Source organism: Lycium barbarum, chromosome 1 (assembly GCF_019175385.1).
Source record: "Lycium barbarum isolate Lr01 chromosome 1, ASM1917538v2, whole genome shotgun sequence".
NCBI classification, from domain to species: Eukaryota; Viridiplantae; Streptophyta; class Magnoliopsida; order Solanales; family Solanaceae; genus Lycium; species Lycium barbarum.
This window is the reverse complement of record NC_083337.1, coordinates 155,150,131-155,294,309: the sequence shown is the minus strand read 5'-3', so window position 1 is coordinate 155,294,309 and position 144,179 is coordinate 155,150,131. Positions and strand designations below refer to the sequence as shown.

Sequence of the window (144,179 nt, the reverse complement as noted above, 5' to 3'; positions counted from 1 at the left end):
ATGATCTCCGCAAATGCCATACCTGTTGATCTCCTCTATTGTATTATGCTATGTCTTGAAGCTGGTTTACCTTATGTTTATGTGTCCTTATATTTTTCCATGTACACTTGATTTAATACTGTAAGGAATTGTGCTATTTCCAGCAGTCTTCATTTAGTTTTGAGCTGGAAACTGTTCTGAGTTTGTTTAGACTGAATGATAAGTCTTGATCCCTCAACAAACATTCCTTATTTGTTTTCTTATGCTAATTTGAAGATATATATGGAAGAAAGCTTAATCTTAAATGATCCTAATTTGCCAAGGATGTACTAGTGAACTTGTTTGAAATATGTGCTGGCCTGTAATATATTGGTATTGGCCGTAGCTGCTTAGTTTATATAGGTGTTTGTTTGAGCAGACCATATTGTTTGTTTGTTGTTGCTGTTGTGTTTTGGGTTTGTTCATTTTATTTTCCAACTGATCCAGCCTACCTAAATGTAAAGTATGGATCCTCATGTTTTAACTTTGTGTGAGAAAAGTTGGTGCTATACACTGCTGTTAATCATTTTTTTTTATGATTTGATCATGTTTTATGTGTTGTCTATGGTCTGATCTTCCCCAGTTGAATATAATTGTGTTGTCTAGTATGTGGGATCAAGCATACTCACTCAGGCTTATGTTTCAGATTTAATTCATCAATGTTTTAATATGTGCTGTGTGTGCATTACAATGTGTAATATGTGCTATGTGTGCTCACTCAGGTTGCATCTTTGAAACTAAAATGGCATGCTTAATAAGATGTAAAGCTATCTATGCCGTGAGGCTTAATTCATTTGGTTCATTGATTGGTTCCACAATAAGGATGCCAAAATGTGTTTAAGTATTGGGGTCTGTGCCAATATCATGCCCCGAACTATTATTAGGACTTTGTGTTATGGTTATGTCATCCTTATCTGTTATCCTATCTACTGAGTTCCTCATTAAGCTATGTTAGTCTTTTACATTGGCTATGCATCCTTCGCCCAGATGGTTTCATGTCACCTGTTTGTTATTTGCATGTTTGATTTCTCTATGCTACGTAGCTTAACGCCTTTGGCCATTGCATCATGACTGCCTCTTGTATGGGATCTTGTTTCAACAGCATAACATAACACTAGTGGCCGCTGGCTGTTTTTCTTCAGTTATTACCAATTCATGTCTTGTGGGAAGTCTACATCAGGTGCTTGTTTAAATCATATATATGTGCCTGAGCTGCAATTGCTTCTCCACAAATTACAATGTCTTGCCTGTAAGGATGTGTACACAAAGGGGCTTTGGTTCTGTATATGTAATAATTGATTTGCATTTGACATGGATACCCTATCTTGCATGCCCCATTTTGACTAGCCTGTTACTGTTTCTTTAGAATTTGCCATTTCATGACTTGTTCTGTTGCTGGGAAATCCTTGTTGGCATCACTTTGAATTCATAAGATTATCCCGGTGGTCTAACTGGCACCTGCAGTCATGTAAAAGTGTTAGGATCTGGGTATTAACGTTAATATATGGCTATATACCTTTATTTGGCTGGGTACCTTTTTTTATTATCCGAGCATGGTCCCTATAGAAATTTAGGAATAATTATAGTATAAAGGGAAAGGGCTTGACCAATCAGATTAAAAAAATAAGCCCTGGGACCTACCTAAAAGTTGAAACACATATAGGATGCATGTTAGGCTATCAAAAAAGGGAAGGTATACCTGAGATATACTTAAAATATACATAGAATATACACAATCTTACCAATTTGTTTTTGATTTTATATTCTACATGTTTAACTTTATCCATTGATTAGATACTAATCCTTTCCTTTTCATTTTATGCATGACCACCGTATACGAGTCCGAGAGACTCGTCCTCCTCCGCATTTGGTGTTGGGCCAAAAGCCCAACGTAATCTCTCTCCCGTGTCAATCCATCCACAGCAAAATAAAAAGGAATTTCTGGGCTAAGCCCAGTAGCGACAGCAGCAAACAGACCGTAGCAGAACAAAATGGGCTGAGCCCATTTAAATTATCTACTCCTCTATTCATTTTCTGTGCATTTAATTGTATTATGCAACTAACTCTTAGTTTGTTTTGTTTTCTCAGCTTAGATAAATCCTAATAAATTAGCACGTTTAGTTTTAGTAACGGGTAGCTAGTTAATGAGGACTAACAATCAATCCCATAATTTTTATTCCCAATCTTCTTTTCATGATAAGACTATTTATGATGCCTAATATTTATTTATTTGGAATAATTGATTTGCAAGATGTCATGACTATATATTTTAAGTAAAAAGAATCATATTTTATTTCCGTTATCTTAATTCCAAATAATACGATTTATTCAAAGTACAAAATTGCCAAATCTCTTATCAACAGCTATTATTTATGGGAATATTATCATATTTATAAATCTTATATTAAACAACATTTTATTTTAAAGTTTAGTCACATTTATAAATCTTCTTTAAAATGGCATTTTTTTATCTTAACAATGCTTATAAGTTTATTTCATGCAAAATTATTACATTTTCTATAAACCTTATTAAATATTATCTTTTATTTAAGGCTTCATCGATATTTTCAATTCATCGATATTTTCAAGTCACATTTAAACTTTTAGAATCTTCTCTTATATAAGTTATTATGTTTTTTTACGAATATTATTTTTTAACAGCACGATTATACTTTCGCCTAAAATCTTAACAACATTCATAAATCGTATTAAAAAATGGCCTTTAAAGTTCTCCTTTTATACAAATCAGTACATCTTTTTTTGTAAATCTTATTTTAACATTATTTTCCTTCAAAACTTTAGCCATATTAAACCATTTTTATAAAATTTAAGCACTGTATTAAATTTAATTAATTAACTTAAGTTTGGTCGGATAACCGTAAGTTAACGGATTCTAAAGGATGCCTAACCCCTTTCCTTTAGGATAATATAGAGCCCTTACCTAGAATCACACTGGTTAAGTAGACTATTAATTGAGGTTTAGTTTAACTTTCCTTTAGTTAATATTTAGGTGTCCTAATTCACCATTAAATTAATTAGGTGGCGACTCCTTAAATAAAATAAAACAGGAATCACCAATACGTCATACTCCCTAAAATCAACCCGGTTAAAATGGGGTGTGACAAGACTAATGGTTGAATTGTCTCTGCAAATTTGCGTAATTGAAGTTACAGTTTTGTAACTTAGGCTACAGTTATTGGAATTTCCTTTCCACGTATTATCATGATTGCACTTCAATTCAAATACATAGGGTACATATTTTGATATTTAATTATATGAATACCTTCAGATTCATGGTATTTGAATTGTGGAAAGTTAGATTTTTGTCCGAAGTTAAGATATTAGAGTAACTAAAGGCTTCGAGTCCTAGTCCTAAGAAAGGAGAATTAACGATTTGAGAGTCCATTTATGAATGAAATTGACCAATTTTAAAAATATATGATCCTTAGATAATGGGTGAAATTATTTTTCAATAAAATTCCAATCTTGCCCTTGTGGGCCCAAGGCCACTTTTTGGGGTGCGTTTTTGGGTTTCGAATATAAATTTAGCAATATGGGTGTCCTTAGATTCATATTCTAACGTAGATTGCATATTTTATAGATTTTAATCGTTCAGAGGCTCTACGCAAAGGGAAGGCATTAGTTTGATTGTTCGTGGCACCCGCTCGGCATTGAGGTAGGTTACGGTCTACTTTAGTTAGAATCTGATTAGAGAATCGTATGTAGTTGTAGAAAGTGACGGGGATAGCATGATAGGCCTCCGGGCATGAAGTGGAGGTGAATTCCAATTAGGTGGGTTTTGTCAGCTGTTATGTGGGTTGTCGCCAAATGTGTTATTTCTGTGATTATCACTTGTTTGTATCTCCGTCATATACTAGTTCACTCATCACATGAAAAGGAATGGTAATATTGATAATTGAACAATGGATAGTAATATGACTTGTACTTGTTGATTTATATTGTGATATTGTTGAGACTGATATCATGCACGGCATGCTTTCCATATTATTGTTGTGATGATTCGTGAGGTGAGCGATTGAGAGACTCCGAGGTCTTTGCCGGAGATGGAGAGTGACAGAGAGATTCTGAGGTCCTTGCCGGAGATTGAGAGTGATTAATAGCCTCTGAAGTTTCTGCCGGAGGGCACGAGTGGTACATGGACTTCGCGGGTCCCCCATCGGTCATGGCTTTCAGGCACTTCCCTTAGCATGTGTGTACGAGAGTAGAGTGAAAGAGGTGACTATTGCATTGCATTGCATTCATCCACTTATATATTTGACTGATTATTTGGTGAATTATATCTGTTTTGGTCGATTTCATGATTCCTTTACACTTTACTTGTCTATGATACGTGACCATACCTGTTTGCTCTATGTGCTACTTGTTGGTTTCAATTTCTTCATGCGTTATCTAATCATTGTCGGCCTATGATGCTTACCGGTACAAGTGTTGTACTGATACTACTCTTGCTGCACTTTTGTTGAGTGCAGAGTACGATCCAGGTTCCAGTTCTACACCCCGTGGCTGATACGTGAGGGTGACATATTTCAGTCATTCATGGTGAGCTACTTGGTCATCCGTGGCCCTTGAAGGATCTCCTCTATTTATTTCTGTTTTTGTATTCGACAGACAATATGTAGCCTTCGGGTATTTTCAGACTTATATTCCGTACTATGTTAGCGCTCTTGTACCTTTTGACCAGATTTTGGGGTTGTCGTGACATTTCTAGTTATGATAAGTATTTAAGACTTGATAACTTATTCTTATTTAATTTTCCGCTTATTTAACTTGTTATTAGTAGTGTGGTTCGCTTACTCGGAGGGATAGTGTAGGTGCCACCACGACTCGCGAATTGGGTCGTGACAGAGAGAGAGAGAGCGAGGGAGTAGAGACCATACCTAGCAGCTGCCAGACGTCCAACAAACAACATTAGCAGAAATGAAGCTCGTCAGTCAATGAGCGTGTAGGAAATTAGGAACTACGGTTAAAATATTGGGTGAGAGTGAATTAAAAATTAGAATGGGCCGTCTTTTTACCAGTATCTTTTTTTATTACTCGCCCCAACCCAATCCAAAAGCCAAATTCGATGGATAATAATTTTTATTTTTAGTCGGATAAATACAAATCTCATTTAAAAGAACCTATCCAAAACTCATACGCAGAAATTAAAATACTAAAAGCATGACTTAATTGAAAATAATTTCGATGCAAGTAATAGTAATTCTTAGTCCATAAAGTTGCCTCTCTTACTTTTGCCACATTCTATGAACCTCTTTTTGTCTTTTTCAGCATGAACAACTGTCATACTTGAGAACGCTAACTTTTGTGGGTGTTCCATCATAGAACACATGTGTGTCAAAAACATTTTACATTATATTGGTCCAATTACATAACGAATGTCAACTCTATGTTCCTCCACCATTGAACTGCAAGAAAAAGAAATATCACATCTTATAAATTAAAGAGAAAATGACTTTGAGTTCCATTTTTCTTTATTTATTCATATTGTTGTATTTAGGTGATTTTCAAATGATTTTCAAATTTTCTGTTGCATGGACATACCCTCATCTTCTATGACAGTCTGAAACAGCAAGTGAAGAGATAAAGATGACGTGGTGTAAAATAATGGATTAATTTCAGCATTTCATACAGGATCAGAAGAAAATTCAAAGGAAACTTGAAGAATTGATATAACAGAGAGAAGTATTGACACTGCAAGAAAATGAGAACTTCAAACAGATAAAGAAATTGAGCAAAACTTGAGTATCTGGAAGAAGAACTAAGAAAATGTGAAACATTTAATTAAAATGAGCAAACAAAGCTTGAGTGCGAGAAAAAAAGAAATGAACGAAAGAGAAATATTGGAGCAGAGGAAGGAAAATGAGATAATGGTGAAAGTGATTGAAGCGTAGAGGAAGGATGAGGAGAAGGTGCTAAGATTGATTGAAGATTAGGAGAGAGAAATTACAACTTTATAATAACAAATGTGTTGATCATAACCGATCACTTAAGTTGCAGATAAAGGTGCTAAGATTTAAGAGAATGAGTGCACTTTATTACCGTTTGATTTGATTCCATTAAATTTTGTGATAAATAAACAATAATCAATACTAATATTAAAAGTATCATTCAATTTATAACTGTTCTTAATGATTTCTCATATTTTAAAAGAGATCGATAATAATTATTATTATCTGAAGAAAATTCACTTCACAAAATTAAAGGAAAAAATAAAAAAGATACTACGAAAAGTGTTAGTTTATACTAAACAATGGCAACATAAGACAATAGAGACAAGGTCTACTTTTTAACGGAAAAGGAAGCAGGACAACATGAAGAAGTATAAAAACTACAGAATGATTGAGAGAAAAATTATGCAGAGAGTTCTAATAACTATGTAGAGAACATATGCATAAACACTATGGAAAAAACTGAAACAGATCATGGTCCTATTTTTAAGTCATTGGTGCTAACCATGGTAACTACCTCTCAAAATAACTGAAAAAAGAAACTACATGAAAGCAGAAAATTGATTGCAGTACAAGCCTCAAATGGAGTTTTATTCTGCAACGCTTTAGTGGGAAGCCGATTTTAAAGAAATACTGATGTATTAGCTGGCTCAGCCCAAAAAACTTTTCAGCAACTCTGTCAAACTAATTTTTGACAAATCCTTAGTATTTTCTAAGGTCGTAATTGTTGCTTCATACTTTTCAGGAACTGTTATAAGAATCTTGTCAACAATTATTGAGTCTACGAGTGTAGAACTGAGTAGCCTCACTTTATTTGCATTATTTAAAAGTCTATCTGAATACTCCTTCACTATTTCAGAATCCTTCATTTTTTGCTATTTCAAACTCCCTAATTCAGTTTAAAACTTGCATACCTTTTATTCTCTCATCTCCAGCATAGCCTTCCTTGAGATAATACAAACTTCTTTAGCAATTTTCAGAGACATTATCCACATGAAAACTGTTGGCAATACAGCAGCAAATAAACATGCTTTGGACTTCGATTTCTTTGTCTTCTTTTCCTTATGTGGTTTAATCTGAGCCATAATGGGATTATTCGTAGGGATGGAATATCGTAATCCTCTTCCACATCTTTCCAGAGATACAAAGCATCCAAGTTCGTCTTGTACTCCATTCGTACGGCCCAAATCTGGTAGTTATCTCCATCAAACACCGGCGAAGCGATTGGTGAGAAACTCGCTTCAACGTCCATGACTGCTCCAACTTGATCACAAATCCCTTAAGATGAAAGCTCTTGATACCAATTGTTGGTTTTTAATGAACAATGGCAGCATAACACAATAAAGACAAGGTCTACTATGCAACAGAAAAGGAAAGCAGGAGAATATGAAGAAGTAAAAATTGAAGAAGATGACTAAGAGAAAAATTACTAAAATAAATCATGGTCCTATTTTTAAGTCATAGTGTTATCCATGGTAACTAGCCCGGATAGATCGGTGGGAGTTCCCTTTTTGTCACGTCCCAAACAGACATGAGTGGCACCCACACTAGTCCTATAGTGAGCGAATCAATCCCTTAACCTATTATCAAGCCAATTTCAATTGCTTAAATCAATTATAAAACATTACTCATGAGTAAATGATAAAAATCTAACAATAATATAAATAAATAACAAGTGTGAAAATTTAGATATTACATCCCCAAAATCTGAAAGTCATCGTACAAGGACTCTAACCAACAATTTCTAAAGAGAAGAGATATCTGTCAAAAATAAACATAATGTCTGGTATGAGAATAGACAACTGAAAGAAAGAAAGATCTTCAGGCGGCATGGCACGTATAGAAGCTCACCCTCTGATCTTGGTAACGAATAACCTCAACTAGATGCGAGGTCTGAAAGACGTCTCTGGCTCAAAATCTGCACTAAAAAAAAGTGCAGTAAGTGTAGGTCAGTACAAACAATACATAGTGGTAGGTATAATAGGCCGACTTAGATTAATATCATGCATACATACATAAAATAAATGGAATAGGCAAACGGGCACAACAAACATGAAACCACAACAAGTATCCTCGAACAGTCCTTACTCAGACATCAGTCACCAATCATCAACAAATAACACTACTAGACAGGCCAAATGTAATGCAATAAACGATAAAGTCTCCACCTTTGTACACACATGCTAAATGGTAATGTTTTCCCCAATTAGCCATGACCTGCAGGGGACCCATGGTGTCCATGTACCACTCGTTCCAGAACGAACCTCGGACCACGAGCTCATAGGCCACATCGTCACCCCCTGTCAAATGTTCCTTAAGAGATGTATATGTCCCATCCCAATCATCATCAATAAATGCCTCATAATTACATCACACGAATAGCTCAAGAATAAATATCAAGTCAACACCAATGAAGCATAATCAAATAACACAAGTCACAATAAGACTCATAAATAATCTGCTCAATGATAATATAATATGTAGCTATCTCAATTCGTCTCTGAAGGTTATATATGAACACCTCCCTTTCAACGGTCTCAAGAATACAATTCAAGTTTATCAACCTCAACAATGGAGAATCACTTCACACAATTTAATCATATAACTAACGATCACCCAAACTCCATGTCCGAAGACCTAGACATGTTTTCTCCCATAAATTCTACTACATATATAATCAACTAATCAAAGCCTAACTCAAGTAAACCGTAACCTACCTCAAAGCAGATTTGAGTAATGGAATCACTTCGCAACAACCTTTCCCTTTTGCAATGCCTCAAAACTTTCAAAGTCTAGAATTTACAAAGCTAAGTAAGTAATGGAGTATTAACTCAATAATAACAATTTGGGGAAGACAACCCCTCCACTTCTACCCTTAATCAATGGTTCACTTTCCTTAGGAACATATTCATCCTAATTCTAGTCTCAATAATCATATTAACTCCATTTATTGGGTTCTATAATCAATTCAACCCTACAAATCTGATTTTAGCCAAAGTTCTCATTTTTATTGGAACCGTAGGTCTCAACAAGCAATTTCCATCATTGAATATTCGGTTCTCATCCTAGGAAGTAATAATCTCTACTCTTAGTTGATTAAACAACATTAAAGAACAAAAAACAATAACCCATTAGTATTCTAGGGTTTTCTTGGTGTTTGGGTTCTACCCTTCAATTCTCATTAAGGGTCTTTTGATTGAAACAGGAATCTAATATGAACATTAAGCGAAGGAATAGTGATTAAGGCTTAACTTTCATGGAGAATAGTGCCCTAGCCTTAGAAATTCGCCTGTACACTCTTGGGAACTGTATTGGGGATTATGAGAAGTGTAGGCACGAAATAACTACTTAAACTCGTCGTTAGACTTAAGTGGGCTTCGTTGCAGCGACCAAAGTCTCACTGCAACGGACTCGTTGCAGCGAACGGGACCTTCGCTGCAGCGAACCCAGACTTCGCTACAACGATTTCGCTGCAACGAAGAATCATCATTGCAACGAGGCGTTGTGAACCAGTAAGCATGGAAATTCCAACATTTTTATACTTAGTCTCTCAAAATCATTCTAAGGCCCTATGAACACAAGCCAACAAAAAACCAAGTTAAAAACAAATCACAGAGTCATTACAAGTCACAAAACACAACATACAACACAACCAAATTATTTAGGTCCGCTCATTTCTAGCCTCAGGAGAGTACTAGCAAGGATAGGATGGTTAAAGCAAGCATAATGACCAAGCGGGTCGTTACAAAAATCTTTTGGTTGGTTTAGCAAAGGACTATTATACATCTATAATTGTATTGACATTTAAATAATATTTCGCTGCTATAGGTAGAAAAGATGCATAAATCTAATTTTTCATTTTTATCATTATCAAAACATAAGCTTAATCACACTTTGCATAACGATGGAAAACCTTTTAATGATAGAAATATATATTCATATAATATTTTTTTGTCAAAATATCTACACCTATTATTGGTAATCTTAGAGATTCTATTTCAATAAAGATGATTAATCATTATATTACCAAAAAAAAAAAAATATTAGATATATGAATAATTTTACAAGAAGAGTATTGTTATAAAGATGATTGTTGGCTGTTACAGAGGAGCTAAGCTCCAAAGCCTGAAAATATGCAATGCCACATTGTAGAATCAATACAAAGTTAAGGCCAATAATTAACATATGTTGGTGCAATTTCAAATTATGTACTACTTCTTTTATGTCCCATAAATCTGGCTTAGTGATGTAGTAAAATCTAACGTATGTTGCAAAGTGGTATCACGAGATACAAATTCTAATTTTATTATATTTTATTTTTGAATCATTCTAGTGTAAATTCAATTATCCGCCGATTCTTATATGGAATGGAAGTTATGCATAATCTGCATACGCACCTTAAACCAAAATAAAATGAAAACCCTTTAATTTAATACTTTTATACATTAGCAATATAAGAATTTCATGCTACTTATATATTCTGCACAATTATTACGCTGACAATGCAACAATTAATGAGAATTTTGAAGATTCGGTAGAGGCAGACAGGATTAGTAACATAGCAAACAGCCAAAATCAAAACAAACAAAGCGACCAACATCACAGCTGAGGACCACGGTTTCCTTGGCTAAACGCAAGGACATCAAATCTTTTTATTTTATATTATTTGATTATGGATATCATAAGATTCATAACTAAGACAATGATTTCTAACTTATTCAATTCATGCTTTTGTTTCTAACACATAGAATATTTGATTGTTTATGTAATCACTCAATTATTGAAAATGATGTAATAATGTTAATTACATTTTTTTTAATTTTAAAATAGAAAGATTGTGTAGCCATTATAGATGGTTTGGTGAAATCACTTGCACCCCCAACTTTGCTTTAAAAATCAAACTACCCCTCAACTTTGAATAATAAACATATTCTCCACCATCAATAGTAGCCCACTCCTATCCCAACCCCCACCCCGATCCTCCTGTCCCACCCCACCCGACCCTACTACCCCCCCACCCCACCCCACATCCACACTCAAAGTGTTTGCTTAATTTATATATAAATGTTCTTGAATAATACTTTTTTGCTTACTTACCAAAGATTAAAAAAAAATAAGTAAGAAAATAACTTATTTTGATTTTGAGGAAAATGTTTTTCCTAAATTCTAAACACACCCTAAATAACTAAGACCAAATTCTTTATAAAAAGGGGTTCAGCTTCATGGAAGCATAACAAACAATAACACTTCAGAGCTCTCTTTAAAAGAAAAATAAAGGAAATATGGGTTCTGATATCAAGCTTCCAAATATAGACTTTTCTCATCAAGACCTAAAGCCAGGCACACTTGTATGGAACCAAGTGAAAAGCCAAGTCCACCGAGCACTAGTAGAATATGGTTGTTTTGAAGCATCGTTTGATAAAATTCCTATACACCTTCGAAAATCCATTTTTGAATCCTTACAAGAGCTTTTTGATCTGCCTTTACAAACAAAAATAAGAAACATTTCAACAAAACCCTACCATGGCTACGTTGGACAGTATCCTCAAGTTCCACTCTATGAAAGTATGGGCATTGATGATGCTAATATCCCAGATAAAGCTGAAAAACTCACTCAAATTCTCTGGCCCCAAGGAAATCATACTTTTTGGTAAAACATTCTTCTCAATTATTATTGTTATTATTATATTATTTTTTAATTCCAGTATTCAATATCAACTAGTCCGATTAATCTAAATTCGCATCGAATAGTCCAATAGGGAATTAAAGTTTCACTAGCTACCCAGAGGTTCTCCATTTTCAGAGCTCGAATTTGGTATATACCGTATGTGTAATATTTCACTATCGGGGGTTCTGAGGAATCCCTTTCCACCCCTCTAGCTTCGCCCTGAGTAGAGGGATACCCAATCATCCCGTCACACTGTGGTAAATCTAGTGCTGAACCCAGTATTTCTATACACTGAGATAAGATATATACATGTGAAAAATCACAAAATTCATTATAACAAATATTATTAAATTTCAAACTCATAGTTCTGGATCTGTCTCTAGCCACCTTCACAACCCTTCGTGGTGTATAGATGCTATTAGTATTATTTTGGAAAAATTACATCTCAATACCTTTGAATGATCTAGTTTACAGAATAGCCAACAAATGTATAGTTTTTGTATATTATACATAAAATATACATATAATATATGTATAATATACATATACTATACATATAATATCCATATCAATGTATAAATTTTGTATTTGTAAACTACTGTCGATAATTAAGTGTGGTCGATGGTACATTTACGTAAGTTCCCCTTAATTTTTTATGTGTTTTGGCAGTAAAACTATTCAGTCATACTCAGAGCAACTATCAGAGTTGGACCAGACAATAAGGAGGATGATTCTGGAGAGCTTAGGCGTTGCGAACTACATGGATGAGCATATGAATTCGACCAACTACCTTCTTCGAGTTATGAAGTATAAAGGACCTCAAAGCAGTGAAACAAAATTAGGACTAAATGCTCACACGGACAAGAACATTGTTACCATACTATACCAAAATCAAGTAAATGGTCTTGAAGTTTTGACCAAAGATGGGCAGTGGATCAATGTTGACCCTACACCAGACACTTTCACTGTCATGATTGGAGATTCTCTTAACGTAAGCTCTTCCAACATTAACGTGCTCTTTTGGCTATATATTCTTATTTTTAATTTTACTTAGAAGGTCCATTGATTAGTGCTAGTGGCGGACACAGAAATTTTAAGCCATCAGTTCTCAACTACTTTTAATCCAGTTTCTTGATCAGTGCACCTATTTTCTTATTCTTAAATTAGGTGGCAAGTGTCTCTATTTCCTTATCTTTACTAAGATTACAATATAAATAGATATGTTTGGGCCAACAACAACCTCTGTTTGAGCATCCAGTAGCGTCAATGCAGGTCCGCAGGCTCTGTACGTTGTAATACGATAGCAAAATTAGAAATTTCACTATATTTAAGATGTAATATATATTTATAAAAAGTAATTTCTAACCTATATACTCAATATTATTTTCTACATAATATGTATGATTATATAAGGAGTATAATTTTTCATATACACCATATGATTTTATAGTTTAATTTTCCTATATTCACCGTATAATTTCCGATAAAGGGTTCTCAACTGACTACCCTTCAATTTTTGTGGCTCCGTTATTGAATATAAGAGAATTTATAATATCTACTTGTTATAACTAAGTTGTGTGGCAGGTAACATGTCTGATTTTTAGGTTACTAATCTCATTTTTATGGACGATTATCTATAGCTATCTTTTAGAGATGACTTGATATGAGTGAAAATTCTTTTATATTGTCACGAAGTTGAACCGCTCGAACGTATTCTTTTATGTCCTTTATTTTTTGGGTTGCTTGATAGTTTGAGTGATTCTTTTGTATGTAGGCATGGGCAAATGGCCGGCTGCATTCACCATATCATAGAGTGATGATGACAGGAAATGAAGCAAGATACTCAGTTGGTTTGTTTTCAATACCTAAAGCTGGATACATGATAAAAGCACCAGAAGAACTGGTGGATGAAGAGCATCCTTTACTCTTTAAGCCATTTGATCATGTTGAATTCCTAGCTTTCTACTACACTGAAGAAGGCCAAAGATGTAAATCTGCTCTAAAGACCTATTGTGGTGTCTGAATTCAATTTACTTGATTATGTTGTGAGGAGAATAAATTTAATTATATATGCTCCTTAAGTACTTGCTTGTGTTTTTATTTACTGGTCTGAGTAATAATATTGTTGTTAGACCGACTCGGATAACCAGATTAATAAAAGTTTTGTCGCTTTTATAACTCTGCAGACGGTATATTCTCCTTCTCCTATATAAGAAGTCACGGAGTGGCAGCTGAAGCAGGCTGCACTCCGTTGACATGCCTGCTTGATCACAAGGGCATTTCTGGTATTTTATTGATTTTTGCGCTTTAAATTGATTGTACTTCCTGCTGTGTTGAGTGTATCTCTAACAGATGTAGTGTTTGTGAAACTGGGACCCATTCTTGCACTTGTTAATAGGGAGTTCTGTGGATAATGCTAATAACAAAGTGGGCCTCATTCAACATTTTACACACGTCATTCTCATATGGTAGCTACACAGCTTCTGCACGTACAGTACTCTTGAAATGACCCACTACAAATTGCATAAATTTCATATTCTTTTTTTATATATATATATACTAGTTATGTGAGGCCCGGGCTTACCAAACTCAAGATATAAAAGTAGATATTTTAACTAAAGAAATATAATTTATGTTAGTACAAGTGTACAACAACAACAACCATATACCCATTGTAGTCCCACAAGTGGGTAGTTATATGAAAGCAAAATTTTCATTCCAGTCCTTTAATATTTTAACTTCCATTTTGATGAAATTATTTAATTCAAATCAAATTTGAAGCCAGAATTTGGCATTATAACTTATGTATCCTAATTTTTTAAAGTTATTTAGTTCTAAATAAATAATCTATACATAGTTAATGAACTTTTAAGACAAATACATAATTTAACTTGTGTAGCGGATGGAGCTGCTCCTCTCTTAATTAGGGATTAGGGGTTCGACATGGATATGCAAAAAAAATCTTTGGAGGAAGCGCTCCCCCCGAATAGGCGCGATACAGTGCGAATTATCTGAATTAATTGGGCTCAAATGCGGATATCGAGCACCAATCAGAAAATCAAAGAATGTGAAAAATGAGGTAGGAGGTTCGATAGCTTTTGAAAAGTAGACTTTAAAAACAAAAAACAAAAAAATTGACTTAAATAAATAAGATTAGGACCTAAAAGTAATTAATTAAAAAGTTTTAAAAAAAATTGAAAATTATTGTACGGACTACAAAAGTCCCCAGGTTCGATAGCTTTTGAAAAGTAGACTTTAAAAACAAAAAACAAAAAAATTGACTTAAATAAATAAGATTAGGACATAAAAGTAATAAATTAAAAAGTTTTTAAAAAATTAGAAAATTTGTGAGGACTACAAAAGTCCTCACATTTGCTCTTATATAATATAGTAATATATAAGAAAGCTTCAACTAACTTTAAGATTTTCCAATTTGAAGCCATGTGTATACTTTTTTCTTTATAAAAATAAGATTTAGATACGTAGGCAGTAAATATTTTGCAAAATTTCCTTCAGGACCTGAAAGAATGATAAAAATAATTTGACCATATCAAGCATAATCTTATGATTCAAATGTTATTCAGAAGCAGCTAATAGACTTGTATATATGCACTGTGCACATAATCAATTTTGCATTGATTATATTTTTGTTGTTCTTAATAAGTAATAATTAGTATTAGTTTTCATTTTATCCCTAATGGGATGATTTACTACAGCATAAATATATAACTTATGTTAAATCACAAGTTTAATATTAAATCAACACTGCTTAAAAGATAAATTTTGAATACATATCTCACTAGCAAGTGAAAGGGGGCATGCGAAAATGCAAAGGAAATTAGACAAAATTTAAAAAGTTATCGCCGTTGCCGGGGATCGAACCCGGGTCACCCGCGTGACAGGCGGGAATACTTACCACTATACTACAACGACTTGTTGATGTCTCAGTTGACTATATTATTGATATTGTATTGTTTATCGCAACTTCGAATATGGAATTCAAAGGGATCTAATAGTAAAGGATACTCTAAATCATAAAATTATAATGAAATATACGATCAACCAATATTTATCTATTTGAAAAAATCACAAAGATGGACGTATTATATAGAATATAATTTGATTTGTGACTACTCTCTCCTCATTACGGAAGAAACTCGCATGTACTGATTTAAGGAGAGACGAAGAAATTAACTTCATTCATTTTGGTGTAATATAGTTTTTGTAACTGAAATTTTATCGAGTATAACTGATTTGTGAAAAGTAAAAATGACATTTACTATATTGTATTTTCCAATCTATTTCGAGATGTTGAAACAATTGAAATGAAGCAATTCTTTACTAAGTTCTGTGAACTTTCTAACTAAATAAGGGATCAGCTTTCACTAATATTCCGTTATTTCATCTATTACCGTATTCTCTCTGATTTCACCTCCATCAAAAATGTGCATGTAAAACATGTCTCGACAATAAACTCTGCACTCTTAAAGCTCAACCTGGGAGTACAACCAAATACAATAGGAGGCAGAATTAGCCCAGAAAAATATAGGGAATTTTACATAAATGACTATACTTTGGGGGTTTAAAATTTGTCATAGCTACAGTTTCAATATTTACATTGTGTAGCTACAGTTTCTCCGCTGTATTAAAAAAATGGCTCGCTGTATTCATAAAACGGCATAGCTGTATTCATGAATACAACGAATAAAAAAAATTCAAAAATTCTTTTCACTGTATTCAAGTCATATGTATTCAACTCAGCTGTATTCATGTTAAATGTATTCATCTATAGCTACTTTTACATTGTATTCACTTTATTGTATTTAAAAATCAGTGATATTCAAATAACATAAATACAAAAAATATTGTATTCAACTTGTTGCATACAATTTTTTTTTAGTGAAGGCAGCGAGTAATACACTAAAAATTGAATGCATAAAAACATAGATACACTAAAAATTAACAAAAACACTAAAAAAAAAAAACTGAATACAAAACAATAAAATGAATACAATCTAAAAAATTAACCAAAAAACTCAAAAATAATGAATACAAATGCTCCGATGATCTCGGCAGATCTGAGAAAAAGGGAGAGAGAGAGAGAGATCTGGACGGAGATACACTCAACAGAACAGGCAGAGAGACGAGCTGGTTTAGCCGGAGCTAGGTTTCATCGGAGTTGGTTTGGACGGAGATGGCAATGGAGGGTAGGATCAGAGAAGGGGTGGTGATTTGAGAAGCAGTGGAGGGATGGTCGGGTTGGTGGTTTCGTGGTGGCTGGAGATGGAGGGCGTGGTGGCAGATCTGGTGGGTGTTATCGGAGTTCTGCCGGGGGTGGTGGTTGTCGGTGTAGAAGAAGACGGCTTAGAGAGAGAGGTGATGGAGGAGAGAGAAAATGAAGGAAAATGGGAGGAGATTGTGAGAGAATAGAGAGAAAATCGTTTTTAATTCTAAATATAATATAATTTTACTATACTAGTTACCTTGTGTAATTGACATACAAGATTTAGCTATGAGATGTAGTTTGGACAAAGTATAGCTATTAAATGTAAATAAGGCCTAATGTTCTCTACACTATGTAGATTTCCCAAAAATATAATCCTCCCAAGCGGCCCAACTAGCATAGCTTTGCAATAACATGTCAATTTTTACTCAATCCATTTTAACCTGCTCAATTCACCCTATTTGAGAATTGAGTAGATATATAGCCCAAGTCGATTTATAGGAAAATTTGTCAAAATGTTTTTTAAGGACTTTTTTTTGTTTGATATTTTACATAGAGCAACGATAAAGATTAAAGAGAAAAAACTTTATTAGGTACTTAAACAAGTTATCAAAAACAACGAAAGAAATTAAACCTTAGTAAGAATTGAGAGGGTTGGACTATGATCCGTTTCTTAGCCAATTTCAGTCCAACCCATTAATTTTCAGCCCAAGTAATTTTGATCCGCTCATTTATTAACTAACTCATTTAAATCTGCTTAACTTCAACCCAATCCCCCCATTCTACTCGCCCTCTCTCTCAAACTTTTCATACATATCTTTTATGGCTTCCCCAGCTTATTCTCACCATTTCCTTTCCCTTATACTTTACTCTTCCTCAACATAGGCCTACAAGTCAGTGTTTTCTTCTTTTTTTCATTTCTTTGATTGAATTTCCAACGTCAATATCCTATGATTTTGCAGAGCCTAACTTCAAACTTTAATGCCAGAAGTTCAAGCTTTGGCTAGCCAAACTTCTACGTCGACATTTAAAACTTTAGACCCAATATTTTCAATTTTGGTCATGCAGGTCTACAGTGATTCTGAGGAGACTCAATAGTGAATCTTTATAATTTTTTATTATGTCTTAATAATGGCTATCCGCCAAAAAATGCTCTTCTAAAAGTCCAAATGGATTTTATTTTGTGTAACGGAAAAGGGCCAAATATATCCCTGTACTATTGAAAAAGGGCTAAATATACTCTTCGTTATACTTTGGGTTCAAATATACCCTTTCCATTATACTTTGAATTCAAATATACCCTTACTCCGTTAAAATTGTTCAAGGTGAACATCAAATATGACATGACGCTGACAACTCAGTGAGGTGGACACCACGAGGCATGTCACCTCACCACTCAACCTATTTACCCCTTTCTTCTCCTTCTTCACCCACTATTAACATCTCCTCTTCCTTCACAACCACTGCCATCATTAGCAGTTTAGCACCACCATCTCCACCTTCACTCACTCTAAGAAAAAAAAGGCGCATTAGTAAATGTACTAACATAAAATTTAATCCTAATTAATTAAATATTAGTACTTAGATAGATTGAACATTGAACCTTGCTAGTGTATTGGTAAGCCTGCTGTTATTGGATTCTCTCGTTAAATTTACTGCTAATGTAATGCAGGTAAAGAAGCTTCATCTAGAGAAAAAACTGAACCTTATGGTGGACAAGGATTTAAGGAACAACTTCGACCGAATTGAACTGGAGAGATGGTTCAAGTTGCTCTTCTTCTTGAGTCTTGAGAGATGGTTCAAGTTGCTCTTCTCTGGATCCAATTTAATCCAACTTATCGCCCAAAGATGTCCGAAGTATTAAGGATGTTGGAGGGAGATAGATTAGCTGAAAAATGGGAGGCTTCACAACAATGAAAAAAGAAAGAATCTATCTAAGTACCAATATTTAATCAATTAGGATTAAGTTTTATGTTAGTACATTTACTAATGCCCCTTTTTCTCAGAGGGAGTGAAGGCGGAGATGGTGGTGCTAACGGTGGCCGTGGTTGTAAAGGCAAAGGAGATATTAGTGGTGGGTGAAGAAGGGGTAGAAAGGGGTAAACGGATTGGGTGGTGAGGTGGCATGTCACGTGGTGTCCACCTTACTGAGTTGACAGCGTCATGTCATATTTAATGTTCATGTTGGACAATTTTAACAAAGTAAAGATATATTTGGACCAAAAGTATAACAGGAGGGGTATATTTGCACCCAAAATATAATAAAAGGTATATTTGATCCTTTTAAAATAGTACAGGAGTATATGTGACCCTTTTCCGTTGGCGTAATAGACTTCTCCACGAAATCCTCCATGAGTTGTTTCCCTTTTAGCCAAATAAGAAGAGACAAAACAAAAAAGCAGAAATTAAAGGTCAACTAGTGCACCGCTTAAAGAACAAGAAGAGCCAAACACACAAAGGAGAAAAAATCTGTGATATCACTTTATTGCTTGTAATGGTTAATAAATTTGCCAGCACTTCAAAATTAGATAACCTGCTAATTAGATAACCTTCTAAAAGTTCATCATGAAGTCGTAGACTCTATATGCTACAAATATACAAAAAGAAAACAGCACTAAAAGTCTAAAAGTGAAGTAATGGAAATAACTAATTAAACTAAAAGCTTAGGAACCTAATTCCGACATGTGATCAATCCAACCAAAAAGGAGTTCCCTCAATTTAAATGAGCGGGAAAGCTAGTAAAGGTGGATTGCCATTTCAAGCAATTACTTCAACTTTAGTCAAGTAATAGAAGATGGAAGGAGTTGAAAAGTAGAAGTGATTGGACATGCATGTTCTTGTTCTTTTATAATCTTTTTAAATATCAAACCGAGCTACTCCTTTTCTTTTATTTATCATGGTTATATTTGACAAATCAAACCCAAGGAAACTTTTTTTTTTCTATGGCTAGATAGGTTTTTTTGGGTAAATTTGGGAACATGATAAGCGGCTCAAATTGACCCATTTCATCAAAATATAAACGAATTACATTTTCATGGCTAAGATCTCTTGTATAGACTCTAAAACAGGCAAGACTTGGGACATTCTAGGACCTTAGTCTCACAAACATGAGAATTGAGGATCATCCGAAGTTATTATTATTACCACTCATCATTATTTGAGTGATAAAGAAATGAAACTTGAGGCTAAATTAATTTCAAAAAGCACAATTAAGATGGGCCTCAATATCGAGTAAATAACTAATTAGGATGAGTTTAGACCTAATACCATGATAAAAAAATAGATTTTAATCTAATTCAAACCCTAAAAACTAGTCCATGATAACATGAGATACCCAAAACTATATAAGGAGACCAAGAAATCCACACCCGACCAATGTGGGATTCAACATGGATATAGAGCATGTCGACCTAGAACATGCTCAGATTCTGGTCCCTGCTTGTTAAAGTTGAGTAACAATGATTAAAGAAGTGATTTGAATTAATCACACCTATATACCTGGGCAGACCATATCATGGACTTGTCACAGAGTGTTAAGATTATGGGATACTTGAAATGTTAAGAATTACTTAGTCAACTACTGCACGTAAATATTCTCAAATCTCATGAGATGAAAGAAGTAGCAACGGTTTGATTTTACTGAGATTTGTTTAGGTCCTTGAGATAGATGCGTCTATGTCTTGAATTTATCATCTTTTAAAAATCTGATAAATTCAAAGTCTGAAATTTCTGAATTGTTCCTTAGGTGACATGACTAAAAAGTAAGGAAAGTGTAACGCTGATATTGATAAATATATAAGCAATGGTGCACAACATAACTAAGAGTGTGTTTCTAAGCAATTTGAAAAAGATTCTCGGTAACATCCGTATGAAAAGACAGAAGCTGACAATTTGTAAAGTCAAGATCAACGGTAACATCCACCGTTAGCAAAAAAACAAATCTCAATTTTTTCCTTTACGCCTAATGAAGATCCAACTTGAGTCTAATTTTAAATCATATTCAAAAGTTAAGTAGTAAATTTAAGCATATGGAATTCGCTCATTTTAAATCATTTTATAAGGAGTTCCGCTAATGATAAGGGTAATAAGATGACTTGTTAAGGCCAAGATATGTATGGGTCAAAAGCCTAATGGATGACAAAATTAAGTAATTCCTAACAGTACATGGTCAAATTTGAATTTTTTTCCCCTAAAAATTTTTGCATCCCTCTTTGATTTACTTCTCAGTACTCCAGAATCACCTTACTGTTTTCTTTACACCTTAGATTCATTTCGTATATCAATCAGTTATTGGTGCCACATGTATCAGACTAGTTGAAACCCCACAATTGTTCCGAGGACACTCTTGTTAAAATATTCTATGGCAGAACTCATTTTTCTTTAAGAAAAAATGATTGAAGTTTTCAGATGCAAGGACATGGGGGCTTTTCTAAGTTACCATTGTCGGGAAAGGCACATGCTTTCTAGCTCACATTGCAGTTGAAGAGACTGCCACTGCCATTATATATTGCATCACCTCCTTGTAATCTGTCTTTACAATAATTTCCAAGAACAGTGGGGAGTCAATAATTCTGATAAAGGGGTTTAAAAAACATCCAAATATACCACACTTGGTATTTGAAATTTCTTAATATATACTATACAATTATTTTTATTCTATTTACATAGTTTAACATTCCGAGGAAGGGGATCGCCACCGGCCCACTATCCAAGAATCACACATAACCCCACTAGCATATATTTTTGTAAGTAGAAGCGAATTCAGAATTTAAACACTATAAGTTCTTAATTTTAAGTCAATAACATCAAATGTTAGTAATTGAGTTCTGAATTTAATTTATACATTTTAATTAAATTTCTTCATACATATATAGAGGCTTGAGACAAAGTTATTGAATTCTACTGAATGATATTTTATCCAGCCTCTGCCCCGATGTAAGGTGTATGGATTTTATTTATGAATAGGGAAAGACATAGAAATGAATTTTATTGAGATAGAACCTGACAAACATGGCCTCAATAATATTCTTCATCTTGTGCACTTGGCTAGCTTTTCTTTTTCTTCTCTTATCTTTTTTTGTTTTCTTCTTTAATTTCACATAGTGGGCTTTGTAATATTTTATTACTTGTCAATTTGTCATCATTTTACAATAGAATTGCTACTTATTCAGGTCAGTGATGGTTTGATTTCTCTTTTGTCATATACTTGATCCCAATATCTAACACTGATTTAACCCTTAATTTAAGTTTCATCCAGCATTGTCCTGTTCCTCGGAGATTTTGGGTACTTTGTATATCCAAGATGGGGCTAAAACACGTCGCTTGTTCTGTCCTCTTCCTAAATGTTCAAAATATATTATCTTCCCCTCAATCACTGCTCATTGCGACAAAAATGCCAGAAGATCAATATTGTTTCTTTGTTTGTTCATTTGTAATAATGAATACAATTTTAATGTGCGAGTGTGTATGTTTTTACGTCTCTCTCATAGCTATGCGTATCGTCAGAAAGGAGTTCAATTGAATCGCTTTTAAGAAAATTAAATTCCCTCCGTCTCAAATTATTTGTCGTGGTAAGGGTGGCAAGTGGGTGGGTCGAGTCAGATATGGGTCGATCGAAAATGGGTTAAACCAAAATAGATCAATTATCCGACCCGCCCATATTTTACACAAATAAAAAAGGGGTTAACCCACGGATAATATGGATACATATTATCCATGATTTTAAGAAGAGTTAAATGAGAAGATAAGCTAAAAACCAAAATAAGCTTAGATTCAAAGACAAAATTAATAAGAAAATAAAAGGTCAAATATTTAAAAAATTAAAATTAAAATAAACAAAATTCGAAAATAAAAAAATAAACTAAAAAAATTTTTTAAAAAAAATCTTGAGTCTCAGAACTTTCTATGATGTACTAAGTACTACTTATATATAATTAGCTTGAGGGTAGTGCAGTTGGTGAATAACCCATGGGTTTACCCATATTTTAAGTGGATAATATGGGTTGACTCATATTGGACTCATTCTAAATGAGTTGGGCATCCAAGATGGAACTGAAAATCATAATTTTACGCATTTTGCCATCCCTATGTCGTGGTTACTAAAAATAGTTGTCTCAAATTATTTATCGTTTTACAATTTCCAGTTACAATTAATTATATTTTTCCCATTTTACCATTAGTAGAATTTTATCATTAATGGAGATGACACATAAAAAAAGTAAACATTTAATAGAGAGATAATATAATAGACATAAATAAGGGTAGAGTAGTCAAATACCGTTCCTAATTAATATTTTAGGAGCGTGTAAAACAAAAAAAACGACAAATAATTGGAGATGAATGGATTACTGTACAAATATGGCACAAATAATTGTTTTAGGTACACAAGTTCTAATTGCAAGAGTGACATTTTGGTGATTTTGCTTTATCAGAGTAGGGCTTCTATCATGTCTAAAAGATATAAACATTGGCGAGGCGGGTCAGTAAAACGAGTTATAATGGGTACTGGAGTTTTTTAAAACGATTTAGCTAATACTGTCATATTAGCTAAGTTGTTGAAAATAATACTTGAGTGTTGTGAGTGAATTTATGTGTGAATGGCAAAAAATATGGTGACGACTTTTATGTTATAAAGTAAAGAAAAAAGATTCTTTTGAATGTGTGACAGTCTGAAAAATCAACTTTATATTTTCTACTAGTACATTTCGGATACAATATAGAATTTATACTCTTCTCTCCCAAAAATATTAACAGCATTCCTCCAGAGGAGTAAAAAGGAACAACAGAGAGAAAAAGGAAAAATACTAGTATATCTTCTTAGAAAACAAAAGGAAAAATACTAGAATATTTTCTTAGAAAACAAAAACAATTAAATGAAAGTGTCTCCAGCGAAATAGCCAACTTGCACGCCATTATGATCTTTGGCATCGGCAAATCCTTTTAGAGGGGTACAAAGCCGTACAGATGAAAGCGCCTTATCAAAATGTTTGGCCTTAGTGCCCAAATACTCACTCCATGTCACCTCCCTATATAAGGGCGGGTTCTTTTGGTCCACCAATTTTGTCAGGGGTGATACTTTTACCCCTGACGGTGGACCATATAAATAGGCTACAGAAAGCCTATGTCGGGTCCGGTTCACAACCGCCCGGTGTAAAACACTCGGGTACGACCCGTTTGATAATATGTGTAAAAGGTCACCTACGTTAACTACTAATGCACCAGGCATTGGAGGGACAGTGACCCAACCATTCCCTTCCTGAAAAACTTGTAAACCACTTGTGTTGTTTTGGTGAAGAATTGTTAATATGGTTGAATCTGTATGGGCTGCAAGACCCATGGCCCGATCCGGATCTGGACATGCCGGGTAAGAATTTAGTTGTAAGGCAGCACAGCCTCCTTTTGGGCCAACCGCCCATTTAACATCATCTTTTGTTATCCCTAATGACCCAAGCATAAGCCACATTAGTCTTCCTGCTAGCTTTTCCATTTCCTTTTCGTATTCTTCTATTATCTCACTGGAAAAAACAAAGATCGCAAGGAAATTAAAAGAGGGAACCAAATAGGAAAAAAGAAAAACAGAGGAAGTAGTACTTTTTAATGAGAAAGAAAATAACTGTTTTAAGTAATGATACTACTCTTATTTATTGGATATGATACCTCAATTTTAGTGAAAATAGATGATTTTACTGATGTGAAAACAAGATACTCCTTCTGGTTCAAAATAAGTGTTCGCTTAGCGTTTTTCATACTCTTTAGGAAAACACGAACTCTAAAAAAATTTAGATATTTTGACTAAATTACTTTAATTAATAAGACTCTTGAGTTTTTATTGCCTTGAGTAAATAAAGGCAAATATGAAAAAATATTAATTTTTTCTTGATTTTGTAAGTGAACACTTATTTTGAATTAAAAATAAAAAGGTTAACTGGCCACTTGTTTTAAATAGAAGGAAGTGCGTTATTTTGCTACTCCCTCCATCCCATATTACTTGATTACTTTTCCTTTTGCACATCCCTTAAGAAATCATAAATATAAAATATCTTTATCTTTCTCTAATAAATATATTTTAATCAATATTGATTGTTTTTAAGTACATTTAATACTAAAAGTAAGATGGAAAAGATTTAATTAATTTTATCTTGATTTTATAAATGAACAAATAATTTGAAACATATATTTTTAGTAATGTAATCAAATAATATGGGAGAAAGGGAGTAGTTAATTTCACTCCATTTGAGATATTTACTATATTTACTACAAATGGATAAAAAAGCAAAGTACAAAAGCAATAATTAGATTCGATATTGTGATTGGCAGATCTATGAAGTCTTCCCTTATCTTGTCCGTGGGACCTTTTCTGTCTTTATCGTTAAACTTTGCTTCTTCCATTAATAAAATATAAAACATCAGTAGGTTTTACCTACGGTTTCCCCACAGTGTGCGCAAAAAGGAAAGAAGAAAAAAAAAGCTATTTGTACTTGTGAAAACGAAAGCTGAGTTTTTTTACTCTTTACATATACGTGCATGAGAAATGGGAGGGATAATAAGTAAGCGCTTGGACATGAGGTTTAAAATTATGAGATGAAATTAGTATTTGGATATGTATTTCTTCTCATGGTTTTAAATAATAGAAATTAGCATTTGAATATACATTTCATCTCATGGTTTTAAATAATAAAAATTAGCATTTGGATATGCATTTCATCTCATGGTTTCAAATCATAGAAATTAGCATTGCATTTCATCTCATGGTTTCAAATCATGGTTTGAAACTCCAAATTATCCAAAAAGTCACAATTTGAGGTTTTAAACCATGGTTTTAAAAAATTTAAATATAATATTTGATTCATAAGTTTATGTTTCGTAAAAAAGATTCATAAGTTAGTAAATATTTTTAACAATTACTCCCACCAACCATTTACCAACCTCATTAACTTTCACCAACTTTTATTTATGTCTACCAAACTCATTACTATTCATGTTAAATTTTCGTTTTTATTGAACTAAAGTTTGATCAATTAATGTTGTATTTTTTAGAAAGACCTTCAAATAGCGTATTAATTTTGTTATGAACTATGACTTGCTCATTTGATAAGATTGCATAAGAATTGGGAATGTTTAGATAGTTTTCACAACTTGTGGGGTTTTTATGTCTATAAGAGAAAATACAACTTAAGATATCCAAATTGCATGTCCAAACATAATTTCAAACCATGATTTGAAACCATAGTTTCAAACCATGTCCAAACGACTCCTTAACAGTGGCAGATCCAAACAGGAATACGCTCGTATGAAAAAACAGAGTTGTACTTTTAAAACAAACTCTGTAGACTGTATAATATGTGTGAAAAGTGAGTATAAATCAACTTGAATATACATTTTAGAATTTACACTACAAAAGAGTCAGAATTAGCAGTGGATAACTTCCATATATCGGTAAACATGGAAAAATCACTGCTAATCCTGTTTAACAATAGATTATCAAAAACAGAAGAACTGATGTTAGTTAGTACGAGATATATAGCGACAAATTAGTGATTTTTCATAGGTTCTTTCTTTTTTTCTTATGTCACTCATTCAATCCACAATACACAACTTCTGAATTGTGGATTTGGCACTAATTAATGATAATATTACTCCCTCCATCCCAAGTTATGTTAAAATGTTTGATTGGACACAGAGTTTAAAAAAAGAATATAAATTTTTAAAATTTGTGCTTTAAAACAAGTTATAGATATTTGTGTTTAAAGCAAAATGTTATTACTCCCTCCGTTCACTTTTATCTGTCGACTATACTAAAAATAAGTTTTCACTTTTACTTATCCACTTTAACATATCAAGGAAAGACAAACTTTTTTCTTGTTTGGGAAAGACAAACTTTTTTTCTTATTTTGCCCTTAACATTAATTATTCATTTTCAAATCATTCTCCATGTCGAATGAGACTATACACCAATTAATATGAGTATTATAGTAAAATACATACTTCGTTTATCAATTCTTAAGGGGCGTGCAAAATTAAAAGTGGACAAATAAAAGTGAACGAAGGAAGTAAATAGGAATGTATCATTCTTTTTGAGATTGACTAAAAGAAAGAGTGTCACATAAATTGGAACAGAGAAAGTACTATATACTTACCAGAATTTGCTGTAATCTTTAGGCCAAAGTTGGCGTGCGTGTTCAATCGGGGAGCCAACAATGGTGAACCCTTCAGACCACATGAGCTTTGAGAAGAAAGACGATATGCGAGCCACGCCATAACCGGTGACACCTTCAGGAGAACGAGAGGCCTTTAGCTTTTGCTGCATAGGAAGTGAAAAAAGGCTCTTTCCGGCCACTTCAATATCTTGGAGTAGCCTCTCTGATATATTATGGTTAATAATTTGGAATGCACCCCATTTCTTGCATGCATGACCTATATTTTCAAGTACATTAATATTGTCGTTGTGGAGGTCGATCACCGGAATAGACTCGAAGTTACATGAAACATTAGACGGATAATGATCATTTGAGGATGTCCATGCATGGGACTCTGGCAATTCTTTTATTGAGTTCAAGTCCAAGTGTTTTTGAGAGTGAGCTCCAATAGGATCCGAGATTCTTGAAGGCATAGTGTAGCACGTAATGCAAAAAATGAAGTTGAAAGTAATAGGAAATATGGATCACTTTATATGCTATAGTAGAGAGAAGAACAGATGGGAAAATGGAATGTTTTGCAAGAGATGATGTGAGGGAGGTATATATAGAGGTGATTGATTAGAATGAAAGAAAATATTAATAGTGTAATTTTGAGTGGTATTTGAAAACTATTGGTGTTGATATATCGAGGGGGACAAGAAATTAAAGGTTAGATGGTTATTGGACAATAGAAACAACAAAAATTGAAAGGACAATCTTGTCCTCTAGGAAAATAATGTATGATCTTGGATCAAGTTAATGAAGGGTTATAGATATTATATGGCATTTTCCAATTCTCAAATTTCATGTACATATATTATCTTCAAATAATCAAGGAACCATGGAAGGTTTCCATATTGGTGAGGGTCTATCAGTATATCCAATTCATGTGCGTTTGTCTTGTCCTCAAGTAGAAAAACAACATCATCACGTCTTTACTTGCTCGTAATCTCTATTTGCTACCAGACACTATACTTCTCTCTCCACCACCTTTGCTCTATATATACATCCGAAAATCCCAAGACAAATCCTATTTGCTAGCTGAGATGTCTACAATACCCTCTGGATCGAGTTGCTCTTTTTGGGTATCCGCAAAAACATTTCTCTAGAATCTCCAATATGAGTTTATGACCAAAGCCAAAGCTTAGGGGCCTAAGGGCTTAATCCGAAGCATTTTGTCAAAAAATTATATAATATAATTATATATACAAAGTTAAAATTATTTTTTATGTATATTATTTAAGTATTCTATTTTCTTTTTTTGGTCTATCCCAAAATAGTGTCTCATTCTATATTTAGTAAGTTGGCAAATCAAACATCCTACGTTACAAGTTTAAAATCACATGACACATCCTTAATTTAAGCCCACCAAATGCAAAAATCTCTTTTTATTCCTTAAACTTCGCGATCAGTCAAACTAAGACGCTTAAATTGAGACGGAAGAAGTACTATAGCTCACAATAATTCACAACTTAAAATATTTAAAAGCTATATAAGAAAAATTCGGTCAAACAAAATCTTGATTGACTCTTGAAATTTCAACTTTGCCACGTGAATTGAGATGGGGAGAGTATATGATAAATGTTGAATCCCTTAACTTCTTTGTGTGCTTACTTCTTTATATTTTGAAATTTCTTAGTGAAAAATCTTGTCTCTATCATTGTTGCGATGATTATGAGAGTTTATGAACTATTAGCATACAATTAACAAAGATAGCTCAACTGAATCCTCTTTAATTACTAAAAATTATATTGTAAAATATAATCAAATTTTTATACGGAATATTTTTTTTGACTCTATGTATTAGTTTTATTTTAATCCCCTTGACATATACAAGCTAGAGTTAACATATATAAGCTAGAGCTATTAACGTTGTAACACATGTTACTTGGTTCAAAAAATTAATGTTTTAGATGGAACTTTTGTGTCGGAAAAAATAATTCAATATTTTAAATCAAATCTAGATAATATTTATAGTCAAATTTATAGGGGAATAAGTTTTTCCGTTTATAGTCAAATTAGGTTTCATACTATTATGAATAGAAGTGTTGCTAGCTATTTTCAAAACAAGAAATATTGTGGACAATTGTAGAGAGCATCTAAATATTTATGAGTTTATGAATAAAATATTTTCCTTCCATTTGAATTCAATACCCGATTTTCTTGCATATTTTAAAATTTTTTCTTATTGTAGAATTTTTGACTTTGTGACTTATTAGAACCTGCGGTTGTGCCATGATTGGAGCAAAAATAATAAGCCTAGAAGATGACAACTCTGTTGCGAGCACCAGGAAGGGTATTTTTGTCCTCATGAAAATGAATATTGGGGTTTCCCATTTTATGCTTTATGTGTCTTTGCATATATTTGGTCATTTTCTGAGTTAAGCAGTGTAAAGTCACTTTTCGTATTTTGCGATTAGATTTTGCGTCTTTTGTCTCGTCTACCCAGGTGGAGCTAATATCCATTATATACACATCGTATTTTATCACATATTGATTGTATTTAAGCAATCAACTAATTTGTCGTCTTTGTTAATTTTTTGGTGTGATTAATGACTTTGGTACTTTTACGTGTACAACTTTAGCCAAATGTCCTTTAAGAATGATTAGAGATTTGACGTGTACAGTAGTGTAAGGATTAATTATATTCTGTATTGATGATTTACGAAGATAATACCGATTAGTTTGTGACTAAATATAGCTAATTGTCAAATTAATTAATTAATTAATTTATTTATATATATTATCTTCTGCTTTTTGTTTGTTGCACTTAAATTATGTGGTCACACAGAAGAAAGAGAACAAAGGCTCAATCAAGAGTGTCAACGTATTGCCCGTAATTATTTTTATCGAGACAATCATGTATATATATGAGGCATGTGCTATACATACAGGCATAAAAAAAATGACCATATTAGCATGTGCATTTCACGTGCAAGGTTCGGGATTTTTTTCTTTTGTATTTTTGTTATCCAACTACATTAGGCTTTCTTTGGCTCTAGCTTAGTAATTAATTTGTTCCAAGAGACTAGTGGTCCAATGAGAACTTTCTATTTAATTAAAAAAGACCAGATAATGAAACAAAATAAACAGGACAAGAGCTTCACAAAAAAGCAGTCAAGTATTATGAATACGCTATAATTAATGGATAAGGAAACTGCTGAAAAGAAATTTTCCAAGGAAAGTGTGCCTTCTTTAAGAAATAAATCAACTTTAAACACACAAAAACATTAATTATTATTATTATTATTATTATTATTATTATAAGAACAACAATAAATAAAGAGAGAGCTCGAACATTGCATGTAGGAATCGTTCCAAGAACTTTTTGACGTTTTTAGGTTGCCGGCAGGAACAACTTTTTGAGTTGCTTCTATTTTACGATGATTTTATTTGAATATTCCGTAAATATGTTATTGTCAAGCAGATGAGAGTACAGATATTAACTTTAACTTTAAGATGAGATCATTACATAACTAGAAGAGATTTTGTGTGTGATGTCAGGTAACTACCCCATAATATTGATGTCGGTAATCCCTGGATTGGGTGGCCGTCAAGATTACATTAGCAAATTGCAATTATCTCTTTGTTTCCTTTTTTGTTTCCTTTTTTGTTTCCTTTTAGATGCTTCCGAGGACTGCCCGACTATTCGGCATTTTTATCTTTTCTGCCGTCGGAAGTTACTGAGTAATATTCTGGCATCTGATTTTTACCAATAAGGGTTGGCAGTGGAGTGGTAAGTACTCATTCATTCATAACCAGAAGTCTTGAATTCGACCCCTTTGGGAATGGAGTCGATTTTATGAGAGAGCACTTTACCTTAGTGTGGGACTTTCCGACGCGACTCCAATTTTAGTACCCTAATGCGGTTACCAGCTGGCTGGGAAATCAAAAATAAAAATAAAGTAGTATTCATTTCCATTTTCATTTATATATTTGACATAATATTTTCGATACGATTTTTTTAAAAAAAATAAATTATCTTACATATGTAATATTATTTATGTAATCATAAATTTATTTTATTATTAAAGATATAATCGGAAGTCTATAATTAAATTTATATGCGGTCTAATAAGGAATAATGGGATTGGATGGAGTGCTATATCATATTATTCAGAAAATCCAGTATCCTTCAAGAGTACCGCGGATGCTGATGAGAGTAATGCGGATGCTGCTGCAATTTTTTGAGTGTCTAATAAAAAAAACTCGATTAATGAATGGACTTGAATTTTCAAAACCTCTGTCAGAACAATTGGATGAAAGGTGTTTCTTTAACAGTATAAATAAAAACTAAAGAGAAATTTTGGACCATTGAAATGGAAATAGACATTTCCCCTTTCCCATCTTTCTAGCTAATCGACAACGAACGCATAAGCAATTGGTGGGCTGGTGGCATATTTGTCTGGATGGTTTGTTCTCATATGCAATTATGATTGCAGAATTGCCCTTCTTTTGGGGTGGTCTTTAAATCCCTCATATTTAAAATCTTTAAATTTTGTCCTTCGGTTAAACCCCATGGGTTTCAGGTTCGAACCCCCACATAGTCAAAAAATTTTAAAAAATCGCAAGGCAGAGTTTAAATTTCGCTATGCCCCCATCGGCATATACTTGTGAAGGAATTTCCAAAGTTATGTCGGACCCAGCATACTTATGCCGTATGGGCAGACTTGGCATAAGTATGCCGGGTCCGACATAACTTTGGTAATTCCTTCACAAGTTTATGCCGGGTCCGGCATAAAAGTTTGCCCATTAAAAGTATGCCCCCCACCGGCATAAACTTGTTAAGGAATTACTAAACTTATGCCGGACCCGACATACTTATGCCTTATGGGCAGACTTGGCACAAGTATGCCGGGTTTCGGCATAACTTTGATAATTCCTTCGTAAGTTTATGCCGGTGGGGGCATACTTTTAATGGGCAAACTTTTATAGCATGCCACATAAGGCGGAATTTTTCCTTAAGGCATAACTAAAAGTTTGCCTTATAAGGCAAAGTCTATACCTTAAAAAAAGTTATGCCTTATGGGGCATACTTTTGGTTATGCCTTATGGGGCATACTTTTGGTTATGCCTTAATTAAAAATCTGCCTCATAAGGCATAATTCCTTAAGAAAAAGTTTTGCCCCATAAGGCATAACTAAACTATGCCTTGAGGAAAAGTTATGCCCCCTCCGGCATAACTTTAGTTTTTCCTTAAGGACTTTATGTCGGATCCGGCATACACTCCCCCAGCCCTGTCTTGCGAAATTATTTTTTTATTTTATGCCTGAGCGGGAATTCGAACCCAGAACCTCAGGTATCCAAGCGAAGGGCAAAATTTAAAGACCATAAATATGAGGGGCAAAATTAAAGACCACCCAAAAGAAGCGCAATGCGTGCAAAAAAATGATTATGATTTTGTAACATATCAAAATGGCCCAAGGCTGAAATTAAATTTAATCCACAAACCAGATTCAAGAAAGATCCACGGGCATCCAGTTAAACTTTTTCTATTTAAAAAAAAGCTCCTGGATTAGAGTGAAAGAAAGAACAAAATTAACATTTTCTTTTTCTTGTATGATATTATATTATACTATACTATAACTATATATAATAGGGAATAATAAAGTTTTGTAGTCCTCACATACTCTTTGATCTAATGAGATTGTGATATGTGGCTATGGCTTTTTCCCTACATTTTTGACCTTATTAATTTTCTGATAACTATTTCCACTTAGCCTTTGTTATTTGACTATATTGACACTATATATAGTTTTTTTTTTTTTTTTTTGTGGATTTCTTCTTATCCCTTACTCCCTCCGGATAAAAAAAAATAGTTCACTTATCTATTTGCACACCCCTTAAGAAACTATTCACTCTAAGAAAAAAATGTGTAAATTGACTAAACTACCTCTAATTAAATAGACATTGAGATTTGATCACATAACAGTTAATAGGGGAAAATCTGAAAAGAAAATATTAATTGTTTCTTGATTTAATAAGTGGACACTTTTTTTTTACCCAAGAAAAAAAGGTTAAGTGGACTTTTCCGTTTCTTTTACTTATTACTTATACTAAAAATGAATTTTTCTTTTTTACTTATTTATTTTAGTAAATCACCAAAGATCTATTAATTTCTTTCTATAGTACTTTTATCATTAAGTAACTACACACAAAGTATTAGTCGTCATGGGCCTTTATTATTTGACTATATTTGCACTATATATAGTAATTTTTTGTGGATTTTCTTGTCCCTTGTTAGATTACTCTTTCCGTTTCTTTTTATATTTTTCTTATACTAAAAATGAATTTTTCTTTACTTATTTATTTTAGTAAATCACGAAAGATTTATTAATTTCTTCCTATATTACTCTTATCATTAAGTAACTACATAAAGTATTAGTAGTCAAACTTAAATTTTCAAAGCATAATAAATAACGATAATTTAGTATATTTTACTCCTAATAAATAATTTGTTAAGGGAAATGCAAAGTCAACAAGAGACAAGTAAAAAAGGAATCGAGAGTGTACCTTTTACTCCATCCGTTTCATTTTACTTGGCTCTTATATAAAAAGTAGATTTTCCTTTTTACTTGTCCATTTTAGCAAATCAAGACAAATTCATTGTTTGCTTTGAATATTACCCTTATCATAAGTAACTATATAGAGTAATAGTAATTGAACTTCTATTTTCAAAGCATAATTAATAAGGATAATTTAATAAAATAAACCCCTAATAAATAGCTTCTTAAGGGAAGTGTCCTGTCAATAAGGGCGAAGGAAGTACATTATTTGTTATCATATATTTTGATAAAATTATGCAACTTTGGAGTCAAAGTTTCATTCATAATCATATGTTATTAGGTCTTACTAATTAGTATGTCATATTCCTCTCTTTGGCGTGTTCGGTATGAAGAAAAATATTGTTCATGAAAAATTATTATTTTAAAAATATTTTTCAGGAAAATAAGTGTGCTTTTAGCTATTTTCTTTTATTTGATACATAAGCAAAAAATATTATCCTAAAATCATTTATATATAATTTAGACAAGTACTATGGAAGGTGGGTGTAAGGGTGGTGGGGGTGGTGAGTGGTGGGGATGGGAGCTATGGGTGGGGATGAAGATGAGGTGTATTGGAGGGCTAGAAGGACACATGAATGTGGAATGCCATTTGTGGAACTTGAATTTCTCACTTCCACTAGAGAATTATTTTTCTTATTTTAAGGAATTTATTTTTTCTAAAGAAAATGTTTAACTTGACCAACCAAACACAAGAAAATTGAAAATATTTTTCAAAAGATGGTTTCCTCCATATCGAACACACCCTTTATCGTTTTAAACCTCCAAAGTTTTGCTTCTTATGAATATTGAATCTTGTGTTTCTTTGTATTTTCTAATTCTCCTTCCAAAACTTTCTTCCTCGATCATAAATGATTTGTTCTTTAAAATTTATTCAATTATACGACTGAGAAACTTTAATAATTATGAAGGCTTACCAACAAAACATGATTAACACTTCACTAGATTAACTTAATTATGCAATAAAAAAATGTGACATAAGTCATATTTTCTAAATTAAATTTTACTATTTTTATATCATGAGTTTGAGCCCAGGCTTAGCACTGGCCTCATGCAACTAGTGTGTGTATATATATATATATATATATATTGGGGATCATAAAGAAAAGGAAAAAGGGTTAAATTTGACCTTTGCTATAAGACGGGATCAATAACCTTTGTTATACTTATTATTGAATTGCATCAATAAATATACCCTCTTCTGTTAGTATTTCAATCTTACCTGATATTAACATTTTGATGAGGTGGACATTACACCGTCCTGCCCCTTGCCTCCACCCCTTCTTCGACTCTAGCTAGTACCTCCTCCCCCATTATTAAATCCTACAAGTAGTAACACAGTAAAGGTGAAAGGCAAATAGTGAAGATGAGTTGAGTGATTGATGATCCCAATTTCCATAATTGGAGAAGCCTAGCCAGAGGATAGTGATTTCTCCAATATGTAGTAACTGCCTACCTGAAATATATGACCCCCACTCCCCTTCCCCCAACCCCTAGCTAAGAAGACATAATTTTGTAGCTTGTTGAACTTATCATATGAGCGGTCAATTTTTGGTTTCCTTTTTAGAAATCAATTTTTTTTATATAGATAAAAAATGGCAATTCGAGGCCTTGTCCATGCTTATAGAGTTATAGTTGAATCTACCATGTGTACTAGTAGCTGTTTTGATTGATATGTGGTGCTTGTGTCCTTACAAACGTGATATTTTTCTCTCTTTATCAAAGTTCAGGGCTTATTAAGACTACGCAAAAACACAATTTGAAGTCATTCACACGCTAAAAAATGAATTAGACACACACATATTGCCACGTCAGAGTTAATCCCGAAAAAAGAAGAAGATGGTTTTGCTAGTAAAGGGGATTAATCTTCTAGTTGTCACCTCTGTCTTTGATTTTTGGCTATGTTATTAGTAACTTTTTGGCTGCAGAAATTAATTTCTTCTTGTTCTTTCTGGACGAAATAATGTGCTTTGTATAATACTCCTACTCTGTAACTGAGATTTGGACAGTGATAATACTTGCGCATTTCCTATGCAAAAGTTTATATCTATGAAATTTATTCTTCAATATGTAAACGCACTTTATTTTATTTTCTTTTCTCTACCAGGAATTCAGAATTTACTTGTTTGAACTGAAAATATTTGTATCTCGTTATTTTTTACTTCCATATTCACAAGGAAAGTTTCATATATAATGAGGCCAAAAAACAAGTAATTGTGGTTTATCCTTCAAATGGCTGGTATTTAATTTTTGTCCTTCAAAATCAAACTCATGTCTATGGGGCATAAGTTCTTTAAGAGCACTAGCATAACTTGTGGATATTATGATGTGGGCATAGGTTTGATTTTGAAGGGTCAAAAATTAAAGACCAGCCCATTTGCAGAGTTTGACTGCAAGGTAGAGTGCATTAAGACAATTTTTATTTATTTATTTATTTGTTCAGTTGAAATTTTGCAAAACTTTGCTTTAAGGTTTAACTTTTGCCCGAATAGGCCTAATTTTGCTATGAAACTCTGCCTTGCGAATTTTTTCTTTTTTTTACTGAGCGGTTCAACCCCCAAACCTCCTGATATTAGGCAAAAGACAAAAATTAAAGACCAGCAATTTGAGGGACCAAAATTAAAGACAAGTGCCTTTGAAGGACAATCCGCACAAAAAAAAAAAAAAAAAAAAGTTCTCTATAGAGGCCTTCTTACAAGACTTCTCGAATAACTGAACCTTTTATTTGTTTTTTGAAACATACCCCAAATTCTAGGTCCAATAAAGGGCCCAATTTGGTCCAAGCCTGTCAAAAATGGATTCATTCCTTTGTTTTAGAAATCTGGATTACCAATAAGTAGGCGTTTGGCCATGAAAATTAAATAGTTTTCACTATATTTGGAATTTTGGAGTTGAAGTTGAAGATAGAATTGTGCTTGATTATAGTTTTTGCAAAGAATATTTGGTTGTTTGAATGTATTGAAAGTGAAAAAAGGTGAAAATAATGTTTTAGTTGTTTTTCAAATTCCAAATACAACTTCAACTTGTATTTGGTATTTTCATGACCAAATGCTGATTTCTAAATAAAGTAAAATAATTTTTCGAAAAAAAAGTGAAAAATTTTCATGGCCAAATTTTCAGTATTTCTCCACCTTGAGGCTTGAACTTATGAACTACCTAATCCCGAGGCAACGGTGAGCCTTTCATTGCACAAATGAATAATGTAAAAAAAGAACTATTCAAAAATCACTATTTTTCACTGAAAAATGTTCAATGTAAAAATCAGTGAGAAAAGAAAAATAATAGTGTTTTTTCACACGAAAAAATTTGAAAGTTTCTCAGCGTTTCAATGAGAATCTGTTTCCCACCATATGTTTTCTCAATGAGCTGGTTCGGTAGAAATGAGATGGAAAAATCATGTTTTATAACACAAAATTTTCATTGGATGTCAGTTGGAAAAAACGTTTGTTCTGATAATGTAGAGAGAACGAAACAGAAAACAAACACAAAAAAGAATAGCGATCTAACCAATATTTTCCCTTTTTTAGATTAAAGGAACTTTAGACAAATTCACTAGCATAATAAATCAAGTGCGTTTTAGGGTGTGTTAGGTATGGAGGAAAATGTTTTCCGAGAAAATAAGTAAATCATGTTCGTTTGGATAGTGGAAAATAAGTGAATTTCTTACTTATTTTCTCATGTTCCTTTAGTTGATAGAAAACGTTTTCCGGAAAATACTCATTCAAGCCTCACCAACTCCAATGCAACCCCATACCCCACCCTAACCCACACCCCACTCCCACCCACCCACCTACGCCCCCCCACGCCCCTCCAAAAAAAAAATTTCTTTTGATTTTTTTTGTTTTTTGCACCCACACCCCACTCCCACCCACCCTCTCCATTTTTTTTTGTTGATTTTTCCACCCCCACCCCAACCACTCCCATAACCCATACACCACCCCTCCCTCCGCACCCTACCCCCCACCCCCACCCCTCACACAACATTTTTTTTGAAGTTTTTAATTTTTTTCTGAATTTTCTACACCACATCCTCCATCACCCCTCCCCCCTTGCGTGGTAACCCATACCACACCAACACCCCCTCCCCCCTAACCCCAACATTTTTTTTTGAAGTTTTTAATTGTCTTTTGCGAGTTTCTATACGTCCAGGCACCCCCTACCCCCAAAAAATTTCACCCCCTCCAAAAGTTTTAATTTTTAATCACGCAAACATTTAATTTTTATAATTGTCAACCTTTTTTCAATTTTTTTTGGAGGGGGGGAGGGGTTGGGCTGCAAAAACCCAAAACAAATGTCAAAACTTTTTTTCCAAAATTTTTTTTTGGGGGGGGGGGGGTAGGCTGCGGGGTGGGGCGGGGGTTGAGGGGTGCAAAAAACCAAAAAAAAGGTCAAAACTTTTTTTTCAAAATTATTAATTTTTTTTTGCGGGGGGTGGGGGTGGGGGTGGGGGTGCAAAAAAAAAAGACAAAGCTTTTTTTTTCAAAAAAATACTTTTTTGAGGTGGGGAGAGGGTGTTGGGTATGCGTGGGGGTGGGGTGTTGCAAAAAAACCAAAAATAATGTCAAAACTTTTTTTCCAAAAAAAAATTATTTTTGGGCGGGGAGGGGGGAGGGATGGGCTGGTGGGGTGGGGTTGGGGTTGGGTTGGGTGGTGGTAGGTGGAATGAACTTGTGAACTTGTTTTTCCTACTTTTATTAAGGAAGTCATTTTCCCAATTTTGAGGAAAATATTTTTCAAAATTTTTGACCAAACGATCATGAGAAATTGGAAGTACCGAACACACCCTTAGTGCTTTTAGTTCAATCTTCATGACGCATGTTCTAAGAGCAGAGAAAATGCTTAAATTTGCTTTCAAATTACTGATGAAAGAAAAGCATACGTGTGTTACAAAGTACGTATTGACTTCGTTTTCCAGCATCACCTTTCGTTGTCATTATAACGTAAAAATCGCAGCGATATATAACCAAATTAAAAGTTCTCTTATTATTGGTTTAGAATTTATATTCTTTTGTCTGCCTAATGTTTTATTCAGTATATTAACCACTGAACTATAAACTTCAAAAACATGGTATACACTTAACTTGCTAATTCAAATCATTATCTATATGCATATTATCTTTGTAAGTGATAATTTCAGTGTGATGTTAGTCATTTCTTTTTGTTGATTTTGATAAAACCTACATTTGAGTAGAGCTACGTCATGACAATATATCAGATGAAGTTCTTTTCAATAGACAACGATTCAACAAACCAGAGTACCTATTAGGCTAAAGATTAATCTAGAACTAAAAGTGCTTTAGTAAATAGGAAAGAAATTGATTTAGGATCCACCTAAAATTTCTTTTATGGCTTCAAACTTACTAAAGAATGTAAATTTGAGAATACATTTAAAATTTTAAGAGTGTTAGGTGTGTAAAGTAGTTACACTTTAAAGAGTTCCTTTGTGAAATTCAGCGGGTTGGGAGGCAATGAAGCCCAAAATTCAAATAGAGAAGGAGGTATTTCCGTTCTCTTTTGTGGGTTCCGCATCCACAACCGAAAAAGACCACTCCATCAAAAGGAACCCCTTAAAAGTTAAAAAAGATGAAGGCCAATTTAGTAATTTGCCAGATAGACCGTTAAAACGTCGCCGTATGTTGGTAGAACCAACTTCAACTTCCAGTCTTGTGCCCAGATATATATAAATATATATATATATATATTGAGAGAGAGAGAGAGAGATATTTGCTTACTTATTATTCAAATTTGTTCTTCATTTACCAAATTTGGAAACCCTAACATTTTGAGATTTGGTTAAAGTATCAACAGATTTGGTGATTGAGGGAATAATGGTGGGTGCATCACTGGCAGGATTACAAGATCATTTAAAATTGGCTAGAGAATATGCAGTTGAAGGCCTTTATGACACTTCCGTTATCTTCTTTGATGGCGCTATTGCTCAGATCAATAAGTATTCTCTCTCACTCTCTTCCTATCAGATCCCTTTTCTACGTATGTTCTATGTATTTAGGAGCTACTTATGTAGTTAGTTCATAAATGCGTGTCAAATTGTGAAATGTCTGTTCCATTTTAGGCTCTGTTTGCCTATCTCAATTTGTTTGTCTGGCTTTGACTTATCACGGAGTTTATTAAAGTAACACACTTTTGAATTTACGTAGAATGTACCACAATGCCCCTTCAATCTTGTCGTTTTAAACATGTCATACGGAAAGTTAGAATATAAAAGTTGCTAAAAAGGGAAAAAGACATTCTTTTTTGAACGGACTAAAAAGGAAAGTAAGAAAAACAAATTGAAAATGAGGGAGTATGTATTTAGGAGCTACTTATGGAGTTAGTTCAAAATGGGTGCCGCATTGCGAAATGTCTGTTTGATTTTATGCTGTGTTTGCTTGTCTGGTATGACTGTTAAGTGTTTGTCTTCATGAAATCATTTCCCATCTTTGGTTACCTTAGGGTTTTGAGAAAGTATAACTGTAGAAGATGTTTACCAGCAAAAAGGGAGAATAACTTATGTCACTTTTTAGCAGAAAGATTTTCTTCGATGAGTAAAAAAAAGAAAATTTTATTTGTGTAACTGAGAGTTTTGCCTAGTCATGAATGCAACTTAGGTACCTGATCTGATACTAGAGTATGGAGAAACCATTGGTTTTGATTATTTACTTCATAATATTGCTTCATCATTTTGTTTTGGGATTTTGAAGTTAGATGGACTACCCATAATGAAATGGAGGCTTTAATATGTTCTTGGTCATTCCTGCTAAACTTAGTACTCCGTCCGTCCCAATGTAAGTGTCTTAGTTTGATTAGGCACGGAGTTTCAGAAAAAAATAGACTTTTGAATTTTGTGGTCCTAAATTAAAGATGTGCATAATGTACTAAATGTCTTGTGAATCTTGTGGCTATAAACTTGGGATGTTTGAATTGTCAGTATACTAAATTATAGAAAGAGGCACTCTTTTTGGGATAGATCAAAAAGGAAAGGAAGACACTTAAATTGGGACGGAGGAAGTAATAACATTGTCTATACCGTCTCTTATTAGTCAATCCAAGCTACTTTTGAGCCTTTTGATTGAGTTTGTCCCTTCTTTTTGTCTATGCATAGGCACTTAAACACACTTGATGACCCTATGCTTCGTTCAAAATGGATGAATGTAAAGAAAGCAATTTCCGAAGAAACTGAGGTAGTGAAACAATTGGATGCCGAGAAACGGGCTTTCAAGGAGGTTCCTATGGGTAGACGTCCTAATTCACCTCCCATTTCAACCAAGTCATCTTCTTTTGTCTTTCAACCGCTTGATGAGTACCCCACATCATCCGGTGCTCCGATGGATGACCCTGATGTTTGGAGACCACCAAGTCGAGACACATCAAGAAGACCTGCAAGAGCCGGTCAGGGGGGTATGAGAAAGTCCCCACAAGATGGAGCCTGGGCTCGTGGATCTACTACAAGGACTGGAACCACAGGCCGTGGGGGAAGGACCAGTGGCTCTACCAAGGCTAATACTGGGGTTCGATCTTCAACTACTGGGAAGAAAGGACCTGGAAAATCTACAAAAGCCGACTCAACATCTACGGTAAGTTTTAGTGGACAATCTTATGTTTTGATTTTTGTTACTCTGTAATTGCCCTCTGTGTCAAATTATTCATTGGTAATTCACATGTCTTTTGGTTGTGTAGAAGCTTGTGGTTAGTCATTACCTAACTGTTTATGTTGTATGTGGCAAGCTCCAAAGGTCGTTTTTATTATATATGTAGTTTGTTCTAGCCGTGGTGTATGTGCCAAGCTCCAAGTATTATCCCAATATGTGGCTTGTGCCTTGTAGTGGTTTCCTTATATATAACTGTTCATGTTGAATATGACAGTTGGTGTCATAATGCTTTCTCTTTCCTTAATTCTCTTAAATGTGGTGTCCTTGTTAGCCCATCTATTTTGGGATGAATCTGAATGTATTTTTTAAGAACTTCTATTCCAATTGCTAGGATGGTGAACCTGAAGAGGGGAAGAGTAAAAAAGGTCAGTACGAGGGGCCTGATGCAGACCTGGCTGCTATGCTTGAGAGGGATGTCTTGGATAACAGCCCTGGTGTGAGATGGGACGATGTTGCTGGGTTGAGTGAAGCCAAAAGACTTTTGGAGGAAGCAGTTGTTCTCCCATTATGGATGCCAGAATATTTCCAGGTAACATAGTTGGATTGGAGAGGAACATTTTGTGGTGTTTCTTTATTTGTCTTTAATCATCAATGGAGCATATGTACAAGTGAAGATTCAAATACGCATGAGTTGACGGGACTTTCTTATGATAAGAATATGAAAACCTTTTATGATTTTAGGCAACAATACCTTGTGGCTACTTTTGCAATACTTTCTGCTAAATGTGCTAGGAGCTTTTCTGTAAATATTATGTTCACAGAGCTATCAAAAAGGAAATAATTTAATCTTCCATGCATATGCATCACGACACACTTTTTTCTGATCAGACATCATGTATCCTTGCAGGGAATCAGGAGACCATGGAAGGGGGTTCTTATGTTTGGGCCTCCTGGAACGGGGAAGACACTTTTGGCCAAGGCTGTTGCTACCGAGTGTGGGACGACATTTTTCAATGTTTCTTCTGCCACCTTGGCTTCAAAATGGCGTGGGGAAAGTGAACGCATGGTGCGGTGCTTGTTTGATCTTGCTCGCTCTTATGCTCCCAGTACAATTTTCATTGATGAGATTGATTCTCTTTGTAATGCCCGAGGGTGAGGACTTTGTCTATAGTTTAAGATGCTACCTAAATCTTTTCGGCTGATCTCTGGTTGGTTAAATGTTTCTTTCGAAGAATATGTATGATGGTGGTTTATACCAGTGTTGGATATAAAAAGCCTTTACTTTTATCTTTTCAAATGGAGTACAAGAAAAATTAACTTTTTGAAATGAGTAATGTTGCCTCAAAATTCTTGGTTCGCTGTGCCTTATGTCTGAACTAATTATGGTATGTTAAACAGTTTCTTACTCTTTTTTGAGGTTGAAGCTGAGATAATGGTTGTGATCGCTTTTCAGGGGTTCAGGAGAGCATGAATCATCCCGAAGGGTGAAGTCTGAACTTCTTGTTCAGGTAGATGGTGTAAGCAACTCTGCCACTAATGAAGATGGCACTCGGAAGATTGTGATGGTTTTAGCTGCTACAAACTTTCCATGGGACATAGATGAGGCATTAAGGTTGTGTCTCATTGTATTCATTCTTTTCCTTTATTTCATTGAGATGCATGTGAATGTGTCCTTGACTTAATTCTGTTAATGGAAATTCAGGAGACGTTTGGAAAAACGTATTTATATTCCCCTACCTAGCTTGGAGAGCAGGAAGGAGCTTATAAAGATCAATTTGAAAAGTATTGAGGTAAGCAGTGTTCTGAAATGTTTTCCCAATTTGACTACTCGTCTTCTGTATGCTGCTGCAAGCTCATCGAGCTATGGCTAGTTTTGAATATAATATTTCTCTTTACTGCGATATCGCCCTTGCAGCATTTATTGTGCTTATCAAAGATATTTTTACTATATGAAAATTCTGCTGTATGATTTGGGTGCATGATTATCAATCTTGGTTGAGCCGAGGGTCTTTCGGAAACAGCCGCCCTACCTTGCAAGGTGGGGGTTAGGTCTGCGTACACTCTACCCTCCCCAGACCCCACATGGTGGGATTATACTGGGCTTGTTGTTGTTGTTGTTGTTGTTGTATTATCAATCTTGGTAGCAGTGGTAGTAGTTTTTCCAGCTGACTACTGTGTATACCCAACGGTTTGCAGCCTAAAATAATAACGAAATTTTGAAGAGTTAAAAGGAAAAAAACCAATATCAAGAAAGCCAAGGAGATATCAAGCCACATGACATATATAAATTCTGATGTTTTTGTATTAGATGAACTAAAGCCAACTTTAGAAACAATATGGTCTATTGAAAGTCTTACGTTCATAGAATGGAGAGCACTCTTGTACCTGTTATAATCACTAACGTATGCAAAGCATTTCTTTTTTTGTTTTTTTTATTTATCCAAGAAATGATCCTTTTAGGTTCAGATAGGTAATGCTGTACTGTAGCAATATTTTGGTGAAGGTTGAGATATAAGGCTTTGGAAAATGTCTCTCCAAACACTTGCTCTGGCATAATAAATACACAGATGTCAGAACTTTAGATGTCTTGTTATTACAATTTGGTGAATCAAATATGTGATGTGTTTGCAGAAGGTGCAGGCTTTGGTAATTGTACTCAAACGTTATGTCTCTGATGTCTTATTTCATTATAGGAATGCAGCTTTTTTATGATTTAATCTAACAATTGTGTTTTATAATGCTGATCTGTAGTTGAAATTTCTTCCGACTTGTTTTATAGGTAACGTATTTTGCCACCTTGGATTTACTTGCACAGAACTTTAAGAAATAGTTTGTTCAACCTAGAATTGCATCCCTTCCAAATTACATTCCTTAATGTTTAAAACCAGCTACTCGAAAAAGAAACAAAGGTAAGTTCTAAGACTACTTATGACAGGGGGGACTTGGTTAGATGTTTGATTTTGCAGGATACTCTACATCCTTGATATTTCACCAAGTTTTCCTTTTTTTGCACAACCAGTAATGAGGGTAAACATTAATTAGGATTGTTTAGTTAAGATAACACCTCCATGTGAATATTCTTGATATTCTTTTCTTGTTCTTTTGAATTCGATACAAGCACGATTCTTTGGTTGAAAATGTGAATAGATTTTGGTAATATGATTCTGAAGTTTTGAAGGAATTCTGCCTAGTTCATCTATTTGGTTGAATGAATCTTTCTTTTAACAAAGGGCAAATGTTTTCCTGTGACATCAGGTAGCTGTAGATGTGGACATTGAAGAAGTAGCTCGTAAAACAGAGGGATATAGTGGAGACGACCTCACAAATGTTTGCCGAGATGCTTCTATGAATGGGATGAGGCGAAAGATAGCTGGGAAGACACGTGAAGAGATTAAGAACATGGCCAAGGATGACATTGCTAAGGATCCTGTTGCGATGTGTGACTTTGTAGAAGCTATTTCCAAAGTTCAACCTAGTGTGTCAGCAGCCGATATCGAAAAACATGAGAAATGGTTTGCTGAATTTGGATCAGCTTAGGATAATTTGCTGCGAGCTATTCACTCAGTTTCCTTATGTTTGTCCATATTTGATGGTCGGTTCTTCTGGTAATTTCTTCCTACTTATGTACTATTCAATTTTTTGATTAGCATTGGATTGATCAACTTATGTAAAATGACAAATCAACCAGGGTTTATACCTCATTGTTCATGGGTCTATTGGATTGTTATTTTCTTTCAGTTGGTTTACTATTTAGTTCCCGTGGCAGTGTCAATTGAAATTATGTGACCGGCCCCGGGGGGAGGGGGGTGCTTAACTTTGTAGCTTGTGTTTGTAACTTTATCAAAGAAAATTATTTAATTTGATTCTGTTTATTAAAGTAATAGCATCTTGTGGTTTTAATCAATACGATGTTGCAACTAGATCCTACAATATCTCATGGTTTTAATCAATACGATGTTGCAACTGGATCCTACAATATCAATATAATTTATAAACCTTTTAAACCATGGTATTATGAGAAACAACTCATTTCCAGTTGCCTCCTCTTATCTCCGCGTTCCAGTAGTTACAGACGCAAAACCTAAAGTATACCTCTTTGACTTTTATTTTCCTTCCTAAATTGTGAGAATATTCAATTTAAATCCAAGTGCAAAAACTACAAATGCAAATTAAATAATGAAGAGAACAAAATAAAAATTCCTTTTCTTAGGGGAACAGAAACGAGATTCTTCACTAACAAAACGATGACAGCAACCTCCCCCATTAACTATTTCTTTTCCTGAATTTGTACGGATATTGTTCATGTCCAATGTAGGTAGCTGCGGATCCTCTCATAATACTAGATGTATCTTGAAAACCATAAGTTTATACCTCATGAAACTAGCAGTCAAGAACCTTATAACAGCAATTTCACTATTTCAGAGAGGCCTCAACAGATGGAATCATGCATGTAACTATAGCTCAATTTTGAGTTACCTACACCTTGTGGAATCTGCCCGAAACAAAGAAGCCTTACTTGATGGCACAAACTCTGTTTCGTATCATAAAATTACCACAATTTATCCGTTCATGAGGCCAAGCTAATTGCCTGACCCAGACCATGACATCTGCATTACACATGGAGCAGCATAGCCCTTCATATTCTAGAATCTCAGATGAGGCAGGGCAAATATAGGGTAAGTCTAGGAGAGGGAGGAAGAGAGATAAGAGAGACTCAGAGTATACTACAGATTAATGACACCTTAAATCAATTAGAGACTAGATGTGAATGCAGGTTTATTTGGCATCTCAACCCTTGATCGTATTAGAATAACAGTGTACATAGCAAGTGCTTCAGCTTTATCAAGAATAAGAATAAGAGGACATACAAATGTGGCTAAGATGAATCTTCCCAAGGACGAAAATCAGCAGTAAGGGTGTAAATTTTTTCTCAGTTACCTTCTGCAGAAAATCTATACATGGCTAAATCACAGAGATTTGTCATGCAAGTTGCAGGTAGATATAGCAAAGTATATATAAGCAAAATCATGCCTTTTTAGTTGAACCAGCCTTAGCGGTACAGAATCCATATTTTATACACCTTGCACACTCATCCGGTCCTCAATTTCAAAAAGAAAACTGTGAAAGAAGAATAGAATCATCGAAATGCTAGATTAAGTTAGACTGATAAAGTTTACTCCTTCTCTTCCCCACCCGCCACAACAACAATGCATAAGAATTAGAAAACAACTTGAATGCTCAATTACAGAAGAGATGAAAGCATCAATGCCTCCTACATGGAGAGGAAGAAAGATAATGTATTTGACACGACCAAATTACAGAATTGATCAAAAGCAACAAAATATCCTCTCTCCATGAGGGAAGGGACAAAAGCCAACTCATTTACAAAATCAAGTAACCAGAAGCGTACTTTGTAAATCATTAAAATATTGGAATGATCTTATTCTTTCCTTAGACGAATCTGTTACAAGTACAACACAAAGATATGATTGAAAAACAGGGTTGCTAAATCGTAACATCAAGTAAGCACACTTGACAAATCATTCAAAGATCGAGATGCTCTTATTCTTTCCTTAACAAATCTATTACAATCAAAATACAAAGATATGACTGTAAAACTGCTTACTAACTAAAATTTGTAAAACTAGAATACAAAGTATTTGATTTAGAATGAATCTGTTACATCTCAAAACAACATGGAATACTAAATCAAGGAAGCATAGCCCTGAAACATCTGAAGATGCATGTAACGAATCAATTAGTTAACTAAAAACTGTGGAAATAAAACGATACCATTCACTACATTGGCCTAATCCGCCTTCTTCTCTGTCGCCTTCTTGTACTCCTCGAGTTCCTTTATCCACAAATCTCCAAATTCACAATCCTTCCAAGCCTCAAACCAAGGTCCACCAAGTGTATAATGAATTGACTTAGGAAATGTAGTTGGATCACCCTCAACAACCTTATTATGCCCCACGAGGAAGTTCCAAACGAACGGAACTTCCCCGATTTCCCCATCTTCCAACCACATAAACCTATGAAGAAATGCACCAGATTCTTTATTCACTATCTCAGGTGTAAGTACCTTATTCTTTGGATGCCCACAATTATAAAGAACCATTGATGACCAATTCTTCCTAGGATACACAGTTTGTACTGCCCCATCCATTTTTGTTGTCTCTTTCGGTGCATAATTATGTTGTACACACATTACAGCATATTTATCATCAACCATATCTCTTAATTCTTTAATATCACCTAAGTACAAGAAATCACAATCAACAAACATAGCCCACCCTTCAAAATTAGCCAAATGGGGTGTCAAGAAACGTGTAAATGAAAACTCAGTGCTTTCCAATTTCCCTCTTTCACGCCAGTATAACCCTTTTTCCCTTAACTCAGATTGTTTAATTGGTATGATTTCAAGTGGGATTGAAGATCTTTTTAGAAGAGAATAACGACAGACCTCATATGCAACATCTTCACGGGGATCATAACCTATGAAAATCTTGAATGGCTTTGCATTTTGTGAATCAACATTTCCATTAGAATGCACTGTCGACATTATAATCCAAGATTGTCAACCTGCAAAACCAAGAAAATCAAAAGGGTAAACAAAAAATTGAATCTTTTTCTCAAAAAAGTTGCATTCTTTTAAATTTACTAGAGAAATGTGAAAATTGAGGCTTACCTAAAAAGAGAGAGTAGATCTGTGTTTGGACTAGATAAAGAAAATACAAGGAAGATTTCTTTTTTCTTGATGTGGAAGATTAAAAATAAGAGTCAAGATTTGTAGTTAAGAGAGAAATGTGGAGAGGTGAGTATTTATAAGAGTGAATAAAGAGCATGTAGATCACATATTTTGTCTTTACAGTTGTACACGCGGGTGATGGGAATGATCCTACAACTGACAACAGCTTTCCATTCACAAGGGGACTGGACTCGGAGGTGAATTTTCCCAAAATCTGTGGACTCAAAGGGCTTTAATTAAGGTGACTCTTTTTTTTTTTTTTTTTAATTGAGGGTGACTCAAGTTTTAGAAGTTGGGGGTTTAGGAAAAGTTTGGATAAAATTCATGTTGTTGTTGTGTGTTTGTGTAAGGGTGGGCGTTCGTTTTTTCGGTTCCGATTTTTTGAAAGTGGACACCGAACACCGCACCGAATTAGTTCGGTTCGGTTCGGTTTCGATTTTTCTAATTCAGTTTTTTTCAATACCGAACACCGCACCGAATTAGTAGACCATATTCTTGTATGCTTTATTTTATCTTCCTCTTAAAAGTATTATTTGTCTGATAATCATTTATATACATTCAGCTAATTATTTTGATCAAGATGGTATAAAAACCAATCCCAGATTGGAAAAAATGATTTAATATAGGCCACGAGTATTATTGAAGACAAATTTATTTATCCAATTTAAACCTATAGATGTTCTAAATAGTACATCTCACGACCAAATTTTAATATGATGAACCAAACATCCGACAATAAGCAAAATCTTTTTGTGATTATTATCAATTGTCTCCTATTTTGCATTATAATCTCCGAATAATTTGTTCCATTCTTGTAGGCCCTTTGGATTTTTGAATGGAAAATTTTCCAGTTGAATCTTTGATGGCTTCTGGAATTTAGAAGCTTCTTTATTAATCATATACATTAATTTGGGCCTGAGAGAGTGGACTGAGTGTTGTAAAAAAAATTGTATTCATGTAGTAAATCTTCAAAAAAAAAAAAAAATCGGTTAAACCGAAATACCGAAGAACCGTTGACCCGAAACCATACACCGAACCGAGACACCGAATTTGTCATAAAAAAAATCCGAAACCGAACCGAAATACCGAAAAATCGAATTAATTCGGTTCGGTCTGTTTTTTCGATTTTCGGTGTTTATGCCCACGTCTAATTTGTAGTGAAATAGATGGTTCTTCTGTTATTTTCCTGGTATGGTTTAGGGTTTAGGAAAAGATATCCAACTGATGATTTTTTTTGTTCTTGTCCTGGTATTTATCTGATTTTGTTTGTAGAAGATAACCAACAGATTTGTAGTTGTTGCAACAAGTTCTACACTTTTTGTAACAAGTAGACAATCTGTTGCAACGACTCAATCATCTGTTGGACATAACTTCAATTATTTGGTTCTGTTTGTAGAAGATATCCAACAGATTTGTAGTTGTTGTCCAAGCCGAAATGCTCCATAGTTGTTAATTGCACCGTGTTGTAATAATAGTTATCTGTTGGAACTTTATGACATTTTAATGTTGTTCTTTTTTAGAATGGTAATTTATGTTCTTGGTGCTTGTGAACTTGATTTATATGATATGTTGATCGTGTCCAATCATAAATGTGTGTATTGTTGTTAATAAATTGCTGGACAATTTCCAACAAGTAGTGAATCTGTTGCAACAGCTGTTATAGCCCGTATTTTGTACGTTCGGATAATTCAAGATAATTGTGAGAAGTTAAGGGTAAGACTATTTTCCAAATTATTTTAATATACAAATTGTTCATTAGTATGGAAATATTGAGAAAGGCTAAGGGTAAAAAGGAAAATTCACAAGGTGGCCCATGGTAATATTGTGGAAGGCTAGGGGCAAAACGGAAATTTCACAAAATGTTCAAGAAAATTCTTGAAAATGCCACTTTGGCCGTGTGACATAAAGAGTTGGCCCCACCCATGGCCATGTGTCCATATTCTTACTTGAGGGGCTAATATATATATATATAGAGAGAGAGATAAATGGTGGAAAAAAAATATAAGACATATTTATCTTCATCTTTTAGAAAGATGAAGAAACTTGGAGAAAGCAAGAAACATAAGAGACCATTCGGCCATGGCTATCAAAATTTGGTCCATGGAAATTGATCAAGGAAAATTATTTTCTTCTAGCAATTCAACTAATTAGAAGGCCCTTATTAACATGGAGTAGTTGTTGGAACAAGCAAAGCATTCATTTGGACAACTCATAAGCCTAGCCGAATGAAGAAGTTGAGTGAAAAAGGTATGTGTTCAATCTTCTCTTTCATATGTTATGGATGGTTTGTATATGTTGTAGTGTGTAGAAATGGATGAAAATCATGAATTTGGTGTGTTAGGGTGTTGGCCGTGTATATGTTATGTTGTGTAGGAATGATGAATTAATTTTTATTTAGTATTTTGATTGTTATAGATGTGGATTCCATGATGAGAATGAAGGTTGGATGGATTGAAATGAATTTGTAATCGTTATGGGATTGTTGAAGAAGATAATGTGATACTAGTATGGTTCCTTACATTTGTATGAATGTTATTGCTAAAGTATAGATTGGTGGTGTAGTTTATGAATTTGGAAGAAAGGAAATGTGTTGTTAGTGTTCTTGTGGAATTTGGAAGATTCCGGGTGAAGTAGTATGTTGATTGAGTCGTTGTGAATATTATGTGAATTGTTTGAAGTATTCTTGAATCATGTTAGAATGATTTCGGATAAATACTTGAATGTGGGATCATTGGTGTTAGTTTGAATATATGTGATTGAATTGAATAAAAATGAAATGTCGTTGAATCGTGTAGAAAGAATTGCTAGTGTTAGAATGCATTTGAAATAATTGTTGAAGTTAGAGATGTGATTGTTGATATTGTTGTTGATAATTTGGCCGAGTTGAATTCTCGGATTGTTGTTGATAAATTGGCCGAGTTAGATCCTCGGGGATGGTGTATTTACAGGGGAAATGCTGCCGAAATTTCGGTAGAAAATAAATGAATCCATTTGAAAGACTAAGACAAGTATATGTCGATGAATCTAATGATGATGTCAATTCTCTTGAATGTAGACTAGCAAGTTTGGACGAATAAGCGTAGCTAATAGGACGTGGAGCAGGTATGTAAGGCTTACCCTTTCTTTCTTTTGGCATGATCTTTATGAAACGAACAAATGACGTATATGTATGATTGCAAAGAAATTCCTATTCTTAGAGTCACTAGGATGGCTAATATCCTTGATTTCCATAAGCTGTTTCATATGATTTTGATGCGTATCTATGTTGTCCGAATATCTACTTGATATGTTTCCGAATTGGCATTCGAGAGATAAGTGATATGGCTAATATCTTGATTTTCAAATGATAGCACGTTTGATTATTCCGTTAAGTCTTTGGTACATTTTGATATGTACATATGATTCCAAAAGCTATATTTGATTTGATCCATACGATATCCGAAAGGTACTTGATATGATTGTTGCTTCGATTTTTCCAAAAATGGCTTCTGAAATGTTCGTAGAAGGTTCTGTACTTCAAACGCTCATAACTTTCTCATACTAAGTCGGATTGACCCGAAACTTGTTTCTGAGCCTTCAGATGTCGGTAAGTATATTTATCTATCGAGTCTTGATTTATATGCATATAGTTTCTCACGACTCTGTTCGTGCAAGCCCCAATATGTCTATTCACCGAGTCTCGGGCCGGGTATGTTATCGTGCGCATTCCACTGCATTGTTCACCCAGTCCCTCTCACTTGCGGGCCGGGACACGTTATATGTATATGTATATGATGATATGATGATATGGGGATGGCGGCCAGGATGACATATGATGACTTTATTCACTGAGACCCGCAATAGAGGGCCGAGACACGTTATGTATATATGATCCACCGAGTCCCTCAATAGAGGGCCGGGACACGTTATATGTATACATGATATATGACATTGACATGCATGATTCTATCCACCGAGTCCCTCACGTGAGGGCCGGGACACGTTACGCATATATGATATATGATGTGGACATGTATGATTTATCCACCAAGTCCCTCACTGGAGGGCCGGGACACGTTATCTGTATATATGATATGATGTGGATATGCATGATTTCATTTAAAAAGGCAAGTGCTTTGATGTTTTAAAAGGTCATACTTGATTCTGGTAAATCTCTGTTTCAGTTATGATCCTCTTTTCTGTATTCCATGCCTTACATGCTCAGTACATATTCCGTACTGACCCCCTTTCTTCGGGGGCTGCGTTTCATGCCACGCAGGTACACCCAGATGAGTAAAGCACATTGCTAGAAGATGCTTCAGCTGGATTGGCAAGCTCCATTTGCCCTGGAGTGTTGCCGGGTCAGAGTATTATGCTATGATGTTTCGTTCGAAGTTAGAGACTTTGCAGACAGAGTCGTGGGTATAGAATGTCAGTGTTGTAACTGGCTCCATCAGCCGATGTGTTATTCTGTAGTATGTGATAAATTCCATATGGTTACAGATTTTGTTTGATTTGAGAACAAAGAAAAAGAATATTTCTGAAAGCTTTACTATGTATTTCATCTTTATTTGATTTAAAAGTCTAAGAAGATTATATGTGCACTAAGGGTCTGAGGGTTCGCTCGGCCCTAAGTAAGGGTCGGGTGCCCGTCACACCCTAGGGAGATTAGGGTGTGACAACAGCTCTGTAACTTGTTGGGTTTTATCCAACAAGTAACAGGACTTGTTGCAACAACTAGTAGTTTGTGTTTTATCCAACTTCTAAAAGATTTCCAACAAGTAAACAATCTATTGCAACAACTGACAGGCCTTGTTGCAGCAACTAAGTTACATGTTGGGATTTTTCCAACAAGTGGAGTGACTTGTTACAGAAACTAGGTAACTTGTTGTGTTTTATCCAACAAGAGTAAGGACCTGTTTAACAACTATGTCATTTGCTGCAATAGTACTACAGTTGTTGCAACAGATAGTACACTTGTTGCAACAGATACTACTTGATCCACCCATATTTAGTGATCAACAAAGGGAATCAATGATATTTAGTGATAAACAAAGGAAATCAACGATAAGTAGTGATCAATATATAATACTTAATCAATTTAATGGTATTTTATGTCAGGAAAGATGATCGACTAAGTCAGTATGCACTAAATCCAATTATCATTAGAGTGAATTGATGTGAACTACTTTATTCACCCATATTTAGTGATCAACAAATGAAATCAACGATATTTAGTGATAAACAAATGAAATCAACTATATTTAGTGATCCATATATAATACTTAATCAATTTGATAGTAGTTTGAGTCAGGAAAGATGATCTACTAAGTCAGTAGGCACTAAGTCGAATGATCATTAGAGTGATTTGATGCAAACTACTTGATTCACCCATATTTAGTGATAAACAAAGGAAATCAACGATATTTAGTGATCAATGTATAATACTTAATAAATTTGATATATTTTGAGTCAGGAAAGATGATCTACTACTTAGTATGGACTAAATTGAGTGATCATTAGAGTGATTTGATGTGAGCTACTTGATTCACCCAAATTTAGTGTTAAACAAAGAAAATCAATGATTTTTAGTGATGAATATATATATATATATATATATATACTAACATCCTTAATGGATTAGATAGTAATTTCATGGATTAGATTGGCAACTCTAAGTGTATTCTTCCTAAATCGAGTGATCATTAGAGTGATTTGATGTGAAGTACTTAATTCAACCATATTTAGTGATAAACAATGAATTCAATGTTATTCAGTATAAACAAAGGAGTTCAATGTGATCAATATCGTGAATATGTTGCAACAATGGAGGAGTTGTTGCAACATATGAGATATCTGCTGCAACATATGAGTAAGTTGTTGCAGCATATGAGATATCTGCAGCAACATATGAGTAAGTTGTTGCAATAATTCAAACAAAGTGATTAATCTGTTGCAACAACTAAGCAACTTGCTTAAACATCTGATCCATCTGTTGAAACGGATTAGTGACTTGTTGCAACCTCTTCAACAAGTGTATGATTTGTTGCAACAATTAACTCATCTGTTGTTATATCCCGTATTTTTGTATGTTGGGTTATCCGTAAACTAATCGACATAAGTTCAAGGACAAGATTATTTTTGAGATATGAGATAAGAATTTTTTTTATTTCCGATTTTAATAGTGCACGGTTTGCATATTAATTACAATTAGTGTAGAAACATTAGTGAAGATTAGGGATTGATTAACTATGATCAGATTATTAGGTGGGGATTTTATTGGTGATCAGGAATTAACTAATTAGATAAGTTTAATTACGTGTGAGACAAAAGGAATATAGCTGGTCAATAGGAGGTGAGTGTTCACATATGGCATTTCCACGTGGAACATGGAAGATGAAAGTGTTGTGACTATGTTCTAGGAATGAGGAGGTGGCATCTTTGTTTATGTAGTAAACGGCTAGTTGAAATGATTTAAAGGCATGTGGACCCCACGGTCCACTTAATGGGAAAGTACATAGCCTCCCTTATCATATTATTTACGTACACAATGTGATAAAAGTTGTAAAAATATTGATAACGCTATGTGCCAACCATTCTACGTGGAAGTCAGCATATGACTATTTAAATTTATATAATGGGTGACATATTTTGGTATAGTGTGATCATTGTCATTATGAGCTAAGTGGACCCCAAAACCTATTATAAAAGGATTTATATAGAGATCATTTTAGTGAGAAACAATTCAAATAAAATATAGGGGCAGTAACGATTTTTCCATGAAAAAGTTTACAAACTTAGCAATCTTGTTTTGGAAATTAAATAAAGCAAAGAAGTGCACTGCTACTTACTCTTAGCAGCCCCCTCCCACGTGGGGCCTCGTAGAAAGTCAAATAATGACTAATCATTCTAATATAAGAGGTGGCATCCGTATGTGTAATTTCTTTAAAGTGATGAAGGGACATGTAGGCCACCTGGCTCACTTAATAAATAATATTAGATAAAGACCAATATTTGGTCCAAGGAGTAGCACGTGGATCTCTAATTTTCATGATAATTAGGCTTAAGAGGTGGATTTTAATCAATTAAATATTGAGACAATTAATGGAAATGAGCAGAACAACTTGCTTCAACATTGTTGCTGTATACATATATTACATTGAAGGAAAAAAACGAACCAGCAAACAAAAGAAAGGGTTCTCACCTTGTTTCCTCAATTCAACAACGTTTTCTTTTTGGAATTTTAAGAAGTGTTCGGTTCTTGCTCAAAAACAAAATATAGAAGGTGAAGAGGAGCAAAAATTGTTTTGGCAAGCTCAAGTAATTTATAAGTTCATCAAGTAAGGTAAGATTAAGGTCCCTTTTTCATTGTTAATAAGTTTATTTAGAGTTTTAACAGATTTAAATTGAGAAAATAGCGTTATAAACTCGTTTGTTGTTTTGTTGAGATTTATGGATTAAGGGGTTGTTTTAGGTGGATTAAATGGATGGAATTAGCTGAGTTATGATGTATAATAATTGTTGATATTGTTGTAGATGTTGTTGATAAGTTGTTCTTCTTGAATTTGGGAGAATAAAGTGTATGAAGACATTGTATAGAAAGCGTATATTGGGCTGTTTTGAATTAATTTAAGGATGGATTTAATTCTAGTTTGATATGAAATTGTTGGTATTGTTGTTGCTAGTATTTTATTGATGTTTGGCTAAGTTGAAATTTCGAGGATTGTTAAGTTTACAGGGGAAATGCTGCCCGAATTTTGTTAAGTTTCATTCGTGCTTGGATTGGTTAGTAAGTGATGTGGATAATCTAACCGTGGCATATGTTATCTTAATTTTAGACCTGCGAGCTCGAGAAGTAGACGTTGGACATTAGATAGAGTTCAAGGTATGTGAGGCTAGTCCTTTCTTTCTATGGCATGAATCTTATAGCTTGACTCTCTTTTTATCCATGAGTTTCCTTAAGTTCCGAAAAATATGAGTCTATGTCCATAATTAGCCACACAAGGTAATGAGTAAAGTATAGAAATCCCAATACTCATGTTGTGATGATCCTATGATGTTAATGATGCTATTTATTGCTTACACTCACCTTATATGCTAATTCCTTCAAGGTGAGGCAGGATGTCAATGAATGTTCCATAATGACGTCGGAAGCCACCGACCTTACGTCACTCCGATATAGTTATGGCTTTGATTGGACTCTTATGCATGCTTTATATATATATATATATATATATATATATATATATATATATATATATATATGTATTTTCTCACACCGCGCCGCGCTATAGTTGGCCGGGCAGGCATGTAGATGTGCACACCACTATAGTGGGCAGCTTATACCCGGACGCGGGAGGCCTGGACGCAGGCTATGATTATCACACCGCTCCTACATGGACGGGCAGCTTATACATTATCACACCGTACCTGCATGGACGGGCAGCTTATATATGTATAGATACATGACATGATAAAAATTATGAGTAAGTCAGCATGCATTATTTCAGTTATATTTGATAGCCAGTACAGATTGCTCTTTCTTGATGCCTCCTTATCTCATTGATGCCTTCATATTTCATTGATATATTGTTACTGCTTATGCCTTTCATACTCAGTACAATATTCGTACTGACGTCCGTTTTCTTCGGACGCTGTGTTCATGCCCACAGGTAGACAGGGAGGTGAGCTTGGTTCAGATTCTTAGTAGCTGTCAGCTGATTGAGAGCACTCCATTGTTCGGAGGTGCTTATGTTTATTCCTTTGGTTCCTTTATGTATTTCGCGCACGACGGAGTCTTGTTCCATCTATATGTATAATATGTCAGTAGAGGCTCATAGACGCGCAGTGTGGGTTAGATGGTCTCACAAGATTACTATGTTATATTTGTATATGTTATTTTGATAGCCTAAGGGGCACGTGTATATAAAATTATTTGTGTTTTCAAACGAAAAATGGTTGTCTTATGATTATGAGATTATGAATGATAAAGAAATGTAAAATGGTTATGACGAGTGAGGAAACGAGCGGTGCTCGGTGGTTATCCCGGGTGCCCGTCGCGGCCCTAGTCGGGTCGTGACATCTGTTGCGACATATTTTTTAATTTTTGCAATAATTTAAGCAATTGCTTGATTTTTTTTCCCAACAGGGCGAGTAATTTGTTGCAACAACTAAGCAACTTGTTTAAAAAGATTAGTAACTTGTTAAAACAGATTAGTAACTTGTTGAAACAAATTAGTAACTTGTGCAACTTCTTCAACAGTGTAGGCATTTGTTGCATACAACCACCTTAGCTCCAAATACCACAACTAATCAAAATAAATAAGTTCATAAACATCATTCACAAATAACATAAAGGACAAGAAAAAAAAAAAACAGAAATTGTTCAACAACAACCTTGGCTCCAAATACTACAACTTAAGTAATAATTTGTTCAGCAACTGCCTTTTGGGATGTAGCAGATTTCCTTGATCTACTTCATCTCTATCATCAATTTCTTCATCTTCTAGTTCTTCTTCAATTTCTTCATTTGTATCTACTGCTTCTCGGCTCTGTTTTTTATCTCTTTCTGAGGATTGATTGTCAGTTTGGGCAATTTAGTTATATCTTTCCTCAACATTTGCTGATTCATAAATAGATTGTCTACTTGTTGCAACAAGTGTAGAACTTGTTGCAACAACTACAATCTGTTGGATATCTTCTACGAACAGAACTAAATAACTGAAGCTATGTCCAACAGATTTGTAGTTGTTGCAACAGATTGTCTACTTGTTGCAACAAGTGTAGAACTTGTTGCAACAACTACAAATCTGTTGGATATCTTCTACAAACAAAACCAAATAACTGAAGTTATGTCCAACAGATTTGTAGTTATTGCAACAGATTGTCTACTTGTTGCAACAAGTTCTACACTTGTTGCAACAATTACAAATCTGTAGGATACCTTCTACAAACAAAACCAAATAATTGAAGCTATGTCCAATAGATTTGTAGTTGTTGCAATAGATTGTCTACTTGTTACAACAACTACAAATCTGTTAGATATCTCTACAAACAGAAGCAAATAACTGAAGCTATGTCCAACAGATTAGTGAGTCGTTGCAACAGATTGTCTACTTGTTGCAAAAAGTGTAGAACTTGTTGCAATAACTACAAATCTGTTGGTTATCTTCTAGAACCAGATAAATACTAGAAGAAGAACAAAAAAACTATCTGCTGGATATATTTTTCTAAACCCTGAACCATACCAGGACAGCAGCAGAAAAACCATCTATTTCACTATAAACACACAACAACAACAACTTGGATTTTATCCAAACTTTTCCTAAACACACCAAAAAAAAAAAAAAAAATCAAAACTTCCCTTCAAGATTTTTTTGGCGTGTGTGTTGGGGGGGGGGGGGGGGAGGGCAAAAAACCAAAATAAAAACTTTTTTTTAAAACAAAATAATTTTTTTTTGGGGTGGGTGGGGGAAGTAAGAAACCCAAAAAAAAAATCAAAACTTCTTTTCAAGAAAAATCTTTTTTTTTGGGAGGGGGTGGTGCAAAAAACAATAAAAACTTTTCAAAACTTCTTTTTTTAAAACAATTTTTTTTTGGAAGGGTGGCGGGTGAAAAAGAACAAAAAGAAAAATTTTCAATTTTTTTTTCTTGGGGGGGGGGGGGTGGGAGGAGGAATAGTGGGGACTGATAAAAAAAATTAAATTTTTTTTTGGGGTGAGGGGTGGGAGGTGGAGGAGTGGGGACTGGTAAAAAAAATATTTTTTTAATTCTTTTTTTTTGGGGGGGGGGGGGGGGAGGGGGGTTGTAAAAACAAATAAAGAAAATCAAAAACTTAAAAAAAAAATTGGGGGGGAGGGGGCTGGCTGATGAAAAAGCAAATAAAAAATTAAAACGTTTTTTTAAAAAAAATAAAATTTGGGGGGGGGGGGGGTTGGGGAGGGCAAAAAACCAAAATAAAAACTTTTTTTTAAAACAAAATTAATTTTTTTTGGGGTGGGTGGGGGAAGTAAGAAACCCAAAAAAAAAAAATCAAAACTTCTTTTCAAGAAAAATCTTTTTTTTTGGGAGGGGGTGGTGCAAAAAACAATAAAAACTTTTCAAAACTTCTTTTTTTAAAACAATTTTTTTTGGAAGGGTGGCGGGTGAAAAAGAACAAAAAGAAAAATTTTCAATTTTTTTTTCTTGGTGGGGGGGGGGGGTGGGAGGAGGAATAGTGGGGACTGATAAAAAAAATTAAATTTTTTTTTGGGGTGAGGGGTGGGAGGTGGAGGAGTGGGGACTGGTAAAAAAAAATATTTTTTTAATTCTTTTTTTTTGGGGGGGGGGGGGGAGGGGGGTTGTAAAAACAAATAAAGAAAATCAAAAACTTAAAAAAAAAATTGGGGGGGAGGGGGCTGGCTGATGAAAAAGCAAATAAAAAATTAAAACGTTTTTTTTAAAAAAAATAAAATTTGGGGGGGGGGGGGGGTTGGGGAGGGCAAAAAACCAAAATAAAAACTTTTTTTTAAAACAAAATTAATTTTTTTTGGGGTGGGTGGGGGAAGTAAGAAACCCAAAAAAAAAAAATCAAAACTTCTTTTCAAGAAAAATCTTTTTTTTTGGGAGGGGGTGGTGCAAAAAACAATAAAAACTTTTCAAAACTTCTTTTTTTAAAACAATTTTTTTTGGAAGGGTGGCGGGTGAAAAAGAACAAAAAGAAAAATTTTCAATTTTTTTTTCTTGGTGGGGGGGGGGGGGGGGGTGGGAGGAGGAATAGTGGGGACTGATAAAAAAAATTAAATTTTTTTTTGGGGTGAGGGGTGGGAGGTGGAGGAGTGGGGACTGGTAAAAAAAATTATTTTTTTAATTCTTTTTTTTTTGGGGGGGGGGGGGGGAGGGGGGTTGTAAAAACAAATAAAGAAAATCAAAAACTTAAAAAAAAAATTGGGGGGGAGGGGGCTGGCTGATGAAAAAGCAAATAAAAAATTAAAACTTTTTTTTAAAAAAATAAAATTTGGGGGGGGGGGGGGGAGATGGGGAGGAGGAGGAGGGAGGTGGTGAAAAAGCAAATAAAAAATATCAAAACTTAAAAAAAAAATGGGGGATGGGGGTAGGGCTGTTCACGGTTTTGGTTAAAACCAAAACCAAACCGAATAAAAAAATCGACATTTGGTTTGGTTTGGTTTGATTTGGTTTTAAATTTTAAAAACTGATAATATTTGGTTTGATTATGGTTCTATTAAAAAATAACCAAACCAAACCGATAAATTATATACATAAATTTTATAATTATTTATATGTATAATATTAGTTTTTCATAAATAATTATAAATATTTTATACCTTTTAATCATTAATTTAATTTTTGGTCTACTTATTTCACATGATTATTTAAGGCCCATGTTTTTAAGAATATGTCAAAGCCCATGTCTTTAAGTCTTTTAACTCTTTAAGTGTTAAGTGTAAACCTACTAACAGAAGCTCATGTTAAAGTCTAATGCCTTTAACTTAAATTTTTAGCCTTTCTTTGTCAGCCATTTGATTTAGGTTGTTTCTTCTTTTTTTTTTTCGAATTTATACCTTTCTTTTTTCTTGTCTGAATGGGTCCTAAACTTCTAATATTTTTCATATGAAAATGACAGAGGTTGTAGATTTGGAGGTTCTATAGAAGATACTTCAGTAACATCAGCATTTGCTGCAACTCAAGCACATAGTAATGCCCTAATACTTCTTTCGTGGGTAATCCTCCTAAAAAATAGAAAAGAACAACTCCTTGTAGTCGAGACCCTAGCCTTGGGGATAATGATTGAAAAACATCTGAAGTTTGGGATCATTACACACAGTTTTTTTAATAAAATGGGAGAATTGAGGGCAAAATGCAAGTACTGCCCCAAAGTTTGGGATCATTACACAAAGTTTTTTTATTTCATATATTTTCATTTTAATTTAGGTAGTCTTTATGTTTAATTAATGTGTATGTTTGTAACAACAACTAAAAGCTTCTATGCTCTACTTTATTTCCAGGTATGTGTATTAAGATGACAAAAATGGTGCAGCCACTACTAAGTTAGTTTTTAGCTCTATATGTAATAGTTTAGCAACTTTGGGTAACTTGAGTACTACACTATCACTAATAGTGAAAATGTTTCTATGATGTATATTGTTCCACCTTAAACTATAAATAAAAGTTATCGTTTGAACAAAAAAAAAAGACATGTCTTTTTCAACTTTTTAATGTTTTACTGATAAATCTCATGGCTGCTAGTCATAAACCGAAAAATCGAACCAAACCGAACCAACCCGACAATAACCAAACCGGTGGTTATTATTTTATTTGGTTTGGTTATGGTTTTAAACATTTAAAAACCGACTAAATTGGTTTGGTTATGATTTTAATCAATAACCGACCCAAACCGAACCATGAACACCCCTAGGTGGGGGTGTGTAGGGAAGGGGTAGGGGTGGGAGGAGGAGAGGGGGGGGGGGGCTGGTAAAAAAGCAAATAAAAAATATCACATTTTTTTTGGAGGGGGGGGGGGATGGTGTGGGGCGGGGGGACAGGGGTGGGAGGAAGAGAGGGGAGGGTTGGTGAAAAAGCAAATAAAAAAAATCAAAACTTTTTTTTAATTTTTTTGGGGGGGTGGGTGGGTGGGGGGAGAGGGGTGGCACGGGGGGAGGGGTGGGAGGAGGAGAGGGGGATGGTGAAAAAGCAAATAAAAAATATCAAAAAAGTTTTTTGCCGTGGGGGGTGGGGGTGGGGAGGAGGGGGGAGCGGGGGTGTGGGGCGGTGGGGAAGAAGGGGGTTGGTGGGGTTTTTAGATTAAATTGGGATCTTTTTGTATTTTGTAAAAAAATAAGAAGTTTTTAAAAAAAAATTTGGACCTCAATCTTCTTAATCCCAAATTTAATTGAGTTTTACTTTTAAGTGGTCCCCATGAGTCACCTATGGTAATATCAAAACTAAAATGTCACCAATAACTAATTCTTCCTAAAAAGAGAGAGGTTATAAACTTATTTAGTGCCTCAATAGTGAGTGTTCTCAATAATCTTAATTTGTTAATATTTTTTATTTAAGAATAGTTTTTATTTTATTTATCTTTAATGAGATTATTGATAATCATGTTTACGACTAGTTTTAAACCACTAATTATAAATTTTGGCCTAGTAAATAAGATAGAATGTGGTAAAATTCTAAATTCGATTCCATAAAGCTTAAAACTTGGACATGCCTCTGCATGTACCATTACTATAAATTTTAAAGTATTGACATACAACTTTTTTATGATTTTATTCAACCTAAGTCTGGGTTATCAATAAAAAATTGTATAAAAATATAAATATTCCCCCTTCATTTTTTTTTTTTGGTGTCTTAATTTAATTGGGCACTAAGTCAAAAAAGTAAAGAAGATTTTGAATCTAATGGGGCAATTTGCAGGATTGCCCTTCGCTGGGGTGGTCTTTAATTTTTACCCCTCAAAATGGTGGTTTTTAAATTTTGCCCTTCAGGCAGAATTTGGCTGGGAAGATTTGCAAAATTCTGCATTGTGATTTTTTTTTTTTAACTAAACTGGGGTTCGAGCCCACAACCTTGGGGTGTTAGGCGAGGGGTAAAATTTAAAGACCACCAATTTGAAGGGCAAAAATTAAAGACCACCCCAAATAATAAAGGGCAATCCGCGCAAAAAAATAAATAAAAAAATCTAATGGCCTTAAGCTAAATATTTTAAAGAAGATTTTGAATCTAATGGCCTTAAGCTAAATACTTTAAAGAAGATTTTGAATCTAATGGCCTTAAGCTAAATATTTTTATAACTTCTAAAAGTATATGTAGACATCGAAATTTTGTGGGACTCTACAAATTGAGCCTAATATCTGTTAAGATTTCTTGGAGGCTACTCTACCCTAAACCCTAGTTCACGCCTATATAAAGGGACACAATCCCTAAGAAAAGATCTCGAAAATATCCCATAAACTCATGGGTATTCAAAAAGAGGTCAATATGTGGCTGGATATTTCTTGACAACCAAATACTTCAAGAAGATCAACAATATCCTTTCATAGAGATCAAATAAATCCCTAGAAAGTCCACACCCAAATCATCCTACATTCGAGAAATAAGCTACTAACGGCTCTCGAATTATGGAGAAATATTAGGAGAGAATAATCAAGAGAATAAACAGAATTGTACCCCCATCGTTTATCGATAAAATATTTTGTTTCTTCAAATTTTGTTTGTGGTTGTAATTTATTTCTGCATATTAAAATTTGTTGCAAACAAATTAATATGTGGCCGGATATTTCTTGACAACCAAATACTTCAAGAAGATCCACGATATCCTTTCATGGAGATCAAATACATCCCAAGAAAGTCCACATATCCATATCCAAATCCAAATCATCCTACGTTCGAGAAATAAGCTACTAACGACCCTCGAATTACGGAGAAATATTAGGAGAGAAGAATCAAGGGAGTAAACAGATCTTGTACCCGCAATGTTCATCAATAAAATCTTTGTATCTTCATATTTTGTTCGAGGTTGTAATTTATTTCCGCACATCGAAATTTGTTGCAAACAAATTGGCACGCCCAGTGGGACCAAATTTGCCCTTCATCTCTTCTCTCACAAATCAAATCTGCAAATTCTGGAGTCACAAAACCACCAGGATGGAAGCTCCATAATATGAGTACTTCAAGTCTTGTCTTTGAGTTTCGACAAACTTACTCCAACAAACCTTGAAGTTGGCCGGGGGCATTTGTAGACATTAAAATTTTCTGGGACTCTAAAAGATGGGCCAATATCTGTTAGGGTTTCTTGGAAACTATTCTACCCTAAACCCTAGATTATGCCTATATAAAGGACAAATATTCACTTGAAGAGGCATCTCGAAGATATCCCATAAACTCATGGGTATTCAAAAAGAGGTCAATATGTGGCCGGATATTTCTTGACAACCAAATACTTCAAGAAGATCCACAATATCCTTTCATTGAGATCAAATACATCCCAAGAAAGTCCACATATCCATATCCAATTCCAAATCATCCTACGCTCGAGAAATAAGCTACTAACGGCCCTCAAATTACGGAGAATTATTAGGAGAGAAGAATCAAGAGAGTAAACAAATCTTGTACCCGCAATGTTCATCAATAAAATCTCTGTTTCTTCATATTTTGTTCGTGGTTGTAGTTTATTTCCGCACATCGAAATTTGTTGCAAACAGTATCATTTAAATCATGTGGCTTTAAACTTGTTTTCAGGAACTAAGCTACAGTTTCACCTATAGGTTCAATATAGAGCTTTAGATCAAAATTTGTATTTTGTTTAAACCCAGTCTAATATAAATAGATAATTTATCAAAAATTCAACAAGCTTCATTTTCTAAATTTTAGAATACATAAAATAAAAACTATAGTTTCGTGTCTGCATGTCATGTCAAATTCTATAAGGAACTGCATTAAAAGTAAAATATAAATATTAAATTAAATGAGTTATTAAATATAAGAAGTGATGTTTTTTAAAATTGAGTACGAAGAAAAGTAAAATATATAAATTGAAATAAGAGATCCCATAAGATTGCTTTCAGTCCATCTCTTTTTATCTATGATTGTTGTTTGCTATTCGCCTATCTACCAGTTGATTATTAAAAATGTTTTTCTTCGTGGGAATAAAAACTGCGTGTATTTATTTGTCCAATGTATTCCTCATGTGCAAGATAAATATCTTCTCCTGCCAACCTGATTTTGCAGATTTTAAATTAGTTAAAGAGTAGGCACACTGGAAGGACAGCAATCGTAAACTAGGGGCGTAGGCAGCGTTTTTTAACCAAAATCAGCGCCTTTACCTTAGTCATCCACTATATGCTACTACATGTTACGTGTGTCTATGACTTGTGCTTTACTCTTCCTTGACATTCAAAGCTTGTGCAAACGAATATATAGCACTGCAAATGCGAGTGTCCCACGCGTGTTGTCTCCTTCCTCAGCAAAATGAGCCATGTCAGAGTTGCAAAAAGAGAGTAGATTATACAGAAAGAATGTTTATTCAGCAAAGATTTACTAAGTTTTTTTGTTTGTTTTTGACAATTAAAGCGGCTTGTATTAATTACGAGTAACACATTACAAAGCCAAGGCCAACTAATAACCAGCTGTCCTTCTAAAGAAATAGTAGTAATTTTTACACTAGAAGTGCAATTCAATAGAATAAAAGGAGGTTATTTCTCTATTTTTTTAATTTACCATATCGGATTTACTTAGAAGATTTACATATTATTTTATGTCATTCTAATTTGATAGTGTAAAAGAATTTATATATCTTTTGACTTCAATAAGCACAAGTTAAACTTATTCATCAAATATGAAGAACGTATTACTACTAGTCCCCTTTTCATTTGGGTATTGTTACTCCTCAGTCCCCATACACGAAGTAGAGAATAAGATAAGTCCAACGCCAGTGAATTGACAAGTCCAACAAATTAGCCCAACTCTTTTCTCTTCCCACAACTTTACATAAAATCACCAGCAGGCAGCAGATTAGATTACTTTGAACTTGTAGGAAGGAGAAGTCCAATTGCCATGGTCCAAGTTGATTTAAGTAGTATTAAAAGTTGTTTGATTTTTTTTTTTTATATAGTATTTTTTAAATTGAGTTATTAGGAGTCAGCAAGCTGCGAGGCCAGTAGTCAAACCAAAGAAATTCTATATATTCTTTTTTCCATTGGATTGGTGGGTTCATCATACCAAAAGATCTGGGCTTTTGGGCCTTCTCCCCTTCCTATATGGATTAAAAGATGATATTTTTGGACGGCTTAATACCTGGATGATCCCTAAACTTGACATATTTTGTAAAATAAACATATAAACTTACGAAGTGACCAAATAGACACTTAAACTTGTCAAAAGTGTACTTTTTAAATACATTTATATTGAAGACCCTGTGCGTGAGGTCCAAGTTCCATTTATGTAGCAAATAAACAAATAATAGTCCATGTAAGAAAATATAGGCCAACCACGTGTAATTTATTTCCATGTAGGCAAATAATAGTCCAAAGCCATTGTACACCTAATTTGTTCATTCCCACGATTTCTTCATTCTCTCGAATAGTGAACTGTTGCATTCCTCTTCCTTTTCATTATCAAATTCCTTGAGTTTTAACAACATCCCTCTAAATGTAAAGTCAAAACTCATCCAAACTTCAACAAAGATCGAGAGAAAATCATGATATTTGAAGACAAAATATACTGATATTTTTTCGAGTGGTGCACATATAACATATCTGCTTTATTCATTAATAATAACATCAAACGTCTAAGAAAAAGCAAAAAATTCAAGCATGTATTTCTTATTTATAAGAAAAAAAAAGAGCAACTTTTCACTCTTTTCAACATCATATTTAAATTTTATTCCTAAGAAAATCAAAAATATTTTGAACTTCTATTTCCTACGTGAGTACCTTTTAATGACGAAATACTATAAAAAAAATTGAGAAAATTTAGAAAAAGTTTGAATAAGCTATTATATTAAATTACATTTTATTTTACCAAAATCTAATCAAGTTGAGTTAATAGTGTAGAAAGTATATCATTATACTGGATGAGCTCTTACTTATGTGTAAAGGTTAGAAACTAAGGAAACAATTACGCCCAAAAAAAAAAAAAAAAAAGAAACAGGTACGCCAAAAAAAAAATTACTGTTATTTTGCTGACTCACCAATTATGCAAAAGTTTCACGCGCTCATTACAAAATACAAGACACGTGAATTGCCAGGATAGCAAATGTGTTTAAAAAATACACTTTGAATAAGTTTAAGTGTCTATCTGGTCACTTCATAAGTTTATATGTTTATCTTACAAAATATGCCAAGTTTAGGAGGCTATCCAGTTATTAAGCCTTTTTGGACCTAGTCAATATTTTTGTAAAGCCCACTAGTGACCTATTTTAGGTCTGAAATCCATTTTGAAGTGAATAAAGAGGGGAAAAAATAATTGTATCTTTGCTCTAGAAATTTTTCTTTACAATCAGACTGCTTTTTCCAATTCGTTAATTGTTGAATCGAGCTTAAATTTGAAGTGGAAATTCTCAACATTCTATTCTTCAATTTGAACGATGAAGATCAGATTTTGAGGTTTGTAGCTTAAGTTTCTGAGCCATGAACGATAGCTTGTTTCTGCGGTGATTTTTCTCATTGTTTTTTTGTTACTGACTGTTGTTGCTCCTTGTGGGCATTGATATTATGACTTTTTTTGGGGAACAATTATACTCTTTTGTTGATATATTGGAGATTTTTGGGCCGGCAGTCCCTTGATTTTTACATTTCACGTTGAAAAGGTTTTTCCATGTAAACATTTAATTTTAATCTCTTGCGTTTGATTTGTTTTTTCCAATCCATAATTGTTTGTTGGGTATTATAGCTGATGACTCCTTTCTATGATTATGTATGAGGTCTCCTCTTGCTTCAAATAGATTGGGAAAAATTTAGATTGAATATTTGTTTAGCTTCACCTTTTATAGTGCAATATTTACTACTTCTTTCTCCCAAATAGCAAATATTACCAATTGCCTATCTTTTACATGATGTATTGCTGTCTTGAGTTGATCAGTTTGAAGTTTGAACAAAAACAAAAACCAAATACACATGTTTGAAAGAACCATATATATATATACCAACTTAATTCTCATAGGATATGCATGGGTGATTCTCCCTTTAATTTCGGAGAGCCAAAAGGACAAATGCTAATTATTCCCTTCCATATATATCTACTCTTTTATTAAAGGGTTCGAACCTAGGCGGGCAGGGGGAGAGCCCACACCCTAAACCACTCCAGTCACGGTTGCTTGATGTATTTTGTTATAGCTATGAATGGTAATTTATAAAATCACTGTAGCTACTAAATATAAATAAATTAAAAGATAGTTAATATCAATAATTACCTCTTAGAGATAGTTATGCGAAATAATTATTCCTTTATTAAAACGCGATATGCTTATCTCTATGCTTTATCTTATAACACCATACCATCGCAAAATCTTTTATATGATCTTATCTTGTGACACGATCTATAAGTGTCCCAAGAAAGCATAGCTAGCGAGCTAGCTACTATACAATGAGATGCATAAAATAAAGAGTAGAAAAAGTTCCCTAACTAGGTGCAGATACAGAAATAGTAGTAAAAGAAGGCAAAATAAGAGCCTATATATGTACATGCTGGCCAATATGAGTACTTCTTTAATTAATCAGCATTTCAACAGTAATAAGCTTGTCCTTTGAGCTGCATATATACACCATTATCAAAAGTAATTCGTCAATTTAGTAAAGTATGGTGTACGGAATTTATTTATAAGCTAATTTAACAACTCTAAGCATGAGTAACAAATTGAGAAGGCAGCTAAAATGTACGTACCAAATCCGGTGACCTCTGAGCTCTTCATCAACCTAAGCCTCTTGCAAGATTCAACAAACATTCTGTCAAAGAAAATGGATCATAATTAAGAAAAGGTCAATCGCAAGAAATTGAACTAAACTCACTTAAGAGCCAGGAAAAAGATAAAATAAATTAAGCTTATTTACACTGCCAATAGGAATAAATATTTTTTATCCTATCAATTCGTCTAACCTATTGGAAAAGTTGCTTTCTTTAATATAATTGTTCAAATTATTAACCTCACTTATTATGAACAATTGCTTATAATTATTTTTAAGCAAGCTGACAGTGTAAGATGTAAAACATACTTCCAGGGAACGTCTCCAAGTAGCATCCAGTCCCCATCTTTGTCTTCATAAGTTGGCAACAATTCCACACCATTAATTGTAGGGACTATAAGCTTCCTCCCATTTAGAAAGTTACCTGTTTAAAAGTAACTATTTCTCTTAAAAGAAAGACTCAAGAATCAAATTCATGAGAAGCTGTTAAAGATTGAATACTTACAAATAGTTAGGCAAGTAAACAGTTTTGGCAGAGCATTTAGCAGCTGGTCATAGCTTGTGTACATTTCCAAATCAACTTTTCTCAAGTAGGGAGCTCCATCTACTGCCACCTTCACGTACTTCTTTGCTACCTTGATCCTCTGTGATCTCACTGGTGGCCATCCAACTACTTGTGTCCTAATATATTTTTGAAAATATAGTGAAAAATTAAGCACGCTACTCTTTTGTTAAAAAGAACAAAAAAGCATGTGTACAGTTACAATTGACACAACCATGCATCGATCCAAGGCCTGTACTTCTTGAACCTAGCTATTCGCCTTATTACTTTACATGTGATTAACCAATACAAATAAAAAAAGGAAGGAAATAAATAGATAACATAGAATTTTTGATGTATTAAGTACTTATATACATTGACAATGTTACTAATTTTACAATATGATGAGCCTCAGGTTATAAAAACTTATTCTAGGAGGTCAAAATAAACTATTGAAAAACTTAGTAACTGTCACAGTTACTCATGTATTAGGGTGGTTTTTCTGGAGAAAAAGGGGCAGGACAATTTCAAACAGATATTCAGAGAAGTATTTTCAGAAAAAAGGGAATCCTTTAGGAGAGTCTAGCCTCTCGAATGTCTAGAAGTATCAAATCTGTGTAATCTCATTATTAGGTATTGTGTAACTGAATGTCGTTCATGTCTTAGGTTGTAATTTAAGGTGTTAGCAGTGTTTAAGTGGCTGTTTTCAGATTTCTTGTTGTAATATCAGTGTATCTAGTGTAAAACATCAGTATTTGTTCCTTTATTTACTGTTCCACGCAGAAAAGTCTATTAAATTTGGTAACAGAGAGGAAACGTTCCGGCATGGTGAGTAAAATGCGGGGACGAGTTGAACAAGTCGAAACTAATTTGACAGGGGTAAGAGAAGATGTCAGAAAACTGGAACGATTGTTTCAAGAAATGAGAGTTTCTTGCCAGAATTGAACCACAAGGGAAAACTGTAATGGCAGAACCATCCGCTTCTCAAACCAGATCTGCAAGGGAAGCAATGTTAACTCCAACGGGGAAAAAGATGGGAAGAATTTCGGAAACTACAACTACCGGTTTTCGAAGGAAAGGACCCTTTGGGATGGATTTTAAAGTGGAACAATACTTTGCAGTGAATGACATTTCTGAAGCAGAAAGATTACAGGAAACCGGCGTTTGTTTGGAAGGAAAAGCCTAAAATTGGTATTATTAGTTAGAGTCTAGACAAACAATATCAACCTGGGAAGTCTTCAAAAAAGAGTTACTGAATCGATTTCATCATTCCCAAAAGAGCAACCAGTATGCCGTCTTTATGGGGGCTAAAGCAGGTCACCACTGTTCCATCATTTCGTGAAGAATTTGAGGAAGTGTCAGCGTCTATGAAGGAAGAGTCTGATGGGTTCTTATCTAGGGTGTTTTTGAATGGCCTTAAGGAAGAAATTCGAGCAGAAGTGATGTTTCCACGGGCTCAAACATTGAGGGAGATAATGTAGATGGCTCAAAAGGTGGAGGATCGGAATTCTATTTTGGAGCAAGTTCAAGGGTTCAAATCTAAACCGGCAGTTCAAGCAATAAACAAGTTGTGTTTAGACCCAATTACTCTTGGGTCACAAACATACTTGAAGCATATGGATCAAGCCAGAGCAGCAGGACACAACGTTGATTCGCAAATGAATACTGTAGCAAAATCAACTGGTTTTAATGCGTCTTCTTCAGCAAAATTCGAGGGACAATTCAGAAGGTTGTCTGATTCATAAAATGCCAAAAAAAGAGAGTTAAGGTTATATTTCATATGTGATGGAAAATTTGGCCCTAACCATCGTTGTAAAAATAGGCAACTGAACCTCTTGTTTGTTTCAGAGGCACCCAACACAGATGAAAAGAAAACAGAAAAATTCTTCGTGGTTGCAGGAGATGATGTAGACGAAGGAGAACAAAAGGCCACTATGATGGTGTTGAATATGAATTCAGTAGTGAGCCTTACAGGAGGAAAAACTATGGAATTTGTGGGACTAATGGACAGCGGATCTACCCATACTTTTATATCTTCCGCGCTTGCTCATCACTCGTATTTACCTATTGAGAAGACCAACAGATTTGAAGTGACAATTGGTAATGGTCAACAGGTTGATGGGAATGAAGTATGCAAAGGGGTGTGATTAGACGTTCAAGGCGTACAAATTCACCGACATTATTTTTTGTTTGAGTTGAGTGGAACTGACGTGGTGTTGGGGATGAAATGGCTGGCTAGCCACTTTGGGTGAGATGAGTGTAAACTGGTAACTTCTCAACATGAAATTAAAGATGCAGGAAGATTGGTGTCGCTTCGAGGGGATCCAGCTATGGTTCAAACAGTAGTGTCACTAAGAGCCATGAATAATCTGTTAAAAAAAGAAATCAGGGATTCTTAATTGAGTTGAATCACGTAACAGCAAATGAAGGCGAAACAATTATTACATCAAAGGAGATTGAGGACTTGTTATCTGATTACCCAAAAGCATGCGCCCAAGCTTCAAGTCAACCACCACACCTTTCTCGGTATCATGCTATTACTATTCAATCTGGAAAACAACCACCTAACATTCGTCCAAATCGATATCCTCATTCTAAAAAAGCTGAGATTGAGCGTTTAGTCCAGGAGATGTTGGCTGCTAGAATAATTAGGGCTAGTACTAGTCCATATTCTAGTCTGGTGTTACTCGTTAAGAAAAATGATGGAAGTTGGCATTTTTGTGTTGATTAGCGAGCTCTTAATGACATCAAAGTTCCTGATAACTTTCCAATACCATGCATTGATGAGTTACTGGATGAGCTAGGGGGAGCCGCCATATTTACCAAGTTAGACCTCAAGTCAGTTTATCATCAGATTCACATTCAAATAGAAGAAGAAGCGAAAACGGCCTTCCGCACCCATGAGGGACATTATGAGTTTATGGTCATGCCATTTTGCTTGACCAATGCACCCTTGACTTTTCAGTCATTGATGAATGATATTTTCAGGGAACATTTGTAGATTTTATTTTAGTGTTCTTTGATAATACTTTGATTTACAGTAAAGAGACTATGCTTCTCATCTTGAACATCTGAAGATTGCTTTAGATATTTTCAAACAAAACCAGCTGGTAATCAACGAGACAAAATGCATGTTTGGGCAACTTAAACTGGAATATTTAGGTCATATCATCTTCGATGAAGGAGTGCGATAAGATCCTTCCAAGATTGAGAGTATGATATCTTGGCCAGTTTTTAGAGATATCAAGTCATTGCGGGGATTTTTAGGACTCATAGGGTACTACAGAAAGTTTGTCAAAGATTATGGTAAGATTGCCGCCCCTTTAACTGATTTATTAAAGAAAGATGTTTTTTTTGTTAGGAGAACAAGCTCAACAAGTATTTGAAGCATTGAAGTTGGCGATGACTCAAGTGTCTACTTAGCGATGCCGGACTTTTCTCAGCCATTTATAATTGAAGCTGATGCTTCAGGATTTGGCATTGGTGCAATTTTAATGCACAAAGGTAAACCTATTGCATATTTCAATCGAATGCTTTCTTCTAGAGCAAGACAATGTTCAGTATATGAACGGAAGCTAATGGTCATTGTGTTGGTTGTCACGAGATACAACAACAACAACAACAACAACCCAGTGAAATCCCACATCGTGGGGTCTGGGGAGGGTAGAATGTACGCAGACCTTACTCCTACCAAGGTCGTCAAGAGATGGAATCTCTATTTGATGGGTCATCATTTCATTATTAAAACTGACCAAAAAGCGCTTAAATTTTTGCTGGAATGGAGAGTTATGGGTGAGAATCACCAGAAGTGGGTTTCCAAACTCATGGGTTATAAGTTTGAGATCAAGTACAACTCGGGTACTGAAAATAGAGTAGTTGATGCGCTGTCAAGAAGCGGGGAATCTGCAGAGTTATATGCATTTTCAACTTGGAAATATCATGACAAGGAGAAATGAGACCAAGAAATACAACGAGACACCAAAATGGCTTCTATTTTGCAAAAGCTAATTTCAAGACTACTAGTAGATGACAACTACAACTTGAAGAATGGATGTCTACTATTCAAAGAACGCTTGTTTTTGCCAAAAGGATCATCTCGAATACCTGGGCTATTGAAAGAGTTCTATTTCTCTCCTATAAGAGGCCATTCGGGGTATCTTCGCACATATTAGAGGCTATCCGAGAATATCTATTGGGAAAGAGGGATGTATTGCCAGGTGTGAAATTAGTCAAAATAACAAGTGTCAAACTTTGAGTCCCGTGGGGTTACTCCACCTGTTACCTATACCTTATCATGTGTAAGAGGATGTAAATATGAACTTCATTACTAGCCTCATTCCTAAATCCAATAAGTTTGATACTATATTGGCTGTGGTGGATTGTCTTACTAAGTACACACATTTTATTCCACTTTCATACCCTTTTAATGCTAAAGATGTGGCTGATGTTTTCATTAAGGAAGTGGTTAAATTACATGGATTTCCTAAATTTATTGTGTCTGATCGTGACTGTGTGTTCATAAGCCAATTTTGGAGGGAATTGTTCAAAATAACAGGTACTACCGTACGCTATAACTCTTCCTACCATCTGGAGACCGATGGACAAACAAAAGTGGTGAATAGGAGTTTGGAGACATCTTCGTTGCATGGCAGGAGAAAATCCTAAGCAATGGTCTCACTGGTTATCTTGGGCTGAGTATTTGTTTAATACATCCTTTAACTGATCTGCAGGTATGACACCCTTTAAAGCATTATATGGGAGGGATCCACTATCAATTTTTGACATGGGTGACATAGCAATGGAAGATGTGAATAAGTAGGTGCACACTAAAAATCTGATCTTGACCAAACTCAAATATCATCTGTACAAGCACAACAAAGAATGAAGAATCAAGCTGATCGACATCATAGAGAAGTGATTTTTGAGATTGGTGAAATGGTATATCTCAAACTTCGGCCCTACAAACTACATTCTTTGGCTAAGAAGATTAATGAAAAACTTAGTCCCAGCTTTTATGGCCTTTCAAGATTCCGAAAAAGCTTGGTCTCGTAGCTTATCAGTTGGAGTTGCCCGTTGGAGCACGCATTCATTCAATGTTTCATATTTCACAATTGAGAAAATGTTTGCTACCAACTACTCCTGCTCAAAACCTACCTCTATTTCTTACGCAAGATTTGGAGCTTCAAGTTGAGCCTAAAGCAGTAAGGCAGACCAGGAAGCTTATCAATGGTAAGTGGGAAGTGTTAATCAAGTGGAAGAACCTGGCAGAATTTGAGAATACTTAGGAGGACTATGCTATCATTGATCTACAATTTCCTGACTTTTACCTTGAGGAAAGGGTGACTCTTATAGGGGAGGGTAATGATGAGCCTCAGGTTATAAAAACTTATTCTAGGAGGCCAAAATAAACAATTGAAAAACTTAGTTACTCATGTGCTAGGGTGATTTTTTCTGGAGAAAAAGGGGCAGGACAGCTTCAAAAAGATATTCAGAGAAGTATTTTCAGAAAAAAGGGAATCATTTAGGAGAGTCTAGCCTCTCGAATGTCTATAAGTATCAAATCTGTGTAATCTCATTATTATGCACTGTATAACTGAATCTTAGGTTGTAATTTAAGGTCTTAGCAGTGTTTGAGTGGTGAATTTTCAGATTTCTTGTTGAAATATCAGTGTATCTAGTGTAAAACATCAGTATTTGTTCCTTTATTTACTGTTCTACGCAGAAAAGTCACAATACTAGCACCCTTCCTCTGTTTCAATTTATGTGCGTTATTTTCCTTTTTACTTTGTTTAAAAAAGAATTCCACTTTCTATATTTGGTAATTCTCCAATTCACATGATATATCCAAGGCTAGAAGAGTACTCAAAGTGTATTTTAGTACATTACACACATTTTAAATTTAAGACCACCAGTTTCTACTGTCCCATATTTTCTTAAATTTCATGTCCAATCAAATTACTAGTCATTACACTAGGATACATGAAATCAAACGGAGGAAATATTATTTTTTTAGATTAAAAATCTCATGTGTTATGATACATATGAAGTTAAACTTAGTACTATTTGATTAGGGAACTTACTGTGCGGAATGTTTGGTTCCACTGGAGATTTCATCTTCATAGCTTTTATCATTAGGATTTCTTGCAGTAAAGGTACCGAGGCTCAACTCAATAGCTTCGTCGGGCAGTGAGAATCCACGTTTTATACCACATATTTGCTTTCTTGATAAGCCCAGTGTGAGCTCAGTTTCCTCGAGACTCCGGCTGGAGGTATCAAATTTCATCTTAATACTGTATGTACGTATTTTGTGAAAGGGAAGAATGGGCTAAGAAAGGTGTTGGTGTGATGTTTGGCTATTGTATAAGCTTTGGATTAATGTGGAAGGAGGCTATCATTAATTAATTAGACCATTCTCCTATTAACACGTCTACACAGATGTGCGGTACCTTTTGGTTCATGCCATTAATTGAGGGACGTAAATGATGGGAAAGCATGCATCTCCATTTTGATTAAGTATTTACTTTCATTTTGGGGGTCCATGTAGGCTTTTCTCTTCTTTTAATTAAGTCGTTTGCTATTTTCTTATTTAAGGGGTTCACTTTTTACTCTATACCAAGCGCGCTAAATACTTTGCACGATCGATAAAATTGTTTAAAATTAAATGTAAATATGTGTTTACTAGCTATATGTATATCGAGTATAACGAGCTACACCGATATTAAAGTGGTAAGTTTATAAGCCGACTGACGAAGAAGACCGTGAGAGCATTAGTTTACTTTTGTATCCCTTTGTAAATTGATTTTTGGTTTTATACTATTTTTTCTTCAAAGAGTTTTTATCTTATCGATAAGAAAGTTGAAAAAATTACAAAAGAAACCTTTGTAGGATGTTTTTCTTAATTCAAATTGTAAGCAGCTATGTTCAACCATTTTCATTGAGAGTAGCTGCACTTTTGCTTATATTTGATTGAATTTTATATACCGTCACAAAAAAAAAATTGGTAAAGCAATACTCTAATTTATCGAAAACTCTCTAGAGAGAGCTTGGTGGAACTTATGAAATGCTATAAACGTATAATATATTATCTTAATTTGAAAGAGAAAAAAGAATAACCGTGGTAGAGGACTTGGATTATATGTGCCCATTGCATGTCTTTGCTTGCGCAGTTTAGCCATGCTATAATGAGTGGTTTTTTTTTTAATTAATTATGAATCTTCAAAATTAATTTAATTGACTAATAATCATGATTCGTGTAGGACAAATTTGCAGAAAAAAGAAAGAGTAGAACGCTCTCTATTAACAGGGACAGTATAGTACGATTTAGTTTTATTCACATTGGTGATGCTGAGAAGGTGATAAATATATGTAAATGTTTTTTTCTTTGAGTTTGGATTTAACTTTAATAATCCTATAATAGATGGATTTTTTTTCTTTAGGGAAAAAGGGTCATATTTACCCCTCTACTATGTGAAAAGGGTCACATTTACCCTCCGTTATAGTATCGGTACAAATATACCCCCGACGTTATATAAGTGGTTCAAATATACCCCTCTTCCGTTAGGTTGTCCAAGGTGGACATTTACTCCCACGTGGCATTGAAATTTTGGTGAGGCGGACACCACGTGGCACGCCACCTCACAGCCCCAACCTCTTTACACCCCCCCCCCCCCCCCCCCCCCAAAACCACTTCTTCTTCCACCAGTAACACCTCCTCCCCTCCACCACCATTGCAACCATCAAGACCACCATGACCATCACCATTTTCACCGTCTTCCCTTTCACTGTTTCACACAGCCACGACTTTCTCCGAAAAGGATTATCAGTCAGCTTTAGTTGAAGCTGTAAAATTTTACGTTGCACAAATCATAGAGGCCTCAAGACCGTCAAAATTTGATTTTGTTGTTTTGCCCTTCAAGAAATGAAACAAAATTCAACCTTCCCAGACGTATTGAGAACATAATCACTAACTCTGTTCTAATAACAAGGATTCATGTCTAGTTATAATTCATTATGGATTTCAGATATTCCTTTTCTTTCTAATTAGAATCTCATTTTGGAATTTGACACTAAAGCTGACTGCACTGGAATGAAGGATGCTTCAATGATTTAGAGTTTCTGGTGGTTAAAAGTAAAATCTTTTGTTCATAAATTGAATATTACATAGTCTTGGGATACAAAGAATTACAACAGAGGGGAAATAATTTTTAAAAAATCCATTAAGTTGGGTGGTAAATCAAAATGGCCAAATAAAATTAAGAGAGAGAAGAATCACGAAAACAACCTGAGATGCAAGAGCCAAGTACCCAACAGTATTTGCAAGTGACCACCACCATTTTCAGTTTTATACACCATCTCCACCTCTGCTTAGTTATGGTGGTGTTATCGTGTTGATGGTGACAGTAATGGTGGAAGAAGAAGTGGTTTTGGGGGGGGGTTGTAAAGAGGTTGGGGCTGTGAGGTGGCATGCCACGTGACGTCCACCTCACCAAAATTTCAATTCCACGTGGGAGTAAACGTCTACCTTGGACAACTTAACGGAAGAAGAATATATTTGAACCACTTATTTAATGTCGGAGGTATATTTGTATCGATACTATAACGGAGGATAAATGTGATCCTTTTCTAGAGGGGTAAATATGACCCTTTTCTAGAGGGGTAAATATGACCCTTTACCCCCCCCCCCCCCCCCCCCTCCTTTTTTTTTGCCCATTCTATATGTGCGCCAAGCTGAGTGCACGAACAAGTGATTGAGTGAAGCAAAGTGTGGCGCTCGTGTGGGGAAAGAGATGGTAGGGACAACATGTCCGGGGTACTTTTAGGAACAGGTCAATCTTAGAAGAGTCCATGTGCCAAACCCAACTCATGAAATTAAGAAAAAAAGAAGGTCCCACAAACGCAGTCATGTGACCCTGTTGCTTTGTCGGGTTTTGACTTATCATTCTCCTTTATCACGCTAACGGGTCTCCAACCGACACGTCCACACTATAATATAGCTTTTTGCTTATATATGTCGACAATATATATAAGTATAGAAATGCTAATTAATTCGCAGTACTATTTTTCATCAATTCGTAGTAGTACTAAATTGTAATTGAATGAATTTAACTTATGGATTGTAGGTGAAACGAAGTTTCTCTATTTCGACATATATTTTAGATAGTAACTTGTTTCATTTTCTTATTTCTTATCCGACTTCTTTCCATTTCTCTTATCTTCATAAGAGACACATGTCATAATTAAGAATTAAAGGTTTAAATCTAATTACCCAAATTAAGATTCTAATCATAATTAGAATAACAAGTAATTTCTTAATTTTTACTCTAAATAATAATGGATATCCCGGAATTTTAGCTAAAACAGTATCTCACCTATAAATTAACCCTAAATTTTTCTCAATTTTCCTATTTATTACGTGCTCTGATTTTTCCTTCTTTTGAACAGTTTTTTATTTTATTTTTTTAAACAGTTCTTTTTACTCCCCCCCCCACCCCCCCCCCCCCACCTCCTCTTTACTATCTGTCATGGAAGATCTGGATATGTTCCCAAAAAATTTCTCATAGAGCCCGTTTGGATTGGCTTATAAGTTGCTTATAAGCTGTTTTCAGCTTTTTTGAGTGTTTGACTGGCCAGCTTAAAGTCATTTTGTGCTTAAAATAAGCTCAAAAAAATAATTGGGCCCATTTGACTTAGCTTATCTAAAGCAGCTTATAAGCTGAAAACAGCTTATAAGCCAAAAAAAATAAGTTAGACTACCCCAACTTATTTTTTTTAGCTTATAAGCTGTTTGCAGCTTATAGGCATAAGCCCATCCAAACAGGCTCTTTATGTCGTCCAGCTTCTTGCTTATTTACACAAAATTATTCACTTCATGATTAGTTTACATGAATGTTGACATGTTGTACATGATACTAAATGAACATATTAAAAACTAAAAATACTCTTAACACTTGATCACTAAACTAAAAGAGCATGTAATAAAATAGGAAAAGAGAGAAAAAATGTAGGATTAATTTATAGATGAGATAATATTTTAGCTAGAATTTTGGGATTGCCAAATATTTTTAGAATAAATAAAGAAAATGATTATTATTTTTGTCATGGTTAGGACCGTGATTTGGATAATTTGATCTCAATCTTTAATTTTTAATTATGACATGTATCTCTCCTCCAAGTAGGAACTTGGGGAAAATGGAGAGGAACCGGATCCACCTCCAACCAACACGTCCATGCTATAATATGGCTTTTTGCTTATATATGTCTACAATTTAAAGAAGGAAATAGAAATGCTAATTAATTCGCAGTACTATTTTTCATCAGTTCGTAGTAGTACTAAATTTAGAGTGAATTTATGGCGGACTAATTGAATGAATTTAACTTATGGACCAATGGTGAAACAAAGTTTCACTATATCGACATATATTTTAGCTAGTAACTTGTTTCGTTTTTTTATTTCTTAATATGTCACGTTTATATGTACTGTAACTATCTTTTAGACAAACTAATATAATTTTTTTTACATTCTCAGTGCATAATAAGTAATTGCTTCTCTCAACAAGACAATTTGTCATAAAAAACTGGGATGTCATAACATGACAACACGATATAAAGCGTGAATTTAAAAAAAAAAAAAAAAAAAAAAAACAAATTAAAGGAGATTTGAAAAGTTAAAACGCCTGGCAGATCATACTTTAATTTAGGTAAACAGCTGCCTATAATTTATGCTTTGAATATTATGAAACATATCAAGGTTTATTCGGTACTTGTTCGTACTGTCCAAAACATACCGTATTATAGCACATGCTACACTTGAATGCATATTTAGGTTGAGCAAATGTATATTTATACATATATAATGCGTACTTAGCTTTACTGATTAAACAGAATGAGTAATGCAGTGATAACGATTCCAGTAGTGGGCAGACTCTTCAGTAATTTTTGAACGTGACAATAGCATAAAGCGAGTAATTTGGGGGATGCACAGTTCGCGTGGACCAGTTCTTGATGTGTTCCAACATTTCAGGTTATTTTCCTTGAATTGATCGAACATAGCAAATTTTGCAGTTAGATGGTATCATCAGTTTTCCAAAGAAATTCATACAAAAATTGACCTCTCATAAATAGCGACGAAGATGACATTAACTTTCTCGTGCGTGGAAAGGTTATTTTTGGAAATTGATTCCTCTATATATATTTGCAGACAGGACAGAAGAGAAATTGTAAATTTAGACCTACAACAATAAAATCACATGAGCGGTCTAGACTTTGTGTACAATCTACTTCAGTAACAGATACATGTAGGAAAAAACATGAAATAAGTTAAATTAATGTTGTGTCTAATTCGTTACCTACTATACTACTACAATTCTGATCAATTGTAGTTCTTGAAGGAGCAAAATTACTATTGCAACATTATATTTTCGTGATAGAATTAGGTGAGAACATTGATTTTAAGCTCTTTCTTTTTTAATTTGTGAATTATATACAAACTGATCATGATACTGAATATGCACTTAAATTTTTGGGGACGTTTTGTTCACATACTAGCTACTTATATATAGTGTTTATAATATGCAGGGATTATTATTTATGTGCGCATCGTAATTAATACTGAGAAGATTTTTATACATGAATTATTTACTTTAAAAAGCATTTTTACATTTAAATGGTTTAATTCCCGTGTTGTATATACATGTATTATTATTATTATTATTATTATTATTATTATTATTATTATTATTATTATTATTATTATTATTATTATTATTATTATTTCATATTCTATCCTGCAAAAAATAATACGAAAATTTTCACATAATTTGGTGCAAGTAAATTAAATACTGCCAATCAAACACTAGATTAGTAACCATGCGATGATTCTTTTTCTTATACGACCAACCAAACACTATATTATCTTATGTGAAATTGTATCCTCGGATTAATTATTCCAAACTATCAACCAAATGAACCCTAATTAAGTTCTTTGCAGAGAGATGTAGTCACAGGCCCTGACAGATACCCTGGTTACCATTAGTTGTATGCAAATAGGCCAGAAGTACTTTGCAATTGAACAAACAAGAAAATGAGTTGCTAAGTCACCTAAGTACATAATTCAGGTTTCTAGCAGGACATGTGATAATGGACAGTTAACCAAATCCAATTTAATATTAAAATAAAATTATTAAATGCATGTTATTCTCAAACAGTGCCTTCTGTCGGACGTATCTATGAGGAGACCATGTGCCATGGTAGTTTAATTAGTTAGTTGGTATACGTTTACAATAGTACCTTAGTACTAAATTATGCATGCCTCTCGTGAAGAATCTGCACCTTGGCAATTAACAAAGTGAATTCCTTTGGACAATGCTGAATGAATAACATTCTTAATTTTCTTCTTCGCGACTTGTTAATGTATATACATCCTTAATTCACGTTGTATGAGAATTGAAAAACTTGACCTGAGAACATAGTTTACAAGTCTCCCATGGTTTCTCGAGTCTTTTGGAAATAATTAGCTACTAAAGCTGATTGTAATTCAAAAAAGGACGACGTTTGACAGATAAATTAATATAGGGATTGAAAAGTCTGACCATGCATGCATGTAAGAGCTAACAAAATAACAAGTTATGCTTCTAGTGGAAACTTAAAATAATTTCATCTGTATTTCATATATAGTCCAAGAGAATGATACATTATGCATGGGAATTGAGTTGGATGGATACCGGAACCTTGCCATTTTTACCTGATGCATGAACCTATATGTAGTATATTATTATTTACTTGTTTTTTTAAATGTTTTTATATATTGTTGTGTTAGCTCTTCTAGGATTCCAAGAAAGCTGCTAGCCCGTGTGACATTATATTGTACATTTTTCACTATGTTCTAGGGGTTTGATTGATCCAAGCTCATCAAGGTGAATAGATTAAGGAAGAGAACGAACTTAGCCACAAGTTAAACAAGATTTTCTCTTTTAGCCACTATCCACTTGCCTAACGACCACAGCTCTACTAACGTATCGTGGGCAATGCATTATTGCATTTGCTTTAGGTTAGACGTCATTTAACATGTGTACGCTGACATTATAAATATTTTTAACATTATACATTGTATTTCTACCTATTACAACAAGTTGTTTATTTTGTTTTCTAAGTTAGTATCAAATTAGGCTTATTGTAGATGGTTATATAGTTGTAGTTGCAAGTCTCTAATTTCACATATAGTCGTGTGACTTTTTACTCTGTATCAATAACATAAGCTCGTGCGTGTAGCCATGGAAATTCATGTGTTAGGAACATAATTAAAGCAAAAAAAACGTATACTCAACGGTTTTGAATTCGGATATCTCTGTCACGCATTATCAAAATAATTTGCATGTCTTATAAAAAAGAAGAGTAAATAATCAGCTGGCATATAAGGGGACGTGTCGAGTACATAATTTATATCTTCTATTTATAAGATGAAATTGATAGCCTCAATAGAGACTCATATTTACCTGAGCGTCCCAGTATTGGATGATTAATTTTTCAAATATAGGGGAAACCTGACTAAAGTCCAACATATTCAACGTTACTATAAAACAAAGTTACCAATAATATATAATGAGATAAATGAAGAGAAAAAAAAATTCCATATATTGTACTAAAAGCTAAGCTAGTATTACAGTAGCTGCTAGCTTTAAGCACGTTATCTGGATTACACATAACAAAATTAGCAACCAACATAAATCGTCACGTAAGAATTTGCTAGAAGAGGAAATAGTATAATTATGTCTTACTTAACACCTAAAATTACATCTACATTATGATGCAGATTAAGATACAATTAAACATATAACATTAACATAATTGATGATATGAGAGGCCACTAACCCAGTGGTCAATCACTCTATTTCTCACTAATGCAAGCGATTAAAAGGCCTCATTTCTCTTTGGACATTCCCTTGAGAAAGTCTTTTGTTCGAAGCCCTATCACTTTTGCATCCGATCTCTTCATTATCCTTAGCCTTTTGCATGATTCACTAAACATCCTGTAAATCACAATTGAATATCTTCATTAGTTTTTCTACTTTAATTTCTCCCCACAAAAAGATCAGTTAAAAGGAAAAAAAAAATACACAGAAAAGAAAAAAGAGATAGGCATGCTGGTAACAGTAAGAAATACTCAAAACATAATTGAGTACGTATAACAGGAGATGAAAAGATTGTCTATGAATTAATGATTGTCCAAGAGAAAACGTGGTCCAGAAAAGCTTCGAATGTGATAATTACTGCTTGACCCCTGGTGTTGTCGTCTGGGACATTCTTGTCTGATTCAAAACTATTTCTTGGAAAATTACAAGTTTGTCGGCAATTTTCTGAATTCTGGAAGAAATTGTGGCAGGTGAAATCATTGTACAAAGTCAATTTCTACTGCTTTTTCACTTTGTGTGGGGATACTTTAGACCTCAGGTCCTTTTCTTCAAATACATTTTTGGAATTTTGTTTGATTAAATGTTTTTGAAAATCGGTTAGTTTGATTTTATCTTTAAGTAATTCAGCTTAGGATTGAACTTATAAACATCTAAATCATATAAGTAAAGAGATCTATTCATTGATAAGAAAAGAAAAAAACATGAACGGGAATTGGATTGATGATAAAATAGAATCATGAATCGGGAACAGTGATTCGATTGCTGATGATGAAGAAAGAGAATTCTTGATCATACATGATTGAATAATTTGTTGCTTCAACATAATTTTACAAAAGGTGTTCCTATAATCAGGGAGTTCTTCCCAAAAATGGGGTTTAATCTTCGGTAAAAAGAAAGGATATAATGGGGAGACTTTTTACCTTTATCACAAAAATCAATTCTTATTTTTCTCTTGATCTTTCGTTGACAAGTTCAGTGGTAATGTTTAATTCAGCAAAGAAAACTTAAATCCAACACACCCACATGAGAAACATCACACACCTACCCAGTTACGTATACGGAGTACGAAGAAATCTGCTTCTGAATAAGATCGGAAACTGCCCAAGAAATCATGTACTAATATTAATGACAAAACATTAAAGTAATTGAGACGTACACATTATTTTTCTTGGAACGTAGAAATCAGGTGCATGTGAACTAGCGTAGCAAGTTTCTCATTTTTATAAATTTTATTACTCCTAACTATACCAATTAATAGTGGTTCAGTTATCCAATTATGCAATTTATTAAGGTATATAATTTTAGTGTTAGAGGTAGTGAAGTGAACTTACTGCCAAGGAACGTCACCAACAAGCATCCAGTCTCCATCTTTGTCCTCGTATATCGGAATGTACTCTGAATTGTCTGCATCCTTCATTGCTTCGCCTGTCCACAAATTCCCACATCTCATTATTTCCTTTGTCTAATTGTCTTCCTTTTTTCTAATTTCTAAAGATTTTTTTTATACTATCATACTCCCTTAGTCCAATTTATGTAGTAATAGTGTTTAATTGGACATAAAAATCTAATAAAAATAAAACCTTTGAAAATTTATGGTTTAATAGAAGTCAGTGATATTAATGAATAATATTAAAGTATTTCTAAACAAAAATAAATGACATTCTTTTGGGGAAAAAAAAGTACTCCGAAGAAATGAGATAGTTTACTATGTTTTTCTATTCAATTTCAGTTTCAAGTCGCCGGGTACCATGAAATTCTAGACAGCATAATTTTACAAGATTTCTACACGAGTGTAAAAGAGACTGTTTCATTGTCAATATAAATTCAATCGCTATAATAGGTCACCTACCATGGTTAACAGGTTAAAATTGATATTTGCTTCTTAATGTTGAGACATTGATAATTATCACAAGAAGGCTTACTTCTCAGCTAATAGATCTGGTGAGCCAACCATGATCAGAAACTAACCAAACCAATAGCATATGCAATTTTGAATCATAGGTTTCTATATGTTTAAAAATTTGCGGAGTAGAATATGAATGTTTATTTATGTACAATGTAAAGACCCTTGTTAAAGTATATTCCTTTTATTGAATTTTTGTCTTGCAATTCTGCATGGATGCTTTTTTGTTTTCAATGAAACACTATATATTGGAGTAACAATAAACTGAAGGAACAAGAAACTTACAAATGCCATAGCACCCGAAGAGCTTTTCAAGATTCATAACCAATTCATCGTATTCCTTGTGATTGCTCAAATCAACTTTTCTAAGAAAAGGAGCACCATCCAAACCAACTTTCACGTACTTCTTCGATCCTTCACGATTATTATTCTTTCTCCGGTAAGCACAAACAGGTGGCCACCCAACAACTTGGTTCTTGTTTCTACACTTAACATCATCAGCATGATCGTTAACATTGCTGCTACTTCTGTCACTCTCGATATCCGAAAACACCCTTTTCTTCTCATTTTTCTGATCCAACGAAGTAGGAAGAAATCCCAATCTAAGCTCCGTAATTTCAAGTTCTGTTGCCATTTCTTTTTTGCTCTTTTTGAAGAGTCAATTTTTGAGTTAGTTGTTTGATGAGAATAAGTGAAGTTAGTTTAATTTATAGTGTGTGGGGGTTAAGAGAGAAGCAATGCCAGGTCAATGGAAATAAATGGTCGGTCACATGAGATACCATGGTAGGGAACTTAATGTTACCTAAAACACTAATATGGACCGGCAACTTCCTAATTTTCTATGCGACCACTATCGGTACGTACGTAGGGTTATAGAGTTATTTGCGCACAGATATTATAAAAAGAAAATTACGATATCAGGTTAAGTTGACCTACAATAACATCTAATTTTTCATATCAAGCCTAATATGATACCTTGAAAAAAATAGAGTTAATAACCTGTTATAGCAGGTCAATTTAACATGATAACATAAATATCTTTTAGAACGTCGATGTATACAACTTAAATCTAGGGACTAGGATTATATTGATTTAATAAAGAATTTAAGTTCGATGCCGTGTAAGTTTCTTCTACACAATCATGCTAATTTTCAGTTAATTATGAGTGATCCTTATGATAGACATTAACTAATAACATAAGAACTATGGTATTTAGCTAACATGCTACTATAATTTAATTACAGATGTGATTTCTGAGAAAGTCTAATACTATAAAAGAATCTTTACATTATAAGTATACGAAACTTAATTTCATATTGGAGATTTAGTTACCGTTTTATATTTGTCATCAGAAAACATGCCATGTGATTTTCCCCTGATTGAAGGGTTGGCCAATTTATATGCATATATAGACACACACTTGACTATATCTGTATGTGTGCAAAATTAATACACCGAATGAGTTGTGTAATTATTTCTAGTGTACGAACTGACTACTGAGGCTTTGGAGAATATGGAAAATTAGTAGTGAAACATTGGTTTAATTTTACCTTAACTGTTTGGAGACGATGGAGAAGTAGAAGGCACAATTAAAGGGAACTGAAAGTACCCAATAAGCATTGAAAGAAGCGAATCAAAAAATTCAAAGGAGGTGATTTCAAACAGATATATATTGAGGAAATGGATGAACATAACCTTTATAATTTGAACGGAAGAAAATGACTCTGTAAAAATATCTTTTATGTAAAAATTAGAATCTCTTAAAAAGGACATAGAAATTAAAATAAATTTATAAAGTGCTACAAATCAATTCATGACCCTTTTCTTGATGCGAAAATCTTATGCTTTTAAGTTTTAACTATATATAATTTTCTCAAGAAAACGTCTTAAATAGGTAGAAAAGAAAATTAAATCATCTAATCATGATATTTTGTTATACAGTCAAACCTCTCTATAGTGGCAGCGTTTGTCTGAAAATTTCATAGCTGCTATAGTGAGGTGTTGTTATGTATGCATACTGGCATTTGATGTTTGGATATCATTAGCTGTTATGAACAAAAGTACGCATAAATTTATTTTTCTATACTTTTTTTTCTATATGTTATAAACGAAAATAAAATATTTGTTAATTTTAAAATCTCGATTGATTTTTCTGTTTCATTAATAAAAATTGAAGTGACTAATAAATTTGTAACTAGTTGTACCGTACTAAGGAGCATATGCATTTTAGATTAATTGAAAATTTAAATATTTCAAGTTTGACGTAAGAATTCTACAATTGTAGGTTGTTTCGTAAAGTCCAGTCTCTTAGTGATAATATAACACCTGAATTAACAAAGATTTTTGTCCAAACTTTCAGCAAAAAGGAATTTAATAGCTTCTTCTTGATGATTACTACAAAAAATTTAATATTTTATTTTTATACATAATATATTTCTTACAAAAGATTACTTCCCCCGGTTCAAAAAGATTGTCCACTTAGCCATTTACACACCTCTTAAGAAAATACTAACTCCCAGGCAAAAATAGGTAATTTGACTAAACTATCCCAAATTAAATAAGTATTGGGATTCTGTCACTTAATACTTAAAAAGGGCAAATCTGAAAAAATAATGTTAATTCTTTCTTGATTAGGTAAGCGGGCACCCTTTTTGAATAAAAAAATAAAGGCTAAGTGGACACTCTTTTTGACATGGAGGGAGTATTACACAATATTTGAGTATAACTATTATAGAGAGGTAATTTTACAAAGAGTGTACCGCTATAATGAACGGCACTGCTGTTATAGGTAGAATGATGTTATAGAGAAATAAAATATAACATGAAAAATCGGTTCCGAAGAAAATCAGACCGTTATAACGAAATGCCGTTATAATAAATGACAATTATGAAGAGGTTTGACTGTATGGATATATAGTTGCGTTCATTCGTTATTAATTTGTAGGCTTCACATTATCATATCTTACTCAAGCTGACATATCCAATATTTTTAATAGAAGTTTAGCTGCAACTTAAGAAATATTGCTTCTTGTGGGGAGTACAAATCTGTATGAAAACTTCCAACAATATCCTATCGAAGAACTGCTACAACCAAAATTCTGAAACCGTGTATAATATCCCCAAAGGCCCAAATTAGGAGGCAAAAATTTTATGTCAAAGAAAAAGAATATCACGAAATTCTGTTTGAAAAAAGAAAAGAAGCCATCCCTTTGAGAATCTGCACCGCTATTGGTACACATAATCTTACATCAAATAATCCTTGAACATTCACATAATTGCTCTTAGTCAACTATATAGTAATGATGTATGTAGGACTTGCGCAAATTAGCAATTTTCCTTGCATTTCTTCTTTCCAAAAGGGAAAAAGAGGAATTCCAAGGTAAAAGTTCTTCAAAAGACGATTGTGGTAGTAATTAAGGAACAAACAGCTGGAATTTCCCCTGCTAATGTTGATTACTTTTAATCATGATCCTGTAAGATATTAAATCATCACCATGGCAGAAATTAACATACAATGTACGAATACACAAAACATAATCTTGAGTTAGGATTAACAAACATAACATTCAACTCCATTGATTTAATAACAGTACCAATCAACAGTTGCCTTGAACTGGACCCTATCACCACATACTCAAGAACATAATACATTAGGATACTGACGACGACGACAACAATAAAGTATCCGGCGTAATCCTACAAGGATAGTGCCACGAGCCCACGACTAGTGAAATTGGGATTAGCCTCTATTTATATGGACTGTCTGTCCATCAACCTATAGTATATATATATATATATATATATATATATTATATCACTTGATGAGTCATTCTATTCCTATAATCAATTACTAACTAACATAAGTCCATCCTCCAATATCTTTTTCTTTTGCTTCCCTATCCTCAAGCATTGTCTACCTCATAACGATAGAAAAGGAGAGAATGGAACAACTTCATCGGCATTAAGTAACTCCTTTTTTTTCCCTTCCTACTGCTTAATTAGCTTCAGATTCATTAATATTCTTGTGCTAAATATGAACTAGTTTCCATTTTATAAATCTCTAACCTAAAAGGAATTGGACAAGGAAATGAAACATACTATAATGTCCTACATATATAAAGGCACACGTAATCTAGAGTTTGTCGCCTAAATCATAATGCGTTTTGTAATCACTCCTAGACAATCATATACCCCCTGTACCACTAGAGGCTACCTACGTCCCCACCTGACTCCCAGAGTTAATCAATTAAAGAGTTTTAACTTACACTACCATGTGAAGACGATATACAATATCGCTAATTGCTTATAGTAATAATAATAGACAACAATTACCTTAAATAACGCAGTAAATAATTTTCTATAATCTTGTAAACTACTTTATAAATTAAGGGAGGGGTTTGCTCCGTTACGTTTTGCTCCAATAGCTATCAATACAGCCTTATATAGTTGATACGTGCTTTAATAAATTTGAAAGTCTGAGATTCATTTTCATCTCTCTATCTAATCAAATTACTTACAAAACCTTTAGCGTGCCCAGCTAGAATTTAATGTATCACACACTGTGTAATGTTAAACTTATTCTTTTGAATTCAGTCCAGGCCATCAATTATTTGATGAAACGTGTGGGTACGATAATATTAGGAGGGCCAAGTTATTTGCCCCTCTAAGCACGTGAACGACACGTGACGACGGTGCTCTTGCATGCCTTATCGTGTACTGTACGATGGACATGCGTTCAAAATAAGTATCTACTGAAATAATGGAGGTCTTTTTATGTCAAAAAGAAGCTTGTCGTTAAAATCAGAAGGGAAATCACTTTAAAATTAAAAGTGACAAAACATACAAAAGTTGAGGTAGAACTGAGTCCATTCACGTAACTTCTGGGAAATGAAGAGTAAAATCTCCAACTTTCATTTTCAGTGAAATCTACGTACATATAACATACATAACGACATAACACGTTCATTAAAGTTTAGAGATGATTCACGAAGTGTCTAGTACCTAAAATTTGCATGGATTTGTTGCTTTGCAAATTGCATGAGACAGTACATACGAAAAGATTGATATTCCTTGAGATCCCTGTTTGTCTTCCAGCGTTGTGCTGGTGTCTATGACAATTGATAGTAGAAAACAAAAAGGCCAGTTTACAACCACTAATTATAAAGTAGAGATCGTGGCCTAGTGTTAAACACAAGTTCAATTGAACCACCGTATTTGAAATTCTACTCCCCGTTCTAATTTATGGGATGAATTTTATTGGGCAAGAAATTTAAGGAAGAAAGAAAAACTTAAGCTACTAATATTCTAATAGAAAGTCATTGCTCATAGATATTTGTGTAGCTATCATCTTTAATGATACGTTAATTAATTAGAAAGTTTAACGTCAAATTGTTTGATTTTTGGAATAGCTTAAAAAAATTGCATCACATAAAATTGGATAGATGGAACGGTACTAAGTACGAGGTCACTTCACTACAAGAAAAAAGAAATTTGGCAACAATATTTTTTTGTTGCCATAAATTGATTATTGTTGCAAAAAGTACTTTTGACTAAACCGTCAACCGGTTAAAACCGGTAACCGGACCGGAAAAACCGGAACCGGTAGAACCGGTTAACCGTTTAATTATTACCGGTCTGGTTCCGATTTTTTTGAAACCGGAACCGGTAAAACCGGAACCGGACCGGTTAAAATGGTGAAATAAAAAAAAAAATTATAGCCGTTGGGCGTTGGGCCTTTTTCCGTTAATGGACCGTTGGCAACGGTCCATTTGCAAAAATGGCCGTTGCCAAACGGTCATAAAATTAATTTTTGGCCCCTCAACCCCCCAAACTTTTTTTTAACACTTTAACCCATCCCCCACCCCTATATAAACCCTTCTTCATTTTCATTTTAATTCACACCAATTCACTTTTCTCTTTCTCTCAAATCTCAATCTCTCAATTATAGTTACTTTGCAATAATTAGCCACTTTATATTTCTCTCAAATAAATATTACAAAGTCTTATTATAGTTTCAACTTTCAATTATTAATTTTGCAATTATAATATTGTTGGTGGAGTTGGTGATTTTGCAACAATTCGAAGTAGCTTTGGTGGATTTGCAATTCTAACCGCCTTCACTTTGTTGGAAATTAATCCGGCAATTTGGTACCTTCGTTCCAACTCTATCTTTATTTTTCGCAATTTAATTTACGCAATTTAATTCTAGCAATTTATTTTTCGCAATTTAATTTACGCAATTTAATTTACGCAATTTAATTTGTTGTAATTTATTTTCTTGTGATTTATTTGATTGTGATTTAAATTAATTCTATTTAATAATGTCAAAGAGATTAAGACGTGGTGCCGGTAGTAGTAGTGGTATTGTTAGGAGTGGGCTTAATGAGGAAACATTTGTGGAAGAAACACCTAATTTAGGTATTGATGTTGGTGGAAATAATCCACTTTTAGGTCATGAGGCAATGCAACAACATTTTACCGACACTTTTAATGAAGATGATGATGATGATGAAACACAACCCCCGAAAATCCCATAGGAGATACATGTCCTGCACAATCACATACATAAGACAAACCACCTAGAACTCGTAAGCCAACAGCTAAAGTTTGGAAATTTATGACTAAGAATAGGGAAAACCAATCAGCTACATGTACCCTATGTGGACAAGTATTTAGTTTTAAGCAAGGAACTGGTAAGGATGGTGGAACGGGTACACTAAATGGTCATATGAGAACCAAACATATGGATGTTTGGGGAGAGCAAACGGGTTCAAATGTGGGGGGTATTCAAATGACGATAGACCCACGAACCGGTAGAAATTTTAAGTATGACAAGAAAAAAGAGCGTGTAGAAATAGCTAAAATGGTAGCTTATGATTGTTTACCATTTTCCTTTCCCTCGGGTTTGGGGTTTGTTACTTACATTCAACGTTGTTATAATCCGTTATTTGAGGGTATTCCTAGAAGTACTTGTAGAGCCGATGTTATAGATTTGTTTAAAAATATATAGATTTTATTTGCGCCATGTATTTAATTCTTTAAATTGTAATGTTTGTCTTACCGCTGATATGGGTCTTAGTCTTAACAAGTTAGATTTCTTTGCTATTACATGTCATTGGGTTGATGACAACTGGGTTATGCAAAAAAGAATTATAGCTTTTTTATATGATGAAGGAAAAGGTCGTCACGATGGAAAATTTTTAGCGGATTCAATGTCTACTATTATGAGATTTTTTAATATTAAAGAAAAACACTTTGTATTGCTTTAGATAATGCTTCTATTAATACAAAGGCGATAGGTCTTATAAAAAGAGAACTAAAGCCTCCGCTAAGTAATATTTTTCATGTAAGATGTAGTTGTCACATTTTAAACTTAATTGTTAAAGATGATCTTGGGCATTTTGAAGATTCTGTTTAAAAAGTTAGAGATGCGGTTGCGTTTCTTTTTTGTATGCTAATAGGGGAAGAATTAGAGATTTTAAGAATGCTTGTGTGGAAAATAACCTTAGACCTAGGAAAATTCAAGTAGAAATTGAGATTAGGTGAAACTACACTTACATTATGCTACAACAAGCATATCAGTATAGGATTCCCATACAACAAGTTCACAACAAATATAATACTGATAGTGATGATTGGTTAAATTTTTCGCATTGGGAAGATGTTAAAGAATGTGTTGAACTCTTAGAAATTTTTTATAATAAAACTCTTGCTTTTTCTAGATAATTTTATCCCACGGTAATCGAAATTTTAGCCTACTTAGCGGAAATAGCTAGAGTTTTACAAGAGTATAAATCTAAACCCGGTTATCAAGTGCCTATTTTTGAAATGATAATCAAATTTAAGAAGATGATAATGATGGAGAATGTGCAGACCTGTCGTATTCTTTTGATTTTGGTTGTTGGGTTTTGTTGCCGTTTGGATTTTTGCATATGTACTGTAATGAACACTTCTTACAAAGTATAGTAATAAATAAAAGCCACTATGCCATTTAGTGGTTAATTAAATAAATAAAAAAAAATCAAATTTAAGAAGTATTTTTTTTCCATCCCAATTTTATTTATATTGGGTTCTCTTTTAAATCCTTGTTTAAAAGTGTCTTATACTAAAAATTTGGTTAGTTAAATTTATACATTTTTAGAAATTGAAGAGGGAGTTCAACCATCTTTAGCTGAAGCCGAACTCGCTATTGATGATGAGTTTAGAAAAGTTTTTACTCATTATTCTAGTTTGGAAGAACGTGCTACACCCGTTGCTCCACGCCCTACTACTTCTCAGAGTAGCAAAAAGGGCTTGTCGGGTTTAAAAGTTTTACATTCACAGCCAACTTCTTCTTGTACTGCAAACTTTGATGAATATAACTTTTATTTGATGCAGCCAAATGTGAATATCAAGGAACTGGATGACTTGGACGTCTTAGCATGGTGGAAGAAGTACAAGGCAAGTTATCCGGTACTTTTAAGAATGGCTCGAGATATCCTTACGGTTCAAGTATCAACCGTGGCTTCGGAGAGCGCATTTAGCCAAGGAAGACAGTAAATTGGAGACCATAGACATTCATTATCCGGCTTTAGCTTGCAAGTACTAGTGTGCATTCGCGATTGGATAAGATCGGAGCGACACAACCAAAACTTAGAAGCGGAGGAAGGCGAAGAGGAAGAAATTAGATTTGATAGCTAGTGGACCGGACCAAATGGAAGACTTTGAAGATATTTCCATGACCGAACATGATATGGGGGAAATTAACGAAATGATTCAAAATTGGTGATTTTATTATTCTACTATTTCTGTACAACTCATGTATTATTTGCAAGTTAAAAAAAACTACAACTTGCAAATAAATGTTATCCAAGAATGAATAAAATATATGGCTCATTGAGCTTTCTTCTATTTACTTGTGTTCATATTAAAAATAAAAACTAGAAAGTTATATACTTGAAAAATAACTAAAATATATATATATATATATATATGTTTAAGTTATACTTATAGTATACTATAAATTATAAGTATATTCTTAGTATATTTTAGTTATTTTAGTGTTATATATATATATATTAAGTTATAAATATATATAAGTTATATATAACTTAAACATATTTATATATATTAAGTTATATAACCTAAGTATATTGATACATATATTGATATATATATAAGTATATTCTTACTATATTTTAGGTATATATATATGTATACGTATATACGAATTTATAAACTTAGAAAAAAATTAAGCTATAAATAACATAAGTTATAAGTATATATATATATATATATATATATATATATATATATATATATATATATATATATATATATACTTATAACTTATGTTATTTATAGCTTAATTTTTTTCTAAGTTTATAACCTAAGTATATTGATATATATACGTATATTCTTACTAAATTTTAGGTATATGTAGTATAACACTATAACTTAAGCATATAACTTAATATATATATGTATACACGTATATTCTGTATTGCTGACTTGCTGTTAGCCTGTTAGTCAGTAAATATTTAAACTTTACTTATAAACTTGTATAACATATGTAAATATACCTACAATATACTAATAAATATATATATATATATATATATATAATACAAAAAACAAAAAAAAAAGGTTTTGGAGACTTTGAACCGGGCCGGTTTCGGTTTGAGGTTTCAAACCGGTAAACCGGAACCGGTTAAACGGTTCCGGTTTTTTAACCGGAAACCGGCCGGTTCCCTAACCGGTTACCGGTCCGGTTCCGGTTAAACCGGTTAACGGGCTTACTTTTGACACCAAAAAGAAAAAAATTTGTTGCATAACCTTTTCCCAACGGCTGTTATTGCAACGACATGCAACAACTTTTTTTTTTTGTTGTCAAAAGTACTTTTTGCAACAATAATCAATACTATGACAACAAAATTAAGTTGTTTGACAACAAAAAAGTTCATTTACCAACACTAAAACTAAGTTGTTGCCAAATATTAAATTTATTGTTGTTATTTCTGTACTTTCTTGTAGTGCTTTAGAAATAATTAAGAAGTATTTATCTATATTAAGGCAGATTAGTATCATAGACAATAGCGTTTAATCCTTCTTTATTTTATACATGTCAGGTAAGTTTTTTTGGTTTACAAGATATGACATCACATTTCGCTTGTCATGATCAGTTTTCACCTTTTCCGGGTTTTGTTTTTCTACTTTAGGAATATGCTAGCAACACCAACCCATGCAGAAAAAACAGAGGGCTATGGCCCAGGACCCTTCTTGCACTGACCATTGTCACTCAGGCACTTTTTTGTGCGGAGTGCCCTTCAATGCACTGGTCTTTAATTTTTGCCCCTCCAATTATTGGTTTTTAATTTTTGTCCTTCGCCAAAAACTCTTAGGTTCCGGGTTCGTACCCCCGCTCAGTCAAAAATTTAAAGAAATTCATCAGGTAGAACTTGAATTCGCAAGACAGAGTTTTGCTCAAAACTCTACCTTAAGGTAGAGTTTGAAACTCTGCCTGAAGCAGGCAAAATTCTGCCTGCAAGCCTAACTTGGGCCCTAATAGGCCTAAGTTTCTAAGTTTGTTATAAAACTCTGCCTTATGATTTTATTTTATAACTGAACTGAACTCGAACTCCAAGCCTCGTGATATTAGGCGAAGGATAAAAATTAAAAACCACTCATTTGAGGGACAAAAATTAAAGACCACCCTAAAATAAGGGTATTCCTGCCTCAGGTGGTCGTGTTCATCTTTCCTCATTAATATACAAGAAATATACATAGAGATACTAGTTAATACTTTCTAAGAAGTGTTTGGAAGATTACAAAATAATAATCGAGCTAGTCGTAACATTTCATATTATGCTAGCTTTGTGCCAGCATGAACACTTGAAATGGCTTTAGCAAGAGCAAGTTCAAAGTCAGTTAATCGACTTGTCAAATGAAGCAGCTAAAAGTTACTTCACTTTGGCACCGCTTTACATCGAAAAAGAAAGGTAAGGCATCCCCGTGGGGTCCTTGGTACTAAGAAAACAAGAATTATGTCCACCTTTTTAACTTATAGTCATATACTGCTCTCATTGTATTCCCTTCAAGCTAAACTTCATCAAAGCTCAGTTCGGCTGCTAAATTGAACTACGATTTTAGAGTAAAGCGTTTATGAGACTAGAGTACAGAAATACTTATTTCCTTTATACTACAGAAAGTATATATTTATAAGGCTTACAGAAGATAAATTTGACACATCTCAAAACAACAAATCCGGAAGTAAGCACATTACTTTAGCTTTAGGAAAGAAAATATCAAACGGAAAAATCAATTGGAAAAAACTTGAAAACAAAAAATAAAGGAAACCTCGGTCTAGTTAAAGCTTCAATAGGTAGACATCGACTGGTTCAATAAATCATGGAACATCATTACTGCGTTTGTACATAAAATAATGCTTTGACAAAACTGAAATACACACGCCTTTGCCGTCGTCTAGCTTGGCGTATTGTTCTATGCTAGTGGTATACAAGATCCACTCTTGAACAGATTCCAGAGAGCTCACTTCGATCTCTAAGTTGTTGAAATCGAGTTGCACTATGCCAAGAAACTCTCTTTCTGGTACCTGACCATACCCTGAGCAACCAGAGAATGCTATACCATCATAACAAATCAGATCAAATATACACAGAATCCAAGAAAATTGAATCCAGGGGAGGAGAAGTGCTGCAAAAGGAAGTCAATCTGAAAGCAAGAAATCATCGCATCTCACAGTCCTGTGCGGCCTTATATATTCCACTTCAACCTTCCCATTGTTGTACGAGTACGCTCGGAGGTTAGACGTGTGGCTTAAATTAGCTTCTCCAGTACTCTTGTGGACAACTTACTTCAGCATGAAATATACAATTAGATGTGTAGATCCTTCAGTGCATCCAGCTTATCTACTTTCCCATTTGATGAAGGCAAAGCAGAATTTTCAACAGTATTCAAGTTGTTCAAGTTGACGACTCCATTTTCAGGGGTTTTCTGTGTCTGATGGTAAGCTGAACTTGTAGCAACTGAGCTACGAATGCCTTCAAAATAAGTTGAGAACGGGAAGTATTCGGCACAGCGCGCTTTCCATCCTGCACGAGCGCACCAAACACATCACTCTCAAGAAAATTCTCAATTATCAAGTACAATTGTTTGTCAAAGACGTATAAGGATTTTGGGTCTCCATTTTGCTAAAAATTGTCAGCACATAGGTAAGTAACATAGCTGAACTATCACATCAGGACCCATACACCCTAATATAAAAGTCATGAAAACCATGGTTCAAATTAGTGCCTTGCATTAACTCATGCTGCGAACATTAGGAGAAATAAGAATATGAGCAGTTAAGTGCTAAATGTCTATCGTCAACGGTGCATGTCCCATCTGACAGAGGAAGGACTAATTTGAACTCTACTCTACCTTTATTAAAGAACCATAAAGAAAATCTTGTTATTAAAAAAATAGATGAATCGGAACTGAGCAAAAAAAGGAAACACTCCATTTCTAAAATTAAGCAGTTTGACATGGAGTGTATGGCTTTTTAAGCCACAAAGGTGTATTGGTCAGAAACTGAAACAAAATGATATGTACACATTTCTTATCTTCTAACAGCACGCATGATTTTTTAGTTTTGAACAACTATGGTGTCCAGGCCAGCTTGAGCACCTCGACTTTCCACGGGATACCTGTCACCTCCCACCAGCAACAGGTACCAAGTAACTCTGTCCACCAAGGCTCGAACAGGTGGGAAGAAATCACCTAGTGGTTTGCCTCTGCTGGGATTTGAACCTGAGACCTCATGGTGCTCAACCCACTTCATTGACCACTGGGCCACACCCTTGGGTGCAAGAATCAAAACAGCATGAGATGGCAAAGAACAGAACAGAGCACTTACTCAATGCGGCATCATGGTCATTCAAGGTTTTCTCCAGGAGTTTGTGAAGTGAAATGCAGTCTTTCAGTGTCCATGTCCTAACAGCTCCTTGTACTCCTCCACTAATTGGGAGAAAAGTTAAAACAGAACCCTTAAAAGTTTTTTAACATATATAGTGAGACATTATTAGCAATCTGATAGACTGCTAATCTAGGTTCATTACTACAAATCCTTACATAGAAACAAGATCATTCACCCAGTCTTCAATTAACTTGACAGCCGCAGCCTTCCTGGTTGGTTCCAAGACATACATCAACTCAGCCACTGCTGCCCTGTGCATCAATGATTCTGCACACGTATAACAACAAAGAAAATCATACTTAGGAACAAGAAACTGGACAAAATATGTGAAATCCATTAAAATGGCAGTTGAAAATGGACCTTTATGCTTTTCAAGGAAAACGGTGTTTGCCTCAATTAGAGATTTCTCGTGCAACTGACTGAAAACAACAGACACAAATAGGTACCTCAGTCTAATATCAAGGATAAATCATTGTGTGATATATCAATATCTAAAACGTTAAAGATAGATGGAAAGTGGATGATTCAAAGGAACCTAAAGGTAGGTCGCTCGACTTCTAAGACACGCCACACAAGTTTTTCGGTCTCGGTTACTGGCGAAGGCAACCCTCCTACTTTATGGAAGAATTTTATCTGCAACAAATCACATTCTATATCAAGAAAGGGGTATATAGTCCTCAGAGTTGCAAAGAGTTCAGCAACAATTTGAACCCAGTGCAAAGAAACAGTTGAAGAGGCAAACAAACATAATCTACACTACTGCAGAAAAAAATTATTCAAAAGTCTTGAAACAAGATAAATATACCAAGCAGAGATGAGATTTTGGATTTTCTGCATCCAACCTCAGTAGATGCTTTACAGCCTGGAGATCAAAGAGTAATGTTTATCAATGGTCATACAGAAGGAAAAGGATAACTCTCTTTTTATAAGGAGAAAGAAAAGGATGGCAATTCAAGCAGTTGCTTAAAATGCCCAAGAGCCAACATAGATACACCATACAATGATACAAAAATGATATATGAATGGATAAAAATTTGAGCAAAAGGAAAGAGGAATTTTTCTAAAACTGTTGAATTATGAAGGAACTAACCTGCAAGGCAAGCAAGATTTTCTGTTTCCTCATGTTTACTTCAAAGGACAGTAAATGCGTCTCCAAGCAATCAGACGAGTGCTTAAGTAGCAGCTTCAGGTACTTTGTAGCCTCGGCTAGAGGATCTTCAATCTGATGTTTTCTCCATTGAGAAGATTTTATTCAATCAAAATATGAAAAATTTGGAATAGCCTCAAATTAATAAAGTTCCTTTTCCCCCATTTTATTGGACACACTTGTTTTCTGGAATAGACTCCAAATGTCTGACACGACCTCATAGATTTAAGATGGTGACCACTCAAAGTTTCATGAACTAAATTTCCATCAGAAGTACAAATTCAACTGGTGATAGAGATATCCCTCAGCACACTAGACTCGATATAAAATCAATTCTAGTGTCTTCTAGCATCACTAGGGTCATACAGTACTACTAGCCAAATGTGCATATATCATACAAGAGGTTATGAAGCCCAAATTCACCATACTTACCAAGATGTGACAGCAAGACAGAAACAAAATAATACCTGAACCAATTTTTCACCATATGGATCAGGATCCACAGGCTTCACCTGGCGCTTCCCTGATTTCGCAACACTAGTGGAACTTGATTCCTCATTTTTAACTTCTGCATCCTAAAACCATGCAATAGACTAAGTCACTTCATGCTAAGTTAATTTTTCAAAAGCAATACAGAAGCAACTTTAAGTACTTTCTTAGCTCGGGCCTCTGCTTTCCTCAATTTTTGCCTTAATTTCTTTTTCTGTGAGGGAGGCAACTTAGACATCTCGTCATTTTCTTCAGCGGCTGACTTTGGAGGACAATCATACAGCCTCAGGTAGCATCTGATTTATAAGCAAAAGGATGCCCAAGGAAACATAAAAATCTTCAGTCACAAAAACGTTTGGTAAGATAGCCGACAATCTAGGACAAACATAGATATTAAGCAGAATTGTTCACAAATGTCTTTTCTAGATACAGTAATACTTAACTAGTTTCAACAGAAAATAAAAAAAAACAAATCAGTAAAGGTTAATAACAGCAGAAAAATAAATAGAATCCAAGGTTCCTGAAGATCCCAAACATTTTAACAATTTTAGCAAGTCAAAATAAATACCTGATAGCACCACTTGCTGCTTTGCGAAAATAAGCATGTGAATGTAACCGATCTTGAAATTTCAGCATTTCAACATACATGCGTAGTGTCATTTTCCTTAAGCAATAAGAGTGAAAATCAAATTGGTCCTCCATGATATCTGCATAATGTTTTTCCACAGCCAGAAATTTCTTTAAGGCCCGTCCAAGCTCGCCTTGGCGCAGATAACTTTCCCCAGATGCCAGTTCATACCTTTTCAAATTTTTAAAACAATAGCTGCTAAAAGGATCCCAAAACCAAGCAGATCATGATCAAGCTCAGCGAAGAGACTTACCACATGCACTGCATATCGTAAAGGTTGTTCTGTTGATCCCCTTCTTTTGTGAATAATAAAGCAGTCTTTTCAGCTAACGCCATCTTCAAATATGTCCAGTGTAAGCCATAAAAAAATCAAAAGACAATTCATAGGCATTGAAAGTTACCAGCAAAAGTTAAGATATTTTATTAAAGATCAAAGAAAACGAACAAATCTTTGTACCTGATCGGCCTGAAGCATACGCTTAACACATTCACTGTTAACATAGCGATCTGCAAGATCCATACACCTGGCTTCATCGGCCAATGCAGCAGCAGCTGTGAAGTCACCACTATGCTTTAATATGCGGCTCTGAGTTGGAGAGAACCAAAGAAAAGTTACATACATTACAAAAGTAAAAGATTAGACCAACATATGCCAAGTTCATTCAGGAACCAAGATTCATGTCTCTAGAAATATGTGCATACAATTTGAGAGGCCTGAAAACAGTAGAAGATCCCTTGATAAACTAGCAATAGATAGTGTGGATTTGAACGGTTTTTTGATCAATGTAATACTTATGCTGCTCAAGTTTGACAACCAGAGAAGAGAGATTTTTTGGTTAAAATAAAAATCAATCCACCAACTACACCTCAATCCCCAACTAGTAGGGCCGTGGTGATGAATCCTCTATATCCATTCTCTGCCCGGACCCATCAAACAAAAACACACAATTTAAGATGCAAATACAGATAATTAATTTTTGAAAAGCTCTTAGTTACCATTTCAAAAAAAAAAAAAAAAAACTCTAATAGCAGACTTTACTTTTCACTACATTTTGAAAATTGGAAGTGCAGTACCACAAGAAACAATTTCCAGCAAGGTGAACCAAGCAGGGATATCGCCAAATATTAAAGTCAACAAACAAATGGTAAAGGCAAAAGAAACAAATAATGAAAGATTCACAAGTATTTTGATATGGATAGATGAGCAAATCTACCTTGACACAGTATAAATCTATGACTGTAGGAGTATGTTCTATTGCCTCATCAATTTTTACAAGAGCAATGTCATACTGTCCACATTTGTCATAATGCTGCAGCAAGAATGTTTTTTATCAATTAGGAAGGTGAAAGGAAACAAAGAAAAGGACATGAAACCCTGAATATTTATTGAAGACTGTGAGCAAACCTGAGCCAAATAGAACAAAATCCACATAAGTGTTGAAGGGGGCTCTTTTCCCTCACTGCAGCATGGACCATAATGTTACATGCAGAAGTGTAAAATAGAACATCAAAATTTAAAATAAGAAAAATAAAAAAGCTGAACCAAAGTCTACAGAAATCATAGCATCAAGGTAGGCACTGATTACACCTCATACAAATTATAAGACATCAATCCCCTTAAGCTTATATATTAATGGAATCCAAGAGCATCTAGGTTGATTGCTAATAGCGACTGAGAGTATGATATGGGATTAAAAATCAAAATAATCAGGCGGGAAAAGGGCAAATAGTAGCTCCTTAAAGTTCCCTTCTTGAAGTTGTATAAACAAACAGACGTGCGAGATCAGCTTTCGTGTGGAACTTCTATATTATTTTTTTGAGAATGAAATATGTAGATAATCTTTGACTATGTGAATTACGTTGTTCTGATGTGGAAACTCTATAATGAAACAGGTATCTTTATCATGAGAATCACCTTGAGTATGGTGATTGAAGTTTAAAACAAACAAAATAATAAACATATAACCATATATACGGAAGCATAAATATAATCTCTCAACCTCAAACTAGCAAAATACAAATTTATTTGGTAAAATAAGAAAGTAACCTGAATGTACCTGGTAACGTATATAACTAGTAACTGTCAAAATCTAAAGTGGTCTCAAGAAGGTCAAGGTAGTGCAAGAAGAAAAGAAAATGAGATCTTCTTACTGATCTAACATGGTAAAGGAGGCAAAATAAATAATAAATCAGCTCATGACAAAGGTTTGTTAAAGTTTGGCCAGCAGCATGACTCCACTAACCTCTCGGGATATCCACCAGTAGTCTTAATTGACTGCTCCAACCTCAGAACCAATTCCCCTAGAATATTGGCCTGTAACACATATGCAAATAATTACAAACACCAAAAATATGCAGGACATAATATACCCATGCAATCTGATACGATACATGAACGAACATTTGAGCTAACCTTGCCAGGGTGATTGTACAGTGGATAAAGATCAGAGAACAAGGAAGGAACACCCTAGATTTCATCACCATGAAACAAGTCAGCTTAGATCAAAAGACCAAGGAAACCAGAAAGGGTGTTAGTATATAAGTACTTTTGCCAAAAGAGGTCGAACATAATTTTCAGCTGCTTCCCGAAACTTGCCATCTCTAAGAAAATCAAGTGGAATTCTCTGAAAGAGACAAGAAAAGAAAGTTCACTGTGGATACATATCATATTTCCGCAAGATAGCAAAAGGTAAGAATGGTGATAGAATAGTAATAAAATGTTTACATTTCAAGATTGATGGCAGCTTGTACTTTTAGCAATTAAAAAGAAGGGAAAAGGGTCAAAAATACCCCTCCCGTCATTAAAGTTTTCAAATATACCCGTGTCTTAGCGGAAATCCTCAAGATAACCCAATTTCATTTTTAAATCGCTCCATTTAAACCCGACCCAACTAAATAAAAACCCATATGGGTTACCCGCTCCTGTGCCTACTGGCTCCAAATTTAGGACTCCGGAACAAATTGGCCGCATATGGGTTTTTTATGTAGTTGGGTCGGGATTAAATGGAGCGGGTCTAAAAATGAAATCGGGTTATTTTGGGGGATTTGGGGGAGGGGTATTTGAAAACTTTAATGACGGGAGGGGTATTTTTGACCCAAATTTATAACGGAGGATATTTTTAACCCTTTTTCCAAAGTAGAGGGGAAATACCCTTTTCCCTAAAAAGAATGAAAAGTCAATTCGGGCTTAGTTCAAGTGGCAAAGGATGAGGGACTTGTGACTTAGGTCACAAGCTCGAGCCCTCCACCATGCGAACTAAGCTTGATATTTAAGTGGAGAAGGATAGAGGGACGTGCCCGTTATCCCGGAGTTCCGAAGGCTGTGGTTGGTCCAAAGAGTTGGCCCCTGACCTTTCTTTTTAAATACCAACAAAAAGAATTAAAAGTCAACTCTATCAAGAGAGATTATAGCTTATAAGGTCCAGAAAGTCAACAACGCAAGGTAACTAAATCAGCCATCTAAAATTACAGTACTTTGCTGAAGGCAGATAATTATGGAATTTTCTGAAAACAAATCGACAGGATACGGGTAAGAAAGATAGCCACTGCCCAACAATCATAGGCAATGCGATCAATTCAAACATTATTGGACAACGAGACAGCTATTATCCTGACAGTAGGAAGGATAAGGCATGCATTACCTTTACAGCAGATGATCTACTATATTGCTGGGCAAGTGACTTGTACAAAGCTTCGAGCCTATCAATTTCATCAGAACTATACTGTCCGTTTTCAGAATATAGTCCCAGACATCTTTGTAGCCCCTCGTAGTATCTGAAAGTTAGAGAAAGTATATATTACATGTATAGTTTGTACATCAGCTTTGAACCGAGACTAGCTAACATCTACGTCCATTCATAGTTGAGGGAAAGGTCACAACAACAAGAAAGGCACATGCATGAGATTAAGCAAAACAGACAAAGTAAGGGCAGCGGCAAGGGCATTAGAAAGTAGAACTAATTACATGAAGCATTACTCCGGATTCTAAGGGTTTAGGAAGGAAGAAAGGAAGAGAAAGGAATGCAAAATTAGCTACTTTTCCTTCTGTTTTACGTCACTCGGTTTCTAACGGCGCAGATCTAGAAGGTGGATTCATCATCACATATATCTAGAATCTGGGATATGGCAAATAATACATAAGAAAAATATATTTGACAATTAGAAGTCAAGGGAAGAACACAAATTTTAGTCCGACTACACACCTAAATTCTGTGGGGGTTCTATTATCCCCTTGTCTTTTGTTTGAAATGCATCCTTGACCTACTTACACAACAAACATCATTATATGCTTGGTAGGTGGTAGACATGTGCTGCCACGTGCCAAATTCCAAAAAAGAAAAAAAGGCAATTTTTCTAAATTAACCGAACCCACACTCCCAACCCCACCCCCTCCTCTTTCTTAAAATGGCATTTGAGAACCTTTCTTCATCTCCACTTCTCCCTTCACACACCTTGTACGCGTCCAGCATCCCACCCTTTTCCTCGTGTACAATGCATAAATATCCGACACATATTTGGCTTTTAACAAATATCTGATTATAATTCTACTGGTAGATAAAAAAAGAGAGGATTAAATCAGTCAATTCATATGGGTTCGCCAGAGAGGTCGGTGTTGCTTTTAAGCTGGTTAGGTGGTCTTCAATGGCGAAAGGCTAGTGGAGATATGAGGGAGAGGAGTTGGTGTATGAATTAAAAATTTAAAGGCTAGATCTGTCAAAATGGTCTATGCTAGCGAAGAGGTTGAATGGGACGAATATGGTGAAAGATATAAGAGTGTGGTGGCTCGGTTGTAAAGAGCTGTGAAGATTGGACAGCGGTGTTGCTTATTGAGTGATGAATGGCGCAATGGGTCTTGTATTATGTATTTGTTGAAGAAGATTGCGAATGGCTTGAGGAATGTGGTCCGGTGGTGGTACTCTTTTTTTTTTTGGGTGAAAAGGCGGAGAGTTTACATGGTTCTTAGGCGTGAAAGGGGAGGGATGGTGGGTATTCTAAGTCAAGGACGATTTGCAATTTTAGAATGATATATTTCTGGTGAAAATTAACGGGTTGGAGAAGAAAGGAAAAAATTTAAAGAAATGAAGAGAAAAAGTTTTAAAAATAAAAATAAAAAAACTAAAGTAAATAAGATATACTTTTTGAAAAAAAATGCTGCAAAAAATAAATTTTCAACTTTTCCTTTCATCTTACACCTTTCTACACAGTGCAAACACTGGAGCATGCGAAAAAAGGTGGTATTAGTACCACTTCTAACTAGTTTAAGAGGGGTAACAGAAGCCTCGCAAAGTTGAGGTGTGTAAGTTGGAAAACGAGAAAAGTTAAGAGGGGTATTCATATATATCCCTTTAGTCAACAATGTAATTTAACTCTACTCTATTTAATTAAGTTGAATGACCAATGATTATCGTGTAATTAAGACTTGATTTTTATTCCTAATTAATGGAAAAGTCATGGTTTACAAGTCACTAAACTTCATTGACGAGGCGCTAAGATGCACTTGCATCATAAGAGGCCCCAACACGGATACGACAGCATTTTTTGAGCAAATCCAAGTAACATAGCTTCTTTTACCTTGTTACAACAACAATGTAAGGCATAAAGTTTCAAACAAACCTGAGGTACCAGGAAAAGAGCACTCCTGCCCTTAATTTTTTTAATATAAATAAATTCCAAAATATAAATAGCTCTCACACTCCTAACAGCTCATTAATTGAACCAGCATACGTGTATAACTCCAAGGCAACTTGAAATGAAAAAGAGAAAATAGCCATATAACAGGTGTGAGGTGTCATTAACACATTCTTTGGAAACTGAACCTTCTATCATTATGTGGTACAACCCTTCCGAATTATCTTGGTTACTGTTGATCTCCACTTAAAAGGGACAAAAAGAAACAAGACAAACCAAACCCTTTGAAAGGAAGTAAGCAAAGATGACATGACATATACAAAACATGAAAACTCGTTTCTTTTTATCGTTGTGCATTAAACAGCAGAAAATTAATTTCTGAAAATTCGCATCTTCTACTCATCAGAACTTACAGGAAAGAGAACCACACTGAATACTGATGTATCACCAAGCAACGATCTATTCCTAGTATAATATAAGAGATAAGATATGCACATATAGAAAAATATAGTTTAACTGCAAATGATCTCTATTATATACTCCCTCTGTTTCATAATAAGTGGTGATTTTAGCTTGGGCACACCCCTTAAGAAAACTACTCACTCCTAGAAAGGAAGAAGTGTTTTTACTTACCCTTAATCAGATGCCTTGAAAAAGAAGTAACTCTTAAAAGGTTTCTTGGTTATGTAAAACTCCACTTGTTTCAATAAGGCTAAATTGGAAGAAATCAATTAATGCCTTCTTGATTTTGTGAAACACCACTTATTTTGAAACAAAAGGAAAAAGTAAAAACACCGCTTATTATGAAACGGAGGGAGTAATATATAAAGGATTATAGTACGTCACAGTATTTTTTGACAAATTAACTGAGATAATAGTGCACCTGTAATTGTCAGGATTCATTGAGAGCAGCACTCTGAACAATCTTTCACCTTCTTCAAAGCGGCGAAGCTTCAAAAGAAGTGAAACCTCTTGCTCCTTGTAGCCCAATTTGTCAAACTGTAGTGGCATAATAAAATCAATATTCAGGAGTAAATTCAAACAAATTTCTGGAGAACAGCATAATATGAACTTACAATCTTCGAAAGTTGATAGGGGATATGAACTTACAATCTTAGACTCTTTCTTGTGCAACTCTTCAAGGGCCCTCTCAAGAAAACCACATTCCTCTAGCAGAGAGACCTGAAACAGTTGATAACCAGGACAAATTGAAGTTTTCAGAATAAAAAGAATATAATCATTAAGGCATTGGTAACAAAATGCTCCAAAAACAAAATTATTCATCAGGCTAACTTGCTAATTGCATAAATCACCACATAAAGAAGCAATTTGTTTCACATACTGAAGAGTTGAAAAGCAATTAAATTTTAATTGAGACAAGACCACTGAAGTCTCATACAAATAAGCATAACCTGATGGCAACTAGCTCAAACACAAATTCTAACCACTTATATACTCAAGCAGGACGCTTCCAATCAGAAAGATCTTAGAAATTTAGGTCTGTGTGGGCAGTTAAGCAACTGAATCAATTTGCAAGTTTAAATTCATAGGTACACAGCTTTTATCCAAAAACACTTTCCAGGATCCAAGCGTTTTTCAGGTTTCTCTGAACAGAACTACATTAGAGGCAAGGAAACAACCATTTTCCGGAGTCAGTTTATAATTATCAATTATGTATCTCAGAGTCATGCTTTCTGAATGCATTGCTAAACTAGCACAACGTGCCAAACTAAAAAGAATCAGATGGGTTTGTTGCAAGAAAACTTTCAGCATGCTGACAGTATGGCGCTGGAAAGCAGCATTTCCAAAAACTACTCTCATGCGATTCCAGTTCATTTTGGGCAATAATAAAATTAAAATAAATGAGTATTACTGGAAATTTCAACCCTCAAGTACAAAACCTAAGTGGGTATCACGCAACTGTCACTGCACTCATCAAACACAGTTCCCAAATAAATGAAAAATGGAAAACAGAAAACAAAATACTCCGAAGCATGCAATAAATATTCCCAGCAGCGAGTGTTACCTTATACAGAAGCATCTCCCCATGTTCACAACGTTCATTTTCTGGAGGATAATCATCTTCAAGAGTCCCTTCATATGCCTCAAGGATATCAACAGCTTTTGACCCACTAACATACAACAAAGTGAAATGAAGATTGATGTTTGAAGTCATAAAAAGCAAAAAATTGTCATTCAACAGTCTATCAGAAACAAAAAGAGAAAGTACCATTATCACCAGCATGTGACAATTTTATGTAACTAAGCATATACGGGCAAATGAACAACTGGAGATTACATGAAAGAAGAGCCTAACTTCGACTCTTGCGATGCCACCCAGCATTTTTTAATAGTTTCTTTTACAAGAGGCTCGTTATTTTTTTGAGAAAGGTAACAGTTGTAAGAGGCTCGTTATTACTAGAAAATTATGCCATTCGTGTTTAGAAACTCCAAACACTGACAGCATAACAAGGACAAAAGACAGGCATCTTCAAATTTCGCAAGACCTAAGAGCTGACACTTTTGTTCTACTGAAGTAAGCAGATATTACAGCCTTTGATCCTGTACGCACAACCAACACAAGAGCCCCCCTCTTCTCTTCATTTACATTCTAAAAGCTGGCAATCTAATTAAACATTCGCAATTTTTACTATGGCCCACAACCATTGTAATAAAAAGAAAGACAAAAACTAAGGAATCAGATCAACTGCCAGACCAGTCATACTCTATTCGCATACAAACTAAACCAAATTCCCCAATATGGATATCCAACGTCCTATACATAGAACCACCACGTAATGCAGCAGCTCTGCAACTCCTCAACTAGATTTGTATCAGGCATCAAAAATAGAGAAACACCAGGAGATAAACACACATCTACCAATTGTACTACTATTTCTACAATAGTAGAGTAAGTTACTTGGAGTTCAAATGATGAGACACAGCAAAGCCAATCCAATTCATGCGATGATTTGGCTTCAGAGTGAGCAATTGCTGTCTCGTTTCAACAAAACCTGACAAGTCACGCATTTGTGCCTGTAGAGAATATTTACCAACCCATAAGTTTGGACAAAGAAGAAAAGCACGCTAAGAAAATGAAAAGGAAACACAATGAACATGACAAAGGTAAAATAAATGAGCTGCTACATTTTAGAAGATTAGCTTTTGGTGACCACTCTACCGAAATTTGTAGATGATAATCATGCAAGAAGCGATTTGACATAGAAAATAATGAATGATGATACCAAGCACCTGGAGTAATTAAAGGAGTCATTACATAACTTAGGAGGAACCTTTAACGCGGGGTTGCACCTTAATATAGAATGTCATAAATTACTGGGATCATCAGAATTCAGAACATAAAAAAGAAGCCTTAAGCAAGCAATCGAAAATAATAAACCACAGGAATGTCATGTGAAATACAGTACAACTTTAAGCACAGAAACAAGAAAAAGGAGTTGCAGGATTGCTACAAACATGATGATTTTACAAGCATAAGCAACCCCATCCATCAGTAAAGGGTGTACAGTGACAGTGTCATCCAATACTCCAGATACACATCAGCAACGAGGCAATAACGATGAATGTGCTTCAGTTGTACGTGTAGCTCAAAAAACAATCAAGAGATAAAGTTTCAGCAGAAACCATGACCAACTCTTTTTACACCTCTTTTTACATGAAAACTACTTAAGTAATCTGATGACTTACTCATTACGGAGCAGCTATCTAACAACAGTTAAAGAGACATGATTGAGACGCAGCCCAACTCTAATCTTTAGCAACCCATCAGATGATGCTGACTGATGAGCCTAAATGAAAAACATTTTAAGTGCAAGGCAAACACTCAGAAAAAGAAGAATGTTGTTAAAAGAGTCCCACCTGTAAAAGGGATAGGTCACGTAATATCTCAATGTTGTCAGGATCAATTCTAAGGGCATTGCGATAGCACTTAATTGCTTCTCGGTACTCTCTATCTGACCGGTATAGGAGACCATAAACATGCCAACAAACATGACTCTTAAGGTCATTCTGCAAAGAGAGAAGCGCAGTTAACCCTGATATACATAAACAAAAGGACAATAGAAGTTAAAACACTTGGACCTTTTCATTCCTAAGAGATAGGAAAAGAGGAAAATAAATGAACTGCACCTTCAATCCAAGCCGGACAAGGTCATAAGCTTCTGATTTGCGGTCCACACAATTCAGTGTTAATCCTTTCATTGCTAGTGTTTCTGTAATCAGATCATTAAGTAAAATGACAGCATAATAACTAAGAAGGCTTCAGAAAGAGAGAACAGTCACTAAGATTCAAAAATACAAGAACTAGTGCTACTTTACTCGAGCTCAATCTCGATTATTTCACATCCAGCAGAAAACATGATCTGGAAGTGAGCTTGAACTACTGATTATAAGATTCAAAGAAAGTTTCGTTGGCATGTATATCGTCTACTGTTCATTTAAATTTTGTCATCCATCATACTTATCATGGAAAAGTAAGGTAGCCATCCTTCATCAATTTACAGATTACAAACTAACTTCTCACGGACCAATCAAGAATGGAAAGGCTTGTTATTCCGGTACAGGCGCACAGCCTTGCCAATTGGGTTCTAAACGCAGCTGAAAGCTTTTATCACAATAATCTGTTTCATTATCAGGCAAAATGATTAAACAGGACAAGCAGAGGTAGGCCGAAGAAGTATTAAGGAGAGGTGATTAGAACGGACATGGCGCACCTTCTGCGTACCGAGGACATGACCCTAGATAGGAGGATTCGGAGGTTGAGTATTAGGATAGAAGGTTAGTAGGTACTTGAGCGTTGTCTAGCTTCCTTACCAGTATTATTGTTATTACTTACCTACTATCTTATTCTTTGATTTTATTATTACCTGTTGTTTCCTTTGCTTCAGTTATCATATTATTTGTTGTTTCATTTCTCATTATTTTTAAAATGGCTTCTTCAATACTGTATTTTCTTTCCAAACCTGCTTTGATATGCTTTACTTGAGCCGAGGGTCTTCCGGAAACAGCCTCTCTACCTTCACAAGGTAGGGGTAAGGCCTGCGTACATACCACCCTCCCCAAACCCCACTTGTGAGATTGCACTGGGTATGTTGTTGTTGTTGTATCAATCAAAATGATTAAAAATGCACAAGCATTTAAAAGATGTTGTTGCTTCATTTTCAATAAAAATAAATAGTAAAAATGCAAAGAACATCTGTTTGAATGAAGAAATAGAAGAGTTGGTCATATCTTAATGCAAAAAAAGAGATCCAGAGAGCGGCTTCATCTCACACACTCAGCCTTTTGTTTTACTCTATAACTCCTCTTGACTAAGAAAACTAAGTTCACACGGGGTGCTCTGTCCCACTATAAGCAGCAATAACCAAAACTTCAGTGAGTAACATACTAGCCATGCAATCTCGAGCAAACCTTGACATAGTCCCAGCAGTACGGAATGAAGATTTTACTACAGCTAATTATGCAATTATTGGCTTCAACTAGACAATGACGAGGAGGCTCCTTATCAGGGGAAAAAGAGACAAGGAAGTGGAGGTTATTGCCTGTGTCCCTTCATCACCTTGATATCATAGAGGCAAGCAGAATAAGAGGAAACTGCAACAACAATGAAATATATTCTCCTGATAGGTGTTCTATATTTGTCAATGAAAGAAACTTGTTGCTTTCCCAGATAGTGATTCATATATCACTGCTTTCGGGCACTTCCACCACAAGAAGAATGTAATACTTCTTGAAGCAAGTAACTTAATCTAACAACCCTAACAAGATATCATTGGTTGTATAGTTGAAGTGCATGATGTATACATATAAAAAATATAAAAAGCAACCAAAGTGATTATTTCTGTCTAATAATCATGAATACGGAGCTCAAAATTTATGACTTTTAATCAAATGTGCACTGGGTATGTTGTTATTGTGCACCTCGTAGAATTGCATTTACCTCCATGGTCAGGAAATTTCTTGAGAATAGTGTCAGCAGCTTTCAGACCTTTCTTATACTGCTTTGTCTCATACGATTTCTGCCACAATTGAGAAATTCGGCTCCATATTAGACATACTTTGGCCAATCAGTAATCACGAAATTAGAAAGGAAAAAAAAGAAGGGGGAGGGGGGTTGGACAATGTCATATGTAATCTCATGTTAATTAGTCATTTAATCTAGTACAAAAAGGATTATCTGTCAAATCTTACTAAAGAAATAACTGGATTCAGGGCATGAGGAAAAGCAGCTACCTCTCGGTGTGAATTCTTTTTGATAGGTAAATATGACGTTTTTATCAATAGTACCACTAAGCTTGTGCAATGAAATTACACAGGAACCTTGCAAAAAATCAGTTCCTGTCTAGACTTTGGGAGGAAACTGATAAAATAGGCTACCTACATCATACACATTTTGCATTTCACCCCAAAATACCTAGAGAAAACCTAATAGTACAAAAAAGATTCTTTGTCAACTTACTATATGAAGCAAGTACTCCTTCCATCACAAAAAGAAAGTATGAGATAAAGAATCCAGATATTGGCATGAATTTTTTTTTTCTTTTGATAGGTAAAATAAAAAGTTCTATTGATCAAAAGTAGCGCTAGGCTTGTGCTATGAAATAACAACAGAAACCCTTGCAAAAAATCTGTCCCTATCTAGATTAACATGTGACGCTTAGAATAACTTTGGTCCTATTTTGTATCATATACAATTTGCATTTTACACCAAAATGTCAAAAGAGAAAACTAGTAGATTTTAGCTTGTGTATGTTCTCCTTTTTGCTCTTGAAACATTAGTGATTCTTTCCCTTCCAAAATAACTCACCAAATACAAGCAGATAATTTCTCCTTTATCAGATTTTCGGGGTGAATTTGGACAAGGTTCCTCAATTTGAAAATTAAGTTATTTTTTATAAGGATAAATAATTTAAGAAATAATTGATAGTAACTTTTTGCAAAAAAAAATTACATAGTTGAAAACTACATGCAAAACTGCTATCAGTCACATTTTTATAGTAGATATATTTAGAAATTATTGAAAAAGTTGGTGTCATCATTTTTATTGTTAGTTGTTCGAAAACGTTGGAGTTGTCAATATAAATTTTCTATATGTTTTTGAAAGGTATAAATGCTCTAAGATTCCGCTATATTCTAACCCAATTCATTCCAATGAAAATTTCTAACCCAATTCACATTTTTATACTAAATATTTGGAAATGATTGAAATAGTTGGTGGTGTAGTTGTTTGAAAAAGATAATCTCATCAATATAAATCCTCGATATGTTTTTGATAAGGTAGAAATGCTTTTTATATTAAGCTATATTCTAACTCAATTCATTCCAGTACTGGTAATTAGTGTGTTTACAGGGGTTCTCCAAAACAAGTAGTTTCTCTAAAATATCAAACTTATAACTGCCCGCACCTAATGTAAGTCTAAAAAATATCAATTAAAAGTCTTCCTTCATTTCTTAAACTTTGTGCCTAGTCAAACTATATCCACAAAAACTGAAACTAAGGGAGTAATACGGAAACAATAACCCAACACCCCTATCCAGACATCAAAATGGTTGCTTCCCAATTTTCTCCCTTGATTATGTGTCATCTCGTGTTGGAGGTGCAGTGCTTTTCCATTGGAACATCTTCTTTTCCATGCATCTAATTCTATGAATATAGCTAAGGTTTTCTATGTCCCCAATGCATTAGAGTCTGTAAAATTTTATCTTCATCACTTATATCGTGAATTGATCAAAATAGTCTATCGTTCTCTCTTTGATCTCTACTTTTGTTATCTTCCTTTTTTTTTTTTTGGGTGGGGGAAGGAGGGGGATAAGGTTGATCTCACTATCTCCTATCAGAACTTATTAAGAATATCCCTTAGTATACTTGGCTTCTCAAAAATTCAAAGACTTATTAAGAATATACTTTAATATATTTATAATTTAGCCAAGTAGTCCTCCTTCTACTCAGTAGTGCTAGCTAATACATTTCCCTTCTTCCCTCGCATCCCTAACTTTTCTTACAAGTTGTCTAAGACTTTAATCTGAGCTTAGTGTTTTCAAAGGCATTTTTTTGGGCGTCCGGGTTGAGGTGAAATAAAAACACAGTGAGAAGGACTAGCGGGCACAGGCATCATGGGCGTAAGTCTCAACCTTTCAGATATTCGCTTACGTAGGCTCGCCTTTTGGCGTTCATTTGGGGTGTAAGCCCAGAGCACTTCCCCAAATTGGAATCAAATTTGCTGAATAAGTCTTTTTCTTAAATTCTTAAAAGTTAACTCGTCGTAGATTCTCAAAATAAAAGAACTAAAATGTCAAGGCATTTTCTGATTGTTAGCCTGATTTCATTATCCTTTCTCTTTGTCGTTTGTTTCTGAGTAGCCAAATACTCTTTGGCTCTTTTGTTTCCAAAGCGCCAACTGCAAAGCAAGAGCTTTCCTACAATGCTTGCTCTGCTTCCACAATCTCTGTAAAACTCCTCATTCCACCATTATCCCTGTGGTTCTCGGCCTTTAGACACACCTAAAACTTCATTTATTACTCCCTCCATTCAAAATAAGTGTGTCCACTTAGCCTTTTTTTTCTGGTTCAAAATAAGTGTTCACTTACATAATCAAGAAGGAATAAACTTTCTTTTTTTCAAATTTGCCCTTATTTACTCAAGGCAATAAATAATCAAGAGTCTTATTAAATAAGGGTAGCTAGTCAAAATACCTATTTTTTTCTAAGATTTAGTATTTTCTTAAAGCGAGTATAAAAGGCTAAATGGACACTTATTTTGAATCAGAGAGAGTACTTCTTAATGCAAATTATCATTTCTCAGAGAGATAAAGGAGCATGATTTCGATAGGTTAAAAGTCATGAAATAGTCAATTTATCGTGAATCCTCGTAGTGATGACATGACTAGCCAGCAACAGCAGATATTCCAGCCACAAGTATTTGTCCAGAACAAAACCATCTCCAAAAGTAGCTGGCGCTAGTTCAAATTCACAATTACACTACAATTCCTAAATTCACATTGCAATCGTAATTAAATGAACAATAGATACAATTCATGCAACCGGCATATACAACAGTCAGTTAAGTAAATTAGCATAAAATCTAGGCTATTAACTAGAAGGAAGACAATGGAATTGAATAAAGTGAATACGACCAATAAATATCCATTGAAAAAATAGTTTTTTGTTTTTTTTTTGTTGAGAGAGGATCGAAAAACGTACAATTCCTACAATCAGCATTGCAATCATAATTTAATGGACAACATAAATAGATACTACAATTCATGCAACGGACATAGTACAAGAGTCAGTTAAGTAAATTAGCATGAAATCTAGGTTATTAACTGGCAGGTAGACAAAAAATACGGCCAAGAAACATCCATTGAAAAACAATTTTTTTTTTTTTTTTTTTTGGTGGAGAGAAAGGAACAACTTACAACGATGATTTTAAAGAGGTTGGCTTCTTTAGGAGGAAGCGAAGCCCCCATTTTTGAATAGCGAAGGTTCTAGAAAGATAGTGAGAGTGTTAAGGAAGGAAGATAGAGAGCGGAGATGGTGGCGTTTATCTGCTGCAACCCTACTGAGATATTAGTCAAATTGAAGCTTGAAGTCCCCAGGGGGTATTTCGGTAATTGAGTAATTTGCTTACATTCTTGGGGAAATTTGCAATTAAATTAGTTTATTTAGTTACTGAGTCTCGCTTGTTTTTATTAAGATTAAGAAGTCTGAATACATAAGTTGTTTCTAGATGGATACTAACTGATTGACTATTTATTTTTTAAATATATGAAGGTGCATAATATATTTATTATACATAATAAATATACAATTTAAATAAAAAAAATAAATATTAGAAAATAAATATAAACTTAATAAAATAAAAATATTATTTGATAAGAAAATAAAACACTTATGTTCACTAGGTTTTGGTGATGGTTGGTGCTAGCGGCTAGTAAAGGTGGTGGTTATAGTTGTGACAATGGAGGTGATTACTGTTGTAGTGACTAGCGCTATGGTGGTAGTTGGTTGTGATGGTGGAGTTGTTGATGTTAGTAATTGGCAGTGTTGGTGGTGGCGTCTGAAGAATGTGTGGTGACTGACACTGTTGTTGGTAGTAGTTGGTGGCGGTGCCAGTTATGATGGTAGAGGTGGTTAGTAATAAGGACTGGTTTGTAATGGTGGTAGTGGTGGCGGCTGAGCCATGGCGGTGGTGGTTATTGATTGTAACACTCCGTACCTTTAACCTAAGCTTTGACCATGATCCTAAACTTAGAAAACCAGATAAAGAATATGGGAATTTGGAATTTCCCTGTTCAGTTGTAAGATGGGGGTTTACGCCCATGAACAGTGACCGTATTTCAAGTCGTAAACTGGTACCAAAGATTTCTGAGCATCCTGGAAATTGACATTTGGAGGCTACATTGTTAAATACGGGTCGTATTTCAAAATACGGCCCGTATTTCAAAACGTATTTGGAATTTGGGAAAACTTACTTCATGAAAGTTGTAGATCTTTGAAATACCTTTCCAACGGTATATTATGAGGTTCAAACGGACATCTGTGCAAAAAGTTATGGCCATTTTACTGAAAAGACGCAGTGCAGTCCATACGGAATACGGACCGTATTTCAAAATACGGTTAGTATTTTGCTGGACGTAAAATTCAATTTTCCAGAACAGTATATATTCGTCCATATCAGTTCAAATCATTATTTTTCATTCCTTTAAGCCCTAGAACGACCTCCTACCCTCCTCCATCATCAAGAACACCAAGGTAAGCCTACTCTAATTATTCCAACTCAAGTCTAACATATACTCTAGTAATCTAATCAAGAAATCATCATTCCTAAACTAGGGTTTTCAAGAAAACTTATCTCAAGGTTCAAGAATTCAAGATTTTGGAAATCTTCTTTAAAGCTCAAGTCTTTAATTCAAGTTTTGGAGCGACTAAGGTATGTAGAGTTACTATCTACGTGTGGGAACATCATTGTTCTTCCCCACGCCTCATAATCCATAAATTATGATTCTTTGACCCTAGGTCCATGTCCATGATTATATTATGTATGAATTGTTGTAATTCCATCATTGAGTTCTTAATATTTCTTTATGATTATTAAGAATCTGTCCGTAATCTATGAAAAATCCATATATTTCATTCCATGGGTTCATACATGTTAGTTTATGATATATTATGCTATTTTCAAGAAAATACTATACATGTTTTACAAGTTCATGCAAGCAAGCTATAATTCATGATATCCATGTACAAGCAAGTTATATTCATGAAAACCATGGGCAGCAAGTGCCACTTATTTTACATGTTCAAGTTTTTGAGAGTTGCTTTAATTACCGAGGAAGGCTTCAGATAGCCTGAAACTACGTAGCCACCGTAGGATGAGGATCGCTCCACCCATGTCCCGGACGATCTCTCATAATGACTGGATCCTTTCATATTTTATTAAATCTCATGTTCCCTGGCAAGGACTGAGTGTTCTGCTGGCGGGCGCAAGCACCAGACCATGGATCGGTTATAAGTTATTGCTTTCCCTACTTATGATATTTTTACCATGTTATATATAAATATATATATTCATGTTCATGACCAGGTTTCAGTTCCTATCATTATTATTTCATGTCCCATGTTATTGCATTCAGTTGCTTTACATACCAGACTACCAGTACATTCAAAGTGCTGACGTCCCTTTTCTATTGCCAGGGGTCCTGCATTTCACGATGCAGGTACTGATATACAGGACGACACATCTGCTCAGTAGGACAACATTCGTATTAGCTTATTGGTGAGCCTTATCTCATTCGGGGTTTAGTCAACTTTTGTTTTATGATTAGTTATGCATCTAAGGTATGCTGGGGGCCTTGTTCCAGCGAGTATGTTTTCCATGTTCAGACTTATGTTAGAGGTTTCATAGACTAGACAAGTCAGTTATGTTATGTCAGACATTCGGAGTCGTATAGCCATTTTGGCTCATTCATGTTATTTCCGCACTCATGTTTAAACAAGTATTTTTATTAAGTATTATGACTTACTACGTTTTATAAAGGCTCATGATGCATTCACGTTATATTCCGCTCATGTTATGCCTCATGATGATTCAGTAAGCCATGTGGTTCGCTCGGTCACATGCAGTAAGGCACCGAGTGTCGTGTTTCGCCCAGGCCATGGTTCGGGGCGTGACATTGATATAATTATAATGATGGAGGTGGTAAGTGTGATAGCGACTGACAATAGTGGTTGTCAGGAGGGATAATTATCATTGGTAGTTGTAGTGGCAGATGTGATTGGTGATAATGACGGGTAGTTGGTGGCGGTGATAACGATGATTGTGATGGCATATGTGGTTGGTGATAATGGCTGGTAGTTGGCGGGTGATAATGATGATTGTGATGGCACAGATGGTCGGGTGGGGGTAAGGGTGGTGGATGGAAGCGTGGGCTGTAGGGGGTGAGAGGGTAGGGGTGGCGGTTGTGATGGCAGAGTTCGTTGGTTGGGGTGGGGGTGGGGGTGGGGGTGAGGGCGGAGAGTGTGTAGGGGTGATGGGTGGTGGGTGTGGATAGAGTTATTGTAAAAATTATTCATAAAAAAATTACTTCTTAATGATTTTAAGATTTTATTCAAGATTTTAATGAATATGAGCTATTCAGACCAAATAATTGCTTAGATTTAAATGTAAAGAAATGCACTTAATGGTATAAGGTCCGCACCATTCATTCAAACTTCCATTAAGTGCAAGATGAGGCCTAACATGGGGTAGGCAAAAAAATACTTCATCCGTGTTAATTGATGTGTCTTATTTTCTTTTTTGGTCTGTACCAAAAAGTGTGCCTTTCTATAGTAAGCTGAATTGACAATTCAACTCAACACTAAAAATTCTCTCTTTATTTCTTGAACTCGCAGCCTAGTCAAACTAAAATACTTAAATTGAGACTCAGAGATTACTAAAAGAGGTGAATTTAGAAATTAACTGTTATATTTATCTTTCAGAACTCTCAAATGGTCTCAATTTCCTCAAATTATTTCTATTAACGAAGTCAGTAGTGATTTTCATTCCAACAATACTTGAAAAATAAACGAGCATACGACCAAATAAAGATAGTAAAAACGAAATTGAGGTATGAAAAAGAGTTATTGGTACATAGACTTTTGGGACCTAGACCAACTTGACAGAAAAATTTAGAAAGATAAGATTAACAGTTAAACAAAAGTCTACTTCGAATTTTAAAACGAGAATCAATGAGTTCAACTACGGCATGGAGATGCAACACCTCACCGACTAAAAGGGAACACATTGTGGAAACGTCATTTGTGTTGGTAAAAATAAGTAGTTTAGTCAATGTCAATTGGCAATAATATCACACGGGCTACATTGTTGTTGTCTATTGGCAATAAATCATGCACATAAGTAACGAGAGCTTGAGCACTTTTTTCGGGTGGCTTTTATAATTGACCAGTCTGGAAGAGCCGTGCCAAAACTCCAACGGTTATGCAAGCTACTCACCGTGAATGAGCAATTTGCAAGATCTGACATAGTAATTTGAAACCAGCACATATTTGAACTTGCAATAGTTCTCAAGCTCATAAGATAGGAAAATGGGTTCTGACTTTCTTGCGTCGTAATTTGTTCAAGTTTCTTTCAAGCAAATAACATATGCTTGATTTTGATGATTCTGCTTGAGATTAGATTTGCAACAATGAAACCATCTGGACTCTCAGTACGTAGAGAGTTGGTTGTGTGCTTCTACTCACGATAGAAAAAAAAATCAATCAATTAACTTAAGAAAGTGAGAAGTAGAAAACGAAATGACGAAATAAAGTGATGCTGTTAGTCCCAATCGGCAGGTGGAGGACTTACCAACATCCCTCCAAAAATAATTCGGTTTTTGTACCTTTGTAACAAGTTTTTTTTTTTTTTTTTTTTTTAAAATCTTAAGTACCTCCTGGCATCAAAAGAAGCTACCCCTTTTTTTTTGACAATGCAAAAGAAGCTACCTTTATAACAAGAGATGACAACTCTTGGATGTTGATGCTCTGTTCAAATATAAAACTACCATCTCTTTCCTCCATTTACAGGCCAAAAGAAATAAAACAACCAAAAAATGAGGAGAAAGGATTGAAAATTAGGTTAAGCAGATATCCGTCTACTCTACTCCCCATTTTCACACTCGTTCAAGTGTTTTTAATGGTAGATGCTACGGTATTATAAGCTTGGTTAATTTCATCTTCTGTCATCTCAATTGTATCATCGCTGTCATATGCAGCATTAACTTTGGCAATGTCACTAGCCTTTCCACTCACACAAGTCCTCTGCTCATCGTCTTCTCTATTTCGGTACTCCAGCTCATAAATTTGTTTACAGGTCACAGCTTGTTTGCAAAGATCCTTGTGTAGTTTAGCTGAACCAACACAACTCCCATCGAACTTAGCCAACTCCTCAACCGCCCGAGGGATGCATTCCCACTGCTCAGTTATTTGACGCATATCCTAGAGAGTTGACATCAACAAAGAAAAAACATAAATAAATTGGAATATGAGTCAAACACATCATCAAAATGTGGAGAATAGAAAAGAAACTGCCAAAACCTTTTACTTCAGTGATCACTTTTTCCTTTAACCGCTACAATGAACTTATACAACAAAAGTTCCACCAAGTCTTGTACCAAAAAATCAACAAGAATAAAGCTAGAATTATTTAAACGATCAAGGACTTAAGGCATGATGAAGTTTCTCCGTAGGAAAGCAAAATATTCAAAGGATAGGCTAAGCAAATAAATTTACAACCTTCCGTCCATTTCCTTTCAACTTGAAATCCAGATCAAAAGACAGCTTTAGCCCTAATAATGGAACTGTATACTCTTTCAAAAGTGCAACTCAAACTTCTCCCCAAAGGAACAGCCATAGAAGTTTTTCAATGGGTTCATCACACCACCTTGGTCAATCATCTATCAGCATATTTGTTCCCTGTTGAAGTTATTCATGAAAACTGATATTCCAGCCATTATGCATAATGTTCTCACTTGATGGGACTCAATTAAGGAAGCACAAAACATTATGCCCTGTATGCTAAAAATAAGTCTGCTACAAGATGTAACAGAGGCCATCGGCTCATTCAGCTCCATGTAGCTGTGCCATTGCTCCACCTTCTGCTATCACTGACTTCAAAACCAGTAGACCTTGGCCGTCGTTTAACACCACCACCCTATAAAACCACCTACAACCTAAAGTGCCTCCATGATAGCCACAACATCCAGTGTCCACGCTGACTATACGGACACTGGTTAGTACTGCCACATTTACAGGTAGAATTGACTGCCTTCACTCTCGCTACCTTCCTCCATGTACATAATGTATTTGCGATTCAAGAATACTCTCAGAAAACAAATATTCATAATGGCATGACAAATTACTTAATAAACGCAAATTCTATCATGAAAATGCTGTTCAGTGATACACTATGGCAAAACCCAACAAAAGAATGCAGCCTAAGATAAAATAAATTAGACAAAGAGTTGCAATGCTAATTATTTGTTCTAGACTGCTAACTAATTTCTTTATAGAGTACATATAAGCAGCGGTAACTAATTTGTAAAACATAAAATGCTATTTACTTTATCATCCATAGTAATAACTAATTTGTGAAAACAGCCCAACATCAATAATCAATTACTCAAACTATGCATCACTCCCAAACTGGTTGGGTTCAACTACATGAAAAAGAGTCCAAGATCAATGGTGCTACTTAATTCTTAGCAACAGAATACATAAACAATAAATTGGCAAGAAGGAAATCCTGAGGCAAAACTATAGCAGTTCCAAATGGTGATAAGGGGGGAACAAGTTTACAGCAAATGGTTAAGTTAATAACTATTGTAGTTGCCCTCGAGGTTTTTTTCCGCGGCGATCGTATAGATTACTAAAGGATATCCAAAATAGCAAGTAAGAGACCAGCAACATAATTCTTATTCAATATAATCCAAGCATTATAGAAAAAAATTGCGGAATTCTGGCAAAAGTAATTTACCTGCCCTTGCTTAAGAGAATCTATGGCATCCTGTAAACAGGTTAGAATTCCCTCAGCAGCTATTGTCTTCATCTCATGGGGCTCTGGCTGTATCAAAATAAAATTTGATGGAGTAAGAGAACTTGTGATAAATAACTGTTACACACAATCATGCAGGATTACATATTCATTTGCTACTTGGATAGACTCTTTCTAGCAATTCCACCAACGCATTTTTCACCTTCTTTCCTTCCCCCTCTCACCCAAAAAAAGGAGCATAAAATTTGTGGCCTATTCTTTCAGAAGACAGAACTCCTTCGTTTTTTCCTCTTTTTAATAAGATAAAAGATAAAGCTATTTTGTGTCCAAATGAAGAAAACCAGTCAGATTGAAAACACTCTTCTACAAGTCAACAACTGATTCTAGAAAATAAGATACATCACTTTACCTTTTCATCTTGATTCTCCAGCCATGATATCGTCCGGTTAAGATCATCTATAGCCCATCTTTTCACTTTAGATGGAGAGAAAGCATCTTTTACTTTATCACAATGTACCTCCTGTCACAATAAGATAATGTGAATCACAAAAGGAAGTTCAGGAGAATTGATTCAGAATCCTATTTTGAATATATATATGGTTAACGTGTGTCAATACAGAAAACTAAAAGTACCTCAGATGAAGGAGTAGTAGTTGTCTCAAGAGGTGAAGTTTTTTCTGCTCTTGTATGAGACTTTCTAGATGTGGATGGTTTTTGATCTGTAAGGACCAAGATGGGTCAGTTATGGAATATAGACAAATGGAAGGTTAACGATATCTCTCCTCTTTCAGAGAGTTAACAGAGAAAAAGAAAACTTCTATTAACAAAGATGACAGGAAAATAAAATAATACTTGTGACTGAAACACCGGTTATCCAGAAGTATCATTCACCATATTGAGTTTAATGAGCCCAGTCCTGTAACACACAAGCAGTGTGTGTTTTGGGATAGGGTGGGATGGGCTGAGAAGGAGAGACAAAGACAGACAGAGATAACCTTGGCCAGATTCATGAGAGGCACTTTGACGTTTCCATGGTTTGCCAGCATGCATAAGGTAAGGTTCAATTTCAACAAGTTTTCGTTGTTTATAACACTCTATTATCCACTCCTGCGCAAAACAAGCAAAAACTTTTAGGAGGAAATGCCATTAGTAAAATATAACGCATTCACACAAAGAAATTATGAATCATGCTGCTATATAAAGCAGAAGGATATTGGCACAATGAGAAGGATCAAGCAAAATAGTTCTGTTTCAAACACAAAGACAACATTGAAGCTATATGGATAGGAAAATGAGAAGGCATTAGTAGTACAAAACAGCTAACTTTTGTTCATTCCATTGAAGCACACACTACTTATTGCATCACTATCTCCTAAGGCATCAGCCTCCTTTCTATCATAATGGACTTATAGAAAATCAACATCAAGTATACACTAAAAGGAAAGAGGTTGACCTTTGATACAATTGTTCCATTATCTGCTTCAACTTGCCGAAACTTTGGGGTATTGGAAAATGCACAGATCAAGAGTGTGCAGTTTGAGTTCCAATCAGGTTGATACTTGGCTCCCATTTCTAAAGCCTGGGACCTTAATGTACCACGCTCGGGATTGACAAAACCTGATAGGGCAAATACAACCCCATCCTGCAGCATTCAGAATACAGAACACCCATTTTAAATGAAACAAAAAATGAGATAAATAAATCAATCAACTACTCCATAATCCCAAACTACTTGGGCCGACTATATGAAATCCTAAAAATTCATTCCACTCCATTCAACACATTTCATGACAAATGCAGCTAACGTTCGTTGGGTTTAACTAAGTGAATCCTCTATATTCGTTCCACTCCATACTATCCTACCAACATCATAACAACTGCAGCTAAAATCGGTTATATGATCAACTATAGAAAACCTCTATATTCATTCTAAGCTATCCAACCCGCAAATACAGCTAAAATTAGTTTGGGTCCGCTGTACGAATCATTAATTCATCCTACTCCATTTGACCTATTTCATAACAAACATAACTAAAATCAATACGAGTATACTAGATAAATTAAAGGGTTGATTTCTCAGATACTCACTCAACTAATAAGTTGTTATTATCTCAGAAAGTCACCTTTCTTCTTATTCCAATTTCCTTGACTTTCTGAAATAGTAGGGGTCAACTATTTAAATCCTCCCTATTCATTCCCATTATTCGGCTTATATTAACATAACAAACGCATCTTGTACAATTTGAAAAAAAAATAAAAAAAAATCTAGAATACCATAAGTTTTGAGAAATTTGAACCACTCGAAGTCGAGGTAGAGAATTTAGCTTCGTTGGAAAGTGTTTTGGCATTGTCTTCATCAGTTGATTTACTGTGACCCGAACCGCTTGAACCGGGTCTTGAACTCATCCATGAAGGGAGATTACGTTTCCTCTCATCTTTGTCACCGTCGTTTGACGCAGACATGTTCAAAACGGCACTGGTTATTGATTGGAATTCGTTGAATTTCAGGCTACAATAGCAAATTGAACATGCAAATGCTTTAATTTACCACTTCATTGATGAAGAATTTATCAACTTTAGGGTTTCCACAAAGAGTAAAATCACATTTCACTGCGGATCGATCTTCGTGCAGACCGGTCTATACCTAAGGATTTTTACTTCATATTTTGGTAAGTATTGTATTACTCCTACAAAAATCACTATTTCATTTGTATTTTATTTAATGCTGCAAATAAGTCTAAGATACTAGTAATATTTTTAAAAAAAAAAATTCTATGCATAACGTATGGATTTATAATCTTTTGTTATTATACACAAAAAAAAATAAGTTACTCCTATTTATGTTTTTTCCCCTATTAAATTAATGCTTATTCTTGTTATTTATTTGCTTCCATCTGCTATTAAAAATATTGAATGTATATATCTTCATTTTTATATCGATTCATTTTAGTAGGAATAGTTTTCTATGCTTAACACTTTTTTAATTGTTGATAACAAATACACCAATTACTCATTAGTAAATGATCCTGTACAATAATTACATATTTTAGAAAGTTAGTAATCCATGTCTCCTCTTATATAACAACATACCCGGTGAAATCCCATAATGTGAGGTTTGGGGAGGGTAAAGTATACACGGACCTTATCTCTATCTTGGTAGATAGAGGTTGTTTCCGAAAGACTCTTGACTCCATAGTAGTACAACTTGATGCGGTTAATTCGACCAACAAAAATAGAAAGCAGTTAAAAAGTAAATTGACAAATCACTTTGCATTGATGATCAAATCTTCAAATTTGTATACTGATTAAAGATCATGATTATAACAAAAACAAAAAATCAAGTAATATCAGATTACTACATATTAGTCAAGTGTACGTACCAAAAAGTAAGTTAAAAACCTGCGAAATTGTATAATCCATATACCACTCTTGCCTTTCCATATTCTAAAGCATATAAAACAATTTGAAATAAATTTCAGTGTAACATGGGCGTGCTTGATGTGATTTAAAATATTCTTCAACAAAAAGAATTCATGAAAAATGTTCTGTCCTGCAAACTATACTCAATATTACTTAGTGTTCGGTTAGGTAGTAGATTAGTGCAGTAGTAATAAGTATCACCTTAGCCAAAAAATTTCATCTCATAATAAGTGTTACCTTAGGAAACCAAGACATAAATTGACTAGTTTATTTCAATTCTACCCTTAGACAATAAAGTAACATCTAAATGATGATTGAAGAAGCCACATAGTAACTTGGTATTGTTAGATTCCCAATGTCAAAAGATTTACTTCTTGTGCATGCTCTAATTAAAAGGTAAAAGTAATTTATTTTTATTGTATAGGGGTAATTTGGTAAACTTCATATTACATTATTGGTTTCTTAATATGCGTATTTTTGGCTAAGGTGACACTTATTATGGGACGGAAGGAGTATTTTTTAAAGGCTGAGAGAAAAAATTGTTAGTTGTTGGTTGAAGCAGGCAATTAACTATCATGTAAATCGGATTGAAAGGATAAGTGTGTGTTAGGATCATACTAGAACAAATTCCTTGTTAAATTATACTAGGAAACTTGACAGATCTGTTGACGTCAAATGGATGTTTGACTCTTTATCATTTGATTATTATCATCACGGATAATGTATGTATCATTTGACCTACACCACATTTTTGCAACTTGTTAAATTCCATCATGGCCTTAAAAAGGTTAAGATCATTTAATTCAGTTTTAGCTTGCTAATTATTGTCGACTTTGACGAGCTCAAATGTGAGCATGTCTTGTAAACTATGGACAAGGCGACAAGCCCAGACCTCATTGTGGAACCATCGAGCCATGTTGCATCTATCCGTCTATGTGGGAACCAATTGTTAACACAATAAAGCTACACCGTTCCTCGTTATACTATAAGGAGTCGATTGGTGCATGGTATAAGCTGAAATATCCCAGCACTAATTTTTTATACCATATTTGGTAGAAGGTATAAATTTATCCTGGAATAAATCTATACCTTGTACCAAACAAAGTATAAAATACATCTCATGGTATAAGTTGGGATATACCTTCTTATACCACTTATCCTGGGACTATTTTATACCATATGGGATAAATTAGTCCCGGGATTATAATCCTGGGATAATTTTGGCCATGCACCAAACGACCACTAAGATTAGAATGTTATTATTTGTTACTTTAGTCGACTTAGGACTGAGTATTGAATCTCCCTGCACACAAACTGTGGTTGAAAGTCCCCTTGGTTACTCGAACAGCCACAATAGGTTAATGTCAGCAACTAGCGATAATTTCAGATTAGTGCAGATAGTTATCTTGTAATGACGAATTAGGAAACATATTAAAAAAGTTGATCTCTAATTTCAACTGATAACATCGGAAAGAGATATTTCTATTATGTGTCTGTATATTCCTCTCTTCTTTTTCTTTTTGGCCATTTTAGTGTAAGAGACAATCAGACAACGGCTTGGCTATCTTCATGCATTTCTTGTATAATTTAGGTTATCAAAGGTACTGTATAGACAATATGAAAGCTATTAACTGACATCAGAGAGGACGTGTATCACGAATATTAATTCAAGCTATTCTGTTACTAATAATTAATTGAAGCACATAGGCAAGCAAGCAGAGGCGGAGCCAGAATTCAAAGCTTGTGGGTTCGGGATTCTAATTTGTTTAAGTTACTAGTTTCTAACTTAACAATTTATATATATTCAATCAATTTTTCAAGACAAATACAGAGTTTAGACCAAAGTTACTGGGTTCGGCCGAACCCTCCATTAATATGCTAGCTCCGCCCCTGCAAGCAAGAATCGATCAAGATGTTGCGTAACTCACATTGGGAGAAACTGTATTTAATATGTTGTCTAGGATGCACTCATGCCCAAACTATTGTAGTTATCCTGTGAATCAAAAGAGACAACAAGCTAATCTATCAGCAACGAATTTCCTATACAAATATAGTCACAGATAACACAAATTTTTTATAAATCCTCTATAGTTTCTTGTTCAAACAAGCGGATAATTTTCATAGATGGTCACATGACTATGTGTTTGTTTCACCAAAGTCACTTAACTATGTGTTCTAATACAAAACTTTACCATTACTAACGCAAAAATCACATATGCCGGAAAATTCAACTTCGGTGGAAAAAAACGTAGTTAGTTATGGTTTTCGTCTATTAATGGTGCTTAGAAAAACAAATAAAAGCATTGAACAACTATCACGAGTTGTGGCAGAATGGATAGGATTCATCATCCTTAATTATAAGCGGTCTTGAGTTTTGAGTCGGAACATGAAAATACAGAAAGATTCCCTTTAACAAACCTTACACGGCGCAAAATTTCATTAATCGAGGCATCAATATGAATACCTTCTCAATTTGTACGTTCCACTCGCGTGCCCACTTCCGATCTCGCTTGTTCACTTTCATGCGCAATCCAATCTAGAAGGCACCGCCTTTGATATAATATGTGAATGTTTGTCTTCAATTTTTTTTTTTATTATTGTTTTTATTTGAAGCCGATGTTGTGAAATGGGTGTAATTAAGATAGATATATACTTTCTACAAATACCATGTAAAAAGAATGTTAGCGTAGCTAGCTGTCCTGTTTCATTAGCAATGTTTTTATTAGTTTATCGTATCTTATTTATTCTCGTGGAAGTCTACATGTGTTTAGATATGAAGATTATATATTTGTCAACATTTATGAAAGCTTCATTTGAAGTGTTGAAAACTAATACTAGCATAGATTAGAAGGCATGGTGGAAAAGAATGAAGTTAGACTAAGTAATAATAAATTCAACAAAACGTTTTCAACTTATCAAAGTTGAATCATCCTATAATATATGACCGTTTTGATTTCGTATAGAACCGGCAAAATCAATTAAATTATGTCAGTTTGAAATTCAAAGATTTGAAGCAGCATGCTGAAGCATGCCTAGTTCCTCGACTAGGGCAACAAGAAAAGAAAAGGGAAAGGATCAGAGGACTAAAAAGGGGATTTTGAAGACCATAGAATGTAAAATAGGCGAGTAAAGTATGGTTTGATATGGAGCGTTTTATGATTTGATAGGGAGCGTTTTATCTATAAACTCCAGTATGAATCGAATTATTTGAGATTTAAAGTGAATAGTGAACACCGAATGACTTGAGAAAAGGCCAATAGGGTAGGATTCAATTTACATGATGGATCATTATCTCTTTCATTTTATTATATAGTGGATGGTTTTGTTATGTGTTCCTACAATAGAATCGCCATGTACATTATAGATTATATATTCGTTGCATTGAGGCTCATCTTATCACACGATTCTAGAGTTAAAAAAGTAGTTGGTTGTTAAAAGTCATTAACGTCATTCATGCCGCGCGTGTTCGAATTAATACAAAGCAAGAGTAAACAGTAACAATGGGATCAGACCAAATGGATAAAATAGTTAAACAGATAGTTAAATAATTAAAAGACAATAATATCAAGAAACCACATTACAACTAACAAGCAGTAAACAGTAACTAATGGGGTCAGAAAGGTACATATAGCAAACAAAGATAATTAAATAATGAAAAGACTAAAGACTATGAAAAAAAGTATTCAGATTCGATGTTTTCATGAAATCAATGAATACGTGACATGTTACGTGCAGGGGCAGAGTCTAGGGGCAAGGAGGTTTATCTGAATCCCATTTAGTGAAAAATTATATTATATATATAAGATTAAAATTATATTTTATATATATATCATAGATATTGATTTTTCTTGATTTCTTTATGTATTTATTTTTTCGTATTTTTGAACATGCCTATGTGACATGTTTTCTACCCACACTTTAATCACTAGACTAGATAAAAGTTAATTAGTCAACGCGTATTCTACGTCAATTTATTTTATAGTTATATAATATATTTATATGATTTGAGGTAACTATTTGATTAATCTTGTAGAAACAATTAGACTGCAACAAAGCAAATTGGCAAACGGCAGCATTAACGTAAGGGTTAATGATGTCACCTCACATGACAATCCCAAGATCTTCACAACATTATATTAGGGTTAGGCATAAATACCGAAAATCAAAAAATCAAATCAAACTGAACCGAAATTTCAACAAACCGAACCGAACCGAACTAGTTTGGTTCGGTGTTTGGTGTCCACCGTAAAAAAATCGAAACCGAAATAGCCGAACCGAAGTTTGATAAAACCGAAACCGAAAAATTCAACGGGCACCGAAATTTAATACATTACCCAAAAAAAAATTAAAATAGTCCAGGTTCATTAAGTTTAAAGCAAAAAAAACCCAATTGTAATAAGTCATCTTTTGCATTTGTATCCCTAATTTTCCACTTCAATTGAGAAAATCAAATATCTTTAACAAAGAAAGGTAACTAGGATGTGTCTTTAGGATTAATGTATGTCCTTTATGTGTTTTCTTAATTATTCTTACGGTATGTATATAACACCTAGTAATCATATATCATGATTATAGTTTTCTGTTCTTGTGTATCCTGTTTGCTTGATTTTGATTTCAATTTATCAGTTTTATGTTTTATTGCTTTTGAGAATATGAATTAGTGTCAATGGAATCACTTCTAATATTATATCAAAAAATCGAATTGAAAAAATCGAAACTGAACCGAACCGAACTTTAAAAAACTAAAACCGAAAGAACCGAACCGAACTAGTTTGGTTCGGTGTTCGGTGTCCACCTTCAAAAAATCGAACCCAAAATAACCAAATCGAAGTTTGATAAAACCGAACGTCCACCCCTAAATTATATGCCTCTTATAACCCTATATGCGTCATAGCCAGCCAATGAGCCAATTATAATATTGATTTATAGCCGTAATAACCAAGTTGCACTACTTGTGTACTGTGAGAGCAAATCTCTGTGTGCCCCTTATCTCTCTGTTTCTCCTTGCCCCACTATTACTTCATAAAGTAAACTTAATTTTGTCCCTACGCTCACTCCATGCGCAAGCAGTATAAAAAAACACCAGCTTACGGTTTTGTGAAACCACAAGCCATAATTATTATCCTTCTGTTCTTATTTATCCATTCACATGTTTGATGTTTCCCTCCCAACAAAAACTGAAAAACCCTACTAAATACACTTCAAAAGTTCTTTCTTTCTTGGCCTTTAATTTTACTTTATTGTGAAAATATCAGCAAATCATAACACAAAAGCTAGCCATGGACCTGATCCCTGGTCTACCAAATGACATAGCTCTTGAATGTCTCATACGTCTCCCTGTTGAACAATTTTCTAAAGCAGCTTCAGTGTGCAAAAACTGGAAGGGCGAAATTACACTACCGGAATTTCGACGACGCCGAAAAAAATCCGGGCTGACCCGACCGGTTTTGGCCATGGTCCAAGCTATGGTTACTACTGTGAAACAGCCTCAGGTTGACACTACTACCCATTCTACCCAGGTTTATCGTTTATCCATATGTGACCCGGAAAATGGTTCTTGGAATGATTTGCCACCTATACCGGAGTTAATTGATGGGTTACCAAGGTTCTGCCGGGTTATTGGAGTCGGGTCGGATTTAGTAGTGATTGGCGGGTGTGACCCGGTTACTTGGCGGGTCATGGACTCTGTTTTTGTCTATAATTTCATATCTGGGTCATGGCGACGTGGAGCGGATATGCCGGGTCAGCAAAGGCTGTTTTTCGGATGCGGGTCGGATTCGGACCGGGTTATCCTTGTCGCAGGTGGACATGACGTTGAAAAGAATGCTTTAAAATCGGTTATGTTATACGACGTCGTTAAAGATGAGTGGGTTACACTTCCTGACATGGTTTCGGAGAGAGATGAATGTAAGGTTGTGTTTAACAAGGGTAAATTCCACGTCATTGGTGGTTATCCTACGTGGGCACAAGGTCACTTTGAGAAAAATGCTGAGGTGTTCAATTTCGCCACGTGGGATTGGTGCATGGAAGATGAGTTCTTGAGTGTTAATACTTCTCCGAGTACTTGTATTGAAGGTGATGATGGGGGATTATATATGTGTCAAGATGGTGACGTGGCGGTGAGGGAACTTGATACGTGGCAAAAGTTGGCGAGATTGCCAGCTGGGATTTCCAGCGTGGCGTATTTGACAGCGTGTCAAGGGAAGTTGATATTGGTGGGAAGTGCTCAATTTGATGCACTACATAGTCCTTATGCTTTGGATTTAAAGAGTGATGATAAATTAAAAGCTTGGACAAAAGTAGAGATTCCTGATGAATACAATGGACATGTTCAATCAGCTTGTTGTTTGAAGATATGATATTCTAAAAGGCCATCAAATTAACAAATCTGTACTTAGGTCTAAGATTGAGAGTGAGTTGAGCTACGTAAATAGTTGATTCCTTTCTTTTCCTCTTATTTTTGGCACAGTTGTGTCACTTGTGTATTGTGATTTCAAGTTTTGAGGAAGTGCTACTTGTGAAAAAGCCTAGTATTAGCCTACTGCCTACATATTGTTATTCCATTACAGTTATGGTTTGAGATCTACTATTGTATCACCCTCTTGCTAATCTAATCGAGAAAAAAAAATCGCCTGCCACTACTAGAAACTTGTGTTACTAGAATTAGATTTAACATTTTGTCGGCACCAATAAAGGTTGTGATATAATAAATATGAATTCGCATACTTAAGAAATTTCAGGTTTGAGTCATGCAATTTTATTTTTTTTAAAAAATCCTTGTAGAGAGCGTTTTCCTTCATCGGACTAATCCGGATTATTGTCTCAAAGCGATTACCGGAAATATCGACTGAACAATAAAAAAAACAATCATTTGGCGTTCTTTTCAAACATATGGAAGGTAAGATATACAATCACAAAATAATAAAGTTGAAAAATGAATGGTAAGAGCAAGTGGATAGATGATATCACTGACTTGCTTGAATTGGTTTAAGAATATTATTATAAATAGAATTACATTAATGTTGGAGTTGACTTTTAATTAGAGTAGCAAAGTTAGCTATTTAGAGTTGAAATTGAGTGGTTTAGAGCAATTGGGGGATGCAAGTTTTATACGAGTAGTTACACTTATTTCTTTCATGATTTAAATGTATTGTATACCAGTAATCATAATTTACTGGAAATTAACAATAATTTGATTATAAAGTTAAAGTCGTTCAGCTTGGATCAGTGCCATACCTTGTCGACAGTTTAGACAAGTTATCGACAGTTAGTAATGTTACGCGGCTTAGAGGAAATGTGGTTTGGGGTCTTTCATTAAATCAAATCACAATCTAGTCTACCTACCATACAAACACCAAATTATTCACTTGCTAAAAGAATAAAAATAGAAGAGCTTAACTTCTATGCATTTATGATGTAAAAAACATTTACTCAACTAAATCACTTATTAAAAATTTACATGCAAAGGAAGTTAGTAGGCTGGACGCAGCATCTAGTTAGATGCTTTTATTAGACTTAAAAGAGTAACCAACAGTTTTGTTTGAAAATACTGATATGTAGTGGTAGTTTGAGTAGGATGCAGTACCAGAGAAATGGGACAATTGTCCATGCTTTGGTCATAACCCGCACATAAACGCTTACTTTGGTTTGTGAATAATAGTTTACTTACCATTTTTTTTTTTTACATGTAACTATTTAATAAGCATTGATCCATAATTAATAAATAAACTGTTTTAATTATTGTTGTTAATCTGTATTACAAAAATATTCTGAAACAGTAATTTTGTAAAAGTTCCAGAAAACAGTAGACTTTGTAAAATCAGAAAGTGTAAACCAGAAACTGGAAAATATCAAAACAGTATCTGAAAAATATTTTTAAGGAAGAAAATCGAGTCCACTGAATGCACAGTGTGTCCTTAAGGAAATTATTCCCCTCAAGTACCCGAGGTTAATGAAATATATCCTCCCAGGATAGAACGATCTTACTCACCGGTGTATCGGTACCTAAAACCACGGTGTCAGCGAAGCACTCAACGACAGTAAATTACACTAGAATTTATTTGTGCAGAAGAAGAAGAAGTTTTAAAGTTCAGAAAATTCGTAAGGTATCTGAAGGACTAAACAGATTTATATAGCCATTGGTCTGGTTTAGTGAAAAGTTGCAACCTTTGAGTTGCACCTTTTCAGTTTAGTTGCATCTTTTCAAAAATATTTCCCATTCAACTTAACTAAAACCCAACAATCCCCCACATGAATGGGGAATGGCTATAAGGAAAAGGAATGCACGGACGAGTGTGTGCTTTACAAGCAAGGATTAATTGCATCTGGATAAGTAGGTTTCCCTTTGAACTTTCCGTAGTGAAGTCGGATATACTCGGTCAATCGGTAGATTTGATATCTTTGAACCGTCGAGCTTTGGTGTATACCTAGACAACCACATGTCGCACAATCAACCCTCTACCGTCTATGGTTCTCACGGTTGTGTTCGTTTCAGCCATGAACACCACCTGGTTTCATGAGTGTATAGAGAATGGGCTTTTTCTATCATTCTCTTTGAAGCGGCTTACACTTCACACTCACATAGGTGATTTCTAAAACGTGTCATCACGTATATACACTATTTGGTCATACCTGCCAAACTTAAAAACCATTAAACAACTTAAGCTTTATTAACTCGTTAAAAAGCCTTAATGTTGTATCCTTGTTCCTGAACATTGTCTTCATCACGAGAATGGATTGAGTTATTTGACAATGTCGAACCGTCATTCATAACTTTGTTTGATCTCTTTGAACCTAGCTCTTGGGATCTCCAGTCTGCTAGGTAGAGTTACCGCCATGATGACTTGTCCTAAGCCTTAAACCCATTCCCTTCGATGATCTTTCAACTACCTCTCTAGTTAAGCCTTTTGTAAGCGAATCTGCGACGTTATCTCTAGACTTTACATAGTCAATAGTGATAACTCCACTAGAGAGTAGTTTTCGAACTGTATTATTTCTCCGTCGTATGTGAGGAGATTTCCCGTTATACATAACGCTCTCTGCCCTTCCTATTGTCATTTGGCTATCGCAATGTACACATATTGTTGCCAACGGTTTGGGCCAGAATGGAATATCTTCTAAGAAATTCCGGAGCCATTCAGCTTCTTCACCGGCTTTGTCTAGAACTATGAACTCATACTCCATTGCAGATCGAGCGATACAAGTCTATTTGGATGATTTTCACGACACTGCTCCTCCACTAATGGTAACAACACATCCACTCGTGGATTTTGTTTCGAACGACCCGGTGATATAATTTTTATTATAATGCAAACAAAGCTTATACAATAGGATATTTTGCACACTGCTGACTACACTTAAAGTGACATCATGACACTCGTGGATGGTTGACATCAGTTGTGGCCACAACCTTTTAAATATATATATATATATATATATATATATATATATATATATATATATATATATATATATATATATATATATATATATATATATATTCTCAACCATTCCACTTCTTGTAAGTCTACTTCTTCAAATATCCAACTGATAGCACATTCACCGATGTGAAAACCCAAGCTATTGTTGATTTTTATCATTATCATCAATTGGTTCTTCGATTTATAAACCAATGAATTTATACATTCAATGAACCGTCTTGTCTTTCCAAAGAGTTGTTTTTCAACCGACACATTTTATCATGAAAAGTCACAACCTTTCAAGTGACATCCGTTCACAAAATTAATGAACATGACCTATAATGAAGACATATGATCAACCTCATCAAATTAGTAGTTCGATCAACTAGTCCTTACCAAGACGGAACGAGTTATGTGAATATTTCACTAACTACTATATCAATACCGCCAAGGGCATACCATGTCAATACCACCAATGACATATATCGTGGGGTTGATATAATAGAATAATGTCAATAAGTCAACATTTTCTTATTCTATCGAAATTTTCTGATTTGTGAACTAGAATCAATACCCTTTACTATTGGTGGCATATCATATGAAAACACAATCAACAGTTATCAATCCGATTTTTATCCTATTAGGTTTAGAAATTTGCACTTTAGACAAACACCCCCCACACTTTGAAGTAATTCAAGTTGGGCTTTCTTCCTTTCCATTTTTCATATGGAATAAATTGTGTTTTTCTATAGGCACTCAAATGAGTATTCTGGTAGTCATAAGGATAGCTTCCCCCCACAAGTTCTACGGGAAACAAGTACTTATTATTATCAATGATTAACTGATCGTCATATTGATCAACCAACAAATAGCGGATAGCCTTTCTCCAACATCCATTTCATGAAGGAATATAACTCTTCTGAACAAGTATATAACCAATTATCAATTTGGTATACTAGTTAATCCCAACGACCACCATATCAAATATCTATTAAGTATTTTATGGGTTTGGCATAATACAAGAATGTCATTAGTTTTCACATCTCTTATTTTTCCAAATCAAATTAGACAGTAAGTCTAATATGAACTAATCATAAATTTTATATCAAGCTAAAACCCCCACATTTTAAACATTTGATATGGAATTGGATATATAACTCTCTCCACAAGAAATAAGGCCAAAGAAAACTACTCTTTGTGATTTTTATCCAAATGTCACGATGATAAGTCTTTAATTCTTAACAAAGATTTTTTGATTAACTGATTTGTGATATAAACAACAATAACCACCACCATTACATACACGGTGCAATTAGATTCTCATCTTAAAAATTTCCCTACTTCAATCAATGGCCAAGATATAAAGGAAAAACTGACTCGGAATCATCTGCCATGTCAACATTGATCACCACTTTATGCGAACCATGAAGCTTCTCAATAAAATATGTGAGAAAATTAGTACTGCCACGTTTGAGTTAATACTTCAGTCTTACTGGAAACAAGTAATGACCATATCAAATAACACATCTTAAGCCTACCAAATGCACTATTTCAAAGATGATTTTGAATTATCACAAATGAACCATTTACCCGAATATTTATGAAGACAAAATTCATAAAAGTCACTAGGGTAGAAATTTTATAAATAATAATAAGCAAAGTTAAGAAAGTAGAACCCGATTATGTCACTTGCTTGTTGATCCATCTTTCGTATAAATTTATTTACTCCCAATGTCGCAACACTTCTCACATCTAGAATTGGAACGTGGATCTCTTGCGAATAATTCATTTGATGATAACACAAAGTAAATAGAACATTAGAAATAACTCAATTAGTTAGTAGAAAACCATGATATTGGCCTTCAATCTACAAATTAAATACTCTAAATAGAACATTAGAAATAACTCAATTAGTTAGTAGAAAACCATGATATTGGCCTTCAATCTACAAATTAAATACTCCCTGGTGCAATTTTTTCCTTTCCTTTCCAAGTTGATCGACTCAAGTTTGCTTAGGATGAATCTGACAACAGATTTCTTCAAGGAATAAGATTTCTTATCTCATGATTACTTTACAAAAAGTAATGACTCCAGGATGCATCAACAGTGAACATTAGTTGAGATTTTGTCGTCGACTTTCACAATTTAATTTATTCTTGAATGAAATAGACCATTTCAACAATCGCAACAGTTACAACGACCGAAGAAGTGCATGAGTAGGACACAACAACAATATCGCTAATCCTTCACGTACCACTCTTCTCAGTACCAGTCCTCTATCTTTCTCAAGAATAGCAATATTGAGAAATAGGGAATCGAATTTCCTAAAGAAATATCACCACCACAAACACTTACTTTGGTTAGGAAAGAAAGTGTTGCACCGATATTTCTAATTACGAGGTGTAGGGGAACCTTTTTAATCCCTCTATGACTTGTTTGCTCACTGGTGGAACCACACAAACATTGAGACCTTTCTTCAGTCTTCGTGTTTCAGAAAAGGAACTGCCAACCTTGTTCTTTACTTTGCATAACATTTATTTATTATGCTAACAATATTCCTTTCATGTTCTAGTCTTTGACCAATATGCACATTACAGAGAATTATTCAAGTCCCGTAGTTCCCTTCTCAACATTTGAATCTATCCACGTCTTTGTTCAAATGCAAGACCAAGAATTTTTAAGGATATCAAAACTAGTGAATACATAAGGTAGATTTTCCTCAGGACTATCCAACAAATGATCACGGATACATGATTATGAAATTTTCCTCTATTGGGCATCCAAAAAAGTCATTAAATTCCTTAACCAAATCAGAAGAAACGTTGCTTTCCTCCCTTAACCAAATCAGAAGAAACGTTGCTTTCCTCCCTTAACCAAATTTAATAAACGGCAAACTTTTTATATCTTCAAACCGAATATTATTTGAAATCAATCGGTGAAGTTTTTATATCTTCAAACCGAATAACAACAATGAGAACCAGCGAAGATTTTATATCTTCAAACCAACTAACGTTACTAAATCGGTAAAGTTTTTATATTCCTTAAACCGAGTAGTAACTTGGAGTAGAAAATCACGCAGATTTTAATTTCCAAAAAGCAGAGTAGAAAACCACAAAGGTTTAAGTCTCCAAAAAAGTAACTTATTTATTTCTGAACAGAGTATAATCTCCAAAAACAGAAAAAAGATGAACACAGGTGCCAAGTCTAAAGTGATTGATCCAGGATCGAGACTCCATTAAAGAAATTATTGAATCCAACACACAAAAAAAAAAAAAAAAAATCTTTTACGAAAAAAAAAACAAAAAAAAATAACATCGAAAAGGTGTGTTGGTTTAATTGACGCTCATAAGTCACAACGACTTTTTTTCGTAATATGAGCCATCACGAAGCGGCTTTGTAAACACACAGTCTCAACAAAATTCTTTAGCATCACAAAGTGCACTTGGTTCAAAGTTCTTAAATACTTGACTTTCAATCCTTTGAAAGATATCAATGTGCTTAGGCCGAATGCAAAACTTTCAATTTTATCTTTAAATAAAAACGTTGTTTCCTGAATGACTTAAACGACATAAATTAAGAGGTGACATCACATGGAATAGAGCTTTGCAATCTCAACCATGGTTAATTAAGAAAGGTAGGCCAAATTGAGAAATACAAGTTCATATGACGTCATATACAAGCCGTCAACTAATATGACAACAATGGGTAACTAGCATCCAGAGTACTTGAGATATTTAACATATCACAATACTTCCTCCTTCTAACAACCATTCGGTAAAATAATTTCCAGAAATTTTAATTCTCGAATACAGAATATAAAAAGAATATAATTTCCTTAAGATTGTTGTTAATCTATTACGAAAATATTCTGAAACAGTAACTTTTGTAAAAGTTCCAGAAAACAGTAGACTTTGTAAAATCAGAAAGTGTAAACCAGAAATTGGAAAATATCAAAACAGTATCTGAAAAATATTTTTAAGGAAGAAAATCGAGTCCACTGAATGCACAGTGTGTCCTTAAGGAAATTATTCCCCTCAAGTACCCGAGGTTAATGAAATATATCCTCCCAGGATAGAACGATCTTACTCACCGGTGTATCGGTACCTAAAACCACGGTGTCAGCGAAGCACTCAACGACAGTAAATTACACTAGAATTTATTTGTGCAGAAGAAGAAGAAGTTTTGAAGTTCAGAAAATTCGTAAGGTATCTGAAGGACTAAACAGATTTATATAGCCATTGGTCTGGTTTAGTGAAAAGTTGCAACCTTTGAGTTGCATCTTTTCAGAAATATTTTCCATTCAACTTAACTAAAACCCAACAATACTGATGGTGTAAAAGTTAACTATATTGGACATAAAATAAACCCAAAATGAAATCATGTGCATCTGAGCTTGTTTGCTTTTGTGTGTGTTTCAATACCCAAGAGCTTATACAACAACAATATATAAAATTGACTGCAAAAGAGACTTCATATACAGCAAGAGATAGGGATTTTGTAGCTCAGTTAGTTGGCTACTTGAACTTTCACTTTATTGGTGAGGGTTCGAATCCCACGTTGTAGTCCCCTCCCCCATTTCTCCTACTCCTACTACCTATGTAATAAAAAAAAAAAAAAAATATATATATATATATACAGCAAGAAAGTATATATACCAACTTTCTTACAAAAAAATAGTGGAAATGGGTCAATTGACCCATTTACAATTTGAATAAAACAATATGACTGCAAGAGCTTATGTATTATTTTTAGATCTGTTATATATAAAAATAAAAATATTCAATAAAAAAGACGTAAAAATATAGACCCCAAACATACATGAGGATTTCCAGATATTTGTACCATGATGATCATAACCAATTTAACAGCACTCAAAATTGGCCAAATAATAATTCAATGAGATTGGCCAAATAATAATTCAATGAGACCACTTCATCTACAAGGTGGCAATCCCAATTGCCACATCCTTGGTGTGTGTTTCTCATGTATCCATTTTCAATTATCAACTAATTAAGAAATTCTCTCATTCAACATGTGTATATATCCACTTATGCAATTTGAACCATACATTTTGCTATTATGGTTAGTCTTCTATAGTGGTTACCATTGACAAATTCAGAAATCAACATCAGTACGCTTCTTTAGTGGAGTTTGATACTGTCGAAAAGAACTAACACAGAGACAGACAAGAAAGAAGAATATTACGAATTAATAAGAAAAATCCTACCTTTATTCCCATCTAATTAATTTTTAGTTGCTTTTCCTTTTTTTTTTTTTTCCTCTCCTCTTTATTCCTTTTCTCTTTTCAGGACAACTTTTCTTTTACCTCTAGCAACTTTGTCCAGCTATAAAGAATCATATGGTGGTGGCCAATAAAGTTTGGGATACTAACAAAACTATTCCACAATTTTTGTCACGTTAAAGTTACTTCTAATTTTTGGACTTGCCCATACTGACATTTTCAGGTTCATTTTAAAGGGCAAAGACAGTGTTGAAAGAATTAGCGGGAAAAAAAGCTCGCATAAACTTATATAATATTTAACTATACTTAGAATTGTATACGATAAAAACCGGATGCGAGGCAAACCGGTGGAGCGAGGGGACCGACTGATCTGCCTTCTTCGTCATTGGAACGACCAAGCCCGGTGACCCGAGCATTCGTGACCGTTGGTCCGAATTGATCGTGGCCGTTGGTCCGTTTGACCGGGGCCGTTGGTCCGAATTGATCGTGGCCGCTGGTCCGTTTGATCATAGCCGTTGGTCCGAATTGATCGTGGCCGCTGGTCCGTTTGATCGTGGCCGCTGGTCCGAATTGATCGTGGCCGCTGGTCCGTTTGATCATAGCCGTTAGTCCGTTTGATCGTGGCCGTTAGTCCGGTAAATCGTGGCCGTTAGTCCGGAAAATCGTGGCCGTTAGTCCGGGAAATCGTGGCCGTTAGTCTGGGAGATCCTGGCCGTTAGTCCGTTTTGGTCATGGCCGTTGATCCGGGAGATCCGTTACGCGGTTGCCACGCGTCGATAGCGTCCTACCATGGTCAACCACCAACCATGCGTGTGTCAGATCGTACGGTCAACCTAATCCCACCAAATCTGCTCAGAGCTGTCCTTTTTATTATTATTCTAATCATTTGTATGGGAAGAGGCCCATAGAGGCATCACTATAAATAGAGCACATCTCCCTCCTTTGTAAGGGTTGGCTCCTTTACTTTCCAAGAACATTTATAATAAAAGAGCTCATATACACAATCTCTCTCCCTCAATATCTGATCCGGCCAAGGCCATTTGTTCCCATTTATATTGTGCTTCTTCCATTAAGTATGGAACATAGCTTCTAAATGTTCATGTCCATAGCAAATCGAGCAAATTATCGTTATTAGCCGTTTTATTACTAAATACTCACACGCTTATTTTCCACTATCAAACATATATCAAGATCCAAGCACATATCCTATACCCGCATACAAATTCAATTGATTTCCCAAATTCGGGGTAAACAGTTTGGCGCCCACCGTGGGGCTAGGATAATAGTGGTCTTTGATCTTGATCTCTATCTTACCCATCAAAATCAGAAACATCTGCTGTCCGTCTCTGAAAAAACGGACCAAATGGCTAACAGTGGGCAATCTGGTCACGTCAACAACAACGAGATCGTGGCCGAAAATGAAGGCAGCGGGCCACGAGGATTGCCAAACCCCACTGACCCTTTAAATACTAACAATTCAATTACTTTGTCCGGGACACAAGTCCGGAAAGAACCGGATACCCCGAATGATAATATTGACTTGCGTTTAATTTTTGAAATGTTGCAGGAACAGAGAGCGGCGATTGCCGAACAGGGAATCGCAATAGCCCAGCTGCAGAACGGAGGAGATAAAACGACCCCGGAAAAGGCGAAGAGTGTTGCTGAACCGAGAAGAGATGAGGCACGGATGGTTGAAAGCAATGGCTCCGGAGCTGGTCCATCCACCGAGGTTCTGAGAATGCTCGAAACGTTGGCGAAACGGGTGGACTCGACCGAAAAAAGGGTGGAGACATACAACTCTCGGGTGGATCAAATCCTGGGGGCTCCGCCTATCTTGAAAGGGCCGGATTCAAAGAGGTACATCCAAAGGCCTTTTCCTCCGAGTGCAGCTCCGAAATTGATCCCGAAGAGGTTCAAAATGCCGGATATCAAAAAATATGACGGCACAACGGACCCTCACGAACACGTGACCTCATACGCCTGTGCTATAAAAGGCAATGATATGGAAGATGATGAAATCGAATCCGTGTTGCTGAAAAAGTTCGGGGAAACTCTGTCAAAAGGAGCATTGACTTGGTACGATCATCTGCCCGAGCATTCAATCACTTCTTTCGAAATGCTCGCCGATGCCTTCATAAAAGCACACGCCGGAGCCAAAAAGGTGCAGGCCCGAAAGGCGAATATTTTCCGTGTAGCCCAAAGAGACGAGGAGCTATTGCGTGAATTTGTCAACCGGTTCCAAAGGGAACGAATGGAGCTCCCCCCGGTTCCGGAGGAATGGGCCGCACAAGCTTTCACAAAGGGGCTCAATGTTCAGAGCTCGACGGCTTCGTTCAAATTAAAGGAAAACTTGCTGGAATACGAGGTTGTGACCTGGGCGGATGTCCATAACCGATACGAGTCAAAAATTCGGATAGAGGATGACCAACTCGAGCTTCCCCTGGGGCCCGTAAAAATGAACAAAAGCTCGGAGAGATCACGAAAGAGTTACGAACCGGAGGCCGGACCATCGAGGGAAAGGTATCGGCCATACTCTCGAAAACCAAGCTTCAGGTCAGAAAAATCAAGGGATGGCCCAAGTCATTTCTCCGGGTGGGGGTGATAAACGGGCTGAGTCCTCGGTTCAGGTATACCACCGAGGAGTCAAACGAGGAGGCCACAGCTGTGAAACTCGATCTCACAGATGAACTTTGCGAAAACGCGTTGGTCCGTATTGCAACCCAGAAGCAGAGAATGGAAAGGTACTACAATCGGAGAGCCAATTTTTGACATTTCTAAGTTGGGGACTTGGTGCTTCGGAAAGATACCTTGAGCACCAAGAATCCCAACGGAGGAAAACTGGGTCCGAACTGGGAAAGACCGTACAAGATAACCGAGGTAACGGGCAAAGGATCGTATCAGCTGGAATCCGTGGACGGGCAGCGATTGTGCAACAACCGGAACGTGGCTCATTTGAAGGGATATTACTGCTAAGGTATGGACACCTCATGTTTAACCTTTTTCTTTTTGCAGGAAGTCAAGTACCGGATAAAGTTAGGATCTAGGTCTGAAAACGCATGTTGCACTCTTTTCCTTAGTACGGTTTTGTCCCAAAATGGGTTTTTCGACAAGGTTTTTAATGAGGCAACAAGTACAACATGTTACTTAACAAAAATAAGGACAAACGGCCGGGAACTCGGGGTCACGGCCTACGAGTGGGGACTTGATAACGCTCGCCTAATCTTGCAGCTCGGATAAACACTAGGGGACTTATACCCACATCGAGGTTTACCCCGGTTAGTGGAAAACGGAGGAGCTCAACAAATCAAGACCGGACCTTCTGCATTAGGTTTCGGTGTAAGGACCAAACGATCATAATGAATCGTGTCCCATTTAGCATTTGCTACGGCAAAACTAAGGCCCGGTCACCGGCCATAGCCTTCGATGTAAGGACCAAACGATCATAATGAATCGTGTCCCATTTAGCATTTGCTACGGCAAAACTAAGGCCCGGTCACCGGCCATAGCCTTCGATGTAAGGACCAAACGATCATAATGAATCGTATCCCATTTAGCATTTGCTACGGCAAAACTAAGGCCCGGTCACCGGCCATAGCCTTCGATGTAAGGACCAAACGATCGTAACGAATCGTGTCCCGTTGTATATTTGCTTCAGCAAAGGCAGAAGGAATTAAAATTCTCATATGTATAAACATTTTGCAAACGCAAAGTTATCAAAAGCAGGTATAATAAAATCTTGGGTGTCTTTCTATTAAAAGGACTTCGCCCCGATGGTAACCGCCGTATTCCGGCACTGCCCCACTCACATACTCTATATCGAGGATTGTGCCCGAAATTCGACAAAGGCGACAAGGTCACAATGACCCAAGCCTAAGCTCGGCAAATTCCCCCAAAACGGGGACTGCTACATCAAAAACTTTGCCAGGGTTGAAAAAATACCGACCCTAAAGAAAATGCCTATCGTAATTCGGAGCCATCTGAACTTATGAAGCATCGGATAAGTCCCACGGGCACGGTGAATTAACGACTATGAGTCGACCTGTCCTAAAACGGACCAATGATCATGACAAAAATAATGACGAACATTCAAAACAAAGAAATAAGAAGGTAACGACGAGCTGACAGGGCCACCGGTTTCGGAAGTTATCCACTCCCCGTTACTCCGATAGATCGGAGATCCGGGAAGTGTGGGGCTATCTGTATACGATAAAAACCGGATGCGAGGCAAACCGGTGGAGCGAGGGGACCAACTGATCTGCCTTCTTCGTCATTGGAACGACCAAGCCCGGTGACCCGAGCATTCGTGACCGTTGGTCCGAATTGATCGTGGCCGTTGGTCCGTTTGACCGGGGCCGTTGGTCCGAATTGATCGTGGCCGCTGGTCCGGTTGATCATAGCCGTTGGTCCGAATTGATCGTGGCCGCTGGTCCGTTTGATCATAGTCGTTGGTCCGAATTGATCGTGGCCGCTGGTCCGTTTGATCATAGCCGTTGGTCCGAATTGATCGTGGCCGCTGGTCC

The 144,179-nt window shown here is 34.9% G+C and overlaps 9 protein-coding genes, 2 long non-coding RNA genes and 1 other non-coding gene across 15 annotated transcripts; 5 read left to right on the top strand and 7 right to left on the bottom strand.

The window, feature by feature from the left end:
* The first annotated feature begins 11,150 nt into the window (after positions 1-11,150).
* Positions 11,151-13,962, top strand: LOC132620633 (probable 2-oxoglutarate-dependent dioxygenase AOP1). Its single transcript, XM_060335181.1, has 3 exons — positions 11,151-11,637; positions 12,325-12,646; positions 13,430-13,962. Exons 1-3 carry the CDS (start codon positions 11,270-11,272, stop codon positions 13,676-13,678), a joined length of 939 nt encoding a protein of 312 aa, XP_060191164.1. The 5' UTR covers positions 11,151-11,269; the 3' UTR covers positions 13,679-13,962.
* A 1,554-nt stretch (positions 13,963-15,516) lies between these two features.
* Positions 15,517-15,588, bottom strand: TRNAD-GUC (transfer RNA aspartic acid (anticodon GUC)). Its single transcript has one exon. It is a non-coding gene; the product is annotated as a tRNA-Asp (tRNA).
* Positions 15,589-23,546: 7,958 nt separating this feature from the next.
* On the bottom strand, positions 23,547-27,605 carry LOC132598551 (gibberellin 3-beta-dioxygenase 1-like). Its single transcript, XM_060311494.1, has 2 exons — positions 27,016-27,605; positions 23,547-24,393 (listed from the first exon to the last, which is right to left on the bottom strand). The coding sequence occupies exons 1-2, from the start codon at positions 27,486-27,488 to the stop codon at positions 23,748-23,750; spliced, it is 1,119 nt and encodes a 372-aa protein (XP_060167477.1). The 5' UTR covers positions 27,489-27,605; the 3' UTR covers positions 23,547-23,747.
* Positions 27,606-39,300: 11,695 nt separating this feature from the next.
* LOC132598542 (katanin p60 ATPase-containing subunit A1) lies at positions 39,301-44,964 on the top strand. Its single transcript, XM_060311482.1, has 7 exons — positions 39,301-39,567; positions 40,720-41,191; positions 41,598-41,795; positions 42,114-42,358; positions 42,660-42,818; positions 42,909-42,996; positions 44,462-44,964. The coding sequence occupies exons 1-7, from the start codon at positions 39,446-39,448 to the stop codon at positions 44,741-44,743; spliced, it is 1,566 nt and encodes a 521-aa protein (XP_060167465.1). The 5' UTR covers positions 39,301-39,445; the 3' UTR covers positions 44,744-44,964.
* Positions 44,965-46,746: 1,782 nt separating this feature from the next.
* LOC132598536 (protein CDI-like) lies at positions 46,747-48,112 on the bottom strand. Its single transcript, XM_060311468.1, has 2 exons — positions 47,898-48,112; positions 46,747-47,791 (listed from the first exon to the last, which is right to left on the bottom strand). Exon 2 carries the CDS (start codon positions 47,769-47,771, stop codon positions 47,016-47,018), a length of 756 nt encoding a protein of 251 aa, XP_060167451.1. The 5' UTR covers positions 47,772-47,791; positions 47,898-48,112; the 3' UTR covers positions 46,747-47,015.
* A 6,996-nt stretch (positions 48,113-55,108) lies between these two features.
* LOC132620525 (uncharacterized) lies at positions 55,109-56,979 on the top strand. The gene is made up of 3 exons (XR_009575023.1): positions 55,109-55,281; positions 55,775-55,821; positions 56,609-56,979. It is a non-coding gene; the product is annotated as an uncharacterized LOC132620525 (long non-coding RNA).
* A 10,879-nt stretch (positions 56,980-67,858) lies between these two features.
* On the bottom strand, positions 67,859-75,325 carry LOC132598496 (auxin-responsive protein IAA1-like). 2 transcript variants are annotated; one of them, XM_060311424.1, is made up of 5 exons: positions 74,957-75,319; positions 68,841-69,016; positions 68,645-68,759; positions 68,316-68,377; positions 67,859-68,183 (listed from the first exon to the last, which is right to left on the bottom strand). In XM_060311424.1, the coding sequence occupies exons 1-5, from the start codon at positions 75,157-75,159 to the stop codon at positions 68,149-68,151; spliced, it is 591 nt and encodes a 196-aa protein (XP_060167407.1). In that variant the 5' UTR covers positions 75,160-75,319; the 3' UTR covers positions 67,859-68,148. The 2 variants fall into 2 exon arrangements, with proteins under 2 accessions (XP_060167407.1, XP_060167399.1); XM_060311416.1 differs by lacking the exon at positions 67,859-68,183 and having other exon boundaries at positions 68,199-68,377; positions 74,957-75,325.
* LOC132598529 (uncharacterized) lies at positions 69,010-74,518 on the top strand. Its single transcript, XR_009566593.1, has 2 exons — positions 69,010-72,153; positions 72,238-74,518. It is a non-coding gene; the product is annotated as an uncharacterized LOC132598529 (long non-coding RNA).
* Positions 75,326-82,482: 7,157 nt separating the features above from the next.
* Positions 82,483-85,440, bottom strand: LOC132598510 (auxin-induced protein 22C-like). Of its 3 annotated transcripts, none has more exons than XM_060311443.1 (4): positions 84,972-85,440; positions 84,115-84,208; positions 83,825-83,880; positions 82,483-82,900 (listed from the first exon to the last, which is right to left on the bottom strand). In XM_060311443.1, exons 1-4 carry the CDS (start codon positions 85,318-85,320, stop codon positions 82,872-82,874), a joined length of 528 nt encoding a protein of 175 aa, XP_060167426.1. In that variant the 5' UTR covers positions 85,321-85,440; the 3' UTR covers positions 82,483-82,871. The 3 variants fall into 3 exon arrangements, with proteins under 3 accessions (XP_060167426.1, XP_060167434.1, XP_060167420.1); XM_060311451.1 differs by having other exon boundaries at positions 83,829-83,880; positions 84,972-85,439; XM_060311437.1 differs by lacking the exon at positions 83,825-83,880 and having other exon boundaries at positions 84,972-85,430.
* Positions 85,441-95,924: 10,484 nt separating this feature from the next.
* Positions 95,925-115,122, bottom strand: LOC132598490 (N-terminal acetyltransferase A complex auxiliary subunit NAA15-like). Its single transcript, XM_060311405.1, has 26 exons — positions 114,965-115,122; positions 111,490-111,568; positions 109,680-109,762; positions 109,410-109,559; positions 108,451-108,566; positions 107,557-107,662; positions 106,641-106,712; positions 106,414-106,529; positions 103,544-103,676; positions 102,449-102,526; positions 102,316-102,369; positions 102,146-102,216; positions 101,308-101,362; positions 101,117-101,212; positions 100,360-100,488; positions 100,156-100,238; positions 99,843-100,073; positions 99,438-99,570; positions 99,253-99,360; positions 98,729-98,860; positions 98,444-98,500; positions 98,174-98,271; positions 97,999-98,057; positions 97,794-97,905; positions 97,579-97,679; positions 95,925-96,775 (listed from the first exon to the last, which is right to left on the bottom strand). Exons 1-26 carry the CDS (start codon positions 115,013-115,015, stop codon positions 96,558-96,560), a joined length of 2,721 nt encoding a protein of 906 aa, XP_060167388.1. The 5' UTR covers positions 115,016-115,122; the 3' UTR covers positions 95,925-96,557.
* A 4,410-nt stretch (positions 115,123-119,532) lies between these two features.
* Positions 119,533-124,301, bottom strand: LOC132598484 (DNA-repair protein XRCC1). Its single transcript, XM_060311392.1, has 7 exons — positions 123,853-124,301; positions 123,032-123,220; positions 122,574-122,685; positions 122,212-122,297; positions 121,988-122,098; positions 121,561-121,647; positions 119,533-120,023 (listed from the first exon to the last, which is right to left on the bottom strand). The coding sequence occupies exons 1-7, from the start codon at positions 124,039-124,041 to the stop codon at positions 119,709-119,711; spliced, it is 1,089 nt and encodes a 362-aa protein (XP_060167375.1). The 5' UTR covers positions 124,042-124,301; the 3' UTR covers positions 119,533-119,708.
* Positions 124,302-129,944: 5,643 nt separating this feature from the next.
* On the top strand, positions 129,945-131,582 carry LOC132598480 (F-box/kelch-repeat protein At1g80440-like). The gene has a single exon (XM_060311379.1). The coding sequence runs from the start codon at positions 130,278-130,280 to the stop codon at positions 131,355-131,357; it is 1,080 nt and encodes a 359-aa protein (XP_060167362.1). The 5' UTR covers positions 129,945-130,277; the 3' UTR covers positions 131,358-131,582.
* The last annotated feature ends 12,597 nt before the right edge of the window (positions 131,583-144,179 follow it).

What these genes read in the sequence shown, in the direction of transcription:
- LOC132598496 (XM_060311416.1), bottom strand. Translation starts at nt 75,159, where the DNA reads ATGAAATTTGATACCTCCAGCCGGAGTCTCGAGGAAACTGAGCTCACA. An exon ending in GGAACCAAACATTCCGCACA is followed by an intron (nt 69,017 to 74,956) that starts GTAAGTTCCCTA and finishes AAAATATATTAG; the next exon opens with GACACAAGTAGTTGGATGGC. An exon ending in CTTGGAGACGTTCCCTGGAA is followed by an intron (nt 68,378 to 68,644) that starts GTATGTTTTACA and finishes TTTCTTTGACAG; the next exon opens with AATGTTTGTTGAATCTTGCA.
- LOC132620633 (XM_060335181.1), top strand. Translation starts at nt 11,270, where the DNA reads ATGGGTTCTGATATCAAGCTTCCAAATATAGACTTTTCTCATCAAGAC. An exon ending in CAAGGAAATCATACTTTTTG is followed by an intron (nt 11,638 to 12,324) that starts GTAAAACATTCT and finishes GTGTTTTGGCAG; the next exon opens with TAAAACTATTCAGTCATACT. An exon ending in TGATTGGAGATTCTCTTAAC is followed by an intron (nt 12,647 to 13,429) that starts GTAAGCTCTTCC and finishes TTTTGTATGTAG; the next exon opens with GCATGGGCAAATGGCCGGCT.
- LOC132598551 (XM_060311494.1), bottom strand. Translation starts at nt 27,488, where the DNA reads ATGCCTTCAAGAATCTCGGATCCTATTGGAGCTCACTCTCAAAAACAC. An exon ending in AAAGATTACAGCAAATTCTG is followed by an intron (nt 24,394 to 27,015) that starts GTAAGTATATAG and finishes TGTTTTTTCCAG; the next exon opens with TGAGATAATAGAAGAATACG.
- LOC132598542 (XM_060311482.1), top strand. Translation starts at nt 39,446, where the DNA reads ATGGTGGGTGCATCACTGGCAGGATTACAAGATCATTTAAAATTGGCT. An exon ending in GGATGCCAGAATATTTCCAG is followed by an intron (nt 41,796 to 42,113) that starts GTAACATAGTTG and finishes GTATCCTTGCAG; the next exon opens with GGAATCAGGAGACCATGGAA. An exon ending in TCAATTTGAAAAGTATTGAG is followed by an intron (nt 42,997 to 44,461) that starts GTAAGCAGTGTT and finishes CTGTGACATCAG; the next exon opens with GTAGCTGTAGATGTGGACAT.
- LOC132598480 (XM_060311379.1), top strand. Translation starts at nt 130,278, where the DNA reads ATGGACCTGATCCCTGGTCTACCAAATGACATAGCTCTTGAATGTCTC.
- LOC132598484 (XM_060311392.1), bottom strand. Translation starts at nt 124,041, where the DNA reads ATGTCTGCGTCAAACGACGGTGACAAAGATGAGAGGAAACGTAATCTC. An exon ending in ATGGAACAATTGTATCAAAG is followed by an intron (nt 122,686 to 123,031) that starts GTCAACCTCTTT and finishes TGTTTTGCGCAG; the next exon opens with GAGTGGATAATAGAGTGTTA. An exon ending in CTCTCATGAATCTGGCCAAG is followed by an intron (nt 122,298 to 122,573) that starts GTTATCTCTGTC and finishes TGGTCCTTACAG; the next exon opens with ATCAAAAACCATCCACATCT.
- LOC132598510 (XM_060311437.1), bottom strand. Translation starts at nt 85,320, where the DNA reads ATGGCAACAGAACTTGAAATTACGGAGCTTAGATTGGGATTTCTTCCT. An exon ending in CTTCGGGTGCTATGGCATTT is followed by an intron (nt 84,209 to 84,971) that starts GTAAGTTTCTTG and finishes ATTTGTGGACAG; the next exon opens with GCGAAGCAATGAAGGATGCA. An exon ending in GTTGGTGACGTTCCTTGGCA is followed by an intron (nt 82,901 to 84,114) that starts GTAAGTTCACTT and finishes TGTGATTTACAG; the next exon opens with GATGTTTAGTGAATCATGCA.
- LOC132598490 (XM_060311405.1), bottom strand. Translation starts at nt 115,015, where the DNA reads ATGGGGGCTTCGCTTCCTCCTAAAGAAGCCAACCTCTTTAAAATCATC. An exon ending in GCAGCAAGTGGTGCTATCAG is followed by an intron (nt 99,571 to 99,842) that starts GTATTTATTTTG and finishes CTTATAAATCAG; the next exon opens with ATGCTACCTGAGGCTGTATG. An exon ending in CAGAGGCCCGAGCTAAGAAA is followed by an intron (nt 99,361 to 99,437) that starts GTACTTAAAGTT and finishes GCATGGTTTTAG; the next exon opens with GATGCAGAAGTTAAAAATGA.
- LOC132598536 (XM_060311468.1), bottom strand. Translation starts at nt 47,771, where the DNA reads ATGTCGACAGTGCATTCTAATGGAAATGTTGATTCACAAAATGCAAAG.